The sequence below is a fragment of the Phocoena phocoena genome, chromosome 2, assembly GCF_963924675.1.
Source record: "Phocoena phocoena chromosome 2, mPhoPho1.1, whole genome shotgun sequence".
Classification (NCBI taxonomy): Eukaryota; Metazoa; Chordata; class Mammalia; order Artiodactyla; family Phocoenidae; genus Phocoena; species Phocoena phocoena.
The window spans coordinates 32,153,816-32,286,068 of record NC_089220.1 but is presented as its reverse complement, the minus strand read 5'-3'; the positions used below and the strand labels follow the sequence as shown (position 1 = coordinate 32,286,068).

The following is a 132,253-nucleotide window of genomic DNA, read 5'->3' as shown; positions in this document are numbered from 1 at the left end:
GCAGGGGACTTGATGTTCCAACAAGGCTTTGAAAAGCTTCAGCCTGGTGGGGAGGGCCAGGATGGGAGCCGGGAGGGAGCGTTACGAGGCAGAAGCGTGGTTCCAACTGGGGTCCTCTCTCATTTGCGTCCCCGGCCTGACATGCATCAGGGCTCACTGGGCCCACCCCCTGGAGCAGAGGGGCTGTGACGACTGTCCTAGGCCAGCGGCCTCTGTCTTTGGAGGCTACACAGGCACGACCTTGACACTCTCAGCAGGCCTGAGGGGGGATGACAAAGCCACACTTTGAGAAGGCCCCACAGATATTAATCAATGACACAGAGAAAGCCCCTGTGTCATTGTTGGGAGGCCCCTTCCCAGCCCAGGGTTCGCTCTGCCTGGTGGGGCAGAAAAAGCAGCGGCTGGGGAGCCACACTGAAAGCTGTGACTAGCTGGATAACCTACAGCAAGTCACCTCACCTTTCTGAACCTCAGTCCCCTCCCTGGTAAAACAGGGAAAACATACCTGCTTCTTAGCGATGTAGTAAGAGCTGAACAAGGTGACATTTGTGAATGGACAGGAATAAACAAAGAAAAGGGGCATGGTGCCTAGAGGGGTGCCCAAACTCTGTGAGGGGGGAAGTATTTGTCTCGTTTGCAGCTGCACCCCCAGAGCTTGACACAGAGGATGTGCTCAATAAATGTGGATGAATGAACGAATGAATGAGTGTAGCTCAGTGGGAAGCAAACGAGTCTCCTTGGGAAGGCCTTGACTCCAACTTTAGCCCCAGCCCTGGTCCAGGGTCCCCAGGACTCCAAAAGGGGGCATGTATTCAAGATAGGTACATGTCAGGCTTGTTAACTTTGCAGACAGAGGAGTCCTGGCAGGCCCGGATCTGAGAGATGGACAAATGGATGTAATTCATGGGCAAGAATGCTGGGAGCTTCCCTGAGATTCTCCACCTCCATCCCTAGTCACTGGGGGAGGGGTCTTCCTAAAGGTTCCCTGAGCGTCCATATTTCCCCCTTTTACCTTGAATCAGGGTTGTATTCTACATTCCCACTAGAATGCAAACTGCAGGAAGGTAAAGACATATCCACAGCACCTGGTAAACACCTAGCACATGGTAGGTGTTCAATAAATGTTTGTTGAATGACTGAATGAGTGCAAAAAAGCTTCTGTTCTCTCAGTTCTGAGAGTCTTTAGCCTTAGAAAGCAGGGTTTGGTGTGCATGTCAATTTTTTCTCAGCTTTCTCTTCTAAACTGGCTGTTGATTTGGGTTTTCAAGGAATCAGGTGAGGTTTGACCAGTGAAAATACTTTTTCATCAGGCAGGGAGACCCAGCATTTGCAAGTTAATGCCAAATCAGTGCCTGATTAAACAATGAATGTGAGAACAAGGATGATACAGCAGAGATATGCAGCAAATACAGATGGGGATGCACCTACCTTGTTAGAAAACTGCCTTACATAATAATGAATATATTAAAGGCTAAGGCAGTGAAAACAGCGGCTTTGGGATTATCTAAGGTTTTAGTTTAAACTGGCAGCAGAGAGAAACTGATGAAGCCTTCTCTGAGGTCCAAGCCGTGGTCTTCTTGAAGTTTCTGCCCAGGGCCATGTCCTGGCTCAGGGTGTTGGAGTCTTTAGTATTTGCATACAAATTGCAAACATCTACAAAGTCTTCGCTCAAGCAATTTTTAAGTAAAATATTATTGCTTCCCTGAAGGCTATAATTCCTTGGTTTTTCTCCTCAGTATTCTTCTCACTTAGCAGTCACTCACACTGACCCAGATTTTCCACCTGGGACTATACAGGAGAGTGGGAGGAGCCAAAGGGAGGGGAGCAAAGAAGGGAGTGGCTAGCTGGGCCACTGGGCCTGCTTTTCAGGACATGCAGAACCGGACCTAAGGGTTTTAAGTATTATTTCACTTAATTCTCAAGCCAGCTCTGTGGGGGTAGACATTATCATTATCTCCATCTGTAAGGGGGAAATCAAGGTTAGCAGGTGTTATGAGTCGCTCAAAGTCACGCAGCTAGGAAATGGCAGGACCAGGGCTCCAAGGATGTCTGGCTTCCAGAATTATATTCTTGAACCACACTATCTCTGTAAATCACTTACCCTTTCCAGAGCTTTAAATATGCAAGGCAGTCTGGTCAAAATTATTAACAGTGATGTGTAGAATCTACTGATTTGTCCCTAAACTGTTTTCAAATCTGAATGTGCTGAGATGTCTGGAGTTATCTTTGGGGTACGGCTGGCTACATAATTTGCAGGATTTGGTGCAAAATGAAAATATGGGTCACCTAATGCATACACTATTAAGAATTTCAAAGCAATCACAGCAGCATGGGGCCCTTCTAAGCCCAACACCCTGAACAAACTGCACACATTGCACACCTGAGAAGCCGACCCTGAGTCAGGGTTCTTGGTGGAAACATGTCTGTTTTGTCTTGGAACAAGGCATTAGGTCTGGCACATGACAGACATTTAAAAACTGTTGGCTAGGGCTTCCCTGGTGGCACAGTGACTGAGAATCTGTTTGCCAATGCAGGGGACACGGGTTCGAGCCCTGGTCTGGGAAGATCCCACATGCCGCGGAGCAACTAGGCCCACGAGCCACAACTACTGAGCCTGCGCGTCTGGAGCCTGTGCTCTGCAACAAGAGAGGCCGCGATAGTGAGAGGCCCGCGCACCGCGATGAAGAGTGGACCCCGCTTGCCACAACTAGAGAAAGCCCTCGCATAGAAACGAAGACTCAACACACCCAAAAATAAATAAATAAAATTTTAAAAAAACCAAAAAACTGTTGGCTAACTGAATAAATACTCACCTACTACTACACACCAAGCAGTGCTCTAGGCACAGGGGACATAGCAGTGAGCAATACCTACAAGGTCCTGATATGGAGCATATATTCTGGAGGGAGAGAAAAAAAAGTAACCCACAAGATGTACCAGATTATTCTGAGACACTAATAGGTGTTATGCAGAAAGTAAATGGTGCCTATGCGACTGAGTTACTAGGAAGGTAAGGGCTAACTTCAGATGGGGCAGGAATTGGAACTGATGCAAGGCCTGAGTGCTAGGAGAGGACTGTCTGGGGAAGAGCATTTGGGCAGAGGGAGTAGTGAGTGCAAGGCCTCGCGGGAGACGCCCTTGGCCAGAATGAAAGAACCGCACAGCTGGGCGGGTGCCTCCCTACTGGGGTTTCCTGTGTGGTGAGCTAGAGTCCTGAGCTCTGCTCCCCGCCTACCTGTCCATCCTCATTTTGTTCTGCTCCCCCTTGCCGTCACTGTGCCAGTCTTCTCTGAATTCCTCAAATGTACCAACCTCTTCCCCGCTTAGGGCCTTTGCACAGCAGATCCTCTGCCTGTAACATGCTTCTCCCCCACTCTGGCTGGCTGGCTCCTTCTCTTTTTTCAAATCTCAGCTTAATGTCAAGGCTTATTGGGGCCTCTGCCTCTGCAAGCTCCAATAACTCAAAATATTATTCTCTCTCAAAAAAACCTAATGGTTTCCTTCATAATAGTAACCACATTAGTTTTGTGTGTGTGTGTGTGTTTTTGCTTTTTTTTTTTTTGCCGTGCCAAGCGGCATGCAGGATGTTAGTTCCCTGACCAGGGATTAAGCCTGCGCCCTGAAAGGGAATGGTGGAATCTTAACCACTGGACCTCCAGGGAGATCGTCGTAACCACACTAGTTTTACTTTTGACTGTAAGCATCATGAAGGTGTCATGGATTGGGATTATGTCTATTTCATTCACTTATGAACCCTAGTTGAGGTAATAAAATGAAGTTGACCCCAGAGGCCTACACTCTTTTATAGTGGAACCAGATTAATAGGCAAGTGCAGGTAAGAGTAACTCCTTGATACCATAACTCAATTAACTAATGGATTAATTAATCAACATCTTGAGAACCTATTGATATTATTTAGAAGGAACTAGGGATTCCAATGTGAAAGATTTGGTTCCTCCTTCAAAGAGCAGAGAATATCGAGGGAGGTGGACAATCACACCAACAGTTCCACACAGTGGGATTAAGAACCATGACAGGGCTTCCCTGGTGGCGCAGTGGTGGAGAGTCCGCCTGCCGATGCAGGGGATACGGGTTCTTGCCCCGGTCGGGGAAGATCCCACATGCCGTGGAGCGGCTGGGCCCGTGAGCCATGGCCGCTGAGTCTGCGCGTCCGCAGCCTGTGCTCTGCAACAGGCGAGGCCACAACAGTGAGAGGCCTGCGTACTGCAAAAAAAAAAAAAAAAAAAAAAAGAACCATGACAGAGGATGCTACTAGAGCTCAGAAGATAGAGGACTGGAGGGATCAGGTGATCAGGGAAGGCTTCCTGGAGGTGGTGATACTGAGTCAAGCCTTAACCTGTGTTTAGGGGTTAAATGTGTGGGCCTTGTGGACATGATCATAAGAGGAAGGGCTTGTGCAAAGGCAAGCCAGAGGTGACGTGGTGTACTCAAGGGACCGTAAGAAGTGTGGTGGGAGCAGGAGGACAGTGGTGGGAGCTAAGTTTGACAGGTGGCAAGGTGCTCATCATAAAAAGCCTTGGGCATCAGGCTAAAAACTTGGACTTTAAGAGTCATAGACAGCTTTAAGAATCTTAAGCAGGAAAATGCCTTTCATTATAGAAAAATCTCTCTTCCACAGCAAGAAAGAGGATAGAGTAGGAGAGAGTAGTGGTAGAAGCTGTTCTTTTATCAGCAGAACGGCCCCCTCCTTTTCCTGGGAAATGCACCTTCTCTTGTGGCTTGAATAGAGGCTTCCATTTTGTTAGAGACTGCATTAGTTATCTATCACTGTGTACCAAATAACCTCACAATTTAGTGACTGAAAACAACTCGTATTTATTATCTCACAGTTTCTGTAGATCTGGGATCCAGGAACGGATTAGCTGACGATTCTGGCTCAGGGACATCATGGGGTTGCAGTCAGGGTGTCAGCCAGGGCCGCAAGCATCTCAAAGCTCAACCAGGCCTAGAGAATTCACTTCCAAGCTCACTCACATGGCTGCTGGCAGGCCTCTGATGATCTGCTTCCAAGCCTACTCATGAGGGCTTCTCCACAGGGCTGTCTCACAACATGGCAGCTGGCTGCCCCCCAAGTGAACAGCCCGAGAGAGAAAGAGAGTGCCTAAGATGGCAGCCACAGCCTTTCCATAACTTAATATAAGTGAGAGTCCATCACTTCAGCTGTATCCTTTTTATTAGGAGAGCATCATTAATAAGTCCAGCCCTCACTTAAGAGTAGGGGTTTACTCAAGGGCACGACTACCACGAGGTGGGGATCATGGGGGGCCATCTAAGGGGCTGTCTACCACACAGACCCCACCTCTTCCTTAGGCTACGTGACCCACACTGGGGCAACCTGAACATTTCCTTGTGATTTGTGCACTCAACCAGAAGAAGAAATCTTTCTAAAGTGGTGAAGCTTGAAGACTGTGGACAGCCATGGTCCCCACCAAGTAGAAGCTGGTCTGTGGGAAGAATGAAGCTGACACTGAAAGGGAAGCAGAGACTGGAAATAGCAGGCTTTCCTGATTGTCCGTGTTTCTGGTTGAATCTGACCCTGAGATTCACTTGCGCTCCGGCCATTCCCGTAGTTAGGTTATACAAGTCAATAAACGACACCTCCTCTAGTTTTGCCTAAGGTAATTCAGGTGGGTTTTTGTCATTTGTAACAAGAAAGAAGACAACTGGCTGACTGATGCAGAGTCACACTGAGGCAGGCAAGTTAGGAAACTTGGAGTGAGACAGCTGAGAGCTGACTTAGGGCAGACCTAGGGCACTGGGAATGGTGCTTAGGGCCCAAATAGGAGAACATATAAGAACTGAAAGCAGGGGTCACATAGGACTATCTTATTCATCGTTTTATCCCCAGACGTTAACACTGTGTCTGGCGCATCGTAGTGCAAGTGAATGAAGGCAGGGAGACAAAGGAAAAGCAAGACTTGCTGACTGATAGGATATAGAAAATGAGAAAGAGGGAGAAATAAATCGTACTCTGGTCTCAGGCTTGAATGGCTGGCTTGCAGTCCTATTCAAGACAGGAAATGCTGCTTTGGATGCGGTCAAGGGGAAGGGTGATGAGTTTGGTTTTGAATTACTGGCATGTGTTTTCAAGGAGTGGCTAGTCTTAGGGAACAGAGATGTTAACCTGTCTACATGAGTTCATCTCTGTCATTGGCCTCCTTAGCTCTGACCATGTAACTGAGGGACGCAGCTATACGTACTCAAAGTCTATTTACTCGGTTAGAGAAAGACCTAATTTGGCAAATAGGCAATGACCACAACTGCCTTGGGACCTGGTGGTCCTTGATTAGGAATGGTCTAAAATTAGCATGACAAAAATCAGCCGTCCAGTGTCAGCCTAATGAGTCCTTCTGACTCCCAGCAAGATTCTCCAGCGTCCCTGGTATGACAGCTTACACCCAGCCAGACTGGGGAAGATTATGGAGGCAGTCGAGAGAAGTTTGAAACTGGGTATTCAGAAAACACATTTGCTTTCCTCTAACAGGAACAATGTGTCAAATGCAAATACCCACACTCACGCTGGGTGTAGTTGGCAGCTTTTTAAAAACTGGTGTTGGAAAGCTGTCAGAGGTGGGAAATGCCCCCTTTCAGATTGACACTCTGTGTCCACCCAGAAGCAGTCTAGGGAGATGGTTAAGCAAAGGTTGTTAAATTCCACCAGAATTTAGTTTGAAGGGCTGACTCTGTTTACATCCCTGAGCAAAGCTCATTAACACGTGTCAGAAATGCAGCTTCAGTGGCTCCAAACATCCCAAGCTGCTCCTGGGCCTGCGGGAACGCCAGTCTGACACAGCATAGCTAGCTAGGCTTCCTTGTAAGCTCTTCCTGCCACGGTGGCCAAAATGTGCAGGGCAAAGCCTTCTTTTGTGACCCACATATGTCCTGCTTTAAGAATTCAGCATGCCCTCTTCTGAGCTCAGGTTTCGAGGAGGGAGCTGGGCAGGTGGAATGGAGTAGTGAACATGAGGTGCTGTAAATGGCCAAGCACTACACAGGGGTAAGGGACCAGTGCTCACTGCCAGCCTCACAAACGATCAGCATTACAGCTACCTATAGCCCACTAGCACAGTAGTGGCAAGACTGTAACTGTGCTATCAATTTTCTTTCAAGCTTTTCATTATGAGAAATTTCAGGCATATAAAAAGGCCAAGAGATTAATGCCCATCTCCCAGTTTCAACAATTATTAAATTATGACTAACCTTATTTCTTCTACATCATTCCACTGGATTATTTTGAAAAAAATCATAGATATTACATCATTTTATCTGTAAATATTTCAGTACATGCTCCAAAAGATAACAATTAAAAAAAAAAAGCACAATACCATCATCAAACCTAAGGAACTTCACAACAATTCCTTAACACTGATGGAATCGTACACTAGTGAGCAAAGGGGGCTCCCGCACTCCCATCTCCTTTACCCTTCATCCCTCAAGGAATAATGTGTCAAATGCAAAGGAACAAGAAAGGAAAAAGATCAAAGCAAAGCAAGATTGTGCCCACACTAGGATCATCACCAATATCTTAGCAACTCTGGTATGTTTAAAACATTTCTTGAAATAGGCTAAAAGAGAAGTTAAACAGCAGCCCTCACATTTTTATCAGACCTTTTGGCATTTCCCAGTGCTGCAAGGACAGCCCATTAGAGAACCAAGAAGTGTCGGGAGGTGAACCAGATTCTTTGGCTGATCGGCTGCCACAGGGTCCCAGGCCTCTACTAAGGTACAGGGATAACTTCACGGCAACGTGAATTTTTTAGACTTCTTTCTGGAAGTATTGTTTTAATAACAGTATTAAATATTTCTGGGGAATACATTTTGTTAAACTACACCATATAGAGAGAGAGAAAAGTGCACAGAACTCTAGGAGTTTGTTTTGTAGTAACAGTTATTACTTACTGAGCTTTACATTTATCTTGAGGATTAAGTTAAACAGTAAAAATGGCACTAAAAATGGGACGTAAACAGCATGACAGCCATTAGGGCAGCTGGTCATGTAAGTGTTTACCATGTGAAATCATCTTTGTGGAAGAGCAGACTGAGAGGGGCCTCTCCATGAGTGGCCTAGGTGGGAATCAGAACTAAGTGGGGAGATGTCTGTGCAGAGGGTAGCCAGGTGGTGGCTGTCAGAGCCCAGTGGGGCGAAGAATCTGTCCACGTGGGGAGCCTGAGTGACCGTCCTAGCCATGGGCTCTCAGGACAGCATGCTCCATGCTGATACCAACACCGGCTCAATGTTGGGTGGTCCCTTGAAGCACTGCTACAGAATCTTTTATACAAACTGCAGAATCCCCCTATCTAAGATGGTCAGTTGCTGGAATTACTGGGCAATATTACAGAGATGGTCGCTGTTCATGTACAGGTCACATAGGCCTCAAATGCTCTGCTGTTTTAAGTAGTGACCATCAGCCTTTTACATGAAGGAAAGATGTAATTTCTCAAACCAAGTACTTGAATAGACCCAGAGGGCTTGGCTCAGAGAAGCCCCCAAATACAAGGGTATCAAGGCTTTCCATCTTAAATCCCTTAGCGTTGTATCAGGACCTCATGCTAAAGAGCATTTGCCCTCAATAGTACCTGTACCTTCAAATCCTTTAGTAACACTCTGCTGAAGGGAGAATGAGGCTAACTCCCCTTCTGTCAGTACAACTGCCACTTCCCATTGGGATTTTTTAATTTTTTATTTATCTACCTATCTAAATTTAGGCTGCGTCAGGTCTTAGTTGTGGCACACGGGATCTTTTGTTGCGGCATGCAAATGCTTAGTTGCAGCATGCATGTGGGATCTAGTTTCCCAACCTGGGATTGAACCTGGACCCCCTGCATGGGGAGTGTAGAGTCTTACCCACTGGACCACCAGGGAAGTCCCTCCCACTGCGATTTGCTTAATCATTGGGAAGATCATTATGGTAATCCTTTCTGGAATTGCTTTGTAGGTGAAAGGAAGCGGGTGACCATGCTTCTAACAGGCTTCCGTGTTCACGGACAGTGTCAAGGACAAAGCAATCTCTGCAATCAATGGCCAGGACTTTGGAGAGAAGGGGTCCAGCATTGTCTGGTGCTCTTCCAACTGTTCATTCTGAAGCAGTACTAAAAGACTCAAACATATTCTTTCCCTCAAAGACTAGGGGGCAATACAGTTGACCAAGCCTGGGTGGGGCTTGGAACAGAGTAGATACTCCACCACAAATGCTAGTAAGTGAAGGTAGGAGTTAGCATCACCATGGCAACCCCTCCAACCTCAGGCTTCCGAGGAAGAAACCATGATCTACCCCGTATCTCTTAAATTACAATCCAGAGACCTTAAATTCAAACATCTGTTGACAAGGACACAGGGCCCATCTCAGTTACGTGATGTAATCAGTTCTCATTAGCCTTCTCCCTACTCTCCTGAAAAGCATAAAGTTACCTCTGGCACAGAAGAGGCTTTTAAAGCAAGCTCTTCACAATATGCCTTAAATTGAACATCCTGTTGAAGAGCTGAATTACAAAACAGAAAGGAGTGTGCTAGGTAAATTGACACAGGACCTCTAAATGTAGCTGAAGGGACTACTATTTTCTCCAAAGGTAAAATATCTTTCTTAGCTCAGGCTTACAAGTCAAACTATGTAGTGGAGGAGACAGTAAAGTGAATCACTAAGAAATTATCATCCTCTACGTTTTCTTTCACTGAAATTCCCCAGACCATCAACTAGCTTCTTCCAATCTCTCCATCTCCCAATTGTCCTCTTGATTTCAGTCTCTCAGCCCCTCCTTATCTCTTAGCCCATCTTTCACTTGCCTTTGTGTCTAGTCCAGAGCTCAGTTAGCCTTTTGATAGTATGCTTGTTACCTGTGATCCCTTGTCACCTTAACTCTCCCCTCCCCCACCCTAGAATTCCCTCCCATAACAATTTTATATTGTTTCTTGTACTAAATTTATGCTCTTGTCTACCCTCTACTAGATGGTGAGATTTATACTAAGATCATTCTTTGTTCACTTTTGTAGCTAATTATGTACTTCACAGTGTTTAGTCAGATTCACTATTTACTATACATCTAACACACACCAGGCACTTTCCTATGTTATCTCCTGGAAAGCAGTGTGGTGTAGGATATCTTGCCTCTCAACGTGTGGGCACCTGGAAGTTTGTTAAAAATGCAGAATGTCAAAGTCCACTGACCTAAATCTGCATTTTAGGTGCAGATTTAGGTGCAAGAGGTATGCAACATTCAGAATGAGAGATAGTGCTAGCACATCAGAACCTCCCGAAAAGTTTTTCACTTCATGTATTTTGAGTTCCATTATTGAGTGGCATATTTAAGATTATGTCTCTTGGTAAATTTACCTTTTTATGATTATACAACATCCCTCTTTATCCCTGGTAACATTCCTCATTATGAAGTCTGCTTTTGTCTGATACTGACTATATAGGTCAGTTTCTTAAGCTTAGTGTTTGCATGGCATATTTTTCCCCCATCTTTTTACTTTTTTTTTTTTTTTTTTTTTTGCGGTACGCGGGCCTCTCACTGTTGTGGCCTCTCCCACTGCGGAGCACAGGCTCCGGACGCGCAGGCTTAGCGGCCATGGCTCAAGGGCCCAGCCGCTCCGTGGCATGTAGGATCTTCCCGGACCGGGGCACGAACCCGCATCCCCTGCATCGGCAGGCGGACTCTCAACCACTTGCGCCACCAGGGAAGCCCCCCCCATCTTTTTACTTTTAACCTGTTTTTATACTTTTATATTTATATTTAAAGTGGGTTTAGCATATAGTTGTGTCTTGCTTTATTGATCTAGTCTGACATTCCCAATCTTTAAATTTAAGGGTTAAGACCATTTACATTTAATGTAATTACCAGTATGATGGGGTCTAAATCTACCATTTTGCTATTTGTTATCTACTTGACCACCTGTTGTTTCTTCTGGGGGTCCTGGAACAGAGTAGATACTCCACAACAAATGCATGTGGGTGAGAGGGAGTTAGCTTTACCATGGCAATCCCTCCAACCCCAGGCTTCCACATTATCCTGCCTTCTTTTGAATTGAGGGTTTTTTTTTTTAAGTGATTGCAGTCTTTCACTTTTCACAGTACATCTTCAAATACTATACCACTTCATGTTGGTGTTAAAAATCTCTCAAGCGTGTATTTCCATTTCGCCCTACTGTCCTTTACACAATTGTTATTTAATTCTAGATGTTACAAACACACAGTACATCTTTAAACAGTAAATTACTAGAAAATTTAAAAACGAGAAAAAAGTCTATTGTATTTGCCCACATATTTACCATTTCTGGTGCTTCTCATGTTGTTGTGTAGATCCAAGTTTGTTTTTATTTTCCTTCTGCCTGAGGAACTTCCTTTAACGTTTCTTGTAGTACAAGTTTGCTAGCAACCAATTATCTCAGATTCTGTTTGTCTGAAGAATCTTTTATTTTGCCCTTTTTTTGAATATGTCCAATGAATACAGAATTTTAGGTTGACAGTTTTTTCTCTTAGCATCAAAAAAATGTCATTCCATTCTTCTGGCTTGTATAGTTCTGGGTGAGAATTCTACTGTCATTCTTACCTTTGTTCCTCTGTACGCAATCTGCGTTTTTCCTCTGGCTGCTAAGATTTTTTTTTTTTTTTAACATCTTTATTGGAGTATAATTGCTTTACACTGTTGTTAGTTTGTTGTATAACAAAGTGAATCAGCTATATGTATACATACATCCCCATATCCCCTCCCTCTTGCGTCTCCCTCCCACCCTCCCTGTCTCACCCCTCTAGGTGGTCACAAAGCACCAAGCTGATCTCCCTGTGCTATGCAGCTGCTTTCCACTAGCTAGTTTACGTTTGGTAGTGTATATGTGTCAATGTTACTCTCTCACTTCGTCCCAGCTTACCCTTCCCCCTCCCCGTGTCCTCAAGTCCATTCTCTACATCTGCATCTTTACTCCTATCCTGCCCCTAGGTTCATCAGAACCATCTATTTTTTTTTTTTTAAGATTCCATATATATGTGTTAGCATATGGTATTTGTTTTTCTCTTTCGTCACCCTGTATGACAGACTCTAGGTCCATCCACCTCACTATAAATAACTCAATTTCATTTCTTTTTATGGCTGAGTAATATTCCATTGTATATACGTGCCACATCTTCTTTATCCATTCATCTATCGACGGACACTTAGGTTGCTTCCATGTCCTGGTTATTGTAAATAGTGCTGCAATGAACACTGTGGTACATGACTTCTTGAATTATGGTTTTCTCAGGGTATATGCCCAGTAGTGGGATCACTGGGTCATATGGTAGTTCTATTTTTACTTTTTAAGGAACCTCCATACTGTTCTCCATAGTGGCTGTATCAATTTACATTCCGACCAACAGTGCTAGAGGGTTCCCTTTTCTCCACACCCTCTCCAGCATTTATTGTTTAGATTTTCTTTCTTTATCACTAGTTTTTAGTTATTTAATGATGATATGTGTTTTATTTATCATACTTAGGGTTAGTTGAGCTTTGTGAATCTGAGTTTAGAGTTGTCATCAAATTTGAAAATTTCTGGCATTATTTCTTCAACATTTTGTTCTCTCCACATCCTCCTTTTTCCTGAGACTCTCAATTATACATTTTAGACAATTTGTTATTATCTTACAGGTCACTGAAGCTTTTTTCCCCCCAATTTCTTCCTATGCTTCAGTGTTTACGTTTCTATTGCTCTAACTTCAAGTTCATCGCACTTTTATTCTGCAGTGTCTAATCTGTTGGGCTTTAAAAACAATTCTTATTTATTTTTGGCTGTGTTGGGTCTTCGTTGCTGCGCGTGGGCTTTAACTAGTTGCAGCGAGCGGGGGCTACTCTTTGCTGAGGTGCACGGGCTTCTCATTGCGGTGGCTTCTCTTGTTGCAGAGCATGGGCTCTAGGTGCAAGGGCTTCAGAGTTGTGGCGCATGGGCTTAGCTGCTACGCAGCATGTGGGATCTTCCTGGACCAAGGCTCAAACCCATGTCCCCCACACTGGCAGGTGCATTCTTAACCACTGTGCCACCAGGGAAGCCCAATCTGACTTACTTTTGGATCTATATTTTTTCCTGAGAACATCTTAGCTTTAAAAATTAGCTGATTCACAGTGAAATATTAACTAAAGCTACACATATAATTTCATTCTGCATAAAACAAGACAAAACAGTTAAAGCTCTAATGTGGAAGTGAGGGCGGGGACAAGGGAAATATGAGGCCAGTCATGAAGCCTCCGAAAAAACTGCCGATCTTATAGTGTGTAAAGATATTATTTGCTATTGGTGAAGTGTGATAATAGTAGAATCAGGGAATGTTCTCATATATGACTGGAGGTACAATGTAGTGTATGTTCAAGTCACAATGTGACCACAGTCTTTACACTAAAACCAAGATTATCTTGTACTTCTCTGTGGTCTTTCCCTCACCCTCATAGCTTCTATACAGGGGTGGTAATCAGCATTCAACTGCTGAAGGCTACGAGAAGGCACAAGGACCTTCCAGAAGAAGTACATCACCAAAGCTACGGAATTAACCTGGCTGCTGCTGTAGATAAGCTATGTCCCCAGAAAGAGCTTCATAATGTTTACATCAACAGTAGGTACAAACCTTGGAGATACAACTGAGATTCACTTACAAGGATGGAAAATGAGGTAAAAGCTCTTTAGCTTCATATAAGCCACAGCAAAACAAATTCAGCACATATATAGGTTTTCTTCAAATTCACTGTGTAGCAGGCTACTGGTTTAGAAACTGATAATGCTTTGGCAAGAAAATCCAATTCAGTTGAGAGACAAAAAAAAAAAAAAAAAAAATCACTCGGGGGAAAATATAACTAAAGGACATTTATTTGTTTCTCACTAAGACTCTGTCTTGAGGACGTAACTAAACCGCGTCACCACCCCACCCTGATTTGAAGAAGGGTTAGTACAGTGAATGTTATAAAGCAGGTGCGGACAGTCTGAAGGACTGGAACCAACATTAACTGATAAAAACCAACCTCCACCTAAATCATCATAAAAATGTTTAAGTAAAAAAAAAAAAGGAGTGGAGAGAAGGGGGCAAAGGGGGTTTCAGATTGAACAAGATCCTATTTTATCTAATACATTCAATCCTGGCTAGAGTGTACCAAAATGGAAACAGGATTACTATAATACAAAACTTCTACTACAGCACACTGTACACACCTGTGTTCCAAGCCCACCCCCATCCCCCTAACGCTTCCAAACTCAACTATTTCCCGGCCTGTTGGGCCTGTCGACGAAGGAGCACGTAGATCTTCTCTTTAATCCAGTCTTTGTTATAAGGCTGGTATGTCTGGGTATCAGCTCGGTAACTGAGGAACAGAAAGGTAATAGGCAAAGTTACGATGGTCAATTACTGTCACGTTTTTAAAACCTGAAATCATAACTGCCCAATGATAGCACAGATGTGCACATGTTCATACATGAACTTAATGAAAATGTAAAAGAGCGATTACATAACTGTTGAATTTTAAGCGATATGAAGTTTAGATCACCTAGTACTATCTTACAGCAGAAAAAGAAACCAAGGCCTAGAGATCTTAAGTTAAATGTGTAATGTTACATATCTACTTCTTGACAAAGTATGACCAGAAACCATGTGTTCTTTCTCCTACATAGTTACTATTTTTATGGTTCTTTTAGTGATTAAAAAACAAAAATTGAACACTAATTCAAATTTGCTAAATTTACTTTGAATCAACTTAAAAAAAACCAAACCTTTAACATGTTACTGCCACAAAGACTTCTTCCCTGAAAAGTATTAACAGGAGGAAATACTTTTATATACATCCAGTATTTTAGGATTTGCTTTTTAATATAAACAATGCTAGAGGCTGGGAAGGGTCTGGAGTACAAGGAGTAGCATTAGCAATGAAGCTCCAATAGGATTCCAGGGTTTTGGGAGTACAAGGCATCAACTTAATAGCCAAATCACTCAAGGTATCTTTAGAGGACTCAAAAAACAGAAACATTCCAGCTGACCTACAACTGAAATCTAGCTGGTTAGGCAATAAATTCATTTTTTTGGAGTTAAAAAAACTAAAGCTATAGTATGAAAAAAGCAGACGATAAGCAAGCAGAGACCGCACAAACACAAGGCACATCACAGCGTTTCAAAGTCATGTGCACCATCTGGTGGAAATATTGCATGGCATTCAAGAGAGGCGAAGGATACAACTTGCCTTAAAAAAAAACAACAAAAAACCCTTAGGGATGCCCTAAAAAAATGAAATATCTAATTTATCAATTATTGTTTCATTTTACCCAGAAGCCTCATTTTTTAGCTTCTCAGCAAAAAATTATATACATAAATACAAATGATAGTAAATACCTATTAAGAAGTTGCCAACTGCTAGGTATTGCTTTAGGCACTCATCTGAATCAACTCACTTAATCCTGTTTACAACTGTTGTAAACAGGATTAAGTGAGTTGATTCAGATGAGTGCCTAAAGCAATACCTAGCAGTTGAGTAGATAAAATTATTATCCTTTTTTTATAAAGGAGGAAACCAAGGCTCAAAAAAGTTCAGTAACTTATTAGCTAAGTGACTTCAGGCAAGGAGTGAAAGCTTAAACACTCCTGACCAGAGTCCTTACCGTGAACCACTAAGCTAGAAACGTATGACCCAATTTTTGAAGAAAAACAAACTCCAAAGTAAGAATGCCTTACACCATTATCATATTCTTTCCCTGAATGGCAAGGTCAGAATCTGGTTTATTAAAAATGCATAAGCTTTCTAATTTTACAAAACATTTGGCTTTTTACTAATGTCTTTTTGTTACAATGAGAAATACTCTAAAAAGTAAACCAATGTTCTTTGACTATCCTCTGTTCATATGTCCTAATTAAATAAGTGCTAATCTAGTCTACTCCAAGGTAGGGCAGAACAGACTACAGTATTTATATTAACACTGGAACAGAAATAAAAAAGGAAAAGAATTTTTCAGAACTATAATATCTGGGTGGGACAGTCTTATTTAGATAGATCATTCACCCCACCAAGATCACTTCAGAATCCATCAACTTGCATGCTATTTTCCAACGTAAGAAATAGTTAATAATGCCTTCTTTATGGAAAGCTGTATGTTGATGGCTGTTAACTGACACTTGAAAATGAGACAATTAAATGTTAAGTACATTAATAAAATCCTTAGCTGTTGGTACAGATAAATCATTTAGCCTACTATTATGGTCAGTAAGTGCAGGTTTAGGGACTTCCCTGGCGGTCCAGTGGTTAAGACTCCATGCTCCCAATGCAGGGGGTGTGGGTTTGATCCCTGGTCAGGGAACTAAGATCCCACATGCCCTACAGCGTGGCCAAAAAAGAATAAAACTAAGTGCAGGTTTATGCAAGAACAGAAGCTGTGAATCTGAGCAGGGAAATCAGCTGGGGTCTTCACCGATATCAAGTTGTCTTCCTGATTAGGAAGGAGTACCTTCCTTATTACAATAACTAAGGATAAAAATGTCCCTCTGTCTCTAAGCAAACAAGAAAAGCCCTCATCTTCGAAAGGCCAACAGGCTGCTATCTTAATCTTAAAAAAAGCCTATTTAAAAAAGAAAAAAAAAACGAAACAACAACAAACAAAAAAAACCACCTTACAGATCACAGAACTGTGAAGAAATCTGTACTCTGATTTCAAATATATGAAATACAAATCCTTCATGAATAAATTTTACTATTAATGCATGGTCAGTTTGTTTTGGGTTTAATTATGTCAACAAAGTATCTTATTTATTCCATTCTTCCTCTACTGGTTTAAGAATAAATAATTAAAAATATCTTGCCATTTAAACTTAATACAAGCAATGAGTACACAGCAATTACAAACCAAAAATGAACTTAATTCTTGGTCTGAGGCCAATTCTTGGCCAAGTCACAATCCCTGATTAAGGAGAGGGGCAGGATGTGCTGTTATAGGAAATGCCATGGCAATAGGTGACCTCTTTGGAAGCAATTTTGGAAATCTTATTTCTCTGGAACATTCAAATAACAAAGTCATATGAGCAAAATGGTTCTAAATCCAAATTTGATTCTGAAAGTTTTCAAAGGCCAAAAGTTCAACATTAGAGATAGAAACATAAATAGCTACAGTTTACAGTTTTATAGACAATTAAAAACTATAGATTACCATTAATCTCTCTTTTATACTATCTGAACTACTACAGCTTAGAAAAAATTATCTATAATAATTAAATAATTATTGTAATATATATAATTGTATATAATATATATAATTAAAGATGTATTTCCTCTGTTTTGCTTTCATAATGCAAGTATTAGAAGTCATTTTAGCATGCTAGACGTAGTTTCTGGTTTACACTTAATGGCACGAAGTTAGAAACGTTATGTTCTATCACTAATGACATACCTGTAGTATGTCCCCATAAAAGCTACTATTTTACTCTGTGTAACTTTCACTGTCAAAAAACCAACATAACACCTCTTTATTCGTTAACAGTACAATTTAACTCACTTGTGAAATTTGAAACTATCATTCTACTTGGGGCAAATTTTAAAGAACCAACCTCCTCACTGTAATTAAAAATAAAACCCTGCCTGATGTCAACCTAGTTAAAAATGGAGTTCCTGCCATATACCTGATACTGCTGCGCTAAGTAAGCACTGCATCCTCACCAGTAGTCCTGTAAGGTAGAGGTATCTAAATTTTACAAATAAGCAATCTGAGGTTTAGCAGTATTAAGCTAACTTGCCCAAGGGAGCTAGCAAATGACAGAGCCAGGATTCAAACTCAGCTATGTCTAATCCTAAAACTCCAGTTAGATCTTAACCATAACCTCCCAAGGTTGTAAGTAATTCCCCATCTGTTGCGAATGAGTGCCATATCCCAAACCATCAGGATTAGATACCCAATGTCTCAATAAGTGATTTTTATAGAATCAGAAAGACAGCCATTAATTTTTAAAATAAAATCAACAATTCATTTAAAGAATGAAATGAGAATATGCATACTAGCTCTGTTAAAATTTTCAGTTCCAACTGAAACATCCAATGTTTAAGTTCAAGTGTGAATATTTCACCAAATACACCTAGAACATATATTAAAAAACAAAAAACAAACAAAACTCTCCATCACAGTGTAAAAATAATATAAAATACCCACAGCTTAATCAGATAAATAATATCAATGATTTCTGAGAATACAAGACACTGCAAAATTTAGCATGAAAGAAGTCATATTAGATTCTTTCACTTTTATTTAGACCATCCTATCATTTCCGACTGTAGCTCTGTAATGCAAATGAGAGAAAAGGAAGATTACCAATAATTTTAAAAAGCTATGCCTCAAATCATATTATATTGATGACATGTATTTTAACAACCAATATTTAGTCAATACCAACTATGTGCCAAATACTATTCTAGGCACTGGGGATACAGCAGTGAACAAAAACAAAGCTCCCTGTTCTCAAATTCTAGAAAGTAAATAAACACATTACTGGTGATTTCATATCCACTAGATGATCCTGCCAACATCTGGGCCTCTAAGTTCCTTGAACTCCTCTCCTCCAATGATCTCATGCCCTGCCCTTCCTTGGCCAGATCCCTACACCTTCTCATTACCAGCAACTTCAATCTCCCAATTTCAAGCACCTCGTTCTCTGATCACTACTTCCCAACACCCCACCTTCAACAATCCTTTGACCCCACTGTGACCTGTAATTAATTGATCCTACCTGTCCCCACGCCATCCCAACCCCTACATGGTCATTCAGTCCTTTGCATTAATACTCCCTTGCATACATCCTCAACTGTTAGCAAAATCTCTGCTGATTCTCTACCTGTAGAGACTCACCTGTAACCATTCAGGTTAAGAGTGACTAGGAAAAACCTATTTATCACATGATTAATTTAACTTTAACTTCATTATCACGTACCTCTTAAATCACACATTCCCTAATCCCTTCACCCTCCTAGATAATTTCTTACCTCTTTTCACAAGCCTCCGACACCTCCTCCCTCACCCTTAATTTCAAATGGTGTCCTTCTTCCTATTTTCCTGAGGTAACTAAAACAATTAGAAAACAACTTCCCCAAGCTTCCACCATATCTGCCCATCCTTCCTACTTCACTATTAACGTACTGTCCAAGATCCCACCTAAAGCCATCAATTTTCCCCTCTCTACTATATCATCCCAACAGCCTGCAAACTTACCATTATTTCTCTCAGCTTAAAAACAAAATTAAAGGAAAGGAAAAGAAAAAGTATTCCTTTCTCTAGCTATAACCCCATTTCTATGCTCTGCTTCTGAGCTAAATTCTTCAAAAAAGTTGTCTGTGTTGGCTGCCTACAATTTCTCTCCTCATTAACTTAAACTCACTGGACTATATAAAGATTTTACTCCTGTCACACTACCAAAACTGCTCTGGAAGTCACCAAAAACTTCCACATAGCTAAACCAAGAGTCAGTTCTCAGTCCTCATTAATTTGATCTACCAATAATATGAAGTACTTTTGAGTTGGCTTCTAGGATATCACCCTCTCTGCCCCACCAAATTCATCTCCCTCTACTCTCCCCCTCACTTATTCTTCTGCAGCTTCACAGGGTTCCTTTTAACCTGATTTATTCACTGTTCAATCCCCAGTGCCTAGAACACACATGGTACATAGTTGGCACTTCATAAATATTTGTTAAATGAATATTTGTCTCTTTCTGTGTGCGTCAGGCAATAAACAGATCAACTATAGCCATTACAAACTAACATAGCGTAATATATATAGCTCTATTGGCCTCAACAGTTTTCTGAGTTTTTATATTAAAATAATAAAATTATAAACACATTTCATTAAAGACCAGAACTGGATCACCTGAATGTTCTGAATGAGCAAAATGAAATGGCTATAAGTGAAACACAATGAAGAGATGCAGAAAACAAAACTCAAAAATTGCAAGGAAATGCTTATTTTCACCAGCAATCTTTGGTGAGACGGCAAGTCCAGGCTTGGCTCCAGTGGTGATCCAGGAAATGCCTCAGAGTAGGACCTATATGTTTTTCACCACTGAAAAATATTTTTTTCTTCTAGCAGGGTCTGGCATGTAATAAACATTAAGGCATCTGGTGACTGAAGATCTCATTATAAGGTAATTCCATTTTCCCTTTTAAAATTAGCTGTACTTATACTCAGGCTCTTGTCCAAAAATGTTGAGGAGACTGAGTAAGTATTACAGACTCACCTGCTCCTTAGTAATAGTGGTGATAAGTAATTATCGAAATAAATTATAACAAGCATAATATGTTAGAAAAAAATTTTAATTTGACAAACCTCTGAGAATAGAAAACATAAGGGTCTATAAAAAAAAATCTCATTCTAACATGCCAAAATATACCTGACTAACACTGGGTGGAATTAAAATTAAATTCCATTTCAGTCCTATATATATACATTCTAAAAATAATGTCATGAAAACAGAATAATCTTAGTTTTAATCAAAGCCAACTGCTTTCAGATAAAGACTATAATGGGGAAAAAAAACTAAGAAAAAGATTATTAAGTTTAAGGAACAAAGTTCTCAGTTCAAAGTTGATGCATACTAACTGCATCAATTAGCAAAGTTCTTAAGATTTTCCTGTGCCTTTAGCTTTATGTTGACAACTTAATTTATGAGCCACATGCAGAAGAAATATTAATTAATACATAGTAAGCAAAACACAACGATCAGTGTCAGGCAGAGTGAGTTCCCAACACCATAAATCGCCTCAAACAAACAAACAATAGAAAAATACAATTTAAGAGATATGGTGGCTAATACTTACACAAGGCAGCTGAGGTCTGCCAGGTCATCAATGAAGTCAAATAACTGACTGATATCATATGTGATAGAGGGGCTGTTGGGATTCATTCTCTTCAGATGTTCTTCATACATTTTACAAACACCTAAGAGGGAGGGGAAAACCAAGATCTTACAATTATATGAACTTTAGATATGAGTAGTGTTATATCCTAATATCGTAATATTTATTTTTATAAAGTTGGGCTGAGAAAAGAACAGTAAGTTGATCACTTTTGTTTTCACTGTTGCCACTGGCAAATTTTTAAAAATTTTATAAATTCACCAGAATGTTGGTATTTTGTGCCTTAACAATAAAACTTTTTTTTTTTGGCTGTACCGCGCACAGCTTGCGGCACTTAGTTCCCTGACCAGGGATCGAACCTGGGCCCCCTGCCGTGGAAGCGCAGTGCCCTAACCACTGGACCGCCGGGGAATTCCGACAGCGTGTGTCTTAGCAGGTTATTCAACAAATAAATATGTTCTATCCTGTACATACAGGTCTTCATGTACCTCTAAATTGACTTCATAAATTTCCTAAGAAAAAGTAATATTCAACCACAGAGTTGTCAAAAGCTATCTTAGTAAGTGTTTTTTTTTTTTAAGTTTTAGTTATTTTATTTATTTTTTTGGTTGAGCCAGGTCTTAGTTGTGGCTTGCCAGCTCCTTGGTTGTGGCATGCGAACTCTTAGTTGTGGCATGCATGTGGGATCTAGTTCCCTAACCAGGGATCAAACCCGGGCCCCCTGTGTTGGGAACACGGAGTCTTATCCACTGCACCAACAGGGAAGTCCCTTAGTAAGGGTTTTGATACACACACTGTGATCAGAAACATCACTCATAAGTTCCTGAATAGAAAGGGTGAAATGGAAAGGAAGTAAAAACCTTTCACAATGAAGGAAATTTCATTGTAGCACTGACCCACAGTTACCATCATACTTAGCGGTGAAAGACTGAATGCTTTCCCACTCAGATGAGAAGAACACCAGAATATCCGCTCTTGCCACTCTTATTCAACATTGTATCGGAGGTTCTAGTCAGGTTGATTTGGCAAGGAGTAGAAATAACAAGCATTCTGATTGGAAAGGAAGAAGTGTACCTATCTCTATTCACAAATGACACGATCTTATATACAGAACGTCTTAAGGAAACTACAAAACACAAACTATTAGAACCAATAAATGAGTGCAGCAAGACTGCATGATATAAGATCAATATACAAAAATCAATATTTCTATATCCCAACAATCTGAAAAGGAAATAAATAGCATCAAAAAAGAATTCTTATGAATAAATTTAATAAAAAAGATGCAAGACACACACTGAAAACTATAAAATGTCACTGAAAGTAAAGATTTAAATAAATGGAATGCTATCTCATGTTCATGGAACGGGTGACTCAGTATCAAGATGGTCATACTCCCCCAAATGATCTATAAATTTAATGCAATCCATATAAAAATCCGAGGTACTTTTGCAGAAACTGAGAAGCTGATCCTAAATTTGATACAGAAATACAGGGGTCCAGGATAGTCAACAATATTGAAAAAGAACAAAGTTGGAAGACTCACACTTCCTGATTCCAAAACTTATTACAAAACTACAGTAATCAAGACAGTGTGGTACTGCTTATGCATAAAGACAGGCACACAGATTAATGGAATAGAAGCAAGAGTCCACAAATAAACCCTCACATCTATGGTCAACTGCTTTTCGACAAGGAGACCAAGACAATCCAATGGACAAAGAGTAGTTTTATTAACAAACGGTGCTAGGACAACTGTACATTCACATGCAAAAGAAAGAACTTGGATCCATCTCACGCCATGTATGAGATGGATGAGTAGGTGGAGCGCAGGGGATTTTTAGGGTAGTAAATGGTCATTACACATGTCAAAATCCACAAAATGTTCAAAGCAAACATTAACGTAAACTATAGACTTTAGTTATTAATGTATCAGTATTGATTCTACAATTGTAACTAACGTATCAAACTAATACAGGATATAAATAATAGGGAAAACTGGGAGGGGGTGGGAAGGAAGCAGGGGTATGGTAGAACTGTACTTTCTAACCAATTTTCCTGTAAACCTGAAACTACTCTAAAAAAAATTAAATCTATTAATTTTAAAAAAGGGATGCAGGGAGGGAAAGCTCTGTATTCCAGAGGAATGTTAACTACTATAACGAAGAAAAATAAGAAAGAAAATTACCATTTGGCAACCACCATGTGAGAACTGATTCCAGTATTTCCATTTTAACTTTTAAAATGGAAAATAAACCACCATTTCTAATTTTAAAAGAGAAGAAAAAAAAAAGAGCTATCAAGCCACAAAAAGACATGGAAGAACCTTAAATACATACTGCTAAGTGAAAAAAGCTAGTCTGAAAGGGGTACATATGGCAATGATTCCAATTCTATGACAAGGCAAAAACAATGGAAGCAGCAAGGAGACCAGTGGTTGCCAGGCAGCAGGGATGGGGTGAAGAGGGATGAATACGTGGAGCACAGGGGATTTTTAGGACAGTGAGTCTATTTTATATGATACTCTAATGGTAGATACATGACATTATGCATTTGGCAAAACCCACGGAACTGCATAACACAAAGAATGAACTCTAATGTAAACTATGGACTTTAATAAAAACGTATCAATACTGGTTCATCAACTGTAACAAATGTAGCATACCAATGCAAGATTTATTAATAGGGGAAACTGGGGTTAGGGAGAAGTATATGGGAACTCTCTGTACTTCCTGTTCAATTTTTCTTTAAACCTAAAACTGCTCTAGAAATAAAGTGTATTCATTAAAAAGACAGTGTAGGTACAAAGTCTACCTTAATGGCAAGTAAGGATATCAGCAGAGGAAGGGACCTAAGAAAAGAACAAGAGCCTTGCTCTTCTAGAGCAGAATCTGATGGCAGGATCAGGAAAGCGTAGAAGCTGTCTCTAATTACTAGAAGTAGCTTTTTTCCCCCCACAGGTCTACCCATTGTTGGTTTTAAATGAAGAGATTTTAAGTCTAACCCTGTTAGCTTCAGATAATCAACAAATTCAGGGACATGCCAGCAGCAAAAACACCGACTATAACATCTTTATATGAAGTGAAGAACGTGCAATTTGCTGGACAGGGCGCAGGGTGGTTTACTTGATATAATGATTAAGTGTAAAGATGAATCCAATTTGTGATGATCCAATCTATGTGCTCTCATCTAATGGTTTACTGAGGGCTAATACTTCCCTTCAGGGTGGTGCCAGCTTATCAAATGTACACGAAGGTATACTGATTTGGTTCCATTTGCCTTTATTCACTGAGCTGATTTTTTACTTTTTAACGTTCTGATGGACCAGCTTTTAACATTTATTTGTTTAATAAGCAGACCATTAGGTTCCGTAGGCACTATTAGGTTCCTCGGGCCTGCCTTAACTACTCTATAGTGCTTGAGTTTAACCACAATATATAAGGAATACCTGTAAAATATTTACATAACACAGTAACAAAATAACATAACAAATAACAGAACATTTACACAACAATCAGAGGCTTGGGAAAGTCATTATATAATGAGCTTGATTAAAAAAAGTAAAGTAATATTTGCAACAGAAAAAGACAGTATATATAATTTATATTTCAAATATTCAACAAATACAGTCCTAAGTATCCACTTTCCTTGCTCAAATTAACAATGCAAGAAATCTGGAGGAAAACACAAACTCAAGACACCTGAGAGCTGCAGCACCCACCACCCTCACCCTGGCCAGCGTCAACAAGCTGGTGTGGACACTAGCGTAGGAATGGGGAGTCTCTACAGCCCAGCCCCCCCGACCCCCCAACACCTCCCCACCCCCGAAACAAACGCAAAGATTTCTACCCCTCGACTAGTGTTTAAACTTACCTTCCATGCATTCATTCACAGATTCGTAGTCAGCGTAAGTTCTGCCTTCTGGCCTCTTGGTAGGCTGTACCAGCAAAATGGTGTGAGACTGTGGAAAGAAAAGTGATTTCAATATAAGTTTCCAACTCATATTTGAGAAATTCATAGTATGAGATAGAATCTCCATTCATGACAAATGATCACTAGTTATTAAAACACTATTAATCAGGGTGCTCCTTCTACAATACTTATGCCTTTGCCCAAGCGTAGCACCAGAAGCTGGATTACCTTCTGTAGGGTCCCTCTTAGCCTCCCAGTCCTTAATGAGTGCTTTGTCAAACTTTTATTGCACTTAACTGGCTGCAAGTACTCAGCATAAGCTACCCTGTACTGTTTTTTCTCTTTTGCACCTATCTTCCTAGCCAGATTATAAACCTGCTTAGGTGTTCTATCTCCATTGGTCACTTTCTAGCTCTAATCCTATTAAGTCCCTAATAAAAACAGATATGGGCTGATGAAAGGAGAGAAAAAGGAAAACACTATAATGACTGCAAGCACTGCATCAATCTATGTTCTTTTTCTAACTTTAGCACAACGGTGAAGTCACATCTTATCCAGGGATTAGACTCAAACATTAAGGCGTAAGATAAATTGGCAATATAAAATTAGTATATATAGTTAACATTACCCTAGAAAATCCATTAAATTATTCACCTAGTAGATGACTCACCTTAAGGGGCTATGTATTTTTAAACTCTGGAATCACACAAAATAGCTAGAGGATCACATTGTAAGAGATGTGAATAGGCCTAAAGAACAGCAGATAGACTTTTATCTTCCATCTCACCCTCAATGGGGAGCATGTTTTTGTTAGTGGGTCTATTTTAGGGTTTCTCAACCTTGGCACTACTACATTTGGGGCTGGAAGATTCCTTGTTGCAGAGGCTGTCCTGTGCGTTGCAGGATGTTCAGCAGTATCCCTGGTCTATTCCCACTAAATACCAGTAGTACCTGCACTCCCACCCTCTCCTGGCCAAGCTGTGACCACCAAAAATGCCCCCAGACACTGTTGGTCTATTGAGGATACAACCCCTTCCAATTTTTTGCCAAGTGTGTAAGACTTATTAAATAAATTCAAGTATGATGTAACCTCACTGTAAACCCAATCCTAAATCAAACTATTCATATTTTTCTCTTCTCTTCTGCTGTACTATTATTTTTGGGTAAAAAACAAACAAACAAAATCTCCTAATTACAGGAACCAAACTGTTTTGAAATGATCAGAATTTTTAACCACCAACAATCTGCAACTGAAATAGCTGATGCCTAGACTTTCTGAATAATTACCCCCAAACAGTACTTTGAACACAATATGAAAAACAAAAGAATTTATCGTACTCCTCCCTCCCCATCAAAAATGGAGTCATTCTGATTAAAAGTTTGAGGATTTGAGATAAAACAAAACTTGATGACAAGAGATGAAAACTAATTCTCACCTATAATGACCTGAACACAATCAAGGCCTTTCTTAAATAGTGAGTAAAAGCTAAAGAAAGCAGCATATTAGATTACGTGTTATTTATAAGTTTTTATAAGTCACCAGTAGTTTCAATAGGTCATATGTTGAGAAGAAAATTAATTTATAAACTACATTAGCATTCCTGCAAAAGGGCCTGCCCCATACACTAGCCATACCAGTTGCTACTATATTTTGTTCTTATTCTAATGCAAAATAAAGGATTAAGTCACTTAAAAGAGTAAAGATATGGGAATGGCTATACAGTATGCTTTTTATATCTACCCTTAAAGTGAACCTGAGCGAAGTTTACTGTTTTCAGTACTTACTGCCCAAAGACAAGGCTTAAAAATTAAGAACAAGAAATGACTAAATGTACAGAACTGTAGTCAAAATGGTTAATTATTCTTAAGTGACAGTGCCTTTCTGTCACCAGTTTAAGATCATAATACCTCTCAAACCAATTTTGGTCACTTTCTTCTTATTGGAGCCATTTTTGGAACCCTTTCGTTTCACTAAAAATCCAAATATATTTGCCCTATCAATTTTTTCCTTCTTCTGGACAGATTTGGTCCTGGCCTTCCTTACGGTACTCTTTCTCAGGGGAATGACCAGTTCCATATATATATATATATATATATATATATATACATACACACATACACACACACACACACACATATACAAAACATAAGTACATATAGGCAAACATATATATATTTATATTTGCCACAATAGGGAGATAACACTGTGAAACCTAAATCAGAAAAATAAAATTTATGCAGGATTACCTTAATAAAATCCTTATTCTGATTACCAAGTGGCTTTGATTCACTCTAATGAATAGTTAATCTGGCTTTGTTAACTTTTTTAAAGTCTCACAAACATGAACCCTAATAGTCATTCTACTGTTGCAGAAATACTACAGTACATAACACTGGCTCTTTAGCTTCAAATGCTTCTCCCCAACTACCAAAAAGAAAAAAAAAAAAAAGAAATCGAAGCTGGTATCTTCAGTAAACCAAAAGTACTTAAGACTTTTGAACCAATAATTGTTCCCTTTAAATACAAATTCCAATTTTTAATTCTACTTGAAATAAGGAATTATCACTGATATTTGTTCAACGAGAATGGGTTGTTTATATTAACTGTTGTCATTTTCCCAGATTTTAATCTAAGCATTTTAATACAATACCAAATAGTGACATAAAAGGCAGAGAAAGAAGGAAACTCAGAGATGAAACGACTTGCCCAAGTTATAACAAAACAGGAACTGGAAACCCAGTCTTCTAATTCCTAGTCCTCTTTGGGAGATTATGTTGGGTCAAACATTGAAATTCATTAAAGGACAACCTGAAAAAGTTCTTTGTTAACATTAGCTGCATAATCTGTTAATAACTGCAGCAACCAGAAAACGAAAATTGAAGTGTGGAAGTAACCATGACTCCTCAGAATCCCTGTAAGCGTCTCCTTTTTGCGGATTACAAAATACACACACACAAGCAAAAAACAAAAAACCACAAACAACCCTTCCCAACCACTCCACTACCAACCCGGTCAGATTCTAAGGAACCTGGACCTTCAGCTGAACCTATCATTTCTGCCTCCAGCCCCAAGAGAATATAAATAACGATAAGCATAGGATTAAGGGCTGAAAAAACAAAAAAAAAACCCACACCAAACCAGGCCTCTGGAGGTCTTAGAGAAGAGGAAAAATATTACATATTTTTCCAATAAAGCAGAGCACAGAAATACAAAAGGGAATAGCTGAGAGAGCACGCTACAAAGCAAAGACGACCCCTCCTGGCCCACACGCTGGGTGCAGTAGACTCAATCTGTCAGCTTTGGGACAGGATTGTCAGACATCCCTCGGCCATTGTTCCCACAGGAAGCTAGAGAGTTTGGAGGGAAAGGGCACCCTCCCCATGCCTGCCTCTACCAAGCAGCAATCGGGAGAAAGCGCATCCTCCGCACCGCACGCCTTGCCCGAGCCAGCCGGCGGGCGCGCAACCGCAGGGCGGACCCTGGCTCCGGGGCCTACCGCCAGGCCCAGCGTCTCCGCGGCGGGAAGGGGAAGGGTCGACCCACACGCCGGAGGACCGAGCAGCTGCATACTCGCGCTGGACTGGGTGGGGAGAAGAGGTAGGGGCTGGGGTCATCCTGGCGGCTGGGGGCTCGGAGAACCGGTTAGGCCTTTCTCACCATCGCGCCAAACTCTCGCTGCCGCCGCTGCCGACTCTGCCGCCGACTCCGCTGCCGCACACGAGTTTAGCCGCAATGTATCCAACAGCCAATCCCCGCGAGAGGAGCCGCCGGAAGTCGTCAGAAGGACACCGCGAAAGAACCTTTCGGACCATAGAGACTAACATATTTCCGGCAGCTAGAGCAGATACTGACTCTGTTTCAGCCATCTTGGAAAAGGGCGACGAGACCCACGGGGAATGTATCGGAACTTGAAAAAGAATCATTTTTTTTTCAAGACGCTGTCTTCCGTACTCTCGTTATTATGCATGCGGCTAAATTGATCACTGGTATAGAAAGTGATACAAGTCATCTTTCAATGGCCCCACTCAAAAATGGCGGCAGTATAAGAATCCCGGGGCATAGGTCAGTTGTAACCCGGAAGTACCCTTCTAAAGGAGCGGGTGGTAAGGCAATCCGGAAGTGGAGTAATGAAGAGGTGCCACTTGGCGGCCATGGCAGCTGTAGTATCGGTGGCTCCGGGTCAAGCCCCAGCGGAGTGGAGTAACATGGGCAGCACTGGGTATAGGGCAGAGACAGCTTTGTATCAGCTTCGCTACTGAACCCCTAAGGCCCATCGTTAGAAATCTGCAGGACTCCTTTCCTCATTCGAGACTCGGAAGAGAGTTTGCCGGGATTGGAGGGCTGGTCCCAGACCAGCCTGAGGATCACAGGCGGGGCGGCCCCGGGGAGATAGGGCCGCTGGAAGAACGAACGAGTTCTCTTGGGTTTTCGTGCTTTTCTGCCGCCGTCTGGAACGCTGTTCGTGGAGGAAGTAGGCCCATTGTGCTACCCTTATTCCGACGACTGAAGAAATCGCTCACTCTTATATTTCCCATTGACTTTTCTCATCTGTTAACCCACGGGAATCCAGTGACTGGTATCGGAAAATTTACGGGCAGGGACCTAAAATTGCTGAAAGTTCTCTCTGGTGCTAGTATTAGCAAAAAGGGGCTGTTTCCAGGTACGTTCAAGAGAAAAGTGCCTCGTGAACACATCTGCCGGTGGGGAGGACCAAAGAAGTGAAAGTCCACTTGTTATCTTTGAACAACCACACGCGTTTAAGAACCTAAGCACCCTTCGAAGCCTCGAGAATTTGTAGGCTGGTGGTGGGTGAATAAAGGAGGGCAGAATGGATGATTTCATCTCCATTAGTTTGCTGTCTCTGGCTATGTTGGTGGGATGTTACGTGGCTGGAATCATTCCTTTGGCTGTTAATTTCTCGGAGGTAAGAAGTTCTCAATTTTCTGTTAGCTGTCAGGATGGCAGCTAGGAAGTAGTGACAGTTGTAAAGGGAAGCTGCTTCCCCAGTTAATATCAGAGTTAAAGGTCTTGTTAAGGAAGACTATCTTTTCGAAAGATGCATAACATGTAATAATAGAAACAAACCTCCTCTTCATCACTACAGTTCATAACGGGGGTGGGTGGATCCACTGAAGATTCTGGAATACTCTGAACTCGCTGAAATTGCATACCAAAATTTGGGACTCTGCATTTTACGGGAGAGAGGCACCATAATGTTCTTTTGATACCCAGAAGTTCCAAAGAATCAAGATTCTAGATTGCAATCAAAATATAAATGGAGAATGTTGTTTGTCCATATGAGTTGAAATCAGTATAACTTCTCTTTTTGAGAAAATCAAGCATAGCTTTTTGGGGAAAGGTATTTTTTTGGATACCTGTAATAAGAATGAAGTAAGAAAAACACTAAATTAGATTGTTCTTAAGTCAATTTCCTTTTAAAGAAGGAGACCATTGAATGGGTTTTTGAAGTTGTTTTCAAATGTTTGTTTAGAAATGAATTTTTTGTTAATATGGTTTGACATTTTGTTTAATTTATTTGATTCTTTATCATTACTTGAAGAAACATTAACAGGGAAAAATGATGAAAGCATTTTTCAACGAAAGTGCAGATAGGTTCTTCATGTTGTCATAAGGAGTTCACAACATGCATAGCGCTCAAAGATTGAGGGAGAAAAACTACTACATTCAGGATTTCTTGAGTATACCTTGGGGTTCAGCAGTAAGATAGTTTCACTGCCAGTCCTGAAAGTGCTTTCAAAGAAAAGGGGAGTGGAGAATGGCCTGAAGTATTGATATAAAGGAAAGGTATAGATGAGGTGTGAGGTAGGCCTTGAGGAAACCTGAGGAAAGAGGAGGCATTTATTGCTGGTAAAGAAAATAACCTGTGGGTGAGAAAGAAGGCGGAACTAGGCCTTATGAGTTTGAGAAATAAAGCCCACAGCCAGATAGAAGGGGGACTTGAATTGCTGCTGCTCCTTTTCCGTTTCCTTTTTTTATCCATTCCTTTCAGCATCTAATGATAACATTGAGCTACAATGTTTTGAACATATACACTACTTAATTTCATTTAAAAAACCCAGTGAGGTACAGATGAGGAGACTGACACTTAGATCATGTAACTTGGACGAGTTCATCATGTGTGTTAGAGTCACAGCTGTTTTTTCAGTCTCCATTTTTCTGACTCAGAGCAGTTCTTAGCCACTCTGTCCCTTTTGGCAGAGGTAGCAAACTGGTAGCCCATGTACCAAATCTAGCCTACAGACTTACTTTATTAGATTAGCAGAATGTTAATTTTATTGTTATTGGTTTTTGTCTTTATTCCTCAAGGTAACAGTTGGCTAGAGCTGAGTAGTGGTAGATTGTCACAGTCCTTGGCTGTGAAGCCTACTTCACTCATTTGGGCTACCTGCCTGCCCAGTCCTTTGTGAACCTGCTATCTCTCCTCTGGCATAAATCATATTTTCTTATAACTACAGTAGAATTGAGTTGATATTATTAGAGCTGACATTTGTGAAGTTTAAGTTGGTTTGTATATTTAAAAACTTATTGAGATAACATTTATCAAGAATTATAATTAATTCAAATGAAGAACTGATAGAACTTTTTATTTCTATAAAATTCTTAGACCTTTTCCGGTTTCAGTATTTTCTCAAACTGTCTTGAGTGATTTTTGCAATATACAGGTATACGCTATCTTTTCTCACTGAAGGAAATGTGTACGTGAGTGGTGTAATTAACTGGGCTATTAATAAGGATAATTAGTATGATATGTCACTTATGGCTTTCTAAATGGATGATCGAATGGTCTTTTTCCAGATGCAGGTCTTGAAATGCTGTAAGTCATCATTCATAATATCTGTTCATTATTACAGCAGTAACTGCATTTTGAGCTGTTAGGACAAAAATAAAAGTTATGTGTAACTTAGTTAAAGACATTTTAGAATTCAACTGGTGATTTTTATCTCCTAGGAATTAGCATTTTTTTCTAGACAAATTATACTATTATTATAGATCAATGTATTGCGAAACTAGTGAGATGATAAATGTGTAAAAAATAAACTTCAGGGCTTCCCTGGTGGCGCAGTGGTTGAGAGTCCACCTGGCGATGCAGGGGACGCGGGTTTGTGCCCCGGTCTGGGAAGATCCCACATGCCGCGGAGCGGCTGGGCCCGTGAGCCATGGCCACTGAGCCTGCGCGTCCGGAGCCTGTGCTCCACAACGGGAGAGGCCACAACAGTGAGAGGCCCGCGTACTGCAAAAATAAAATAAAATAAAATAAACTTCATTCATGGAGACTAGGAAGCACAGTTTATACGCTTAGAGAATAGCTCCCCTAACTCCTACATTGGCTAAACAACTTTTCTTTTTAAGGAAGTCTAGCTTTTCTTGGGGACTGGAGTTATTATAAATAAAAGGACCAATAAACCTAATTTATTTTGCAGTTCACTTTCATTTATTTGAAAAGATACGCTTTTTATTCATGTTCTTAATCTGTCTGCTGCTTTGTCATTCCAAACTTTTTTCTTCAGAATTTCTCAGAGCAGGAATAAAAGATCAATAAAGCCATTAATTATGGCAGGATTAGTATTTAGAAATGAGTTGAAATCAAGTAGTCTGAAATTGCCGTAGCAGTGGTGTCTAGCTGCCATATCTGACCGTCAAGAGGTTTGTGTGGCGTAGATTTTTTTGGTCACTTTCTCCACTGCCTTGCCCGCCAACCAACTTTCTTGATGCTTTCGTAACTTCCTTATGCCTAAATGACTTCTAAAACAAAGGAACAAAATCTCTGATTCTCAAACGCATTTATAAGTGACGGATAATCACGATGCTTTCTTCTTCAGCATATGGGCAGGAGAAAAATTAAACCTGTAAAGGCAGCCGAAACATGCTTTACACAAATGAGGTTTTGTCGGATGAAAGAGTTGGGCGCACTAGTGTAGTCCTACATTGTGTTTTAAGATTCAGTTGTCAATGAGCAGTTTTCTTTGACTCTAAATGAAAATGCTACATAAGTAGGTTGAGAGCCTGCAACTTAACATTACCTAGGATAAACCCAGCTTATCAGGTGCTCTGATTAAGGAATGAAGTTCGGATATAAATGATGGCCAGAGTGAGATTTTATATTGATGGTCTGGGGATTGTCATTTACCTGAGCATGTCTCCTTTTTGTCATAGAGCTGGGAAAGCAAAGTGTTTGCACCAGAGCTCTAGGGCAGCACTCCTCAAATTCTCTGGTGCATGCCAGTTTTTGTTTAACTTCCATTCCACTGCAGAGCAATATACTTGTGGAAATGAAATACTAAGAAAATGAAGTGGAAAAAAGGCATACAGGGCTTCCCTGGTGGCGCAGTGGTTAAGAATCTGCCTGCCAATGCAGGGGACACGGGTTCGAGCCCTGATCCGGGAAGATCTCACACTCCCAGAGCAGCTAAGCCTGTGCGCCACTACTGAGCCCGCGTGCCACAACTACTAAAGTCCGCACGCCTAGAGCCCGTGCTCTGTAGCAAGAGAAGCCACTGCAATGAGAAGCCCATGCACCACAGCAAAGAGTAGCCCCTGCTCGCTGCAACTAGAGAAAGCCCACGCGCAGCAACGAAGACCTAACACAGCCAAAAATAAAGCAAATAATTAAAAAAAAAAAAAGCATACAAAATACAAGCCCAAATGCAGTATTGTGAGATTTAACAGACATACAGTTACTCCTATAACTGTAAATATCATATTGCTATAAAACTTTTTGAAGGCTTTCTCTCATTTCGTACTTTTCTTGTTACAGGCCAGTTTGGATTATAATGCCACATTTTTCATGTGTTGAAGCAGTATAGATCCATAGATATGCAGATGAAAGTAGTGCTGTTCTTACTTCAATAAAGTTTTTAAGGTAATTAGTAATGCACTCATTTCAGAAGGAACTGTCTGAGACGGGTGGTGTCGGTCAAAATCAGTGTCACTGCTTGAGCAAAGCTGTGTAACATCCAGCTCTTCTCTTACATGACTTTATAGGATTGTTGTGAGGATGTAAGGAAATAACGAGCACAGGGCTTAGCACTGTATCTAGAACATAATAAGAACTTTAAAAAACACTGAGGATTATTCTCAGTACTAATTGTAAAAACTTTAAGATTTTCATTTTTATAACTTTGTTCTAAATTATAATTTTTAAACCTTTTATTTTGGAGCAGTCTTCTATTAAGGGGTAAACTCCCCCCACCCCCAAATCACGAAACTCCTCAGCAATTTGGAATCCAAAAAGTCTTGTTTAGCGGTTGGCATTCCTGTTCACCATGAATGTTTCATTTGGAGAGGCCAGGGCTTTTCCTTTGGTCTCCCTGCTTTATAGTATTTTTCTTAGTAGTTAACTTTCTCTTCTTCATTATACTTATTCTCAGTTTAAGCTTTGTTTTGTTTTTCATGTGTTAAAGTTTTTATTTTGTGTCTAATGATAATAACTGACTCATTCATAATAAATCTCTTTGGCTCTTTGAGTTACCACCAAATCAAAGGTTTGTGTCTAAAGAACGAATTTGTTCAGTATGTTTTTTCTCTGACAATTGATTATTTTTAAAATAGATTTGACAAAGTTTCATTTTTAAGGACTTTTTGCAGTTTCTGGTGTATTAACCTTTTATTCTTTTATGGTAATACAATAGATTTTACAGTTGTTTGGAATTTCATTTCTAAATTTTAGACTTTGAAACTTTGAATTCTCTGTAGTTTATCCATATCTGGAAAGCAATCAGTAACTTTGTCTTCCCTCAGATTATTGTCTTATAATGTTATTGTCTCATAAGTATCTTTGCTTGATAAAGCTAAGTTTGAATCAAAATCTAGGTGCAATCTGATTCAATATTATTTTCCTGAAAAAGTTATATGGATAAACATCATTGAAATTTATCTGCATAATAATATTAATAATAGTTAATGCATATTGAGCTCCTTCTATGTACCAGGCAATGATGTGCATTATCTTGTTTAATCCTCAGGATGAGACTATGAGATAGATACTCAGGCTTGAAGGCATCACATACCTGGTAGAGGTGGGATTTGAACTAAGTCAGTTTGATTACCAGTCCAAAGCACTTGACCATGAGATGATATTTTCTTTCCTAATGAACATTGTAAAGAAGGAATGAAAATATTATGGATCTAAATCAGCACCTTTAGCTCCCCCAACTAGGAATATCTTGCATCACTAACATTTTACCTTCCAGAGTATATCTCATGCCTTGTGCTTACTCAGTGTAGCAGAATTAAAACTACTGAGGTAAACAATCTCTGAATACCATTGAAACGTGTAAGAAAGACTGAATATGTCTTAGATGCCCTTTAAATTAGCACCTGCCAAATTGGAATCTGAAGCAGTTCTCATTTTAAACTATTCAAGATTAACTTCACACTCGATATCTCGATATCTTCATAGTTTAGTCATTCTAAATTGTGCTCTTCAAGAATTGACATCCTTTTTGAGGGAAGAGGACCTGAACTGGATTCAGAATGCTTCTGTATGACAGTCTTAACCTCTCCTCTCATTGAAGAATTTAGATGTGAGACTTTGTTGAATGACAGTGAAGTTTAAGAGCCTCTGTAGCTCAGTTTGGAATTCCAAGTAATAAGTAGTAATGCTAACCATGAGTATAGGTATTTCTTAAAACTTATGATGGAATTATAAAAATCTCAATTCTCCTTTAATACTAATATTCAATGTCTAACTTCATTGCAATAGAAGCAGGTATTTGTTGGTCTGCAAAGTCCTCTGCCCTGATTATATGGATTTTTAAGGGACAGGGTCTTGGGGTTAACTACTAGATAATTACATTAAACAATCGATTGTGAACCCTGTATTTATCTGGAGGTCAATTTTCTATTAACCAAAAAATTATACCCTAGCTTCTGCACCTTGTTGTATATGTTCCTTTCATTAATTCTTTATGCATTTGACAAAGGCAAGTTAGGGAGAGAAGACAGGAGCTAAAAGCAAAAGGTGAAACAATGAAATAGGTTTTATAGAGAAGCAGTTTAGCATGGTGCTTAAGAGTATAGATTCTGGAGCTAGACTGTGTAGGTTCAGATCATGGCTCTGCCATTTGCTGGCTTTGTGAGCCTGGACAAATTACTTGAACTTTCGCTGCCTCTGTTGTACAAAGTGGGGATAATAGAAGTATCTACCTTATAGGATTATTGTCAGGATTAAATGAGTTAATATATGTAAGGTGATTATAATTGAACGTGCCTGGCTTAGTAAGTACTTAGTGAATATTATTATTAATAGAGGTGAAGGAAAAGAATATTGATAGCACCTCTGTTATGCAGAACCTGTCCATCCAGAAGCCTCAGCAATCTAAAGGACCAGAAAAGTCTCTGATTAGCTAAATAGATAGCCTTAAGAGCAAGCACTTTACTTGCTGTCTACTGTTCTTGGCTCTCACTTGGCTCCTGTGTATCTTTTTATGTAATTTTAGTAAGCTGGTGTGCCAGTTATCAATTTATTGCCTCTCAGCTCCAAATTCACTCTTCATTAGCTACGCTGCAAAAATGGATGTGGGCCCTTTAAATATTTTTCCTTTGCCAGCTGGTGCAGTGTTAAGCTTTGTCAGTAGAGGATGCTGGAGAGAAGTTGTAAGGAGAAGGGGATTTCCCTCTTGGTTCTGGCATGCTTGCTCAGCAGGCCTCCTAGGTGACGGCCTCACCAATGTCCAGCTTCTGCACTGCAGGTGGCTTTCAAAGCCCCAGACTTCTGCTGAGCACACAGCTTCTCCAGCGCCCAGCAGTCAGGAGTTCCCACTGGCAACCCCGTCTTGGGTGGTTTTATAGGAGAGTCTCTCTGGTGAGACACTTTCCCATGAACAGTTTTCCCAACACCCTAGAGTACAGATTTCCAGTGAGTTAACACCAGTGTGGCACCACAGAAACTTCTCTGCTTGTGATATTGTGATTTATAATAAGAAGTATGTATTTGCTTTTCCTGGCACAGAGTTCCTAAAACCCTTGGAATTTCCTAAATGATAAGAGCCATAAAGGTGTCTTATTATGTGAATGAGGTGACTTTTGGAAAGCCACTAGGTAACCTAAGGATGGGGGCTTGTCACCTGGAGAACCAACCACATGATTTCAAGGGTTGGAACTTAACAGTCCCACCAGGGAGGGGAAAGGGGATGGAGGTTGAATGAATCGTCAGTGGCCAGTGATTTAATCAATCATGCCTATGTAATGAAGCCTCCATAAAACCCCAAAGGATAGGGTTTGGAGAGCTGGTTCGGTGAACACGTGGAAGGTGCTAGGAGAGTTGCATGCCCAGAGAGCATGGAAGCTCCGTGACCTTTCCCCATACCTTGCCTATGAATCTCTTATATCTGGCTGTTCTTGAGTTATATTCTTTTATAATAAACAGGTAATGTAGTAGGTAAAATGTTTTTCCAAGTTCTGTGAGCTACTCTAGCCAATTAATTGAACCCAAGGAACCTCTGACCTATAGCTAGTTGGTCAGAAGCACTGGTAACAACCTGGACTTGGAACTGGCATCTGAAATGGCAGGGGGCCAGTCTTGTAGGACCTGATGCTATTTCCGGGTAGTGTTACAATTGAACTGAATTGTGGGACACCCTACTGGTGTCCAAGCATTGCTTGGTCTAGGGAAACCCCACCACCACACATATACCTCGGAATTGGTCCCAGACCTTTTACTGCTGTTCATTGAGCCCCAGCCATGCCCTCTCCAGCAGAGTTTGGATCTCAACCCTTATGAGACCTCTTCTTTGAGCAAATCTTATTTTGGTCCTAGGTAGTCACTGCTCCTTTTAGCTGCATTTCTTATGTTCTTCAGAGTTCTTTCTTACTGGTTAATTTCTCATTATTCCAGCCCCCCCCCCCTTTTTTTTTTTTTTTTTGCGGTACGCGGGCCTCTCACTGCTGTGGCCTTTCCTGTTGCGGAGCACAGCCTCCGGGCGTGCAGGCTCAGCGGCCATGGCTCACGGGCCTAGACGCTCCGCGGCATGTGGGATCTTCCCAGACCGGGACACGAACCTGTGTCCCCTGCATCGATAGACGGACTCTCAACCACTGCACCACCAGGGAAGCCCTCCAGTCCCCTTTTATAATTACTCTTTGTATTAAATTTTTCTGGTTCAAATTACTTTATGATTTCCATTTCTTGATTGAACCCTGACTAATACAGCTAGGTAACGGGTCATAAAATCATGTAAGTATTGAGGCTGAGCAGTGAATCAGGCCTGGAGGAAGATAAAATGGTCCAAGTGTCATGATGTGTGGCAGCTAACCTCCAGTGTCAGTGCCTGGGAGTCTAAGGGAGTCGTGAGAACTGTGGTCAACTGTGGCACAGAAGAGCATGTGCCATTTGATGACAGCAGCCCTGCTGTTGTCAAATCTTCCTACTTTTCAGAAGTTGGAAATCTGGATTCTTATATGAATCTTCTAAATTTTATACTTTGGCTACTAATTTAAATATTATTGCGTCACTGTGTGGGTCAAAAAACCTGTGTTTTGGACTTCCCTGGTGGCGCAGTGGTTAAGAATCCGCCTGCCAATGCAGGGGACATGGGTTCGAGCCCTGGTCCCGGAAGATCCCACGTGCCACGGAGCAACTAAGCCTGTGCGCCACGACTACTGAGCCTGTGCTCTATGGAGCACGTGCCGCAACTACTGAGCCCATTGCTGCAACTACTGAAGCCCGTGTGCCTAGAGCCCGTGCTCTGCAACAAGAAAAGCCACCGCAATGAGAAGCCTGCGCACTGCAGTGAAGAGTAGCCCCCCGCTCGCTGCAACTAGAGAAAGCCCGCATGCAGTAACAAAAACCCAACACAGCCAAAAACGAAACAAAACAAAACCAAAAAAAACCCCTATGTTTTGAACTGCCAGTCTCAATCCTCTGGGCTGGACTGTCTGATTTCTAAGCTCTCTGTAAAGTAGAAAGAGCAAACTAGAAGGGGTGGGGCAACAAGTAGAGGAAATAAGTCACAGCACGACAACAATGGGGGAGACTGAAAAACATTTCAAATTACTACAAAACCTAAGTGTTTTGTAGTAATTTGAAGTGTTACTACGTGTTTAGAACCACTTGGTAAAGGGGAAAACATCTCTACGTGCATATTAAGGGCACTGTGCTCTCTAAGCCCACCACAGTATAATAATTAATAATAACAGTAGCTACAGTATCAACTCATGTGTCAAGTTCTGTACTGATTTTACAGTAACCTTGAAAGGGAAGAATTCTTATCCTGTTTATAGATGAGGAAACTGAGCCTCAGGGTTTACTAAGTTCAAAGTCACTGTTTATATAGCCTCTAATTAAATGAACAAAAAAAATTTTTTTAAGCCTGGCTGTATAATAGGGATTCTTTGTGGCAAATTTAAAAAATATGATAATGTGTAAAAAGAAAATAAAATCATCCATTATCCCACTGTCCAGTGAGAATCACCAGTAACATTTTTGTTTCTTTTCATTCTTTTTTTTTCTATTTGTTTGCATTTTTAATATGGTTGATTATGTGGTATATTTATAAATTTACATTTCCCCTTCTTTTACCTGGTAATTATAAACATTTTCCTTTATTATTAAAATCATGTTCTACGCACTTTTTTGGGGCGGGGGGCATGCTGCGCGGCTTGTGGGATCCAGGGATTGAACCTGGGCCCTTGGCAGTGAAAGTGCCAAGTCCTAACCACTGGACCACCACGGAATTCCCTATAGGCACTTTTTTTTTTTTTTGGCTGTATTGGGTCTTCGTTGCTGTGTGCAGGCTTTCTCTAGTTGCCACGAGTGGGGGCTACTCTTAGTTGCGGTGCGCAGGCTTCTCATTGCGGTGGCTTCTCTGTTGTGGAACGCAGGATCTAGGCGCGGTGGGCTTCAGTAGTTGTGACACGTGGGCTCAGTAGTTGTGGCTCGCGGGCTGTAGGGCACAGGCTCCATAGTTGTGGCACATGGGCTTCGTTGCTCCACGGCATGTGGGATCTTCCCGGACCAGGGCTCGAACCCGCGTCCCCTGCCTTGGCAGGCAGATTCTTAACCACTGCACCACCAGGGAAGTCCCCTATAGGCACTTTTTAATGTCTTCATTACGTTCAGTTATTTTACATACAGAAATTCTTATTATGCACTTAATTTGTTTTCAAGTTTTTGCTATGATAATAGTGTTGAATGAATATTTTTGTGTCTAAAGCTATGACCATATTTCAGATTATTTCTTCAGGGGTAGAATGACAGGATTAAAGAGCATAAACATCTTCAAGAAGGTTCTCAATCTATATTACCAGTTTTTTTTAATGCATTTTTTTTCAACAAATGCAAATGACACTGTGTTCTCACAAACACTGAGTACTATCATTTTTAATTTTTAAAACTTTGCTAATTCGATAGAGAAAATGTAGTTTATTATTTTAATTTTCTCAGTTCAGTCAAACTTCTTATGTATTAATAATATAATATTTCATTGCCAGTGTTTTCCCAGGTCTTTCCCATGCATCAATGGGTTTCTGTTTGTTTTTGTAGTCACATCGAACAATCTTATGGGATTTCCTTTTATTTTTAGAAAGGACTCATACAAAAAGACAAGTTAGTCTTGTTTTCCAAGATTGAAGGAAGTGGCATCAATAAAGTATTGCTTGTTCTTACCTCTATGTCAAATGAATTAGGAAAGGGGAAGCCTATATGCCACTGGCATAATGGCAACTGTGGTAGCATTGTTCACTTGAACTTCTCTCCAAGTATCTGGGTTTTGTTTTGTGATTCTTGTGGAGGAGGGGCTTAGAAGCATTTACTGCATGCTACTGATGAGGCTGAAGATAAGTAATAATACAACTACTCTGTGCTAAATGTGCTAACATCATACTCCTACATGATCGTGGTAGTAGTGGCAGCCCTGAAGGATATTGAACTTGCTCAGTATCACAGAGCCACTACTTAGAGGCAGGAAGCTTTTTGGCATCTTGCCTCAGTTGTAAGGACTTGAAGAATCGAGTTCATATTTGAGTTTTCTTCGTTATCTGTTACTGACACTTAGCAGCAGATAATGTAGTAGTTAAATTGACATTAGGAAGTATCTCCTTGAAGCAGGCTTATTTGTAAGAATATGGAGAAAGAAAGCCTTTGTTGCTTGAACAAGAGTTACTTTGTGCCCTGTGATATTTCATCTCTTCAGTGCCTGGAGCTTTGAAGGAATCAGTCTCATAACATGAGATGCATCTTTGATTTTTTAGGGGACTATAGTTGATGCTTTCAGAACTAACATGAACATGGTATAAGGGAGATTGAAATAAACAATCTTCGGTATTAAAAGCTTTTAAAATTATCAGCATGTGTTTAGTTGAACCAAACAATTTATTGACTGTTTCTATGAGCAAGGAAAGAAAAACCATTTAACTACCTTGGTGTCTGCCAAGAAAACTAAACTGACTTCAAAGCTTTGCACTGCACTGATAGCTAATGGCATTGAATACAAACTGTTGTTTTAATTAATACTTCTGGTCAATCGTTTGGCTTAGTCAGGCTACAGATGTGAAACTGTAAAATGAGATATCATAAAATGAATGACATCGCACAGTTCATGCCTCTCTTGAGCAAATATTTCATTTCTCCACCAGAAACTATTGCTTTGGGAACTCTTTTCATCTTGGACCAACACTTGGAATTTGTAGTTCTTCATTTAAATACACCCTTTTAGTGATTTACCATAAGCAAAGGAGGGAACCATAAGCAAAATGTCAGCATTTTAACTTTGACATGTACATAGTTTTGAGATTAAATAACAAGTTATGAAGTTGTGTGAAAGAATACAGCTGTACAAATAACATGGAGCCACATCTCAAGTGCTTGAAATAAATAAGATTGAGTCTAAAATGATTTAGGTAGTTAAAAAAATTTTTTTAAGAAAAATTGAAACTATAACCCTTGACAATTATGCCTATTTTTTGACTATTGATTTTTTTTCATCACAAGTGTTGCCTCTATAATTAGGTTGTTGTAAGAAAGTTAGTACACATTTATCGAGCTGATGAAAGTTATGTAGAATAAATAATCTTTATATCGCTTTGCTGAAGATTGAAACAGTGACTGAACAGTGATTGAAACTGCTGAAGATTGAAACAAGGTTTTGAGCTCCTTGGAAATAAAACAGTTGTCATTTAAGGTATTTGCATGAATGAGACAGATGACAGCATTGCCTCACATTTACTATGATGGAATCCTATTATGGTTCTTCATTATGTGTACTTTAATACCCCTTGAGCCAAAAGATAAATTCTGAATCAAATAACCACTGAAAATTCTAGATATGGTTATGCTTTTAAGGGACTTTTTCCCTTAAAAGGCCTATTTCCTAGCACAAGTATTCTAAAGAGGTTCCAGTGCATTCATATATTTGTTGATATTAAAGGCCGGTGGAGTGGCAGGTACCAAGTCCCCAGTGCCTTGCATGATGCTGGGCATTTAATTCATTCTCTTAGTATATGTTTAGGGGAGAATCTGTTATAAACTGAGTATTCAGCAGGAAATTAAAAACAAAAGTTTCTGCCTTCATAGAACTTAAAGTTTTGGGGTAAGGAGTTCCAGGAACAAACATAGGTTTGTTCAATTTAGTTAACTTAGTTAAACATAGGAAGTTTAACTTCATTTGGTAAATAAATGTGCTTTAATTTCAAAATAGACTGAAAACATAATACAGTAATTTTAGCTCACACTGCCTTTCCTCAGAGGAAATATTACAAAGCTAGATGATTTACTCAAGTTTACCTCAATGATCTCTTTTTTACAAATTCTCAAATTCTTTTTTTTCTGACTTTTTTTATGGTATTGTAATACAGATCTCATGCTTACACTGTTGTAGACCAGGGTTTTCCGGGCTTTTGGATTTCACAGGTCAGTAATATATTTGAAATTCAGGAGAATTGATAAAGGATTGCCTGCTTTAATTTTGCAAGTAAGGACACTAAAAAACAAAAACTATTGTCACCATCATTTCTTAAAAGAAAGGACATTTTAACATAAAAGAGTATGTAGGACATAATCTTAGAATAAAGAATAGTCCTCAAAAAAAAAAAAACAAAAACAATAGTCCTCTACATTGAAGAAATAAAATGTTATGAAAAGCTCATTACATTGTCCTTATTTCTCATTTTGCCACAGACTTTTAGAAAATGTCAACAGAGAACAATTATAACTAATTGTAATTTTGGTTTTCCTCTCGATGTTGCTAAGGGATTTTTCTGACACACTATTTAAAGAGGTTGTGTGATTGGATTTTATCTTTTTTTTTAGAGGTGAATTTTATGTAATGGATTTATGTCTCGTGCCATATGAGGGACATTGTCTTGGAATGCACAGGGCAGCAGAGTACGATGTCAAATCTGATCATGCCTCTACACTGACTAGCCTAGCTGTGTGATCTTGGGCAAATCATCCCTCATTTTTGGCTTTTGATTCTCCATCTTCATAGAGTGAGGATCATTTCTTAAATTTCTTCCAGTTCTTAAACTTGGATTCCATGTTGATAACTTTGGTAGCTAGTATCACACTTTCAAAAGTATGTGTCTAAAGACTAATAAAAATTTTTACTGTCTTTCTAAAAATTTGGGCCAGGCTCCCGTTCACATTCCTTCAGCTGAGAGCATTTAATTGTTCATACATTATTAACAAAGAAGTGTAATTTCATGACTATGTACTTTAAAGATTTACCATGATTTTTTTGTAATGATATTAGCTACACATGGAGATTTGACTGTTTTCTAGCTTGGGCCTTTGGGAAATTCTTATAAAATCTGTTGTGATAGATAATGTTCAGAAATCTGGTCCATGTAAATACGTGAATGGAATTATAAGTAATTTCATCTTAGAAACAATGTCTAAAAATATTAGATTATTTTAAATTACTTAAAATTTAAAAGACAGCATTTTAGGAGAATTATTTTTTACTTTCTTTATAGATTTGAAGCTTTTGTTTTTTATGTAGTGTCCATAGTTATTCTGGATGGTATGTATCCCTCAGTTCTCTTAAATGGTACTGTTTCAGCACCTTAATTTTGTGGTATGCAAGCCTCAAAAACTCTTCTGCTCCTGCTTGTAAAACTTGTCTCAGTCTAGTGCTTCATGTGACTCCAGTGTAGAATATAATGAAGCACCTGGTAAGTGCCTTGTGAATTTGTGGATTGATCCACAATTGTAAGCACCACTGGTTTCTGCATGCAGTTATTTACATAAAATTCTGGTGAATGATTTTTAAGGACTATCTGAATGACAAATTAGATTAAGAAAAAAAGAATTTTTTTTTCGGCCACAGCACTTAGCTTGCAGGATCTCAGTTCCCCAACCAGGGATTGAACCCAGGCCATGGCAGTGAAAGCCCAGAATCCTAACCACTAGGCCACCAGGGAATTCCCCAAGAAAACATTTTGAAAGTGGTTTTTGGTATTCTCCATAGACCTCTGACCTTGGTTTTGAAAAACTGCCATGAAGACGCCTTGTTAAAATTGAATAGTTCTGAAATGAATCCTTTCAGAGGTCCTGGCTGAGTAAATTACTCTCCAGATAATTTTATAGAGTAAAAGGTACAAATCTTAATACAGTTTGCTAAAATGTGACAAATGTCTATAAATGTAACTCACATCCCAGTCAAGATTTAGAACACTTCCATCATGCTAAAAAAATAACCTGGTGCCATTTTCCGGTTAGTCTTTTCTGCCACTGTGTGACAGAAGCAGCCTGCCAGAAGTAGCCGCTGTTCTGATTTCTATTGCCATAGATAGTTTGGCCTGCTTTTAAACTTCATGTAAATGGACTCAGTACATGCTCTCTTTGTGTAAGGCCTTTCAAACACTGGGGTGATGTTTTTGAGATTCACGTTGCTGTATGAAGCAGTCATTTTTTCCTTTTTGTTACTGATTAGTATTCCATTGTGTAAGTGTACCACAGTTTGTTTATCCATTCTGCTATTGCTGTACATCTGATTCAGATTCTGGCTATTATGGATAAAGCTTCTATGAGCATTCTTATACAAATTTCGGTGGGGACATATGCTTTCATTTCTCTTGGTAAATACCCCAAAGTGGAATTGCTGGTTTAACCTTATAGGAGATGACCAGTTTTCCAGAGTGGTTGTACCATTTTATGCTCTCACCAGCACTGTGTGAGAGTTCCAGTTGCTCTATATCCTTGCCATCATTTAGTGTTGTCAGTCTGTTTAATTTTAGCCGTTCTAGTGGGTGTGAAGAGGTATCTCACTGTAGTTTAAATTTGCACTTTCATGATGCTTAAATGATGTTGAGCACCTTTTCACGGGCTTTCTGGCCATTCATATATCTTTTGTGAAGTATCTGTTCAGTGTTTTACCCGTTTTTATTTTTTAATTTTAATTTTGTCTCTTATTGAGTTGTATTCATTCTTTATATTTCAAATACAAGCGCTTTGTCAGTGTCTTAGGTTGGGTTCCCCAGAAAACAGACTCTGAGAAGATTTGCATGCAGGAAGTTTATTGGGGAGTGCTCTTGGGAGTAACACCTGTGAAAGAATGAGCAGGATTAAGCAGATGGAGAAGTTGAACTGTCGTTCAGTTGCCCTAGAGGCCTCAGATCAACCCACAGAAGGCTCTGAAGCTGGATGGCCCTTCTGAGATATTCTGAATTGAGACAAGGAGGAGAGGCTTTGTACCTCCCTCCACATAGCCCCAAGTGGGCTAGTCACTGGATGTGGACTGCCTTGGGGGAGGGACTATAACTTGAGGCTAGCCAGTTCCCTTTGACCCAAGGGCAGTATCGCAGAGGGAGTCAGCTGCAAGCCATCAGCAGGGAACAGCCCCAGCAGCTGGGGGAATAAGTGTCTCCAACCTGAAGGGGGCTGATGTGGGCAGCGTTACCACAGATATATGTATTTCCATTACGGATGTAGGTACTGCGGGTATTCTATTCCAGTATGCAGCTTGCCTATTCATTTTCTTAATGGATCAGCAAACATTTAAAATTGTGATGTTGAATTTTTTCGCTTAGAATAGTTTATGTTTTCTGTGTCCCTGCTGAGAAATCTTTGCCAACCCTGTGATTGCCAAGATATTCTACATTTTCTTCTAACAGCTTTTGCGTTTTAGGTTTTATATTTAGGTGTATAACCCATCAAGAATTAACTTTTGTGTATGATGTGAGTGTCTTAGGTTGGGTTCCCCAGAAAACAGACTCTGAGAGGATTTGCATGCAGGACGTTTATTGGGGAGTGCTCTTGGGAGTAACACCTGTAACTGGGTTACAGGTGTAACTTGGATTACTGGTAACCCAAGTTATTCTTGAGGGCAATTAGCTCTTTCTCTTTTCGTTACATACATCTCTTTCCTCTCTTCTCATCTTCCCTTAATTTGCAAATCTGGGGTATCTTTCATTTCCATTTCCCAGAGTAGAGCATAGTCAAAATGCTGACAGGACAATCTTCTTTCCTAGTAATTTATTCATCAGTTTGAATTGTGGAGTTCTGAAACCAAGGCCTTCAAATGAAATGGTATGCTCAGTCCAGTTCAGTTTTACCCTCATTTTTGTCCTTCCTTAGCAGTAAAACTTGACATTCATGATTTTTTTTAAACAAAGGTGACTTTTATGAATTGTTTAGAGAGAATGATGAAAAGACTAATTACCGTGTCACCTTCTATACAGAATAGAGCTGTTTTTCCATCTTGTGTTCTCCATGCTCTGACAGTTTGTCTCAAATGAATGCTGTGATTAGCAGTACTTCGGTGAGTTTAGTAACTTGGAAAAGACAAAGACTCTTAGAATAGCTCAGTATTGAGCATTAAAATAGTAACACCAGTTGTCTGGTGTCATTTTTCCAAAATGCTTCGGCCACTTTCTCCTTTTGACTCCTCTATCTTCACAAGACATGTAGAAATATTATTTTACAGAAGAAAAGTTGAGGGACTTCCCCAGTGGCGCAGTGGTTAAGAATCCACCTGTCAATGCAGAGGACACGGGTTCAAGCCCTGGTTCAGGGAGATCCCACATGCCACGGAGTAACTAAGCCTGTGCGCCACAACTACTAAGCCTGCGCTCAAGAGCCAGCAAGCCACAACTACTGAGCCCACGTGCCACAACTACTGAAGCCTGCACACCTAGAGCCCGTGCTCCCCAACAGGAGAAGCCACCGCAATGAGAAGCCCGCGCACCGCAACAAAGAGTAGTCCCTGCTCACTGCAACTAGAGAAAGCCTGTGCACAGCAACGAAGACCCAACGCAGCTGAAAAATTAATTGATTAATTAATTAATTAAAAAATAAGAAGAGTTGAGGTGCTAACTTGTTAACTAATTTGAACATGGAGTCAGTTCTGCCTCCCAAGCCAGTGCCCCAACCACTGGATGCATTCAGAACACTCTCAGTTTATAAGTCGTTAATGGCTATCCTGAATGTATGAAGGGGTGACCTGGCCTAGGTGCTAAGGGGATTTCCCTCTTGCTATAGGGCAAGTATTAGCTGGTGCTGACACTGCAACTGTAGTTCCCCCATTTTCAATAGATACACAATAGGTATAGATCCCTTCTTTGTTCCCAAACAAGGAACGGCTAATGTTTCAACCAGCCTTTCAGCTAAAAACCCATTTTCCTGTAGAGGCAGTACTTGTACATATATATTCCCACAGCTTCACAGTTGCAAGTTCAGTAGTATATCAGAACTAATACAACCATTGTTATTTTTGCTAACCTCATGAAAGAAACTAAAACAGAAAAGTTAAGTACATGATATACTATTAAATTGTTAAAACTTTTTCCTAAGCAACATAAATGCCCTCTTGTAGGTTTTTTTTTTTTTTTTTTTTAAATTTCATTTTTGGCTGCATTGGGTCTTTGTTGCTGTGCACGGGCTTTCTCTAGTTGTGGCGAGCAGGGAGTATTCTTCATTGTGGTGTACGGACTTATTGCGGTGTCTTCTCTTGTTGCGGAGCACAGGCTCTAGGTGCGCGGGCCTCAGTAGCTGTGGCTCACGGGCTTAGTTGCTCCATGGCATGTGAGATCTTCCCGGACCAGGGCTAGAACCTGTGTCCCCTGCGTTGGCAGGCGGATTCCCAACCACTGCGCCACCAGGGAAGTCCACCCTCCTGTAGTTTTAAAGATCATTTTTCATACTGCTAAGACTTCAGGAAGCCATATAGGGTACATCACCGCTTCAAGAAATTTTGAAACTTAATCTTTTATATCTTGTATGTCAGGATACTGTCTCTTAAAGAAATCTGAGTGAAAAGAAAAAACTGGGATTAAGTGGATTAAAACCATAGATCATTTATGGCATTGATTGTGATGATGGTTTCACAGATATATACTTATTTCCAAACACATAAAGTTGTATGCATTAAATATCTATAACTCTAGTATGTCAGTCTTAGTTAAGCGTTTTTTAAAAAGCTATAGGGCATTTAAGCATCAAACTGAATACGGGGACTTCACTGGTGGTGCAGTGGTTAACAATCCGCCTGCCAATGCAGGGGACATTGGTTCGAGCCCTGGTCTGGGAAGATCCCACATGTCACGGAGCATCTAAGCCCGTGTGCCACAACTACTGAGCCTGCGCTCTAGAGCCCGCGAGCCACAGCTACTGAGCCCGCGTGCTGCAACTACTGAAGCCCACACGCCTAGAGCCCATGCTTTGCAACAAGAGAAGCCACCACAATGAGAAGCCCACACACTGCAACAAAGAGTAGCCCCCACTTGCTGCAACTAGAGAAAGCCTGCATGCAGCAACCAAGACCCAACACAGCAAAAAAATAATAATAATAAATAAATTTAAAAATAAAATGTAAAAAATGTGTTGTAAATTATATATTACACATTACGTTTATAATCTATAAAGTAAAAAATTAATGTGTAATTTATACTTGTTCTACTTGTATGTATACATTTTCAAAAGGTTTATGAGATTATCAATGCATATTGTTGGCCACCAGCTTTTTCCTCATAACAGTACATCATGACTTTCTATATCCATGAATAGACCTGTATCATAATTTTTAATTGCTGTCTTGTGCTACTGTGATGAAGTATTAAAGTTTATTAGCTAGTCTCCTTTTGTGGACATTTAGGTTACTTTCAAGTTTGCATTCTTAATATGTGCAGTGGTCATCTTTGCATAGTTCTTTCTTTCTTAGGATAAATTTCTAGAAGTGAAATCGCTGGATCAAAGAACTCACATTTTTGAGGCTTTAAATCTAAATTGCCAAATTGGGGTCCAGGTAGGTTGCAGCAATTCACATTTCTTCCAGTGTTAGACAAGTATGCTCATTTCTCCTTATTGTGGGTAGTAGACAAGTTTTCCCACATCACTGCCAATCTGGTAAACTTAGAAATGGCTTCTCCTTGTTTTAATTGGCATTATTATTCATGAAGCTGACGCTTTGTCATGTTCAGTGGCCATTGTAGATTTTGGCCTCACAGATAAGCAGCTCACAGTCTTCATTGCAGGTACTTCAGAAACTTTACCCCGTTCATTCGTCAGTCTTTTCAACAGCTTATGTTTTCTTTCCAGGAGCGACTAAAGCTGGTGACTGTTTTGGGTGCTGGCCTTCTCTGTGGAACTGCCCTTGCTGTCATCGTGCCTGAAGGAGTACATGCACTTTATGAAGATTTTCTTGAGGGTGAGAAAGAGAGACAGGCCTTTGAGATACGTTATTGATGTGGAGGGCTGAAAGGAGCAGCTTAGTGGTATTTTTTTCTGAACACAGTTCATGTTCGCCATAGAATATATGCCAAAACATATCTTTTGACGTCTTTGACAATAAACACATCAATAGCAGTTTGTGATTGAATGCCTCAATCCATGAATACCACTTAAGATTTATTTGCAATAATGCATGAATTCTGGGCTTTATAAGTATGACAGTCATTTTTTAATGTCCGTGCAAAAACTTCCAAGATCCTACATGATAATGATTGTATTTTTAGTGTTGTTGTTTTTTTTTTGCGGTACGCGGGCGTCTCACTGTTGTGGCCTCTCCCGTTGCGGAGCACAGGCTCTGGACGCGCAGGCTCAGCGGCCATGGCTCACGGGCCCAGCCACTCCACGGCACGTGGGATCCTCCCAGACCGGGGCACGAACCCGTGTCCCCTGCATCGGCAGGCGGACTCTCAACCACTGCGCCACCAGGGAAGCCCCAAATGATTCTTAATAGACAAGTTTGGGAAACACTGGGGTAGAGGAAAGAACTGCTTCAGGTTTAGTTTTTGTTTGTTTGTTTGTTTTTTAATAACAGTTTATGAGATAATTTACATACCATATTTCAGGTATAGTTTTAAAGTTAAATGTAGCTACTATGTGTTGGGTTGCTTTCCTTTATTTTAATAGTTTTCCTGGTTTTGTCCTAAAATAATTTTGTGGATTCATTTGAAAATGTATGTGCTGTATAAACCTGTTTTTTCAAAAATAAGCATTCTGGTCTCTTTAACCTTTTCACCATAGATTATTCTTCTGCCCTAAGCCATCATTAAAAAATCTTTTAAGGGACTTCCCTGGCGGTCCAGTGGTTAAGACTCCGTGCTTTCACTGCAGGGCGTGTGGGTTCTATCCCTGGTTGGGGAACTAAGATCCCACAAGCCACCGAGCCTTGCCAAAAAAAAGAAAAAAAAACTTTAAAAATTATTTTCCCTGGTGGCGCAGTGGTTGAGAGTCCGCCTGCTGATGCAGGGGACACGGGTTCGTGCCCCGGTCAGGAAGATCCCCCATGCCGCGGAGCGGCTGGGCCCATGAGCCATGGCCGCTGAGCCTGCGCGTCCGGAGCCTGTGCTCCACAACGGGAAGGGCCACAACAGTGAGAGGCCTGCGTACCGCAAAAAAAAAAAAAAAAAAAAAATTATTTTCATTTATATATTTTACATTCACTCTTTTTGGCATGAATGACTGCATTTTGCCAAATGCATAAAGTCAAAATGCAGAACAGTCCCATCACCTTCATCCCCTTTTGTAGTCAAACCTTTCCCCCAACCTTGGGCAACCTCTGATCTCTTCTCTCTCTCTATAGTTTTGCCTTTTCTGAATGTCATATACATGTAATCCTGTAGCCTTTGGGTCTGACTTCTTTCAGTTAGCATAATGAGGTTGAGAGTCATCATGTTGTTCTGTGTGTCAGTGGTTTGTACCTTTTTATTTCTGAGTAGTATGCCATTGTTTGGATGAACCATTGTTTGGATGAACCATAGTTTGTTTATTCCTTCACCAGTTGAAAGACATGGGTTTTTTCCAGTGTTGGTGATTATCAGTAAAGTCACTATAAGCATTTGTGTACAGGTCTTTGTACGAACATGAATTTTTATTTCTTTTGACAGGTGGAATTGCTGGGTTATATGGTCAGTGTGTGTTTACCTTCATAAGAAATTGCCAAACTTGTTTCCAAAGTGCCTGTACCATTTTGTGTTCCCCTCAGTAATGTGTGAGAGTTCCAGTTGATTCCCTTCCCAACACTTGATGTTGTCTATTTTGTTTTAGTTTTTTATTTTAGTCACTCTGATAGGTGGGTAGTGGTATCTCAGTGTGGTTTTGATTTGCAGTTTCCTAATGGCAAATGACGTTGAACATCTTTCATGTGCTTGATTGCCATTGCTGTATCTTCTTTGATGGTATCCAATCATTTGTCCATATTCTAAATTGAGTTTTCTTATTATTGAGTTTGGAGAGTTCTTCATGTATTCTGGATACAAGTCCTTTACTGAGATATGTGATTTGCAAATATTTTCTCTTAGTCTGTGGCTTCATTCTCTTAACAGTATCTTTCACAGAGTAGTTTTTAATTTTGATGAAGTGAATTTATCAGTTCTTTCTTTCATGAATTGTGCTTTTGGTGTCATATTTTAAAACCTTTTGCTAAACCCAAGTTCACAAAGATTTTCTCTTTTGTTTTCCTCTAGAAGTTTTATAATTTTAGGTTTTATACTTAGGTCTATGATCCATTTTGAGTTAATTTTGAACACAATGTAAAGGTTCATTTTTTTAAAAAATAAATTTATTTATATTTTTTATTTTTGGCTGCATTGGGTCTTTGTTGCTGCACGCGGGCTTTCTCTAGTTGCGTGAGCGGGGGCTACTCTGTTGCGGTGCACGGGCTTCTCATTGCGGTGGCTTCTCTTATTGAGGAGCATGGGCTCTAGGTGCACGGGCTTCAGCAGTTGTGGCTCATGAGCTCTAGAGCGCACAGGCTCAGTAGTTGTGGCGCACAGGCTTAGTTGCTCTGCAGCATGTGGGATCTTCCTGGGCCAGGGCTCGAACCCGTGTCCCCTGCATTGGCAGGCAGATTCTTAACTACTGCACCACCAGGGAAGTCCTTCATTTTTTGCATATGGATGGATGTCCAATAGTTCCAACACCGTTTGTTGAAAAGACTATCTCTATTGAATTGTCTTTGCACCTTTGTCAAAAATCAATTGACCATGTTTGTGTTGGTCTATTTCTGGATTCTCTGTTCTGTTCCATTGATCTATTTGTCTATCCTTTGCCAATACTACATTTGTCTTCTTGATGACTGTATCTTTATAGCAGATTTTGAAATTAGATTGTGAAGTCCTTCTAACTTTGTTCTTATTTTTCAAAATTGTTTTGGTTAAACTAGTTCCTTTGCCTTTCTTTAAAAATTTAGAGTCAGCTTGTCAGTATCTACAAAAATAATCGTGCTGGGATCCTGACTGATATCAAATTGAATCTATAGATTAATTTGGGGAGAGTTGACATTTTGAGAATATTGTGCCTTCCAATCCATGAACACAATATATCTCTCTATTTATTTAGGTCTTCTTTGATTTCTTTCATCAGTATTGTAGTTTTTAGCATACAGATCTGCAAATATTTTGCAAATATTTTGCAAATATTTGTTAGATTTATTTTTTGCAAATATTTTGCAAATATTTTGTTAGATTTATACCTAAATATTTCATATTTTTGTAAATTGTAATTGTAAATGTTAATGCAATTGTAAATGTAATTGCAATTGTAAATGTTACTTTAAAAATGTCAATTTCCGATATTCTAGTATTTAGAAATTTGATAAGCTCCATGTAGCTTGAGCTGCTGTCAGGGCAAAGTGGCAGGAGAAAAGAGAGAACAGAATAACCTGTTTTCCCCCCATACTCTTCAGACCACTGGGGCCCTTTTCCTAGATACTGTGGCCAGAAAGATGGCGTATTTCTTGGGGTTTTAACTGCTGTTGTTACTGCCATGAAGTTCTGCAGCTGGGGCTGCCTTCAAGGCAGGGCTGGGAAAGAAAAGAGAGGGAGAGTAAAAGGAAAAAGAAGGGGAGGGCTTCCCTCCACACCAACACCTCTCAGCAGTCCCTCTTCCTGGTCCTCTGCTAGAAGGACAGGGTTTCTTTTGAAGTTTTTGCTGCCCTCTCTCTTCTTGCTATTGTTTACTCTTAATAGTCTTCAAGTAGTTGTATTTTGTATGTTTTGTCCAGAGTTTTTGTTGTAATCAGTGTGTGATTGAGACTATAGTGGGTTTACTCCACCTTGGCCAGCACCAGAAGTCCCCATCATTCTTTTTATTTTTTAAAATATTTATTTATTTATTTTTGTCTGCGTTGGGTCTTCTTTGCCGCGCGGGGGCTACTCTTGGTTACGGTGCACAGGCCTCCCATTGCGGTGGCCTCTCTCCTTGTGGAGCACGGGCTCTAGGCGCGCAGGCTTCAGTAGTTGTGGCACACGGGCTCAGTCGCTTCACGGCATGTGGGATCTTCCCGGAGCAGGGTTCAAACCCGTGTCCCCTGCGTTGGCAGGCGGACTCCTAACCACTGCGCCACCAGGGAAGCCCTAGAAACAGAAGTTTTGAGAACATAGTTTATTGAGTACTGCAGTCCTTGTTACTATGGAGCTAATGTTTGAAACCACCATAATTCTTTGGAACATGAGAATTGATATGTTTAGGAAGGCAGACTGTTGGTCAAAGACCTAAATATAAATGTGTTGTGCTCATAACTAGATGATCATTGAAACTGTTGTGATCAGAAATAGTTCAGTATAGATTATCCTACTTATTTCTCCAAGAATGCCATGTGTAAGATTCTTTAGAGAGATACAGTTATCAATTTTATGACTTTCTCTGTCATTTTGCTCTACATTTAAAGTAGAGGGTTAAATCTGCTATTATATTTAATTAACTTTTATCCTATCATTCATTAATAAAAATGGAGCTTTTTAAGGCTCTTGTTATACTTTACTTTCAGGATTCTGAAACATGGATGATCCTGGACTAGTACAACCTATCTCATCTACCTCTTATTCTGTCTGCTAAAATGTCTAGTCTCTGCTTTTTCCCTGCCCCTTCCTCTCCCTTCACCCCCAGCATTGTTTTATTGTTCAGTATTGTATCTGACCAGATAATCAGGCCAACTATTTCATATAAGATGTTTAAAAATAAATCTCCCAAATTAATTCCATTTAATGTGCAACTGTGTCCCTAAACATTCAGTGAGCACTTAACCACATACCAGGTATTGTGTGGATATATTGCCTGATCACGACAGCAACCCTCTGAGGTGGATACTATTTTGTAGATGAGGCTTTTGAGCCACAAAGAGGTTAAATAATTTGCGCAAGGAACTCAGCCAGTAAGCGTCAGGACCAGGATTTGAAACACAGTCTGTCTTACTCAGAAGACTACACTTTTTTTTCTTAACATCTTTATTGGAGTATAACTGCTTTACAATGGTGAGTTAGTTTCTGTGAAGCCTACACTTTTAATGACACTGTGCTACATGGTGGACTTTGTAAGGAATTTCACATTACCAAAACACTTTATCTGCTAAAGAAATCTGTTTCCTACCTTGTAATGAGATTCTTGTCTTTCAGAAACACGGTAGTATTTTGATAAAAGATTCGCTAACATCCCTTTAAAATGTCAGCTTTATACATTTGACTATGGTCAGTTTTCTGTTTTACATCAGAAACAGAATGTATCATTATTAAGAGCTACACCACCCTATTACTGAAAACACATCAAGTGTAAAGAACTGTCTGTCTTTGCCAGAAAAAGAAAAGTATATAGTAAAAATCTGTGTAGGTTATAAGGTGTGAGTAGAAGTTAAGAAATTTAAAACAACCAGTGAAGGCCAAAAATATAAAAATCAAAACTGGGGATCACCTCAAAAAAAACAAACAAAAAAAAACCCTAATTACCTGAAGGTTTGATTCTTAGAATGCTTTGTTCTTTGTACATGTTAATCTGAAGAAGAAGTTCCAACAAATCTGTTCAAAGGGTAAATTGATTCTGTTATATTAAATTTCACGTATGTGTCTGTGTCATAGAAAGGCTACATACTATACTGATGGAACTTACTGGAAGGATTCCTATATGAATATCTAGGGAAAGAATTAAGCCCATAATGATTTGCTGAACACTCTGTTAGTGGCACGAGAAATATATGTCTGATGAGCAATATCCAATGATAATACTGGGTTTATATACTCTGCAGTGGGGAATGTGATGTGGAACATGTCTCAGCTAATGAATTACCAACCAGTGCCCTGAGTAAAACAGACTCAACGATAACAACCTGAAAGTTCTTTTGAGAATGAGTAACACATGTCCACAACGTAATGTATTTTAATTAAATAGCTTGGTTTTTAAAAAATTTTTATTTTATTGAAGTATAGTTGATTTACAGTGTGATGTTAATTTCTGCTGTGTGGCAGAGTGATTCAGTTATACATATATATACATTCTTTTTCATATTCTTTTCCATTATAGTTTATTATAGGATATTGAATATAGTTCCCTGTGCTATACAGGAGGACCTTGTTGTTTATCCGTTCTATATATAGTAGTTTGCATCTGCTAATCCCAAACTCCCAATCCATCCCCTGCCCACCCCCCTCCTCCTTGGCAACCACAAGTCTGTTCTCTATGTCTGTGAGTCTGTTTCTTTTTCGTAGATAAGTTCATTTGTGTCATATTTTAGATTCCACATGTAAGTGATATCATATGGTATTTGTCTTTCTCTTTCTGACTCACTTCACTTAGTATGATACTCTCTAGGTCATCCATGTTGCTACAAATGGCATTATTTCATTCTTTTTTATGGCTGAGTAGTATTCCATTGTATATATACACTACATCTTCTTTATCCATTCATCTCTTGATGGACATGTAGGTTGTTTCCATGTCTTGGCTACTGTAAATAGTAAATAGCTGGGTTTTGAGATCTCAGTTTTTGCTAGGTTGAGTTTCATGTCCTAGAGTAGAAGGAAGGACGGATGTGTTAATACTGAATATCTGGATCCCATTTACTAATCTGTTTATGTACTAATAAGATCATGGGATTATCACTCACTTTGAAAAGTTTTTTTTGTTTTGTTTTGGCTAATGCTTGCAAATAAAACCAATAATGCCTACCATTCATTGTATATAATCCAGTAAATATTTCATGTTTTTATATAAAGTTAGATTCCACTTAAGTATAAGTAGTCAGGTCTTTTATGGAAAGCTTCAATCAACAGCACACTTATTTCAAGCCATATATATATATGCATGTGAACATGTATATATATATATACATATAAAATAATGTTGCTGACATTTTACTTATTTGCCACAATTTTACATAAAATTAGGTGTTAACGCCTTCAAAATGGGAACGTCAGGAAATTATGTACTTGTATCAATGAATGCTCAAAAAATGTTGGAACTCTTTCTTTAATTTACCTCCAGAGTATGCAGCACACTTAGATGAGAATCATCAGTGGCAGCAGAATTTTCCTTGAAAGTAGTTTAGGTTTAGAGAAATATACAACTTATTCAGTGCCAATCTGTTTGATAAGATAGGTGACCTGTTTATTCAATATTATTTTAGATCAAAAGCTGGTGATACTAGAAAGTATGACAGTTTTATTGTGATTCATAAACTTGACTCTGAATGCTGTACCAAGAGTTACAAAATTATTTAGATAAAGAAAGCATTGTTAGGATAAGATATAGAAGGATCTTATACTCATTTAAATTTAAAAATTCTGATATAGTTATACCTTATGAAGGGAAATAATTTTGGCCACCCTTTGAAAGTTGTAATTAGGCTTGACATTTAGTTTCAGAACTATGGACACCACAAAATTAATTATCTTTAAAAATTATTATGCAACTGTTCACAAATAATAGTATGACTAACACCCTTTAATAAGGTGTTAACCCACCTTTGTACCTCAGCTCGCTTTAGCATAACCTTTCACCTAATTTAGCATGTACGTCTGTTACCTATTGAGTCTGGATTTATAAAGAAGCATGTGCATAATTATCTTAAAACATACAGCTAAAAGATTGTATTTATTTCCATTTAAAAAAACCTTTTTGCTTAGGAAGTAATTAATTGAGATGAAATGCCACATTAAAAAATTACAGAGGTGAAGGCCATTTTTTTGCCTTCAACATCAATTTGTTGAGTATCTACTCAACTTATGGCCTTATATTGATTGTTATCCGTTCATAGATATATAATATAGCCCCTGCCTTCAAGAATTCACAGCTGATGGAAAATGGATAAATTAACAGTCAGTGACAGCAGGGGTTGGCAAACTTTTTCTGTAAAGGGCCAGATAGTAAATATTTTAGGCTTTGTGGGCCATATGGTTTCTGTTGCAGTTACTCAACTCTGCTGTCATAGCGTGAAAGCAACCACAGACAGTCCATGAACAAATGAGCATGGCTGTGTTCCAGTGCAAATTTTATTTACAGAGCTAGGCATGAGCCTTTGTCCTGCAGTTTGCTGCTGTCTGAATTATGGTATAGTCATATAAAATCTATGGTAGACACGTACTACTATGCTGTGTGTACATGACTAGAGGAGGACACAGAAAATCTCAAGGAGGAAGGGACTTATGAGCTGAGTCTTGAAAGACAAGGTGTTATCCAGGAGAAGCAGCATGGAAGGCCCATGGATTCATTAACTCCTGCAGAGTCTAAGCAAAGGCAGAGACAGGAGCCCATTTTGTTAAATATTTAGTGGGTACCTTATGAAAAGATAATCATTCAAATCCTTTCCAATAGCATCTTTCTAAATAGTGTTGAAAATTGTAGTTACCAGAATTCTATGACTGACTTCACGTGTGTAGTTTCTTTACATCTATAAATATGAAGAATTGGTTTGTATGTTAAAACAGAAGCATACCAAAAATTGCCTTGTCTTTAGAGAAAGTCAGTTGTTTTACTTCGTTTATTTATTTTACATTCTTGAGGGCATTGCTAAGCTATTCTCCCAGCACACAAAGACCTACTTGAAAAGTAATGAGTTCTGCCATCTCAGTATTGGTCATCAGGGTACTGCATTTTGAGTTTATTAACTTTTCATTGAAATATTGTATACAAAAAAGTATACGTCATACACACAAGAAAGTACACATATTGGCAGTATATAGCTCAATGATTTTTCACAAACTGAACACCCTCCTTTTACCAAGAGGCTACATTTTAATTGTCCAACACTACCGATCAAAATTCTTAGACTGCTTCTCTCATAAACTTAATTATTTTTCATCTCTGAGCTTTCAGTAAGTTCTCTGGCTTAAAATCCTTACTGCTAACAATAATTTTGCTTGCATGAAGGGCAGGGTGGGCTCATTCTGTCTGCCCGCCTTTTCCTCCTAGGCCTGTCTAGCGTTCCGTTCTCTTTAATGGATCACTGCAGCGTAGGCTTCTGATTTCCAGGAAATACCTTTTATTCCAAGATCATCCATTTCTTCCCCGGAAAGTCTCTCTTTACCTCCAGCAGTGCTTCCAAACTGAAGGTAGCAACTCTGGATCCTGAAATAAATTTAGTAAGTTGGACTTGTGACTGGCATTTAAGAAGAGCACAAAGGAGGGACAAGACAGATGACGAAATAGAATAGTGCGTTGTAACCATTGTAAGGATAAGTATTATTTTTTGCAAATTTTTATTTAGTTTTTCATCTATGTGTATGTTTACTAGATCATGATGTAAAATTTATTTTTTACTAGGGATCATGTCCTTAAAAGTTTAAAAAACATTGTCGTAAGTCTCATGTCAGCAATTTCAAAAACTGCTTCACATTAGCACCATTAACGTTAACTGCTGATACTCGTAGCACTTGTTTAAATTAATAAAATGGAAACTGGGGGGCTGGAGGGAGTTTTTTTCTGCCTGTCTCTTGGAGGAGCACTCCGTCTCGTTTTAAGATGCCATTGTAACTCAAACAGAGATGTTACAAGAAAAAATATTGCAGACAGATATCCCTCATGAATGTAGATGGCACAGTGCTTTACCAAATATTAGCAAATTGAATACAGCAGTATATAGACAGGATAATACCTTTTGACCAATTGGAGTCTATTCTAGGAATGCAAATCAGGGGTTGGATTAATATCCAAAAACCATTTTAATTTATTATCTTAATCGAATAAAGTAGAAAAACCATTTGATCATCCTTAACAGGTACAGAAAAGCATAAACATTTGACAGAATTAAACTCCTAATTCTCAGCAAACTAGGAAGGAACTTCCTTACTGAGAAAGGGTATATTTGAAAAACCTACAGGTAAGATGCCTAACACTGGGAACAAAACATGGCTGTCTCCTCTCAACCACTTGTACTTAACATTGTACTTGGGGTCTTGGCCAGACGCTAGTCTGAAGTAAGGCCAGAAAAAGAAAGAGAAGGCGTAAAGATTGGCAAGAAGTAAAACTATCTGTTTGCAGATGACATGATCACCTATGTAAAAATGGTTAAAAATTTAAAGCCTCACAATATCAAATGTTGACAATGGAATGGAGCAACTAGTACTCTCAGACATTGCTGTTGGGTTTGCAAAATGGTACAGCCACTTCGGAAAACAGTTTGACAGGTTTTTTTTATAATGTTAAACATACATACACCTGTCAGTTCTGATCCTAGGTATTTACCCAAGGGAAAAGAAAATGTGTATCCACAGAAAGACTTGTACCTGAATGCTCATAGCAGCTTTATTTATAATGGACCGAAATTGGAAATTACCTAAATGTCTATCAACAGCTGAATGGATAAACAAGTTGTGATATGTCCATACAATGGAACACTACTCAACAAAAAAGAGGACCAAACTACATGCAAAGCTTAGATAAATCTCAAAATGTTATGCTGAACAAAAGAATCCTTATGCGAAAGAGGATATATTGCATAATTCCATTTATATGAAGTCCTAGATCAGGGAAAACTCTGGGGACAAAAAGCTCTTCAGTGCCTGCTTGGGACCAAGAGTGACATATTGACTCCAGGGATGCACAAGAGAACTTTTCTGGTATTTTAAAGTACTGTTCCATATCTTGACCTTGGTGGTAGTTACTAGAGTTTTTACATTTGTGAGTTATACCTCAATAAAGTTGATTTTAAAAAAAAAGAGAGAGAGATTTAGACATTTTAAAACAAGTAAATGAAATCACTATTAGGGAAAAAAATCTTAAGATTAAAAAATTACTTTGGGAAGATGAAAAGTTTTAGAGATGGATGATGGTTGTAGAATGATGTGAGTGTACTTAAAGCCACAGAATTGTATGCTTAAAAATGGTTAAAATGGTAAGTAAATTTTATGTAATGTGTATTTTACCACAGTTTTTAAAAGTTAAAAAAAGGTGTGTAAACAAACAAAAAATCTTTCAAGAATTAGAAAAATACATGTTTTTACTATCTTAAGATGGTATGTGCTTTGTGCTTCTCAAAAATGACTTTTAAAGAATTAAGGCAGGCTCTAAAATATTGCAACAGACTTACGTAATTTCTTTGGTCAAAGATTAAAATGCTTAATCTAATTATAAGCAAGAAATGTGTTTAGTATGTTCGCCTGTATTTATGAAACACAGCAAAGGTCAGGATCCTGGCCTTGAAGTGTTTATGTTTTGAGTGTCAAATATGTGAGTATAATAAACTAGCAGTATTACTTAGCCAGGTGTCATTTACTGTAATTCAGAGTATCCCGACAATCATCTTTCTAGAACAATCATCTTTCTAGAACAATCATCTTTCTAGAAGGAAATGTCTCTTTTAAATTGCTCTGCCCTTTTGGTTTCTAATTAGTGATTGTCCCCTGAGATTTTTTAAAGCTAAAAGTGTTTTATACTCAGTTTGCCCTTTATTTGCAATTTTTATATCAACCTAAGTGTAAAACTAGTTAAATTTGATTGTAATTATTTTCACTGTTACTGTTCTTCATTTGCCTATTTTCATCAAAATAAACCTTACTGTAGTTTCTGGTGAGATTGGTGTGAATTTCTCTAGCCCGAAAGGAAGATCTGGGGAATGCTATCTATCCCTTGGGAATATGACTGCTTTCTTGGTGATTTGCTTCCACTTCCTAGGTTTTGGGAATAATAGGCAGTTAAAAGCTCTGCATGCCAAAAGCAGAGGACCCTTGGGAATTTTTTCATCATGAACTTTAAGTTAAGGGAGTTTATGATTGGCTAGATTATAATACAGGAAGTGAATGTCTTTGCAGTAAAATATGTAGAGCTTGAAATACAAAAGAATGGAAGCTTCTACATGAACATGTTTTGAGGGGGAAAACACATTTTCTCTTTACGGTTCATTCTGCTCTAGGGAAACACCACCAAGCGAGTCAAACACAGAATGTGATTGCGTCAGACAAAGCAGAAATACCGGTTGCCCATGACCATGAGCACAGCCATGACCACACACAGCTCCATGCCTACATCGGTGTTTCTCTCGTACTGGGCTTTGTTTTCATGTTGCTGGTGGACCAGATTGGCAGCTCCCATGTGCATTCTACTGATGGTAAGTAGCTCCAAGGTTTTCTGGGCAGTGCAAGACATTTGCATTTTAGGTGATCACAAATGATTGACTAATTCAGTATGTATCAGTGGCCTTATTTAGTGCTAAAACTTTCTCAGGTTCTGGTGAACATTTCATTCATTTGAGAAAGCTAGTGGGTTGTGACATGTGGCACAAGGGAGTGTTTATTATATTATTACCCTGGTTATTTTAAAGCTCATTTGATGGAGGTCTAGGGCAGAAGTTCTTAACCCTTTTTGTGCCATGGAGCCTTTCAGCAGTCTAAAGCCTGTGGCCTTTAGATCAAATCAAAATTCCACTGAGATGCCATTTCTCACCTGTCAGATAGGCAGAAATTCAAAACCCTGGCAGTATACTCTGTTGGCAAAGCTGTGAGAAACAGGCACTCTCATCTATTGCTGTGGGTGTGCGTAGTGGTACAGCCCCTGTAGTGGAGAATTTACCCTTCAACCCCAAAATCGCACTTCTAGGAATCTGTTCTGATGAATCGGCTCCAGTATGAAGATACATATGCACAAGACTAATCGGCGCAGCATTGTTTGTCATTGTGAAAACACTTCAACGTCCAGCCACACAGACTGGTTGAGTGCAGTGTGGCGTGTCCATGTAATGGAGTTCTATGTAGCCATGAAATAGAATAAGGAATCGATCTCTGTGAACCAATATGGAGAGATTTCCAGGAAATACTGTTAAGTGGGGGGGAAAAAAGCAAAAATAAATTATTATACATCATATATTATGTTTTGTGTAAAAAAGAAGGGGAAACAAGTATACGTGTATATATTTGCTTATCTTTACAAAAAGGAAACATGAAGGATCAGCTAGAGAACAAAGTTGATTACTTGTAGGAGTGAGGGCATGGGTGGGATAAGGTAGAAGGGTTTTGGGAGGGCATGACACTTCCCCGGGCATGCCTTTTTGATATAGTTTTGACTTTGGGAAATATGTTAATATTTTCCATATTCAAAATATAAAATGAAATCAACAAAGGATGGGGGAGCTAACTGAAACAGATGAACTATACTTCAAATGAATAACACAGTTACACTGAAGGGGTTGTAGAAAAAACTAATTCAAGTAACTTATGAATGTAGTATTTGACTATATACCTTTAGTGGTGAGTAGAGTTGGGGAAGAAGCGTAAACAGTACTGAACTCTTTTTAATAGGCTTTGCTTTTTGTAATGGTGTGGGGAAAACAGTTCTGAAACTAGTTTAGATATGTTACAAGATTGAGCAGATGAGTAAATGTGTTGCTGTTGGTGGAACCAGAGTCCTCACTGAGGAAGAAGGGACATGCAAATAGGGAATGAGGGAAAGCAAGAAAGAACCCCTAAAAAAAAAAAAAAAAAAAAAAGAAAGAAAGAACCCCTACAGGGATGGGTTGGAATCGGAGCTATTGGAATCATGATTTCTAAAACTTGTATGTGTATGTGTACATATACATGTGTGTCTATGTATACATGTATGTATGTCTTAGTTCTGTGTGCAGAGAGGGCCTAGAAGTAAAGACATCCCACTAGCAATGAGCATATCAGGGCTCTTCAGAGAAATGGCTGATTCTAGGACAGAACAGGGTAAGGATAAAATGAGCTTGGAACATCTAGTGCTCAAAGAAGATGGAAACATGTCACAGGATATAGAAACCAGCTTGAAGGGGCTTCTCTTGGCCAGATCTCAGACAGTTTGTGCACCAAGATAATTAAGAACAGCAATAAAGCGTAAATCATTGAAAAAATGGGAATCAATGGGCATATCCACATGGGAGAAAGATAAAAGGAGAAGGGAGGGCATTTGGTTCCAGCAGAAGCTAAATGCCATTTGGTAAATGTGCAAGCAGTTGGAGTTGGACAATCATCTTTGCAACCTTCATAGTAAAAATTGGCTCAGGCCAGAATCATCAATGAATGTTAAATCTAGGGGGTATATTTTGATTTGCTTATTAGTTACAAGGGAAAAAAAAGTAACTAAATGAAGAAATCGGACAATACCTTGATCACATGATCAGAATTAATGTCACTGGTATTCTGCTTTCAGTGTGGGCAGAATGTTCCTACCAGACCAGCCTCTGTACAGATAACTGTAAACTTTGGACAGAATTTTGAAAACCACTATCTGAAGACATTGGAGTGTGAGTGACCTAAAGGAGGCAAATTCTGGAAGGGAGTCTACACTTGGAACCTATTTTTACTACTTTTAGTTCCTATTTTTACTGCTTTTAGCAGTCAGTGCCTATGGGGTAACTAACTGATAGAAGACAGTCTTTCTGGCCTAAGGAACTGGAGGACAGAGTTCAGGGTACCCAGCCTCTGGAAAGTGAGGGGAGAATCTTAGAAAGGAGAGAGACAGAGAAACTCAGCCCCAAATTCTATGTGTAAACTGCCCAAGTCTCTGGCTAAGCCCTGAACCATGCTTTCTTGGGCAGACTGTAGACGGCTCAGCTAAATGTAAAAGAACCAAACTGAGATTTAGGCAGCTGCCCAGAAGACAGAGTTTGCAGTTTGAGCCAAATCAAGTTATGTAAAGCAAAGCAAAAAATCACCACTCTTCAGAGGAATATAATAGGATCCATAGTATCCACAAGATAACATTTACAATATCCAATATATAATCCAGAATTCACACCACCAGTGAGCAGCAGACGTACATCCTGTGCCTCTAGATGTGATAGCCTGGGGAGCATCACCTATGTAGTATTCCAACCAAGAATGCGTCATCTAAGGACACATCAGACGAATCCAAAAGGAAGGACCACTCTGTTATAAAACAAGAAAGGCGCAGGGAAGGAAATGTATTCTTCAGAGATATCAATGTCACACAAGTCAAAGGCAGAGAAAATGTCTCAGATTAAAGGAGACTAAAGAGATAAAACTAGGTGCAACATATGATCTTAGGCTGGATCCTTCCTGGAAAAGGAAAAATGCCCTGAAAGACATTCTTGGGCAATTGACAAATTAGAATATGCAAGAGAGAGTAGAAAAAAATATCAATGTTCAATTTACTGAAGTTGATAACTTTACTGTGATTATATAAGAAAATATCCTTTATCATCGGAAATACACACTGAAGTATCTAAGTATAAAGAGTTACAATGTATGCAGTTTACTCTTAAATGGTACAGAAAAAAAGATATACACAAATATGTGTATCTGTGTAGTGTAGATAGAGAACAAGAGAGCATAAGCCCAAATGATAAAGCAAATGGGGCAAAGTGTTGGCCAATTAGTCATTCTGAGAAAAGGGTATATGATTGCTTTTTGAACTATTCTTGCAACTTTTTTTTTTTAACTAACCAAGTCTTATATTAGGAAATGGATTTTGGAGTAAAAGGTTTTACTTATGTGCTTTATTCCAAACAGCAAATGAGAAGCACCCTCTGTTGGATGGAATCCGACTCCAGCTACATTACATAGTTGTCCATAGTGGCCTTTATGACATTTTTCTTGCAATTCTTGTCAGTTTAAATTTAAAATGCATTTATAGGTGCATTAGTGTCCTGTAGCCCCATACAAAGAATTAACTGTAGTATGTGTTTATTTTTCCTCCTGTTTTGTCTCAGAGGTCACTGTTTTTGCTGGTTTTCATGTATCTGATGACCTCGCTTTACCTATTACCTGCAGGGTTTTATGTATTATTATCAGTAAAAGTTAATTCGTTTATTAAATTTATTCTGAATCAGTCTTTTCCTATAGATTTATAGAAATTGTGTTTTAATTTTAAAACCTCTAATTTTTTAAAAAATTAATTAATTTATTTTTGGATGTGTTGGGTCTTTGTTTCCGTGCGAGGGCTTTCTCTAGTTGTGGCGAGCGGGGGCCACTCTTCATCGCGGTGCGCGGGCCTCTCACTGTCGCGGCCTCTCTTGTTGCGGAGCACAGGCTCCAGACGCGCAGGCTCAGTAGTTGTGGCTCACGGGCCCAGTTGCTCCGCAGCATGTGGGATCTTCCCAGACCAGGGCTCGAACCCGTGTCCCCTGCATTGGCAGGCAGATTCTCAACCACTGCGCCACCAAGGAAGCCCCCCTCTAATTTTTTTTAAGATGCTACTTATAATTAGACCACAAGACTGTGTAAAGAAAAGCCAAAACAAGCTTGTCACACAGTGTAACATGATCGTTCTTTCCAGTTTGGGGTGGTATTGAAATATCTGTTGTCTCAGAGTGATTAGGGGCTTTAGCTTCCCTTCTTGCAGTGTTTTAATTAGAAGATAATTTTTTTTTTTGCGGTACGTGGGCCTCTCACTGTTGTGGCCTCTCCCGTTGCGGAGCACAGGCTCCGGACCCGCAGGCTCATTGGCCATGGCTCATGGGCATAGCCGCTCCGTGGCATGTGGGATCCTCCCGGACCGGGGCACGAACCTGTGTCCCCTGCATCGGCAGGCGGACTCTCAACCACTGCGCCACCAGGGAAGCCCTAGAAGATAAATTTTGTTAGTAAAAAGATAGATACTTTACTTGTGCATGCTTTTTCCATTGTAAACCATTCCTTCAGTGGGCTAGACCCCTCAAAAGATTAAATTCCTTTCAATTTACTTGACTAATGTCCGTCTGTCATTTCACCTGGCATTTTGATGTCCATGTCTTTGAACTTTACATTGTTTGGACATGATTTACTTGTTTATATATTTCTTTCTTTTTTTTTTTTTGTGGTACACGGGCTTCTCACTGTCTTGGCCTCTCCCATTGTGGAGCACAGGCTCCGGACGCCCAGGCTCAGCGGCCATGGCTCATGGGCCCAAGCCGCTCCGCGGCATGTGGGATCTTCCTGGACCGGGGCACAAACCCGTGTCCCCTGCCTCGGCAGGCGGACTCTCAAGCACTGCGCCACCAGGGAAGCCCTATATATTTCTTATAATACCTGTAATACAGATAAATACTTTTTAAAATCTCCAACAAGGATTTATTAAGCAACTGTTGGGTGACCAGTGCTATGCTACATTCTATAAGACAAATAAAAAATGGAAAGAAGTATAAAATTTAATTCTGTATAGTTCACAGTCAATTGGGAGGGACATATTTAAGTGAAAACAGTTTTGTATATCTAAGGTGGAATACAGAAGAAACCTTGAAGTAGCATGTAGAGACTGCATAGAGCTGTACATTTCTAGGCAAGGGGAGAGTTGTTCTAAGCTGGAATTAATCTTTGATTCTTTCGCAGAGTAAGCGGTCCTAGAATTAAGACTTTGAACAACGTCTTGGTTTTGGATTGATGAGCTGGGCAGTTTAGTACATGCCAAGAATTAGGGGTGAGGAGATTTGGGGAAAGGAGAATGAGACAATTTTTGTTAGAGGGTGTTACAGAAACTGGTTTAACTGGACTGGACAGTAAGAAATAAGATGATACCAGCTGAGGACTTCCCTGGTGGCACAGTGGTTAAGAATCTGCCTGCCAGTGCAGGAGACACGGGTTCGAGCCCTGGTCTGGGAAGATCCCACATGCCATGGAGCAACGAAGCCCATGCGCCACAGCTACTGAGCCTGTGCTCTAGAACCTGCGAGCCACAACTACTGAGCCTGCGAGCCACAACTACTGAAACCCGCATGCCTAAAGCCTGTGCTCTGCAACAAAGAGAAGCCACCACAGTGAGAAGCCTGCGCAATGCAATGAAGAGTAGTCCCCACTCTCGCAACTAGAGAAAGCCCGTGAGCAGCAACAGACCCAATGCAGCCAAAAATAAATAAATTTAATTTAAAAAAAAAAAAAGATGATACCAGTTGATAGAGGGCTCAAGACCTCCTTAATAGAGCAGTTTGGACTGAATTTGAAAAGCAACAGATTCTTAACTGACCCATCACAAGGGTGGTGATTCAGAAAGATGAATCCGACAAGGATGTGTAAGATGAATTAGGTTAGGGAGAAATGAGAGTAAGGGGAGACAACCAGATGGGAGCCTACTGCTAATTTAGGTTTGAGGTGATGAAAATTTAGGTTAGGATGGTGGCAGCAAAATGGAGAAAGGCAAATGTGAACGACATTTTGATGTTAGAATACAGATAAAGTTGCAGGAGGCTGGGGAGGGGGAGGGGGTAGGCAATGACAATGAGATTGGTCTAGACAGGTGGTCAGACGCCACAGAGCACTTTCCTTGGAGAGGTGAAGCGTTAAGAGGTGTGAGGCTGTTTGGGGTGACATCTTGTCTGTTCAGGGAAGCCTGGGTCAAATGAAGAGTTTCCACCTGCCCACCTCTTCAGGACAGGGGAAACTTCCAAGTGTTTGAAGCAGAAGAAAAAAGACAACAGTGAGGAAAATAATAATCTTCTACTTTAAGAGCTTTCAAAGACTTCTTCCACCCGCAGGTGAATGTTCTATTAGTTTCTGTTTCACGTTGCTTCATGGCTGACTTGCTTATTTTTACTTCAGATCCAGAAACAGCAAGGCCTAGCAATTCCAAAATCACCACCACGCTGGGTCTGGTCGTCCATGCTGCAGGTAGGGTCAGATTGCAGTGGAACCCCTTTCTTTTCTGTCACACAGGGACCATCCACATGAAATACTCTAGGGCTGGCCTTTTGGGGAAAGGGTTGCTTAATGAAGGCCTCCAACAGAAGCATGAGCCCTGGAGTACTCAGTGTTAGGTTTGCAATAAGAATGGTTCTGTATTTCTTAATGGATGAAAATAATTTGTGGCACATGAAAAATACATGAAATTCAAATTTCAGTGTCCATAGTAAAGTTGTATTGGAACACAGCCATGGCCACTTGTTTACGTATTATCTGTGGCTGCTTTCACACAATGGTAGAATTGAGTAGTTGCAAGAGACCAAATGACTCATGAAGGAAGGCTAAAATTCTTCCTATCTATCCCTTTAACAAAAAGTTTGCTGACCTCTACTGTAGGATCTCATCTGCATAAGAGCCTGCTCACTTTTGTACTCAGTAGCCCTGGTGCTGGGTATCTACCCAAGTGCCAGGTGAGGCAGAGATAGGCTGTAGAGTGTCGAAGTCTCAGCATTGCTGACAGGGCATGCCTTAGAATCATAACCAAAACTAGTCCCAGTAGTAGGGCTCTGTAAATGACAAAAGCATGTGAAAGGTGACACACTCTTATCTGGACTTTGTAGTAAAACATGCTTTTCTAACAAAAAAATTCATCCATTTCAACCACTATTTACTCATTACGTATAAATCATCTATGCCAAGTCGCGGTGTCTTTATTTTGGTTTTTCATCTGCAAGATGCAGAGATGCTTCCTTTGAAATTCTTTGATATTTCTGTTATTACAGTTTGATTGATTAATCAGTAGATTTTTGAGCATCATACTTTTCCAACAACAGCAACAATAACTGACAAATTGAATATTGAATAGCACCTATGCTAAGCTCTTCACATATGTTACCTCATGAAAACCCTAGGAATACATACTTTATTGAACCCATTGTAGAAATGAGAAGGCTAAGGTTCAGAAAGGTTAAGTAACCGTCCCAGAGTCCAGTCCAGCTCTATCTGACTCTAAAGCCCACACAGTCACTCACCAACTATTATAGTTGTTATTTATAGTTACAGTGTTTTATGTTTCACTTTTTCCAAATTCAGCTGACGGTGTTGCTTTGGGAGCAGCAGCTTCTACTTCACAAACTAGTGTCCAGTTAATTGTGTTTGTGGCAATAATGCTACATAAGGTAAGCAAAATTTTGGTGTAAGATTTGGTATTGACTACATTTATAATTAAAATTTCTCTTTGGTCATTATGTTTTTCTGGAATGGAAATTTTTTTAGTTATTTTCGTAATTGCTGTTCGTTTTAGAGAATTGAATAAATCTGTTCATAGCTGGGTCTTTTGCTACCATTTTCTTAACCTTATACTTGAAGGGTTTTTTTTTTTTATGGTCATATACACAAACTGTTAAGTCCTCTACAGATTTCTACATTTCATAGTAATTTTTGTTCATAAATATTCTTCCTTTCTTTATACTCTTTTCTTAACTATTACACAGACACACATACACGCACACACACACACAAATGGGATATTTTCTAGCTTAGAACATTAATTCCTAAAAGGCAAAGCCCAGACTTACTAGTATGCCTGGTTTTCTTGTATGAGAATTCAGTCAAATGATATGTACTTCATAATGTAGAAGCAATGCAAACTTCCAGAGTAACAAGGGATAGTTTTTCTTTTCCAGGCACCAGCTGCTTTTGGGCTGGTTTCCTTCTTAATGCATGCAGGCCTCGAGCGGAATCGAATCAGAAAGCACTTACTGGTCTTTGCACTGGCAGCACCAGTTATGTCCATGGTGACATACTTAGGACTAAGTAAGGTAAGTCTGACTCATTCCTAGCTTATCTAGACAAGTATCTAATTCTTTGTGATCTACTAGAAGGTGTAGTCTCTTATATTGAATTTTTCAGTTAAATTACCCCCTCAAACTAAAGATAAAATTCGAATTAAAAACCTGTACGAAGTGTACATCTTAATTCCAAGTCAATCCTCTTCATAAATTTGGAGCATTTTCTTATTCATTTAATTCGAAAACTTCTTCCCCATCAGTTCCAAAAATACTTGCACAAATATATGATCTTTAAAATAATACAACTTAAACCTTATCAGACATGCTAACTTTATTTGACAGATACATAATAAGTCACAACAGAATGTATTTAATGTTTCAGGAGGCATAGGAAGAGGGAGGGACAAGGTTGCAGCAGCTTTGAGAGCAGTAAGGGATGAGCAGAGATCTCTGTATTCAGCTAAGACTCAGATTCTTCTACTCCCAGCTCTCATATCACTGCATGTTAAGTACCCAGGGCTTCATCATTGCACTCAATGTAGCTCCCCACCTGAAGTGGCATGTGTCGCTTGTCACCTCCGAGCCCGGGCATTCTGCTCTGTTGCTCCAGTTGGACCTTTCCACGCTTTATAATTTTGTCCGCTAGGGCCGCAGTTCTTAGCAGCAGCCTTACCCATTTTACTTAAATATCAATTGGCAGGCAACAGGAGGAAAACCTTAGAACCAAGCCAAGTCAGGGCTAGTTCCTGGAAACCACTTTCCCCCACTGTCTCTGAAGGTCACTGATTCTTCTGAGCATCATTCAGTTCGTATTTGATATAGTAAAATTTGTATTGAACATATGAGAAATGAGATGGTTAAAGAATGGTTAATTCCTGTTAATCAAGGGTTAGTTGATCTGGATTGCTAACACCTGATTGTGAGCTTTATCTCTTTTAGTCACTGAGCAATACATAGTTCCCTTTTAAATATTACCCTATTGGGACTTCCCTGGTGGTCCAGTGAGTAAGACTCCACGCTGGCAAGGCAGGGGGCCCGGGGTCAATCCCTGGTCAGGGGACTAGATCCTGCATGCATGCTGTGACTAAAAGATCTCACATGCTGCAACTAAGACCCAGTGCAGCCTAAATAAATAAATATTACCCTGTTTATTACTGCATTGATCAATATAAGTTTTTAGAACTTTTGAGAGGAAGGTATGATAATTTTGGAGGCATGAAGTTAACATATTACATTTATGGCATGTTCTTAAATTTTCAATTAATTGTCTTAGGAGGTCCACTTTTTTCATTAAAAAAATTGAAATGAGGGCTTCCCTGGTGGCGCAGTGGTTGAGAGTCCGCCTGCCGATGCAGGGGACGTGGGTTCGTGCCCCGGTCCGGGATGATCCCACGTGCCGCGGAGCGGCTGGGCCCGTGAGCCATGGCCGCTGAGCCTGCGCGTCTGGAGCCTGTGCTCCGCAACGGGAGAGGCCACAACAGTGAGAGGCCTGCGTACAGCAAAAAAAAAAAAAAAAAAATTGAAATGAATTGTATAAAGATTAGCTTACGAGATATTTCTAGGCTCTGTGAGGGCAAGTACTGTGTCTCGATTCCCACTGTATCTCAGGCACTGGCCTAGAGCCTGGTGCATATGGCATATTTGCTAATATTAGTAGAATAAATGAATGAATGTATGAACTTTGATATCTGCATTAATGCTGTTGATTCCATCTTAATAATATAGGCCAAACCTGTTCAACCAGCCTTGAAGTTTGTTTGAAAAAGTAATCGTGTACATCACCAATAGTCTTAAACCCTTGTTTGGAAGCTTCCCATAAATAACAAGATCGTTCCGATCTCAGGATGTCCCCGGTGCCCCAGATAACACAAGTTATGAATATTGGGTATTTTTTTATTGGGACTTCTTCCTGCCTCTGGATTTTACTTGACTTAATTTTTCTTCTCTACCTTACTTCACAGAGCAGTAAAGAAGCCCTTTCAGAGGTCAATGCCACTGGAGTGGCCATGCTTTTCTCTGCTGGGACATTTCTTTATGTTGCCACGGTGCATGTCCTCCCTGAGGTAGGCGGAATGGGGCACAGCCACAAACCCGACCCCGCTGGAGGGAGAGGCCTCAGCCGCCTGGAGGTAGCAGCCCTGGTTCTGGGCTGCCTCATCCCGCTTGCTCTGTCAGTAGGACACCAGCACTGACTGTTGAGGGTCCAGCCTCAGGCCATGGCCATTTTCCATCCAGTGAGAACAGCCAGCACGTGACAGCTGCTCACTTCCTCAGTCTCTTGTCTCGCCTTGCCCATCTCCACCCGTAACCCTAAAGATTCTGGAGGGAGGTGAGATGAAAACCTGGAGCAATGGAAAGCTTTTCGAGTAGAAACAACACACTGCGAAGGATACAGACATTCCATGTGTTGTCTTTTCAAGGGCCCTTGGCATTTTGAGTTTTGTTGTTTCCCTTAACCCTATTCTCAGGGAAGATGGAATTTAGTTTTAAGGAAAAGTGGAGACCTTCATACTCATAATGAAATAATTATGAAAGTACAGTGTTCTGTAATTAAGCTAAATCTCTTTCTTAGTTTCGAGGCTCTGCCACTTTAATCCATTGATTTTTAACATGGTTCTCGCCGTGTAAGTCTGGTGCTTTAGCATCTATGCCACATCTATGCCTTGAATGAAGGTCATAATGCCCACTGTCTTAGATGCTAAAGATAAGTAGTTCATTTGGGGCTAGAGTCAGGAAAAGGACGGCAAGACACATTGAAAGCTGACTTTATACTTGAGAGAGATCCACTGAAGAGGGTATGTCTGGAGCGTCTTTTAAACACCTCCTTCTGCACTGGTCTCTTTAAAGAGAGCCTGCCATTCCATCCAATGGAGCAACAGAGGTGGACTGGCTTTTAAAGAGGTAACTAGTGTTTTATAAAGCATTTCTTTTCAAGTTCTCCTTTGTGTAGAGTAGCTGCCTGTACAGCACATTCTTTATAGAGGAGCCAGGTTCTAGTAGGTGGGCTTTCCTTAGGCATAGGCTTTCCTTCAGGAACAGTCAGGTCCCACAGTGTCTTTGGAAATTAAAGGGGATTCAATTATAAGTGAATTCGGATAGTTACTGACATCTTTGTAGTAACCTTTTAAAAAGTAAGATTACCAAAACCTATGTTGTCCTTTTTGTCTCTTTAAGTACTTATCTTAGCAGACCAGCAGTCCCTCTGGCAAAATACTTGGTGCCCCTTGGGGACTGCTAGGTCAGTGTCACATAAGCACCTGTAGCAGTGAGGACAGTCAAGATGTATCATAAATGGGAATTGTTGGCCTGTTGATTTAAAGCTTATTAAAATCATGTCTTTTGTCTCTTCATCTTCTCCATGCTTTTCTCCTGACTTTTCCCTCCAGCCCTTCCTCGCTACAATTTGCTGCTTACTGCTGGTGGTGATGTTAATATTTGTGAGTTGAGTTCTCTCATCAGGACAACCACTTCTTGAACTGTGATGATGAAGATAGTCTCGTGTCTGTTCTTTATTCCTTTCAGTGAAGTTACCTTTGTGTCAAATGCAGCTTTATTAAGCCCTTACAATATCACTTCCTCATATGTGAGATGACACAATCACTAATATTCTGGTAACTTAAACAATCGAGATAGTAAAAGTGTTACGCAAACTAGGATAATTTTTCCATATTTGCCAAAGTCCCTGTAAGCCTTATGTTATCAAATAAGTATATGATATATTGTTAATTTATTTTGATTTTCTGTACCATTTCAAACCACGTTACAGAAAGGGGGAACCAAGACTGTTTTCGTCAGGGCATTGGATTTAGGAGTTTGTAAAACATTTTATATGACACATAAGCCAGCATGCCCAGGATATCTTTATTTCCTTCCTAGATTTGTTACTGGGTCAGCAGCTGGGGAAAAAGAACTTGAGAGCCCTCTGCTGGCTGTAGACCAAAGTAGCATAAACAGGATCTGGTTCTGGATAGTGGCTGGCGGCCATTGTGTACGACATTAAAACCAACAGAAGGTACAGTATGAAAGTCTAAGTGACTTTCCCGATAACAACTCTGACTTAGGAGAGTCATAGGGTTTCATCTGGTCCTTCAAAGTAACACGGTTGCCTTGATTCTCCCCGGAAATGTACTTAGTTAAGTAAATAGCTCATTTCAGTGTCTGGTTCGGTTTGGATAGTGGCACTTTCTATCATATTATTGTGTGCAATGATCAGAAATTTGTTCTGCTGGCCAAAGCCTCTTTCAGCAGTGCCTTGCCATCACACTTAAAAGTTTGGCTACAATATCTTGCTGGGTAGGGCCTTGAACTCTGGCAAGGATCAGACCATCTAACTTCCAAATTTGCCTTCCCCTCTGGACCTCACGTTAACAAGCAAACCTTTCACGGCCTGTCAGCTCTCAAGAGCTATGGGCTTTCCCAGATTTTAAAGCTGCTGCCTCGGAAGCACTTATTTCCCTCCTGGTCAGCAGGCAGAAATAGCCATACTAATCTTACAGGGCTCAAATGCATCTCCAGGCAGCAAGGAACCGAGCAGCGTGGCAGAGGCCTCCTTCACGGGGGGAAGGACTTGTTCATGGTGGGCAGTGTCCCAGGAGAGGTCACACTGATGGTCACTTATTGGCACATTTCAGTTCCATTTTCCTCTTGTTTAAAACTGCCTCCTTCGATGTGGATGCCTTAATGCTCTCACACATTTGAAAACCTTGGCAATACTTAAGTTGCTGCCGTGATTACAGATGGAATTATTGGCTACCAGAGAGATGCAACTGATGATGAAAAGCATGGCCCTTCCTTCCTCATAACCAAAGTTAATCTGAATTGCAATTTGACTCCCTTTCCTCGGTAGGGATAGACTTTCTTCAGATCGCAAGTGCTCTCTTAAATGGCAAATTAAGTTGAAAACACTACTGATGCATTCCCATCACTTGTTCGCCATTGAATTGCTTGTCAGTTCCCATATCCCCAAAGTAGCGATGTCCCAGGTCTGATGGCTTTCCTGTGCATGCTATTGCCAGATTTCAGTTTTTAGGCAAAGGTTCTGCACTGGAGTGTAGAGAGTTGGAAACAGTACCACCTACAGAGGCTATGTTGTTCTCTCTTCCCCTCATCACCTTTTAATTTCCCTATTCAAGACAGCCAAGTCTGTTCCTGTATTTTGAATCATTAGAAAAATGAGAGAGGTGGCTGTTTTGAGTGGTCAGTTCTTTGTAGAAAGGAGAAAATGTAATTGTGTTTTTTTACCAGCCTATTTCTAAGTGTCATTGCCTGGTTTTTCTCTTTTTCAAGGATTAGAACTCGGAGGACGTGCCAGCCTCTCAGACACATGGTAGCTAGGTACTGAACGTGGGAAGTGTATGTATGTCAACAGCACAAGCCCCCAAAGAACGTTCCTGTCTATGGGGCCCCCTTGGGAGACTGAGAATAATGACCGGATTCATCCAAAACTGCTGTAGGGCAAGGCCAGAACTCTCTATAGGCGTTCCACAGGGGTACCTTCCTTACATTACAAAACTTCTGCTCAATACACAATGGTCCACATAACCCCAAGAGCACTGTTGGAGATGCTATGAAATTAAAACCAGTGATGTAGCTCCTTTGTACCTGAGACATCTAGATTCACCTGAGGAGACCTGAGGGAAATGTATGACTTGCATAAGAGGGCTAGACAACCATTAGGAATTTTCTAGATATGCCCAGCCTAACACAGGGAAGTTGGCTTTGATCTGTTTTCTCATAGCATCTTCTACCAAGTTGGAAGTCTCGTGGGACAACACTGCAGTTCCCCTGGTTCAGTAGCCTGAACAGTGATTTTAAATGTCCCCTTTTCTGGATCCTTTGTAAACATGAAATCATTCCATGGATGGCTGCCTTATAATTTTGTCTCTTTCCACTTTAATTGTGAATGGTTTAAAGAAATGTTTTTGCTGTTTTCTGGTTTATTTTATGATATTAAATTTTTATTAGTGCATACCTTATGTGAGTGGTTCATTACTTATCCTCTCGGCAGTTTTCTTTTTCTGTTTGATGACCAGACTGGACCCACATTCGAACATCAGAAAAGGTAATGAAAAGTTTTGAGGGACAGTGGAAAGATGTGTCTATATGTACATCCTTTAGGGAAGGAGGGAAGGAAAGGAGGAGGGGAGATTAAGCACTCAATACACCATCTGCCCCAAAAGATAGCAATTTATTTTCCATGGCCATTGTTGTTAGCAAATATTATTTGTGAAGGTAGCCATTTAATCCCAGAAAAGAGAAGCAGGCCAATAGATCCCAGTCACAGTGGGTGCATTTCAAAGGGCACAGTTACTAATACGAGTGTGTAGACGCTATGAACAACTGACTCTGGAAATAGAGATTTCAATAGAAGTGCAATTTGTGAATTTTATAAGTGTTTTCTCCCTCTGTAGACTTTAGTACTAGATCTCATTTTTTAACTGATATACCGATAAACGCTCTGTATAGCAATGGATCAGTTAAATGTATAGCTTATGTTTATTCATTAGATTTCATTATTGCTGGTCTACTTTGTGCTGACTTTCTATATGTGTCACGTGTGCTACAGCTAGTTACAAAGATTGTGCCCAGAGTGTTACATGTTGCCTGAAAACCTTTCCTCATAAATAAGAAAATAGGCCAAAAGGACATGGTATTTATGATTCCTGCCATCTCTTATGGAAGCTTTCAGGTGAAGTGCCTCATCCCTCTTTTGCCTTAAGCAGTGGTTGTGAAATCTTCAGAAGCCAGCATTATTAAGTAACAGCCCTTTCATCCTACTGCCCTGAGATCAAAATGTATATAGATATATGTGTATACATATACATATTTATACATGTGTGTCTATATACAGTTTTAGCCAAAATAGCCAACAATCCTTATTCTGTTTAATTTCTAATTCTTACAAGCTAGAGCTGCATCCTGCAGTGTAGTTTTTATGATGTATGATGAGCCTGCTTTGTGTCCCACTCTGGTCGCCCCGTGTCAAGAACGCCCCTCCTCTAGCTCCCTCACGCCCTCCAGGTCTTGGTCCAGAGTCTCCTTCAGTTAGGCCTCCTGTGACCACCGTATTTAAAAGTGTAATCTGCTCACCCCCGCCTCAGTGTTCTTTGCGGAGCACAGGCTCCGGATGCGCAGGCTCAGAGTCCATGGCTCACGGGACCAGCCGCTCCGCAGCAGGTGGGATCCTCCCCACGAACCCGCGTCCCCTGCATCGGCAGGCGGACTCTCAACCACTGCGCCACCAGGGTAGCGCATACCCTATTTCTTTTTCTGTAGCACTGATCACCTTTTAATCTGCTTTATAATATATGTCTTTGCTTTGTCCCTCTTCCCTGCTGAAATATAAGCTCTGGGGAGCTAGGTTCTTAAAAAATATGTTGTTAAATGAATTGGTCTGCCCTGAGGGGGCAATTTTTTCCTGATATGTGCTCTCCCCTCCTTTTCCCCCACCAGCTTCTGCCCTGATTCGTGGCAGAATCAGCTGCTGGCCTTATGTGTAGCTCCGCCTTTGTCTCACACTGAAGCCAGGGCTGCTTGGGAGTTAGCAAAGGGGCGGGGAGTCAGGGCAGGAGACTGAGCATATACGTGGGCAATTAACTGGGTTCAGGTTACTAATCCAGTACTAACTAATGTTAGTAAGGTACTATGTGACTGATTTAGGGATCAGAAAACCTGGTTCTCCTTTCTGGCTTAGCTACTGATTTCTGTTGCAATGATAGCCATTGCCCATTTCTGTAAATTTTGGATAAGGATGTGAGTGAAAGCATGTGTCCCAATCTGGTTGCCTCATTCATAAAGGGATCCTGACAAATTCTAGAGCCGTCAGAGGAGGGAGCCCAGCGGAGAGGGGATGGGAAGCCAGGGCCTTGGAGGCGGTGTAGAAGGGACTGGATTGTTTACTTACGTCTGGAATGCTCTTGGGGACAGAATTTGATAACCATCACCAGATACTTCAAGGGCTGTCAGGTGCAGGAGGGTATAGATACCATATTCTCCAGTGGGTGGAACAGGAAGTAGACTGAGCCCCCCACCTCTCCTCCACTAACCCACCTCTTCATTCAGCAGGGTTAACAGCCCTTCCTATGGACCAGGCACTCCTCAGAGCGAGTGCACAGAAGGCAATAAGGGTCAGTTCCGGTCCTTAAAGAGCTCATGCTTCAGTGAGGCATTCGAACAAGGAAACAGTTGGCAATGCTGAGAGCCAAGGCAATGCTGGGCGCTCAGAGAACACCTGGGGGCAAGGAACCCAGGGTGGGCTTCAGGGAGGACATCAGAGGGAGATAGCACCTGCGCTGAACTCAAAGGCTGAGCAGATGAGCTAGTGAAGGTGGGAGAGAGAGGACCCACGAGGGCAGAGGCCTGGTGGCACAAGAAGACGGACTCCGCCTAGGAGGTGCCATGGCTGGAGGACAGGTGAGGTGAGAGCTGGTGTGCAAGACATGCTGGCTCCCTAGGTGACTTCGAAGCTTCCAGATTTGAAATCCTACAGGTAATTGGGCCCAGCCAGGGTCTTTGTAATTCCTGCATCAACTGCCACTCCCAGGTGCAGTCCGGCTGGCCTCAGCTCCTGTCACAACACGATGATTTGTGGGGTAGAAGTCTGCACTCTGGTGGCTCTGCTGGCACCTCAGGGTGGGGCTTGGTGACTCTCCCTACCTCATCCCTGCTTGCCTTCCTCACTTCCTGGCTGGGGCCCAAGGACTCCCTCCTTCCACTTCTGAACATTGGTGTTAGTTATATTCAGAGGACCTGACCCGGCCTGGGAAGGGTGCCCCATCTTCCTTCTCTCTTCGCTTCTCCCTCCCCAACTCTCTGGTTTACTTAAGGGGACTTGCCCTGGATCAGGAAGTGTCCTGCCTACTATCTTCCTTTGTTACCACTGTCTCACCAGAGCCTCCACCCTCCACCTCTTGTTTCCTCCCCCGCTCCAGCCCCTGTGTGAAATGGGTCTTCCCCTGCGCTGACAGTGGGGTGGGACTGGGAATGTGAGGAGAACCTGTGTTACCTTCTCCTCTTCTGTCTCTGCCCTTCCCCGGCTCAGTACTTTGAGAAATCAGAAAAGAACGTGCTATTGGACCTAGAAGAAAGAGTCCAAGGATGACGTGATGCTGAGAGTTGGAAGGGCCCCTTTTGATATATGAAGGGGCCCTTCATATATCAAATATCACATATGATATATATGAAGTCACAAACGTTTCAAAGTAACTTGCCCAAGGTCTTTTCACTAAGTCAAGATGGAGCTACCACTGGTACCCAAGCCCCTGGCACCTGGTCCCATGAACTGCCGGCTCTGTTCTAGAGGAACCGGCATCCTGGCTCTCCCTCAGACGTTCTGGGAGTGTGTGAGATTGTGACAACAAATGGCTATGGGCTTTCTGGTCAGATTGAACACCGCCCCCCCGTCCCCTAATAAAATATTATATTCAGTACTTGTTCTTAGAAGCCAAATTAATGTTTACATTTGAGTCCACACATCACCCACGAGGGGGAGCCCTTTGTACCTTCAGTGTTTCTGAGCAGCGTGCTGTCCTCAGCAATGCCGTTGGGTACCAAGAGCCCGCGTCAGTGCAGTGAAAAGGCTGGCAGGGCAGGAGATCCTTGGCCACCCCCAGAGATACATCACATTGGCAACCTTGAGTGTGAGCAGGTGTTTGGCAGAGAGGGTAGAAGCCTAGCAAGAGGCTGACCCTGCTGACGAGAACAGAGCTGTCTAGTTCGGTGCAATGGCCTCTCGGTCTCAAGACGTTTAGAATGGGGATTTGCCCGGGGCCCACACGTGCACTCCTTTGATCCCCCATCCCCTTCGTCCTTCGGCTGCTGGCTTTGACCTTACCCGTGGTGCCATTTACCCCCCTCCCTTCCCCCTCGGGTTCCCCTGCGGGCAGCCAAGCCCTGCCCCTTAGTATAGGCGTCTGAGACCTACCCTTGGTCATAGGAAATGCAGTCAAAGTGGAATACAATTCGATAAAAAGAGGTAAGTGTTTCAATCCTCAGAAGGGGTGGCATCAGAAAGGGCTTCACAAAAGAAGAGTCATTTGAGCTGAATCTTGAAGTAGGATTTGGGGAAGTTAAGAAAGACATTCTAGACTGAGAGAACAAGTGAAAAGAAGATGTGAAAGAGCGTGGTAGCTCCTCAGAATATTAGAACCCATGTGGCTGGAGAAGAGAATGTGGGATAAGGTGACAAGGGGTGACCGTGACAGTAAGTTGGGACCAGATTGTGGAGGGTATTAGTCAAAGGTCAGGAGCTGGCAGCTGAAGTTGAAGGAATGGAGACCCATTCAAGGGTTTTAAACAGGAGGCTCATATGATCACCTTTGAGTCTTGACAAGATCATGTGAGTGAGGGTGACAAGCTGAGATTCCTTCGGGGATCCTGCTGTAGGTGGAGTCAAATGCTGTAGGAGTCATTTGAAAAGGCTTTTCAGTGGAAGAGGACTGACTACATGAAGCAAGCTGGGAAGCCCAGAGAAGGCCAATGATGGTTCTCAGTTCACACAGCTAATGGCAGAACCTGGAATTAAACCCACCTTAACGCTAAAAGCAGGCGACAAGCCTGCCATCTAAAGATTGTTTCATGGCCATTCTCAGCCACCCCACAGATTCTGTTTTGTAGATGAGGGTCAGCTGAGGGCCTGAGAAGTCAGTCTCCACTCAGGTGGCAAATTGAAACAAGAAACGGTGGCGTCTGAACAGGGGCCAGGAGAAGACAAATCAGTTCAGTAAGCATTTGCTGAGCACCTACTACACGCCCTGGACCCTGTCTTCAAGGAGCTCACAGTCTGGAAGGGACATACACAGAGAGAAAAACTCCAAACAAGGCAGACAGACACGTGCTAGGATGGAAGGATGGGCAAAGGTCCACAGGAACCAAGAGGAGAGTGTAGTTTCAGTTGAATTGGTTCCATACCCTGTGGAATCCAGGACAGGAGCCTGAATGATGGAATTAGGGTTGGAGGAGGAAAAGAGCTTCTATGGAAGAGATTTGATACTATAGCAAGGCCTGGCCTGGAGCCCAGATCTTTTCTGTTTCTTCTGCTTCTTGGCCCTATAGGCATACTTGTGCTGGGCCCAGCCATCAGACTGACACGGGCACCGGGACAGCTCAGGGAACCTGGAGTAGAAGTGTTCCTGGGTCCTTCACTTGGCATCAGCCTGGCCTGCTTGCCTGAGGGTGGGGTCAGGGTCAGAGAGGGCTGAGGGCTGAGGAGATGGCACTATGGGAAGAGCTACTTCTGTCCAAGTTGCTGGGAGCTTTTGAGGCCCAATCAGGATGTGACTCCAGGAAGACCCTTGTCACTGTTCCCTTTCTGAGAATGTCTTCCTGCCCATCCCTGGCCGGAGCGGGTTAAGTAAGACTCTGTGTCTGGCTCGCTCTGGCTGAAGTGTAAGATCAGAGAGCTGGATACCTGTCAGTACTCACACATTTAACTACCACGGGCTGGTCATATACAACAGCCATGCTAATACCTGTTTCATGGAACAATGGTGACCATCACATGAGCCTGCAGATGACGGATAAAAGCAACATTATGAAACTGTATGTTCTTTTTCACAGTAAAGGAAACAATCAACAAAATGGAAAAAAAACAAAAAAAAACTATGGAATGGGAGAAATGATTTGCAAACCATTTATCTGATAAAGGGTTAACATCCAAAATATGTAAGGAACTCATACAACTCAATAGCAAAAAAGCAACCTGATTAAAAAGTGGGCAAGGGGCTTCCCTGGTGGTGCAGTGGTTGAGAGTCCGCCTGCCGATGCAGGGGACACGGGTTCGTGCCCGGTCTGGGAAGATCCCACATGCCGTGGAGCGGCTGGACCCGTGAGCCATGGCCGCTGAGCCTGCGTGTCCGGAGCCTGTGCTCCACAACGGGAGAGGCCACAACAGTGAGAGGCCCGCATACCACAAAAAAAAAAAAAAAAAAAAAAAAAGGGGCAAGGGACCTGAATAGACATATTTCTAAAGAAGAAATACAAATGGCCAACAGATACATGAAAAGGTGTTCAGCATCACTAATCATCAGGGAAATGCAAATCAAAACCACAATGAGAGAGTACTTCACACCTGTTAGGATGGCTAGTCTCATTAAGACAAGAGATGAGTATTTGTGAGGATGTAGAGAAAAGGGAACCCTTGTACACTGTTGGTGGGAATGTAAATTGGTACAGTCACTGTGGAACACAGTATGGAGGTTCCTCAAAAAATTAAAAATAGAACTACCATATGATCCAGCAATTCCACTTCTGGAATATATATCCAAAGGAAATGAAATCAGTGTATTAATAAAGAGCTATCTGCATTCCCATGTTCATTGCAGCGTTATTTACAATAGCCAAGATATGGAAACAACTGAAAGTGTCCGTTGATGGCTGAATGGAGAAAGAACATTTCATACACACACACACACACACACACACACACACACACACAGAGGAATATTATTTTACCATAAAAAAGAAGGAAATTCTGCCATTTGCAGCAACGTGGATGAACCTGGAGGACATTATGCTAAGTGAAATAAGTCAGACACAGAAAGACAAATACTGTATGATTTCACTTATCTGTGGAATCTAAAAAAGTCAAATTCATAGAACCAGACAGTAGAACAGTGGTTGCCAGGGGCTGGAAGGTGGGAGAAATGGGGAGATGTTGGTCAAGGGGTAAAACTTTCAGTTATAAGATGAATAAGTCCTGGAGATATAATGTACACTTAATAATACTGTATTGTATACTTGAAATTTGCCAACAGAGTAGATTGTTTTTAAAAATTTATTTTATTGATGTATAGTTGATTTACAATGTTGTGTTAATTTCTGCTGTACAGCAAAGTGATTCAGTTATACATATATGTACATTCTTTTGCATATTCTTTTCCATTATGGTTTATCACAGGATATTGAATATAGTTCCCTGTGCTCTACAGTAGGACCTTGTTGTTTACACATCCTACATATAATAGTTTGAATCTGCTAATCCCAAACTCCCATTCCATCCGTCTCTCATCCCCCTGCCCCCTTGGCAATGATAAGTCTGTTCTCTATGTCTGTGAGTCTGTTTCCAATAGAGTAGATCTTAAATGTTCTCACCACACACACACAAAAACAGTAACTCTGTGAGGTGATGGATGTATTAACTAACTTGATTGTGGTAAGCACTTCCCAATGCATATGTATATTAAACTATCATATTGTACATCTTTAAAAAATCATATTATATACTAAATATATACAATTTGTATTTGTCAATCATATCTCAGGAAAGCTGGCGAGAAAATAAAAACTATCAGAAAATGTGTGTTCATTATTAGGAGTCTATCCCTGAACACAGCTGAGAGGCTGGAATTTTACAGTGTAAGAGGAGTTTTCTCTTCAATTCTGCGGGAACTTGGTGAGTTGGCAATTGAGAGAAATTACTAGAAAAAAGTGGAGAGACTGAAAGAAAGGTCCAGCACTTTCCCAGACTGCACCTCACTCGGCAGTGTGCTGTGGTGTGACAGGTATGGGCTTAGGATTCAGACCAAATTAAGTATCTCCATCCTGCCTTTCCCTCATTCAACACGGTATCTGAGGGTCTATCATGTTCCAGGAAATGACTAGCTGGGCGACCTTAGGTAGACAACTTTTTAATTAATTTATTTATTTAATTAATTTATTTTTTTGTGGTATGCGGGCCTCTCACTGCTGTGACCTCTCCCGTTGCGGAGCACAGGCTCCGGACGCGCAGGCTCAGCAGCCATGGCTCACGGGCCCAGCCGCTCCACGGCATGTGGGATCTTCCCGGACCGGGGCACGAACCCGTGTCCCCTGCGTCAGCAGGCGGACTCTCAACCATTGCTCCACCAGGGAAGCCCTAGACAACTTTTTTGAACTTCATTTTTTTCATCAGGAAAACTAAAAGTAACACACACCTCATCGGGGCTGTTTCAAAAATGAAACGAAATAGATAAGATGTAAATCATATATTCAGAACATCATCTCTGTATTTGAGCCTGTAGAGCACAAGGTCCCTGAGTTTCCACCCCGACTTGCTTCCCGATAAGATTGGGCAGCCCTGGCCCACACTTGGGCTGGGGCAGTGGATTGGCACCCAGCTTGTTTTGTCTTATGCAGAAGTACCTGTCAGGCATTCAGCACTGCCACCAGCTGGAGCAGAGAACGGAAGCAGAAACGGCGTCTCCCAAGGCTGACTTAGCATGATCTGGACTGGTTAGCTGAGGGAAGCATGATCTGGACTGGTTAGCTGAGGGAAGCAGAAGCCACTCAAGTACCCAGTGGACCATCAAACTCATGCTGTTTGTCTCAGGGCAGTCTTTCCACCTCTTCTTAACTACCAGTTGCTAAGGTCTCTTCAGAGGTCCTGTCTGCAGAGGGAATGGGCAAAGATTGCTTTCTCTTTGCTGCTGAAGGAACTTGTGATCTATTTCTTCCACAGAAGAAACAGAATGAAGATGGTTCTTTCCCAGGAGCCATCTGGGCTCACCCAGCCCTTCTCCTTGGGAAGGACTCCCTTAAAAATGATTCCAGGCATCCTGCCTTTCTCCCACCTATGGCTCATCCCCAGTCCTTCATCACAAGCAGCTAAAACTGGTACTGACCTGATTAAGCAGAAGAGGAATTAATTTATTAAAAGGACATTGGCAGGACTAAAGAACCAGGGGCTGACCTGGGGTGAAGCTTCCAGGAATGCTATCCAGAACCATGCGGCAGAAGCAGCCTGATGGGGAGGCTGTTGATGCTGCCATGTGTGTGCTGCCAGGAGCCCACCTGCCTGTGACTGTCCGTGTGGCCAGTCAAATGCTGCTGGCTGCGTTGGGCACGCAACCTTACCGCCACAGCTGACCCCCAAAGCAAGTCAGATGCCTCCGGTACTTACCCTTGAGGAAATGGTGGCGATGCATCCTCTTTCCTCATGTTTGTCCCCTGCAACTTAGTCCTGTCCTGGTGCCCCAACCAGTGAACTCCACACCACAAGCTTGTGACCCAAGTTTTCTAGCTTCCATCTGGAAAAAAACAAAACTCCTAAAGTGGCAAGTTTTCCAAGCATGAAAACGTGTCAAAAATAACCTCCCAAAGTGTGAAATGTCCACTTTGTATGCTCTCCATGGGCTCTCATCATCTTCCTAGTCCTGTCTCTTCCCACCTGGTGGACCCAGGCCCTGGACCCTGTGTTAAAGCTGTACCTGAGATCTTCTGCAGGGAAACGTGAGCCCCGAGGGGCACAAGGGGATTCAGATGGGCCCCTTTGGACAGTGAGAAACAAGAGGATGTTGCCTGGGCTTGGGAACCCAAGACTTGGTTAGGGGAAGGGTGCCAGCGTGTGGAAGCCCTTTATTAAGCCCCTTCTTAACTAGACTCATAACGTGTTAGGCCTGGGAAGGCCTTGGAGGAGCATCTAGTGAGGATCACAAATCCAAATGCCTGAAATGAGAAGCCAGGCAGGTAATAATGAGTGAAGCAGGCTTAGCAAAGGACTCCAGGGGATGGTTGCTCTGTAGAGAATGCCATTTTAGACATTAAAATTTTAAACTTTTAAAAAGGCGTGCCAATGTTGATAAGAGTCTGAAAGTGGTTTGCCTGGGTCGGAGTGAGGATGGGAAGTTGGCCAGCAGGAGCGTAAGGGAACTTCCTGGGGCGATGGAAATGTTCTGCATCTTGCTTTGGGTGCTGGTGGCTTGGTGTATACATTCATCAAATTAACTTCATCAAATAAATACCTGCGATCTGTGCGTTTTGTCATATTTTAATTATACCTCAAGTTTTTACTTTTGCTTGGGCAAATTAATAACGTCTATCTATAAAGTGATTTGGCACTCAGGCTACCTATTTGCAAACTTCTGCTCCAATCTGACGTCTTTATCTTACAGCTGAGGCATCAGAGCCCCTGAGGGGGTAAGTGGTTTTCCCAAGTGCGAGGAAGAATCCTGACTGTCCAGAGATGGCCTGCAACTCCGCGGCCAAGAGTAGGATGACTGCCGCGTGGTCCAGCCGGCTGCCTCTCCGAGCAGACTCACTTCCCTGCCTTTGGAGCGGTGCCTGCACGCAGCGATGCTAACAGAGCCTCTCCGCGGGTGGTCCCCAGGGGCAGGACAGACGTCTGCACCCGCCGGAAAGTGAGACGGTCATCTAGAGGCGCCGAGAGGAGCGGAAGTGGATGGAGCGCCAGGCCCCAGGGAGCACGGGCCAGGCGTGCAGATAAATCACGGACAGTAGCTGCACTGACCGTTCGGGATTGGCACTGAGTGCCAAATGCCGACGCAGGCAGCCAAGTTCTGGGAAAAGAAATCCGATCCGGGCGCGGCAGCGGTGGTACAAAGTGAGACCCAGCAAAGCAGGCGGGGAGGGGCTGACAGCCCCGATGGAGCCTCCTCTCGGGGCGGGCGCTCGGGCACTGGCTGAAGTCTTACCTGGTCCCCGCCCTGCCTGAGAAGGTACAGGCGTCTCCGCTCTACAGGAGAGAAAACTGAGGCTCACGGAGTCAGGTAAGGACTGAAGTGGGATTGCAAGCCCGATCATCTGCTCTCCCCCACCCAGAGCGAGTAGGGATCTGCAGCAGTGACTCCAAGCCCGTCACAAAGCAGACGTGTTCCCGGTTTCGATGTGGGCGCTGCAACCGAGAGGAAACCCGGGGGAGAAATGGGTACGCGGGGTGGGGGTGGGGAAGTGCTGGGGCCTAGTCTCTGGGCCGCGCGACCCGCCGGGACCTTCCGGGCGCACGGAGCCCGGCCCTACCGCCGGCGCCCGCACTGATTGGCGCTCGCGGCCGGCCTCCAGCCAGCTCACCTGCCCCGCCCAGCCAATCGGGGCCACCAGAATTGGGGCTGTCTCAGGGAGGGGGGTGGGCGATGCTTCTGGCTGGAGGCTGAGCCTCCCTCCCCGCCGAGTTCCCGCCTGGCCCGGCTCACCCCCGAGCCCTAGCCGCAGACTGCGTGCCCCTCGCCAGTTGCCGCGGCGCTCCGGGCTCCGCGCGCTTTAACGCAGCAGCTCTCGGTCGGAGCCGCCTCGCGTCTCCGCCGGCTGCGACGCGCCCCGACGGCGCCCGGAGGCGCCTGCCGACGCCGACGCCCCGAAGCCTCCCGCCGCGCCCGCCCTCGCCCGGAGCCCCGCATCCGTGCCGGCCCCGGGGAGCGGGTGGGCCCGGCTGGGGCAGCCCCGCTGAAGCAGGATGTTCGCGTCCAAATCCAACTCGGTGTCGCCCTCGCCGTCTCTGGAGCAGGCTGACTCGGACGCGCTGGACATCAGCACCAAAGTGCAGCTCTATGGTGTGCTGTGGAAGCGGCCCTTCGGGAGGCCGTCGGCCAAGTGGTCCCGACGGTGAGTGCCCCAGCCGCGCCCGGTGAGGACCGCCGGGGGAGGGAGCCAGGGCCGAAGGACCCCCTACCAAACCCTTCATTACCGTCCTACCTCTGCCTTCCTTTGTGACCTTGGCCTCGCCCCATTCCACTCTACACTGGCTCCTCCTGGAAGATGTGGATCCTAGCCTGGGCTGGGTCATCTCTGCCCGAGGCTGGTCGAGCTGGGGTGGGACCGCGGAGTTCTCTGCGGAATGGATTTAAGTCGGGTTGGGGAGAGTGGGTGTGGGCTGAAGAGATCGTGGCCGTGGTAGGAGCCCAGCTGGGTCAGATTGGGCCATACTCTGGTGCGGAGGAAGAAGCCCTGTCTCCAGCCAAAGATAGCCTCCTGGGGGCCCCACTGCGGCTCCATCATCTTCACAGCTCCCCTGCTCCAGGCTTCTAGAAGTGCACTTAAGGTGGGACATGGGTGTCCTACATCCCACCCCCCACTACCGCCTACCCCCAACTGGTACATACACTGAGAGAGCTTCTGAAAGGCACCGGCCAGGAGAAGGGCCTAGAAGGCTCTGTGCCCACCCCTGGAGGAGTGATGCTAGGAGCCCCTCCAACTGTCCCTTGAAATGCATATATTTCAAGGGAGATGGGGCAGAGACTGAGGAAAGTGGGAGAAAGGATGGACTGGTCCTGTCAGAAGGATGGATCCCTTGGAAGGAGTGGTTAGGAAGGTCAGAGCAGCCTGGGTCTTTCAGCATCAGCTTCCTGGTCCCAACTCAGAGGCCACACTCCCCAGACATCAGTAGCTACTTTCCACTCATAAATGAGCCTGGAAGGTATTGGAGGAAGGGGGAGTTCACAGCCCTGAATTTGCAGGAAGCTCCCAATGCTGGTTTCAGGAGCAATGGGACACCTTCTGGACAAGCCCATCTCAGTTCTGAGGTTTTCTATGGAATGGCCTAGTGAACTCAGACCCTGATTGGCCCCTCCCTGCAGGCATGATCCTGCCCAGGAAACTAGGATTGTGTCTAGATGCCCCTTCCCAACCCACACTATGAGCCTGCCCCTGAGCAGGGGGGGCTTCATATGTTCCCAGGAACACAGTTCACGGAGACATGGTAGGGGTTGGTTCTGATGTTCTGTTTTGATGAATAATTTAATATGTCTGCAAGACCACAGAACAAACGGAGCTGTAGATGGTGTTTCACATTTTACATACCTGGTTTCGCATACTTTCGTTAGTTCTGCTGGATTTTCACTCTAGGGTTTAATGGGATGTAGGCTCCTTGAGTTCCTCCAAAGTTCAGCTTATCTCTGATCCCCTGAATGGAGGCCTGGGGCAGTGTGGAGAGCATCTTGTGAGGGGTCTCCAGGGCTGTGCTGTCTGAGTTGCAGTTCCCGAGCGCCAGGAGCAAGCTTGTCTCTACCAGGGCGCCCGAGTGGTGGTGGGAAGGCTGCTTATAACTTTAAGAACCCTTAGCAGAGTGCCCCATCACCACTTCTACCTCAGCTGCTCCAGGCAGCCCACACTCCTCCACTGGGTCTGGCTGCTGTCCTTGGTATTACCTCCGGACATCCAAGATGTCTCTTTCCAGGTATTTTCACCTGATTGCATCCCTAGTAAATGCTAGGGATCTGCAACCCTCAGGTGTGGGGACCTGGCCCCCGCAGCTACAGTTGATTCCAGGGCTGGGAGGTGTTGGGGACAAAAGCTCCAGCTAAAAGCACAGTGATGGAGCCAAGGGGGCCTTGGAGAGCTGTAGTGTCCCCACCCCAAGGATCTCCACCAGTAACCCCTACAGCCACTCAGAAACCGTCCAATCCAAGTCAGAGCAGCGTACATGCCCTGCAAAGTCAAGCCCTCCAGCCCCCTTCCAAGGAGACTGTCACTTCTGTTCCCCACCTTTGTGGGAATTCTGGAGTTGCCACTGTGAAAAGACTCCCCCGGCCCACTCTAGGCCTCTGTCCATGTTCACAGTTCTGGGAACACACCAGACACACACACACACGCACACACGATTTAGCCTTGGGTCAGCAACAGCCAGCCAGAGAGGGTCTGGGATGGGGGAGTCACGATGCTAAGCTTAGCTCCCTTTCAATGCCCAGCAGGGGCCCCTGGGTCCCAGTTCCCCATTTGTGAAGTGAGGTCTGTGGACTCCAGCTAATTAGCAGCCGCAGGAAGGCCTGGGAAGGGGCAGCTCAGGCCCGCCACTGCAGAGCCTTGCCATTAGGGCGATCGATGCCCTGGGAGGGGGACAGCTAAGAGGAGGGGCCCTGGAAAGGCTCCCAAGCCACATAAATAATGAACGGGCAGGATGGCGGCGTCTGTGGCCAGCTGGGTTCTGTACAACCTCTTCCGCTCAGGGTGTGTTTCAGGACTGTGCCTCCAGCTCCTGGTGCCCCAGCAGTCCTGCCCTTCCGCGGGAGGGAAGGTGCCTTTGAGCTGAAGGGTCAGCTTTTTTTCCATGAACAACAAAAAGAGAAAGGAATCAAAAACATTCCTTAGCGAGGTAAGAGGATCTGGAAGAGGTGTCTAGAGGGCAAGGTGGATGACTCTGTCCTCCCCCTAACCTGTGAGCAGTGGAGATGCCGGTGCTCAGAGACAAGGAGGAAGGGAGTAGAGCATCTCTGCCTTGGCTGGTGTGAGCCCCGTGGTAGGAGGGCTGGTCCAGCAGACAGGCCAGCTCTCTCTCAGGGCTTCATACTTTCCCCAGCATTCCAGTCCCTCTCCCAAATCCCCCCCAACACCTCCCAAGGCTGAAGCCCCTGATGAGGCGGGCCCAGCCCATTCCTTCCTGCGGCAGGAGCGTCCACACTCCCGTCCCTCCTCCCCCAGCCCCCCAGGTGTAAGGTGACTAGTGGGCCCTGAGCCTAGCCCAGCAGCAGCTCACTCTTGGGGAACATCGGTGGGTCCTGCCTCAGGGAGCTGAGACTCACGGTGTCCACGAAGTGCCAGGGAAACCATGAAGACAGTGGCCTGATTTCCCAAATCTCAGGCCACAACCTGCGCAGGTGTGGAAAGGTGATCTGCGCAGTTAGTGGTCATCATACCAGAAAGACTTGGGGAGACTTTCTTCACACAGAGATTTGGGTCCGGGAGTTTCATCTTTGGCTCTGAGCACCGCTTCCTAAAGGTGACGCTGCGGTACTGAGCTGTCCCAAAGGGCTGAGGGGAAGAGCTAGCATATCACCTCCATGCACTAGGCTCTGCCTCACGCTAGTGACACTGGGATTTGGTCTCACTTTCTGGCTCAGGTAGCGTTTCTCACAGCTGACTGGGAGGTCACCCCCCAGCACAGCTGCAGCATTTCTGCTTGTTCTGTCCCAGCTGGAGGGTGCCCGCAGGCCCCTCTTTTTCTAATCAGCTTGTGTTCTCCAAACTTCTTTTAGAAGGACAGCATTTGGTGGTAGGCAGTGGCTAGGTGGCAGCGGAGGGATGTCCCCAGATCCCTCTGTCCATCGCACCCTGCCCCTTCTGAGGTGGTGGCATCGAGGTTACACGGAGTCCTTAGCTTAAGGAGATGGGTACGCTCTCCGGATCGCAGCACAGCTGTAAGATGAAATTAACTCCCATTATTTCCGGCTTCACTGCGGTCCTGTGCTGATTCGCCTGCCCCGAGGTTAAAGGAGTTGATTGTGCCAACAAGACACACTTCTTCCTCTCCCCGCCCTCCCAGGGAGCTGGCAGTGGAGGCTGTTTGAAAATGGGGGCCAGAACCCTTTCAGGCAATTCAACTTCCTTATGTCCAAGACTTGGAAATATAAAGCCGTTTCTTTTGAGAGCAGCTGTGGCCGTTGGTGGCAGGTGAACCCATGCTTAGAGGCAGGACCTCTGAGTTCCAGTCCCAGCTCTGCCGGTGACCAGCCGCATGGCTCAGGCCGAGGCATGGCTGTGTCACATCTCACTGGCTGGCAGTGTCTCATCCACAGAATGGAAATGGATCAAATTGTGGCTTTTAAACTCTGTTCCATGGTGATTCTACAAGTGCCTCGACTCCACCACAGGGGGGTGGGGAGAGAAGGCGGGGCTCCAAGGCCCCTCCCATTTCACCCAGTGCCTCTGCACGGTTATCTGCTTGACCTAGTAAGCTCGTCTTGACTGTGTTCTTTGAAGAATCCTCACATTTTTTGGAGCCCCTTGGACTTGATGATCTCTTCATAAACCCTAACTTGTCATCACCCATGTATCAATACGTCACAGGCAGGATTCCTCCTGTCCTGTCATCTCAGACCTAGAGCCAGGCAAGTGGCAGAGGCCAGGATGAGCATCCCCTGAGCATACAAGGCCACCCGGAAAGAATGAAAAGGGACACGCATTGAAGGCTGTGTCATTTCTACCTTCCTTCTGTCACTTCTGAAAGGGACACTTCTGATAAGCTGTCCTTCCCTCGCTCTAGGGTTTACCTGGCTTCAAACCCCACACCCCCGTTCTCAGTGCCTGAGGGGCTCAGGGATGGGGGAGCCTGTGTGCTGGTTCTGTGCTGGACGTTTGTGCCCAGGGAAGGAGGGGCAGCCAGGCTGCGTATCCCGCCTTCCCGTGAAACGTAACCCATGGGCAGCTCGCACGTCCGCTGGGCTCCGGCTGCCCTCTTGAGAGTGAGACGTCTGGCCCAAGGTCTCATCCCACAGGAAGACTTGAGGAAGTGTAAAGCCTGCGCAGGGTTTCTGCTAATCCCCGAGGGGCTCTAAACTCTTGTTTCCTTGTTTTTGGATGAATTGGCTGCCCAGTGTAGATGCTTCTTGTTGCACTAGCAGATATGGACCCCGGCTCGTTCCTCCGTCTTTGCGCCCACCCCACCCCCGCCACACAGATTCACCAGCCTCCACACAAGGTCTTTGGGGGTCTAGTAGACTGTGCTGAGGGGAAGGTTTGGCAAAGAGCAGGGTGGAGGAGGCATTTAAATCCCAGAGGTGCAAGCACCTAGTTGAGGGTCAGCTCCCTAGTTTCTCGAGCTTTCCAGGCACCGCATCTCACTAGCATCAGAGCTGGGATTGTTCACTGCTATCTCTTGACCCTGTAGGACTGGGGCTCGTGCAACTTCCCTGCATCCTCTCTCCTCTGCATTCTCCCATCACCCCTCCTCCCCACCGCCCTCCAGGATTTCCCCCAACTCCAAGTTTCTCTCACTCTGTGATGCAAAGCCCTTTCCAGCCCGTACGCCCACACTTGGCTTTTGCATCTCCAAACATTAAGGAGCTCGGGCAGAGTAGATGGGCCTTTCTTTGCCAGGACCCACCCAGCCTAGAAGGTACCTGTGGGTCTAAGTACCATTTTTTCCCTCACTTCCAGCTGGATCGACTGTGAGGCCTATGTTAGCTCTCAAGCTCTGCCTGAGCCCTTGTCAACCTTCAGAGCACTGAGGAGGGGAGTAAAGGTGGAGGCATAGCTTAGGAAGGTTCCCTAGTTCAGCTTGGATTGCACCTGTGTCCACCTTGTCACCTAAGCTAGTTCCTGGCCCTCATGTCATCCCAGACTCTGCTCTCCCCACTCTTGTCCATTCAACAAGCCCTGCTGATTCTTATCAGCAATAACCAATAACTAACTCTAATCTGCGCCTTTGCCGGGGTGTGGAGCCCTCAAAGCCACCGTCACCATGTCTACGACTGCAATCTGACCTCCCAAGTGCCCTGTTTGAAACCCACTGGCAGCTCTCTTCATCTGCAAGAAGCAGCCCCACCTTCTCACAAGGACCACACGCCCCACCCTGGTCTGGTCCTCACTTGTCTCTTTGACCTTGACTCACCCCCTACTCTCCCTCCCCCCACACCACTGCCCACCCCTTTGGCACCTACCTGCCAGTAATGCCAGAATGTTCCGATAACCTCGAACACACTATTCGTTGCATCTGCTGTTCCTTCTGTCTGGAATGCATCTCCCCTTTCCTCTTCCTCTCAGTTTCCTAGATACTCCTATTCATTCTTCCAAACCCCGCTCAGTTGTCACCTCCTCTCACTTGCCGCTCCCTTGGCTGGACACCCAAACCATTTGTTGCTCACTGGTCTGTACTCTTCCGGTGTCTCATACAAACTTACAATGTCACAGGGTACCCTGGTGCTTTGTAATGATCCCAGCTCCCCACTTACCAGCTGTGTAAGCTGGGGCATGTTACTTAACCTCTCTGTTCTCCACTTACCTCATCTAGCTCACGTGAGGAATGAGTAGTTAACAAACATTCTGATGTTACTAAAACAGTGCCTGGCACAAACGAGGAGCTTGATAAGCATTGAGTAGTTCTCAAATTATTGATTTATACAACTCTCGCTCTTGCATTTGCTCCCTGAGGGCAGGAAATCATCAAGCCCCAGGGCCCAGGCTGTACCAGGTGATTCATTCACGCTGTCTGACCTGAGCCGGCCAGGAGCTTACAGTCACTTTGCAGAGAGAAGCTCTAAGAAGGCAAACAACAATGCCAGGTCTGAAGCCATGAGGAGAGACAAGTGCAGCGATGAGGGGCAGGCATCAGAGAGCACAGCACTTGAGAACCTGAGCTCTGTCAGCATGTTACGCAACCAGGTTTGTTTGCCCGACGCACAGCAAGCCAAGCACTGAGCCACCCAGGTTTACAGCAGAGGAAAGGTTTATTCACAAGGCAGCCAAGTGAGGACACCGGAGAATAAATCTCAAATTCGTCTCCCGGAAGGCGAGGAGCTTGGGGTATTTATGGTGTAAACAAACAGGGTGGTCTGAGGCGTGGGGAGAGGTGATTGGAGGGAAGGAGGTGAGGAAAGAGGTGTTCTGCGCAGGCGTATCTGAGTTACAGACTTCTTCATGGGACCCATGTGCAAATTCCAGGTGAGTTTGGTATGAACCGTGGGGGAATTTGGGGCTGTGACGTCAAAAGGTCACCCATGGGGCAAGCAAGTCTATTCTGTGCAGACTGGGATCCGCAGGGTTGGGTCCCTCCGGTTTCAGCAGGTCTCGTTGTGTTACAAGCAGAGGGATTTTAAAGAAGCTGTTCCCTTATCTGCAGTTCTGTAAGACAAGCTCAAGAGTTTCTGTGAGTCACCTGTTTCTGTTATGGGTTTTTAACCCTGTGGGGCACAGTTTCAGTCCTCCCCTATCTTTTGATCCAATTCCTCAGTCTTGAGGGAAGAGGCCTACTTTCTGCTGTTAAGGGGCGAAGGCCTACAGAGGATTTGAGGAATGGAATTGTTTTGCCTTTGATTGCAAATATGGGACCAAGGCTTTGGGTCTGGGTCTTTTCTTTTGGCGGGGGATGGTGGGGTGGGGGTGGGGTGGTGGTCTGGGTCTTTATGTTGATTGGTCATCGTATGGATTAGAACTTGGGGCTTAAGCGTGCGTGGCAAAGAGCAAGTACAGAGTTTTAGCAAGAAGGAGTATAGGTCGTAGCAAGCACACCAAAAATGACGGTTTAAGTAATCCCTCAATTATCGACCTTATTCCTGATGGGATCCATAAGAAGATATTTCCCAAGAGATCGATCCAGGCTCTCGTGATGACCCTTGTTGGAGCCAAGTTGTCTAATGTTCTCTCAGTAGGTTTTAACTTCCGATGTGGTATTAATATACACATAACAGGAGCTACCAGCCACTCCACATATGCCCTTGTCTCTGCTGCAAACCTCGGCCTCTCAGCATTTGGCTTGCTGCGTGTCAGGCAAACGAACCTGGTTCAGTAACAGGCAGACACAGCTGAGTTCCCAGTTTGCCCTTTGCTAGTTGCTGAATCTTTCTGTGCCTCAGTTTCCTCACCAGTGAAATGGAAAAACAAACACCCCCATCTCTTAGAATTGCTATGAGAGATTTAAATGAGATAATGTCAATAAAACACTTAGAAAAATGAGTATCTTGGTACCTCATAAATGCTCCTTAATCTAGAGGTGAAAACACTTAAATTCTTTAAAACCAGAGAGAAGAGGCAGCCAGGGTAGACACTGACCCCCCAGACACAGACTCACGCACGCTCTCTGGGCTTCACCACAGCACAGTGGGCTGGACAGGGAGGCCCTGAGGGCTAGGGCTGGAGGCAAAGCTTCGCCCAGGACTGAAGTTGGCCTGGATAGAAGGGTGGGCCTTGGACAGGAGGGAGGGGCAAATGCAGGAAAGTGCTGTGTGTTTGGAGGATAGCGAGCTGGCCAGCTGGGCTGGAGCCAAGAGCTCCTGCCAGGAGGAGCTTTTGTGAGCACAAATGGGAAAGGAGGTCAGGGGAGGCTGCGGCAGACGTTGAACCTAATAATAATAAATAAAATAGTAGTAATAAAAGTAAACACTTAAGGAATATTTACCATGTGTCTCACAATGTTCGAAGTCTTTATGTGAACAAACTCATTTCATTATCCTGACAACCCTAAGAGATGTATGTACTATTATTATCCTCAAGTTACTCTGGGGGACCTGAGACCTAGAGAGATCAGGGGACTTGCCCTGGTCACACTGCTGGTAAGTGGCAGAGCTCTGACCCTTGGCTACCCCAGCCTTAACACCTACTGCCTTTGGCCCATCTGTTTCCTGCCCAGGTGCTGGCACGAAGACCAGAGTAGCTCCCAAGACAGTGTGGTGTGGGTGTAGAAGCAGGGGCTGTTGTCTTTGGGTTCCAGTCCCAGCTCCACCTCTGCCCTGGCTGTGTGACCTTGCATGTGTTACTTCACCTCTAAGCCTCAGTTTCCTCATCTATAAAATGGGAACAAAAAGCCCTACCTTCCAGGATTGTTACATGGATCAAATACTGATACGTACGTTCTGCATGGAAGCCAGTACATGAGAACAGCTAAGTAATCAGTGACTATCTCCGGCCCTTACTCAGCCAGCCCAACTCTGCAGGGCCCAGAAGGAGGCGGCCCCTGGCTTGCAGTCAGAATGAGAGGCCTGGGAGTAAGGGGACTTCGGAGAAAGGGGCAGGAAGAGGAAGTGGCCAGTGCAGGGGCACTCAGGCCCCGGGCCCCCACCTGCTGAGGTGAAGCCTGAGTCATCAGCTGGAGCAGTGGGCAGGCACTGAGGCGGAGTTGTAAGCAAAGCCAGCCCTTTGGGTCCTCGAAGTTTGCTTGCCAAATATGCCCTTTCTTGGGCCATCCTCTTCCTTGCCAGCCAGGGAGTCGCCCTCCTCCTCCAGGTCCGTGCCGGCTCCCCTCCCTGTGACCCTCACCCCTACCCAAACCAAACCGACAGCAGCTGCAACAGGGGCCAGTCTTGGCATGCATGGCGCATGGGCCCTTCACAGCCCCTGCAGCCATGGGGGCCCTGAGGCCTGCTGAAGTCTGGCTGGCGTGGAACAAAGGCTACCCTGGACATCCGTCTGCCCCTGCCTCTCTGTGCCCTCCTTGAGAGGGCAAGGGGAGGAGGGCCGTGACATCTGGGGACACATCCTGCGTGGCAGACAAGTGCGGAGGACTTTATGGGCCTTTATCCACCGGATCCTTTCTTGCCCCTTTTGTGGCCACTAATGGATCCCTGTGCCTCCCCCGCTCCCTGACACTCCCCGCCAACAATCTATTCTCAGCCCAGCAGCCAGGCTGAACATTTTGCAGTGTGAGTCAGATCCTGTCACCCCTCTCAGAACCCTCAGTGGCCGTCCCTCTTAGAGGAAAAACCAGCCTCTAACAACTAGCAGTCTGACTTTCAGCGGGTTGTGTCACCTTTCTGCTTCATTTCTGCCCATAGACGCGCAGACACCTGCCTCATAGGGTAATAGCGAGTATTAAATGAATTAAACGCCACAGCTGAGAAGCGGCAGGTCTGTGTCCTTAACTACTCTGTGAAGTTCCCTTGCAACTCTCTGGGGACATCTCCTCATCCCACAGGACTGAGGGACCATGGCCCGCCCTCTAGGAGCCCAGTGTCCCCTCCAGACAAGATGAGCACATGGGGTGTGGCTGTGGAGCTAAGTGCCAGGCTCATGGCCGGTCAGCAAGTGCGGGAGGAACTCCGACGGCAGTGTGGGCTGGGCTGGGCTGGTCACCAAGGGTGAGGCAGGTCCAACCAGTGGGCACTCCTGGGAGAGCTGCACAGTCTCCGCAGGATCATGCAAAACAGAGTAAGGCAGTAGGCGGTGAGCTCGGTGTTCGCCTCGAGCAGAGAGGCGGAAGGGCAGAAGTGGTGGCAAGGCCAAGAAGGTGGGCAGGGGTCAGGTGCTGGGGGGCCCAGGAGGTGCCTGCAGTTCCGCAGAGGGTGGTATTCGTGTGTTCTTCCTCCACTGGGCGAGGAGTTGGCATTAGCAGTATGTCACCTCTGAGGTCCACAGCTCCCCTCAGTATCTGGCTGGGCAGAGAGGGTTGGTGCAAATAAAGAACGTGGTTGGGGTGAGGCACACAGCAGAGGACAGAGCTGAGCTCCTTTCCTAGAGGAGGTGAGACGGTAGCTGTCAGCCATGCCAGCGACCCTCCAGCTGCAGCCGCGGCCTCAGGAAGGGTCCCAGGGCTGGTGGCACCTTCAGAGATTCGCCAGCAACTTTTCAAGCCCCTCCCAGGAGGGTGTGTCCAACCAGTGATGTGCTGATAAGTATTTAATAACTGGCTCTCTTGGGAGGGGGGTGGGGTGCAGCACTGCTTTGTAACATTTGATGATTTTCATGGTGTAAATACTCACAGTATGACTGATATCAGCTACCAATACGGTGTCACTGAACACAGAGCCGGGGAGAGTCATGCTGTTGGCTGTCATGAGCCCATCTGAGCGCTGTTTCTGGCTCCCCCAAGTCCCATGGCTCCAGCAGTGACATTAGCAGGGGCCCTGGGAGGAAGGAGCCAGCCACTCTGAGTGTCCCAGAGCCTCGGGGCTCTCAGTTCCAATTGGATCTTCCCCTGGAGGGCACCTGGTGTCTTATCCTAGTCAGCTCCAAGCACGAGGTCTGTGAGAGTCCCTAGGCCATGCTCCAGCTGTGGGCATCAGTCAGAAAGCACCAAGGGCCCAGAGATCCTAAGTGAGACCCACATCCCAGAAGGAGGCTGTGGAGCAGCTGAGCCCAGAGGCAATGCGGGTGTCACGTGTAGGCGGCAGGCCTGGCCTCACCAGCCTGGTACCCACACCCCATTTGACCGCCAGTCTTCAGGACCACGTGTCAAAAGACCCACCTCGGGATCCTGTGTCTTCTTGCCCTCCTTCTGCCTCTCCTGGGGTAGACCCTAAGGGACCAAGATGATGGCTCACGAGGCTGAAGGTACCTGAGGGGAAGGACCACAGATACCCGCTGTGTGGCGGCTCAGGGGGCTGGAGGAGCTGGTTGTGGAAGCCACTGAAGGCCTCTCGTGTTCACTTCCACTGGTGCAAGGGTTGGGCTGCCTGCTGGTGGGTGACTGGCCAGCTGAGGCCTTTGCCCGGATGTGGCACATGAGTGGGTGAGGATGAGTCTGAGCTGGTGTCCCCAGGGGCTCCCCATGTCAGCGTGCGCCCCTCAAGGCCTTGTCGTCCCGAGAAACCTCACCCCTTCTCTCTCCTGGTTGCCCCTCCTTCCCCACCGCCTGCTATAGGTTTTTCATCATCAAAGAGAGCTTTCTTCTTTACTACTCTGAGAGTGAAAAAAAGAGCTTTGAAACCAACAAATACTTCAATATACATCCTAAGGTGAGGGGGCCTCTCCCCAGGGCCACAGTGGGGGAGGTCCCCGTGGGGACAATGGGGGCTGGTATCCTCTGAGGGTAGGGTACCATCTGTTGTCCTGCTCTGGTCAGGGAGTCTGGAAAACAAGTCCTTCTGGGGACACAAGCCACCCTGGCCCCCTCCTGACCTGGGTCCCCGCCCTCCAGTGCCCCCTCTGGGAAAGTTCTGGTCTGGCTTCCTCTCGGGCCCTGGGCAACACCTGGCTATGGCTGAGGGCTCCCAGAGGACTTGAGTGACCTGGGCTGGGCGGGGGTGGGGGGGTGGGCGCCTCTTCTGATTCTTTCTCAGGGTGTCATCCCTCTGGGGGGCTGCCTGGTGGAGGCTAAGGAAGAGCCCAGCATGCCCTACGCCATGAAAATCTCCCACCAGGATTTCCACGTGAGTAAGGCTCTCCCCTTGGCCTGGGCTCAGCAGGGGCACAGCAGCTTCTCTGGGACCCCAGGCTCCCCAGGGGCAACCCCTCCAGTGGGCTGGCCTGGGAAGAGTGTCAGTGACTTGTGGATGTTGGGAGGGAGAGCAGAACAGGGCCTACAGAGGGCTGGCTGTGGCCTCCATGGTCCTCAAGCTGGCCTCCTCTCAGGCACAACCATGGCTCCTCTTCCTGGCAGGGGAACATCTTGCTGGCTGCCGAGTCGGAGTTCGAGCAGACCCAGTGGCTGGAGATGCTGCAGGAGTCTGGGAAGGTGTAAGTGCGCACGGGCAGGAGGGGTCAGCCTGAGGGTCCAGAAGGGAAAAGGGTGTGGACTGTGCCGACCCGGATCTCCCTGCCTCTCTGCCGGGATCCCGGTGCGCACTGAGCATCCTAGGGGAGGGCAGGGTGGGGAGGACAGGGCTGTGGGAGCTGGTTATTGTGGGAAGAGGAGACAGACCAGGTTTCGAGCATCTTTGGGGGGTCTCCTAAGTGAGCTTTGAGCCAAGTGAGTTTGCTTGTCTAGCGTCACAGGTGGCAGACGTGGGCACCATTTGTCTCCAACTCTCAGGACCAAACCCAGCATCGCTAGGAGGATTTGGCTGCCTCCTGACACCCGTCTCATCTCCCCAGGCCCATAATTAACCCTAGCTCAGACCAGAGCTGGTGCTTTGTACATCAGAGTCCAGATCACAGAAACCTCCAGCCCAGCGCTATCCATTTGCACACAAACCCCTGTCCCAGCCCCTGCCTATTCATGCTGGGTCGTGCTTTTAGTTCCACAAATAATGCTGAGTGCCTGCCCCGTGCCAGGCCTTGTGCCAGGTGGTGGGCATTCAATGGTGTAGAAAGCAGTCCAGGAAGCAATCTCTTCCCTGCTCCCAAAGTTCTGTTGGCCCAGCCCACGGTGGCCCACTTTGCAGCCTGGGCCAGCCTCCGGGGACTGTAACTGATCGATGCTGGTGGCGTGCCCAGAGCCGCGGGTGCCGAGGGGAATGCGAGCTGGGATTCTGGAGGAGAAAGAATGGCGAGTACACGCCATGCATATTCTTTCTCCTCCACCCTTCTGTTTTAACGATTTTGTGTTTCTTCCTCTTCTCTCCTGTCCCATCTGCCCTCCCTCCCCAGGACTTGGAAGAATGCCCAGCTGGGAGAAGCCATGATCAAAAGCCTAGAGGCCCAGGGGCTACAGCTGGCCAAGGAGAAGCAGGAGTATTTAGGTTGGCTGAGGGATGGGCTGGAAACTGAGGCTGCCTGACAGTAGCATTTCAGGGCCGGGGGCTGCAGCCCAGGGCTTGATGCAGCACTGAGAGAGCGTGTCTTGGGTGGGGTTTAGCAGGCTATGAGGAGCCAGAGACTGGCTCGGAGCCTGGAGGGCTGTATGGCGTGATACATGTCCTCTGGGCCAGCGTGACAGGAGGCAGGATAGCCTGATGGTTAGGAGCCTGGCCTCTGGACCCGGCTTTGTCATTTATTCATCAGCTGTGTGTATCTTTAGGCAGCTCAGCCTAAGTTTCAGTTTCCTCGTCCTTAAAATGGAGACATTTTTGTTCCTAGCTTTTAGAGGTGGTATGAGGATCAGGTTAAATAAGAAAACGCCTGGAAGCTCTTGTGTCAGGCATGCGGTAAGGGTCCCACTAATGGAATTGACGTTATCCTGCCCAGGGCCCCAAAGGTCTGGACTTGGTCCCAGTTATGACCCCCAGCCCACTTTAAGGTTCTAGGCCCCTGTGTTCCTGACTGGCTGGTAGGCATGCTCTGTGTGAGAAAGAAGCAGGTGAGCCTGGGAGGTCGGTCCTTTGCCTGGGACCCTCTCCCCGGCTTAGACAAGTAGGGCCCCAGCACCGGTTCCCCTCTGCCTGCTCCAGACACCCTCTGCCCCCAGGACCTGCCCTGCCTCACTAGCCAGACACCAGCACAGAGGTTAACCCGGGGGTGCAGAGAGCCACCTGAGCTTCCAAAGATGAGCTGTCATTGTCTTATGAATGCACGAAGCAGGGACAGTGCCGGGACGGGAGTGTAGCAGCTCAGGCCAGCATGGAGCGTCCGTCCCCGGGAGCTGCCCCACCTCCTCTGGCCTGGGCACGGTAGTGCCGACCTCTTCCTTGGGAGGAGCTGGGGGTGACGGAGGTGATCGCAGGCACTGACCCCTCAGGACTGGACCTGGAGTGAGCTTTTCGTGACAGCGTGTGTACTTGCTTTGGCAGACAAACTGATGGAAGAGACTGAAGAACTCTGCCTTCAGAGGGAACAGAGAGAGGTAGGGGCGCATCGAGGCTGCTCCCCGCCGTCTCCCGCTCTGTGGGCCCTTTCACAGCCACAGTGTACTGACTTGTGTTCCTGGCATTAGGGAGTGGTGTAGGGGAGATGGGCACCCAGACAACTCGCTGGGAAATCAGACGGGCAGAGCAGGGAGGCCAATGAGATGACAGTGCTTGGGACTTGCTGTTGCTTCTTGGCAAGAAGTGTATTTCTCCTTGCCAGTCGCGGGGGAGGAAAATAAAAAGGGTGGGTGATCACTTTCTAGAGAAAGAGCCATTCAAAAATTTTATAAGCTGTGTCAGGAGGTAATGAGCTGCTTGTCACTGGTGGTATTCACAGGAGGCTGCGGTGGCCTTTCTCATCCATAGCGGGGCTTCTGGCACCATAAAGGTGATTGGGTTGGATGATATCAGAGGTTCCTTCATCCTCTAAATGTCAACATACAAGTTCTAAGGAGGCCAAGCATTGGCTGGGGGCAGGCTGTGGTGTGAAGGAGACCCTTGCCTCATTTGAAGACGGGGGCTGCTGAAGTCCACGCCGTTTGGGATCTCCATGCAGCACTGGGCCTTGCCTGTTGTGAGAAATCATGACCACCCCTGAAGGGCAGGGTAGGGTAGTGGTTAGCGGTGCTGACTTGGAGTCAGGCTGCCTGTGTCTGGATTGGACCTTCACTGCTTCTGGCTGTGTGACCTTGGGCAAGTTACCTAACCTCTCTGAACATTAATAGTCTCATGTGAAAAATGGGGATAATAATAGAACCCATCTTATCAGGGATGTTTTGAGGATTCAGTGAGGTGTTACATAGAAAGTGCTTAGCACATAGTAGGTGCTTAATGAACATCTGCATTTGTTAGTGTTACGGTCATTAATTAGCCCATCCTGCACTTGAACTGCCTGGGCGCCAAGCCCCAGAGCGGCATACCCTGAGGTGCCTGCAGAGGGAGGGCCTGATTTGGTCCACTTCTCTTTGCCTGGTGCCTGTTCCTTGTCTCTCCCAGGCAAGTCCAGGGCTGGGCCCATCAGCCTGGGCTCAGTGCCTGCCTCTCTGACTTGACTTTTGCAAACTCCTCACCCTTTCCAACCACCCGTCACTGGGCTCGGAAACGGGCCCGACAGTCAAGAAGCATCATGGCCCTGTAGCACCCCAAACACTCCCGGGGCCTGGCAGAGCACCTGGCCCAGGATGGGTGCGTGATAAATGTCGTGGAATGACTCGATGATTCTTATAATTTTACATTACATCTTGATTTTAATCCAGTAGGACAATCCACCCTCATTTTTCTTCTTCTAAAAATGTATCAGATATTCTTGCCCAATTTTTCTTCCAGCTGGACTTCAGAATCATTTTGTCAATTATAAAACAAACAAACGAACAAAAAACCCAAACCCAAACAAACAGGAAAGAAAATCTATTGAGGATTTGTATTAGGACTGCATGGATCTGAGGATTGGCATCATGGTGGCATTGAGCCTCCTCCCCCCCAGCAGTGTGTGGGCCTCTGGGTCCGGGCTGTCATCTGGGCTCTTCCCACGTTAGCATTTTGGCATTTTCTTTATACAGTTCTGTACATTTTGAAAAGTGAGACTTCTGGTGGATTGTCAGCAACTTAAAAGCAGGTAATTTAGGAAGCCAGGGGATGGGATGGAGTGACAGACACAGCCGCTGGCAGAGAGAGACAGACTTATCCATCAGAGAGACTAAATCTGGGACAGCAGTCAGCCCGAGGAAAATTTAGACACTCTATCTAGGTCTTTAGCCAGGAAATGAGGCCAGCAGAGACCCACTGCTCACAGACATTGCTTAAAGCCATAGCACGCTGAAGGAAGGAGACCTGCCAGCTGTGAACGTCCTGGGTTTTGGGTACAAAATGTGAACAAGACTCACTTGGGTCCAGCTTGGGTCCACCTTGGTGAAGGCTGCTCTGGGCTGGCAGGAGGGAGAGGATGCGCTCAGGTTCTCATTCCAGTGTCAGCTGTGTGCTCTAGATTGGGAATAGAACTCACGGAGTCATTCTGTCAAGGGTTTTCCTTCCTTAACTTGTTCATCTATATTATGGATCCACCTGCCTCCTTCACCTTTCCCATTTCCACTCCAGGTCACAGAGATGGTCTGGGAGTACCTTGCTTGGGCCACTTAGAAAGGCATTTGGTACAATGGCCCAGTGAGAAGCTGAAGATTCTCTGGTCTCCAAGAGGCAGTCTGGTTTAAAAGGAGACGCAGGGTCTGGTACCAGTCTATCACTGACTGTGTGACCTTGGACAAATTCGGCTCTGTGATGCTCCAGTAAGGGTGATGGCTGTGCCTGGCTGGCTCCCAGGTTGCTGAGGGGCTCAGTGAAATAGAAGCCAGGGAGTGCTTTGTGGACCGGTAAGGCCTGTGCAGATACGCGCTGTGTGACGGTGCAGCTCTGACATCCTCCACTTGGCAGAAAGGGCGGGGAACTCTTGGGGTACGAGCTGAGAGTTCAAAGGGAGCCATCCTGGGCTCTTCTGCCCTGGGGTCAGAAGACAATGCCGTTCCTTGGGTGCAGGTCCCTCAGTTGTCCCTGGCTCCCTTATCATCACTCTTATTCCCTGGAGGAGGGCAGCCTGCCTACCTTCCCTTTTCTGGTTGAACTTTGAGAGCTCAGCTTTGCATGTGGGCCGGCACATGGGAAATCAGAAATGCCCAGGGCCAAGTCAGGCAGGGTTCCTGCCATGCGGGGTGCTCCCAGTCAGAACTCAGACTCTCGGAGCTGGAAAGGATGGCCCCTTTCAAGGTGAGGCTCTCTGCCGACCTCCCTGATGGATACTGATCCTGATTCTGGCATGGGCAGCTCACTACCTCCAGAGGTATCCTTTGCATTATTGCTCCACTATCTGGAAGCTCTTCCTTCCGTGGAGCTGGAATTTGCCGTCTAGTGCCTTCTTTCCAACCTCATACTTTGGCAACTTAAGTCAGGTGCAAGAGTCAGAAGCAAAAAAAAAAAAAAAAGCAAAAAAAAAAAGTCAGAAGCACAAGCATGATGTGGTGGAGAAAGTCTTCAGCTGCAGGGGGTCTTAGCTCACCCCAGTCACGGCAGCGGTGCCGCAGACACTCATGCCGCCTTGGGCCGCATGAACAGAAAGTTCTGGCTGCTTCGGCTTTATAGGTTGTGTGTTCCACTCCCATCAGCATTCTTAGGCTCTACCTGGACATCAGCTTCATTTAAGAATCACCCAGATGAAATGGAAGGTGGAAAGGAAGGGAGCAACCAGGAAGGAGATTTTCTTTCTTTTTCCTCTTTAATATAGAACTTTAACCCCTAATGGTAGAAATCGTGCTCTTTGTAGAAAATTTGGAAAACATGAAGAAAACATATTTTATCCTTAACCCCACAACTGATCAGTAATTACTGTTAACTTTTTTTTTTAATTTATTTTATTTATTTAGTTTTGGCTGTGTTGGGTCTTTGTTGCTGCGCGCGGGCTTTCTCTAGTTGCGTTGAGCGGGGGCTGCTCTTCATTGCGGTGCGCGGGCTTCTCACTGTGGTGGCTTATCTTGTTGCGGAGCACGGGCTCTAGGCCCACGGGCTTCAGTAGTTGTGGCTCGTGGGCTCCAGAGCGCAGGCTCAGTAGTTGTGGCGCACGGGCTTAGTTGCTCCACAGCATGTGGGATCTTCCTGGACCAGGGCTCGAACCCGTGTCCCCTGCATTGACAGATGGATTCCTAACCACTGCACCACCAGGGAAGCCCCTACTGTCATGTCAACTTTTTGGTGTTTTTCCTTGGTCTTTTTTCCTATATAATATTCTTATATATATCTTAAACATAATAGGATCACATCAGATATTCAGTTTTACGGCCTTTTTCATGATACCTTTCATTTTACCTTCATTAACACTGTACCTTCAGCAGTCTTCCATGTCATTGAACGTTCTTTGAAAACATTAGTTTTAGTGACTCTAGGGTCACTAATCGGACTCTTCCCTTTCCTTTGGGTTTTATTCCTTCTCTGATTCTCCTCAAAGCCAAGGGCAACTTCTCCCTACAGGCAGCCCCACTCCCTGGTGGGGTTTCCATTCCTTGAGAACAAAGCCCCTGGGTGAAGAATGAGGGCGTAATTTGGAGCTAGAAGATGAGAGAGAAAGTGGATCTAGAAATAATATCCTCCCACAGCGTAAAATGTGGAAGAACAAAACAGTTGTCACAAAATGCTTCTAACCACCCTTCGCTTGAAGTGCACCCCTCAATACCACCTGCCACTGAACCCCAGGAAAACAGAACCCCTGGGGGGCACCTGCTTGCTGGGAAAACACATGAGCTCGCCGGCAATCCTGAAGGGACTGGTCTGGTTCCCCGGGCCAGCTTGTCCTGGGCTTTCTGGCTATACTGTTCCCTTGGGGGTGAGTCCAGGGGAGGCTGCAGCCACCCGTGCTCATTGTTTCCCAGATGCCTTGAGGAAAAGGGCTTTACTCTCTGACTCTGGGATTGGGAATAGCTTTCCTTTGCCGCTTCTAACAGATGCCACTCCAGGGATCTTTAATGGAAATCTACACACACACACACACACACACACGTTTCCCTCCAGGGCTTGGGGGCCAGCCAACACGCCTTAGGGTGTGAGTGACTGGAGTTGCCCAGTGGAGCAGACATCTAGAATTATCATCACATCCTGTCGCAGGAGATAATGTTGGGATCCTTTCTAAACCCTAGCTCAGCACGCTAAGTGTGTTCTTGTTTTGCTTTATTTTTTGTTTATTTATTTTTGAAATTTTTATTGTAGTATGGTTGATTTACAATGTTGTGTTAGTTTCAGGTGTACAGCAAAGTGATTCATTTCTATACACACACACACATCCATATGTATATATGTTCTAAGTGTGTTTTAAGTGAGCCCAGTTCATCACAGATCTCGGTTTCATTGAGACTGTGTGTCACTGAATGGGACCAGGGCCCCTCGGGCTTAATTCCAGGTCTGGTGCAGACGGCGCTGAACCGCAGAGGGTCCCCTGGGCTAGAGCGGGGCTCTCTGGCCTCAGGAGCCCTTTGCTGCCTGTGACGCTTTTCTTCCTCTCTGATTCTCTTTAGGAGCTTGAGCGCCTGAACCAGGTGCTGGAGGCCGAGAAGCAGCAGTTTGAGGAGGTGGTACAGGAGCTGAAGATGGAACAGGAGCAGATCAAGAGGTGGTGGTGGGGCTTCCCTGGTGGCGCAGTGGTTGAGAGTCCGCCTGCTGATGCAGGGGACGCGCGTTCGTGCCCCGGTCCGGGAAGATCCCACATGCCGTGGAGCGGCTGGGCCCGTGAGCCATGGCCGCTGAGCCTGCGCGTCCGGAGCCTGTGCTCCGCAACGGGAGAGGCCACAGCAGTGAGAGGCCCGCGTATCGCAAAAAAAAAAAAAAAAAAAAAAGAGGTGGTGGTGGTGCCTGGGGGAAGGGGGCGGGGGCAAGGTGCACCCAGGCTGGGACACATAGGACCCATGTTTCCCGTTAGGCTGGAGAGGCCTCCCCCCAGGAGATCCTCACTGCTTGATGACTTGGTTTAGATCTGTCCTCCCAATGCTCCGGGCCTTGGAGTGTGCCCAGAAAAAGCTGCAGACCCCACACCGATGGGCGACTTCTGCACCCTGGAGCATGAGGCATGGGCAGGTGCAATCAGAAATCCCCATGAACAACGACCCCCTCCTGCCTCGGGCAAACCTCCCTTACCCGGGGCAGACAGGTCAGGCTGGTCTGGAGGTGCCCTTGGCCAAAATCCCCAACACTCCCTGTCTTTCCCGCAGTCTCTTCACATTCCGGCTGATGATGTCTGTCCCTTGGGATCTTTAGTCTGTATGGTTTGCAAACCCAGTTGCATATTATAATCATCTAAGAGGATTAGAATCTGCTGAAGTTAGGACCCAGAAATCTATCCAGTAAGTCCCCTACACACGAACGAGTTCCTTTAGCTTGTTCCTAAGTCCAATTTGTAAGTCCAACAGATTTAGCCTGGGTACCCAACTGACCCAACCGGCTGTATAGTACTGTACTGTAATAGGACAGATTTAGCCTGGGTACCCAACTGACCCAACCGGCTGTATAGTACTGTACTGTAATAGGACAGATTTAGCCTGGGTACCCAACTGACCCAACCGGCTGTATAGTACTGTACTGTAATAGGTTTCTAATACTTTTCACACAAATAATACGTAAAAAACAAACACAGAAGAGAAAGAAAACTTTTTCGATCTCACAGCACAGTACCTTGAAAAGTACTGTAGTACAGTACAACTGGCATCCCGGGGCTGGCATCGAGTGAACAGGCAGGAAGAGTTACTGACTGGAGGAGGGAGAGGAGGTGGGAGATGGTAGAGCTGAAGGATCGTCAGCAACAGGAGATGGAGGACAAGCTGCAGTTTCACTCACACCTGACGTTGATGGCACAGGTTCTGGTTCCTTGCTGGATTCAATTCTATCTACCCTCTTGAAAAAACGATCCAGCGATGTGTGGGTAGTAGCTCTTTCCTGGGCTTGAGATAAAGATACTGTACTCTGTACTCTATACAGTACTGTACAGTAAAGGGCACAAAAGCACGACCATTTGTAGAGGATGCACGCACGTGACAATGTACGCCAGACACGTAAACTAACTTAGGTGATGGGACATGCGAATGCCTGTTCACATCTTTGAAAGTTTGCAACTTGAGGGTTCGTATGTAGGGGACTTACTGTACTTTAAAAAGTTCTCCAGGTCGTTACTTTTTCTTTTCCTTTTTTATTTTTTTCTGCGTTGGTTATTCATTGCTGCTCGCGGGCTTTCTCTAGTTGTGGCGAGCGGAGGCTACTCTTCATTGCGGTGCATGGGCTTCTCATTGCGGTGGCTTCTCTCATTGAGGAGCACGGGCTTAGGTGCTCCACGGCATGTGGGGTCTTCCCGGACCGGGGATCAAACCCGTGTCCCCTGCATTGACAGGCGCATTCTTAACCACTGCGCCACGAGGGAAGTCCCTGCAGGTCATTCTGTGTAGCCTATCCATGAATTTGGAGACAACTGCTCCGGTTACTGTTAATGGTGCTGGTTGTTGTCACCATCACCATCATTATCATCACCGGCACCATCATCACTACTGATTATCAGTGATAGCCCAGAAAGAGTGTTCTTGAAACAACTTTATAAAAGAAAGTCATTAGACATGTGTTTTGGGGAGGGAGAAGCTCAGAGACTCTCATCAACTAATAGCCAAGCACCTGCTCACTTCCAGAATTGTGCCAGACCCTGGAATGGAAGATAAGCCCTCTCTCCCTTCAGGATCTGGTTGGGAAAACCAGACTCACACCCAGGAAACATCAACAATGTTTACAATAATGTACAAACAGGTGCTCAAGGGCACAGCACAGACCCCCTGTTTTATAGGAATTAAGATATATGTGGGTTTCAACAGAGGTTAGATTGTGCTGGGCCTTGAAGGGTGGTAGGAGTTGGAAAATGGGTGGGAGAAGGAAAAGGCATCACAAGCAGGAGGAAGGGAAACCAGGTGTAAAGGCCCAAGGGGACCCAGGCTTGTTAAGACAGCAGCAAGGAGTTTGTCACCCCAGAGAAGGGCCTCAGCCATGTCCCATGTCAGAGTGAGCAGACTGTAGCAAGGGCTGTCCAGGGAAGACAGGGTGAGGCCATTGTTTCTCCAGTACTCCTCTTTGCCCTTGGGGTGGCCCTGGATTTATTTTGACAGATTCATGTACACCTGGAGCAAGTGACTTCAGCCCCACTTGGCCGGGATCTGCTCCGTTCAGCCCTGGGCTCCTACAGCTGCTGGCAGCACCCAGCCATGTGAGGGGCTGGCCTTCCAAAGAGCCCTCTGAGCTGTATAGGGAAGCCGTATAAGCTTCTGTGAAGCGGAAGCCACAAAGGGGCCTGGGAGGGGTGGGCACTGCCATACCCAGCCCTCTGTCCCTGCAGGGAGCTAGAACTGACTGCAAGATGCCTCAAGGGTGTGGAGCAAGAGAAAAAGGAGCTGAGGCGCCTCACAGAGTCCTTACAGCAGATGCTGGAGGTGAGGGGTCACTGGCGGGCTGGCTGCCTGGAGGGAGCCATCGTTGGTTGGGCCATGTGATACAGTTTTTTCCAACAGTGTTGCCCCAGAGAGTTATCTGCAAGGGAAACAGGGCACGAAGGGGAGCTGATCTAAAGGGTTTCTTCTCTGTGGACCACTGGGAACTCCAGCTGACACTTGAGGCTCAAAGCAGATCCCAGAAGGGCAAATTCAAGTTTGCCCTGGCTATGACCGTGGCCTTAGGAAATCCACCTTCTTCAGTGCTTTTATATATATATATATATATATATATGTATATTTTTTTTTTTTTTTTTTTTTTTGCGGTACGCGGGCCTCTCACTGCTGTGGCCTCTCCCGTTGCGGAGCACAGGCTCCGGACGCGCAGGCTCAGTAGCCATGGCTCACGGGCCCAGCCGCTCTGCGGCACGTGGGATCTTCCCGGACCGGGGCACGAACCCGTGTCCCCTGCATCGGCAGGTGGACCCTCAACCACTGCGCCACCAGGGAAGCCCCAGTGCTTATATTTTTATACTCGATGGAGGATCGATTAGGGTGGGCTGCATGACCACCCACCACTTCCTTCTTGTGGCTCATTCACTTAGCTGTTCCCGGTGAAATTGAGCATGAGGGAAAATCCACTGCCAGATCACCTCCACTTGATACGGAAACAGCGAGGGGGGAGGAGGAGGCATGTGTCAAGGACAAGGTGCCAACTCTTTAGCAGGGCGTCCAGGTGCACATTCTGGCCCCAGCCTCTGCTACCCTCCCGTCCCCTCTCCCTCTGCTGCCCCTCCACACCCGGCACAATGACATCCCCACATCTGGTTCAAACCACTGAACACAAGTGCCCCAAGGAAGCCGTGACCTCCATCCTCCACACCTTGGCCCACACTGCTCCTTCTCCCCAGAACGTGCTCTCACCTCTTCTCTGCCTAGAGAACACTTTCATCCTTCTAAAGCTCAGCTCAAATATCACTGTAGTCCAGGTTCCCTGACTCTTCGAAGGAGGGATTTGCTCCGAGCTCTGGGTCCCCACGGCACTTTGTACATCTGTTAATGCACTTGACACATGAGGTTGTGTTTTCCAAACGGTGAGCTTCACTAGATTGCATCTTAAGTTCTCTCCAAGCCCAGCACCTCGAGTGAGCCTGGCATGTCGTGGGAGATCCGTGATGGTTACCAGATTCATGAACTGCCTTGCGGATTGCAAGGTTTCTATTCCCCCTTGACTGACTGCGGCTTTGTGGTGCCTTTATTTGTTTATCTTTCCCTGTCTCACCACAGGAAGTCGTTCTCATGGGTAGTTTCAACTCCAGAATTTCTTAGTAGTGCAAGATCCCAGTCTGATAAGTGGGGAGAATGTCTAAGTCTGCTCTTGGGCTGGTTCCTGTTGGGTGTTCTTCACACAAGCCCAGCACACTCCCTCACTTGTTCCTGGAGGAACAAGGACCCCAGAAGCTCACGATGCCCTTGAGCCTTTGGTCCCCATTGTAGTAGGTGCCCCGTCCGCGTCCACTGCCACGAGCTGGGCTCCTCCCTGACTTCCTCGATGGAGGAGTAGCCTTGCCTCAGTGGGAGGAAGGAGATCCTCGCTGGCCTTTTACCTCAGGGAAGAATGAAGACATTTCAGGTGTCCCTCAGAGGACTGAGCGAGGAGAGCCTCACTTCCCGGAATTGAAATCCAGGTGAGGGCAGCCATGGCGGAGATCCTGACTTAGGCTCTTTCTCTTCTTCGCCTCCCTCCATGCCAGGAACTCTCCATAGAGAAGAAGAAAACCCTGGAAATGCTGGAGGAGAATGAGAACCAGCTGCAGACACTGGCCAATCAGAGCGAGCAGCAACCCCCCAGTGGGGGTCTCCATAGCAACCTGAGGCAGATAGAGGAGAAGATGCAGCAGCTCTTAGAGGAGAAGCTCCTGGCGGAGAAGCGGTGAGGGAGCCCTAAACCCCTAAGTCCATAGAGGAAACTCTCCGTGAACTGGACACCTGGGCTCTTGGGTTCTAGTTGTCCTCGATCAAATGGGTCACTCACTTCCTTTTGGCTAGGACTCAGTTTCCCCACCAGGCAAATGGGAAGCAATCCTTCGCTATCCTAAGCAGACTTGGTAATTGTCTCTTGCAATGGTGTGACCCATACAGACAGTCACTAGGCCTGTCTAACAGAGCTTTGTGACGGGCTGGGCAGGTCCTCTCAGCCCCATTTTACAGATGAGGAAACTGAGCCTTGGAGGGGTTGGAGGACCTCCCCGAGCTCACAGAACTAGCGAGACGTGGACCCAGGACTCCCCTCACTGACCACGTTACCCCCATCACCACCTGGGAGACAGGACCCAGCCAGTTCTGGGGCTCACGAAGCAGGGTCTCAGGTTTCTCCAGCCAGGTCCCTGCGAGGGGCCGCCCTCCCACTGGAAGCCCCGTTGGTGAGTGGGCCCTGAGCGAACACCTCTCCCCGGGGCAGGATGAAGGAGAACGAGGAACGCTCACGGGCCCTGGAGGAGGAGCGGGAGTTCTATTCCAGCCAGTCCCAGGCGCTGCAGAACTCCCTGCAGGAGCTGACGGCGGAGAAGCTGCAGGCAGAGCGCGAGCTCAAGGTGCTGGGCCACTGGGAGCACGTGGTGCCCGGGGCCCTCCCCTCACCAGGAGGCTTACTTCCCTCACATCCCTCCCCTCACCGGGCAACTTCCTGAATGAGCCCCTGACCAGCCAGGTGCAAGCAGTGCAGCCACCACGAGGGGAAGCCCTGAGCCTCACCTGCGGTGGGGCATCATTGGAGACACCTGTCCCGTGCAGGGGCTGAGTCCCGGCCATCGGGTGGAGGGCGTAAGACAAGAAGCAGGATGCGGTAACTTCCATCCCAGTCTGGAGGCGAGAAAGCCCGCTGAGCCACGGGTGATCGGGGAAGGCCTCCAAGGGATGGTAGCTGCCCCGCCAGGACCCATTTCCCTCTCCTCGCCTCTCCCCTCAGGCTGAGGTGAAGGTCCGCGTGGACCTGGAGAGGCGTCTGCGGGAGGCAGAGGGGGCCTTGCGGAGCCTGGAACAAGGGCTCAACTCCAGGGTGCGGAACAAGCAGAAGGAGGAGAGGATGCGGGCTGACGTGAGCCACCTGAAGAGTAAGCCCTGCCCCCAACGCCGGCCCAGCCCTCGAGCTCTGCCCAGCCGTCCAGGCCCTGCGGAGCCCGGCCTGGGGCCGGAGCGCCACTCGGGGCCTGGTGTGCACTAGGTGACCCATAGGTGTTGATGGGCATCTCCTGGGCGTGGCTGCCTTTGGCTCTTGGATCCGGGGTGGGGGGAAAGCCTGAAGTTCTGCCCCCTTTGGCAGGTGACTTAGGTCTCCAAAGGGATGGGGGTCAGCGTATTTCCCTCTCCACCCAACCAGGATCCTGGGGAGGGGAGGGGCGGGCAGGAGGGGAGGGTGCAGTGGAACTGCGGCCGCAGGGTTCTTTGAAGAGTGCATCCGGAATGCGGAGCTGGAGGCCAAGATGCCGGTCATCATGAAGAACTCCGTGTACATCCACAAGGCGGCCACTCGCCGCATCAAGAGCTGCCGCTTCCACCGGCGCCGGTCCAGCACCTCCTGGAATGACGGTGGGTGTGGCTGCCCCCCCCCCCCCCCCCGCCCGGGCCCTGGCGGGTGGGACGGTCCGGGCTGTCGGTGACTAGGCAGGAAGAGGGCAGGGCAGGGAGGGAGAGGGGCTGGCCCAGCCCCGAGTGTGGCCCGAGCCCGGCTCCCCCAGCCTTGGGCTTCTCCCAGGGTCATGGGAGCCCATGGGCCTGGAGGGGCTGGAGGATGGGGTGTGAGGGAGGGTGGCTGGGGTTGGGGACAGGGCTGTGCCCCAGTGGAGGGAGGGCTGTTCACGGCCGGCCCGTGGGGCCACCGTATCCCCAGTGAAGCCGTCCCAGTCCTTCATGACATCCCAGCTGGAAGCTAACAACATGGAGGAGCTGAAGGAGGTGGCCAAGCGGCTCAGCCGGGACCAGCGCTTCCGCGAATCCATCTACCACATCATGGCGACCCAGCCTGGAGCCCCCTCTGCGCTTCCCCCGGTGGGAAAGTGATGGGCGCCCCTCCCCGCCGCCCAGGTCCTTCCTCACTGGGGGCAGGAGGGAGGGGGAGGGGGAGGCCTGACTCTCCGCGGCTCCTCTCTGCCCCCGCTCCACGTGGGGGCCGGCCTCACCCGCAAAGGACAGGGGCGCCACCTCCCTTACCCTCACCCCAGACCCTACCCTTGGGTCAGCTCAGGCCAAGCTGGGTGGCGCCTGGTTGTCATGGTGAAGCAAGGATGGGGCCTGGCGGCACGGAGACTTTTCTGGCCGGGGAGGGGGATGGGCAGGGCAGGGCCCACCACCTTCTGCCATGCCCGCTGTACTTCTCTGTGACTCTGCCGCCCTCCCCACCTTGACCCTTGCTTCCCAACCCTCTTTGCTTCTGAGATCCACAGGCGTCCCTCGGTCAAGGCCCCTCTTTGACCACACCGCGGGTCAGGGAAGAAAGGGAGCTGGCACAGCCGCTTCTGGGCCGGTGGCCTACCACCCTCGCCAGACACACCGTTCCCGGGGCCGGGCCCTGGCTGTGGGGCCACCCGCTCCCTTCCCTACTCAGGGTGACTCGCCCACCTGCAGCCTCCATGCCCCCCGGGGAAGATGTGGCCCTGACATTCCTCCCATGCATGTCCCGAGGGCCCTGGGCGGGAGGGAGCTGTGGCCAGCAGCGAAACTGAGGTCTCTCCCAGAGGACAGGCAGCAAGTCAGCGAGTGGAAGAAGGCGGCGGGCTCCTGCCTATCCACTCCTGGCCCGGCAGGGAGGCTGCTCCCTCTGGCTGCCATGGCCCTGCTGGGCTGCGGGACCCCGGAGGTCTCCCTCCCAGCTGCCTTTCCTTCGGTCACCTTGCTGCCTCCTCTCCTGTAGAGGCTTTACCCAGTGAAACAATGTGACCACGAGCCCTGGAAGATGGGGGGCCACTGGTTGGCCCAGGGTCATCAGAGGCGAAGCTGAAACATCTGTTCGCAGCTTTTGTGGGAGACACTGCCCTACAGGGTGCTAAGGACTGTGTGTCCCTCTCCCATGGACAGACTGTCTGTCTGGCTCCTCTCCCTCCAGGCCTTCCCTCCGAAACTGCCTGAGTCTGTTGGTCTCTCCAGAAAAGGGGTCTCCCTGGGGTCAGGGTGCTCAGGGGCACGGGTAGTATTAAAGGTGCTGATCGTCGGCTGCTTGGACAATGGAGCCCAGTCTGAGAGGTGGACAGATGGCTGCAGGGCAGGGGCCTGCAGCCTGTTCTGTGGGAAAAGGAATGTTACTGACTCAAAACATGGGCGTGTCTACGGCTGGGCCAGCCAAGGCCAGGCAGGCTGCCCTGCTCTGCGGTCAGGACTGCCTGGTGAAATGAACCTCATCAGTCCCTTCCCAGCGGTGGGTGGACTTGGATGGCCTCAGCCAGTCTCTTACGAGCCTAGGTGGGAATAGGGGTGGAGATGCTTCAGAATCAACGCATCTGAAAGGCATGAGTCTCAATGTAAAAGCTTTAAACGTGTAGAAACCTGCATAAACCTGAACTCATTGATTTAACGTGTACGTAGGATGGACTTTAAAACGAGGAAGCTTTAGAAACCAAGATTGCTATTTTATTTTCTGTTTTTAAAGAATTAAATTAATAATGGTTTGTTCTTGGAGAGAGATCTTTCCGAAATTTTCAAACGCACTTCCCGGCCTGGGCAAGCTATTAACCAGAGAGGAAAGTGCTTTCTCACGCACATTCACCAATCTCTAATTTCTTCCCTCCTATCTCACCCTGTACTTTCCACGCCTCAGGCAAGTCTGTGTTGTCGTCAACCAACTGATCAATCCATAAGTATTTATTTGTTAAAAACTTACTCTGTACCTAGCCCTGTAAATAGAAAAAGAGTAACATCCCTATGTGAAAATATGTAGGGGTGAAAATTACTTACTGGAAATATATGGATCTGATTTTTTACAGAAACAAAACCCTATTCCTTGGCCGATTAAAAGGGTTTGCTGCCGCGTCGCTTGCTCTGTGGTCATTGCTAGAGAGATGCTGCCCCCTGCAGGCTGAATGTGGAATTGGCTGCCTGTGCTCATTTGCACACACGTTTCCCTCCCTACGAGGAAGTACTCCCCATTGCTGCACCTCCAGGAAGTGGCTTCTTAATAACTGAAAAATCTGTGTTCCCGCCCTGAGATCCTGGCTGTCCCCTTGTAACAAGGACTACCAGCCAGATTTTCTTCTGATCTGAGCACGGACCAAAAGGGACAGAGCTGACTGCGCCCGTGGGAATAGCCTCAGGCAGGCAAAGGGTACCTAGTTTGATGGCTTGCTAGTTTTGGTGTCCCTATTGGAAACTGACAGTTCTACCTGCTCTGATGAGGAGAGGCTTATGCTTTTGTTTTGATCGTGTAAGGGAGGGAGAGAAATGGTGATGACTGGGTTCTCCTCCTATTTGATCTGTTCCTTCACTGGGGAATGGATGATCTATATCATAGCCCTTTATATGTTGTTTCCCAGCATAATTATTAATGACTCCCCCTTTTGCTATCACAAGGGTCCCAGTTTGGATGGTATTTCCATGGTCATCTTAGCTTTAGTGCTTTTCTCCAGTGAAATGTTAATGGGTGAGGCAAGAGATCTGTAAAGTGTAAAACACTTGTGTTCTGATCTACTCTCCAGCTCCCAGCCCCTGGGAAGGATCCACTGCCTGTATTTGTCTCTGGAGGGATGTGATTCTTGCCCCCATCCATCCTATCTCACCCAGCCCAGCATGATCTGGGCAGCCTGTGGGTGCTTGGGTACCATCCACGTGAGATTTGGAGCCTACAATGAATGATGAAGGTGAAACTGAAACTTGCTCGAGCCCAGGGTGGGTCAGATTTGGTCTAATTGGAAGGTAGTTATTAAACCCATCAAACAAAGGAGCCCTCGGATAAAGGCCAGCAGTCCCTGGGGACCCTTTTGCTTCTGCGTTAAGCCAGGATGAAGCCACTCAGACCCCCAGGATGCAGCAAGGGCTCTCCAAGATCAGAAACCCTATGGCTTTGACTCTTGGGGGGGAAAGATGCTGACTTCTCTTATCTCATCCCACACCTGGGAGCAGAGGTGAAGGGGTGTCCTTTGCAAGGCTTTGGGAGAGGGTACAGTGGTATCCTTTTGTTCTTGCCACTTAGAAATAGAGGTCCAGAGTGGTCCCAGACATCCAAAGCAACTGGGAGAAACTGGTTGTTCAAACATCCACGTGGCTGTGGACGGGTGTGGTGTAGCACCCCAGGTTTGGTCCTCCTGACTCTTTGCACATCCCATCTCCCCTTCTCTTCCCTAGACTTGGGCTTCCACTCGTTGCTACCAACTCCTCTGGCCCAAAAATGAGCTTCCCTCTCCATCCCGCTGGGTTAAAGTTGTTCAGGGGAAGTTCAGGAAGCACTCCAAGCCCAGAAATCCTGGGGGCGGGAGGGTCTTAATAAACTCCATCCCCTTGTGATGAATTCTACCTGCAACTGCCACCAATGTTTCAATGCAGTCCATCATTCCGTGTGTCCTTTGGCTTTCCCTCTGTGCGACCCTTGACAATCAGGCAGCGAAGTTGTTGTGAGTCAGGGCTGCTCAAAGGCCGGTGCTCAGCCACAGGGGCTCCAGGAGCTGTCCGGACAGTTGCAGAGCCAGCCAGCGAGTTTGGGGCTCAGGTTCTCTGCCTTGCTTGCCCTGGAGGATCTGACACCTACCTCTGGGCCAAGAGTCCTGCTATGAACAGACTCAACCTGCCCTGTTATCCTGGCAAAAACTAGGACCAATGGGCCTTGGAGTGACACTGACCACAGGAGAGCCTTTCCTCTTGCAGGGCAGTGACCCCATCACAAGGCACTGAGGGGAGGAACTTGTCCCACACTCTGCCTGCTGCTCCCCAGGGGGTGGGGCTGGTTAGCACTGTTTCACTGCTTCCTGTTCTGGAGCTTTTGATAAGCCACTGTTTTAAATGTTTTTTGTACTTATATATTTTTATTAGATAGGACATAAATCTCTTAAATCTCACGAGGCTGCTCAGAGCCCTTGCAGGTTTGAAGTTCTATGATCTGAGAACTTGCAGCCATGGAATCAACAAAGACATGGCCGCCACCGACAGCACTGACCAGGAAGATACAGTTCTCAGGGATGACGTTCCAGCTTAGGTTGAACTTGGAGCCATGCTGTTGTCAGAAGGGATGAGAAGAGGAAAGTTTAGGGTTGAGATGAGAACAGGAAGGGTAACTGATTTATCACCCCAAGGAAAAGGTCACTTGGAAGGCTGTCCTGGGAAAGGGAAGATGTCCGTTCTCATGTTCACCCTGGCGTCTGAGATCACCTGTCAGCATCACTTCTTCCCATCTTCTGTCGACAAATATTTATTATAATTCTACTGCATGAAGTCAAGCACCTACTATGTGCTTATTATCCCTATCACTTACTTTTTTTTTTTATTATTGTGGTAAAGTATACATAACATAAAAGTTTCCATTTTGGGGACTTCCTTAGTGGCGCAGTGGTTAAGAATCCACCTCCCAGTGCAGGGAACATGGGTTCGATCCCTGGTCTGGGAAGATCCCACACGCCATGGAGCAACTAAGCCCCTGCGCCACAACTACTGAAGCCTGTGCGCCTACAGCCCGTGTTCCGCAACGAGAGAAGCCACTGCGATGAGAAGCCCGCACGCAGCAACGAAGACACGTGCAGCCAAAAATAAATAAATTTAAAAACATGTATATATATGAAAGTTACCATTTTAAGTGTATAGCTCAATGGTGTTCAGTATATTCACGTTGTTGTACAATGAATCTCCAGAACTTTTCATCTTGCAAAACTGAAACTCTACACCACTTTTTTTTTTGCCTGTGTCATGGAGTATGTGGGATCTTAGTTCCCTGACCAGGGATCGAACCGTGGTCCCCACAGTGGAAGCCTGGAGTCTTAATCACTGGGCCGCTAGGGAAGTCCTCTACACCCATTAACAACTCTCCATTTCCCCTCCCCCGCAGCCTCTGGCAACCACCATTCTACTTCCTGTTTCTATGAATGTGAGGACTTTAGTTACCTCGTGTAAGTTGAATCGTACAATATTTGTCTTTTTTGTGATGGCTTATTTCACTTAGCATAATGTCCTCAAGATTCATCCATGTTGTAGCATGCGTAGGAATTTTCTTCCCTTTTAAGCCTGAATAATATCCTATCACTTACTTTTAAAAAGAAAAATGGGTAGACATCTTATTTTTCTCATAAATTGCTGTCCAGGGGTGAGGGCCCTGCCCTTCTTAAAGGGTAAGAGAGTCACAGCTGAGCGGAAGTTGGGTCCCTATGCTTCCCTTTTTCCAGGTTGCTCCTTGTGATGGCTTCATGTCAAGGGATGCTTTGGTGTGCACCTCCTCCTTGTGACCAGCAGATGGCAGCATGCTCTGAGCTGGGCCAGCAAATTCCAGTGGGAAAGTGAACTGAGGCTCTCGAAGAAAAGCGAGGGCTTTGTGACAAGGCCGAGGTTCTGCATTATTGGTGTGAGTCTCCCAGCTGTTCTCCCCTTTAAGACACGAAACAAAAGTCTCTGCTACAGCCAACATGTATTCAGTCTATTGTGAACCATGCACTTTCACACTGATTTCTCTCTTTTGTCCTCACAACATCCCTCTCCTTGATTTACAGAAAAATGAACCCCAAGGTCACACAGCTTCTAAATGGAGTTTCAGGTATTTGAGTTCATGGCCAGTGTTCTTTCTAGCATATGTAATATTAATGTGGAATATTAGTATGTAAAATATTATGTGTAAAGATGTAAATTGTTACATGTAAATTATTTTCAGTGAGCTTCCTCCTTCCCTTCCTTCCTTCCACAAATATACTGAGCTCCTCTATGTTCTAGGCCCAGAGTCTCCACACAGATATTTTCTTTTTTTTTTTTTTTTTGCGGTACGCGGGCCTCTCACTGTTGTGGCCTCTCCCATTGCGAAGCACAGGCTCCGGACGCGCAGGCTCAGCGGCCATGGCTCACGGGCCCAGCCGCATCCGCGGCGTGTGGGATCTTCCTGGACCAGGGCACGAACCCGTGTCCCCTGCATTGGCAGGCGGACTCCCAACCACTGCGCCACCAGGGAAGCCCTCCACACAGATATTTTCTAACAAGCGTTCTTAAGGGATTGATTCAGGGGCTTGGTAACTGACAGTCTCCCTAGAACTCTTCCTTTCTGAAAGTGTGGCTAGTCCAGTATAGGAGGTCCTGAGGGTCAGAGCTTCTCATCCTAATGGCTTTGCAAAGCAGTGAGGCCTTTTCTCGCTGTCTCCAACCACTTCCAGGCTGGCAGTGTCCTGACCTTCACCTTCCTTTGCCCTTCCCTCTCCTCAGCCCAGTGTCCTCCGGAACAGAGGAATCCTCTCAGGGTGGGAGTAAGCAGCCCATGGGAAGGCCCTGGGCTGGGAATCTAGAGGTCCGTGTGTTCCTGTAAAGCCAGTGATTAATCCTGAGAGAGGGGCAAGCCATCTGACCTCCCCTTGATTAAATGAGGATGTGAAATTAGACGCTCTCAAAATCCTCCTTGTGGGAGAGGGATAGATTTAGAGTTTGGGATTGACATGTACACATTGCTATATTCAAAATAGATATCCGAGACTTCCCTGGTGGTGCAGTGGTTAAGAATCCGCCTGCCAATGCAGGGGACACGTGTTCAAGCACTGGTCCGGGAAGATCCCATATGCCGTGGAGCAGCTAAGCCTGCGAGCTACAGCTACTGAAGCCCACGTGCCTAAAGTCCGTGCTCCACAACAAGAGAAGCCACCGCAATGAGAAGCCCGCGCACCGCAACGAAGAGTAGCCCCCGCTCACCGCAGCTAGAGAAAGTAGGCGCGCAGCAACGAAGACCCAACACAGCCAAAAATAAATAAATAAATTTATTTTTTTTAAAAAAAGATAGCCAACAAGGACCTACTGCATAGCACAGGGAACTCTGCTCAATATTCTGTAATAACCTAACTGGGAAAATAATTTGAAAAAGGAATAGATACTTGTATATGTATAACTGAATCACTTTGCTGTTCACCTGAAACTAACACGACATTGTTAATCAGCTATACTCCTTCATAAAATAAAAAAATTTTTAAAACACCCTTCTTGAATTCTGGTGACCCCACTTCTCTGCTGGAGACTGCTTTAGGTGTGGGCCAGGCTGGCTAATGAGATGAGAAGTCTGCTGGGGGACAGATTTTCTCACTTTCAGAGAGAGTCATGGTGAAGATACAGTCCCTTTTCCTCCACTGGACATTTCATGTCTGGATATGACACCTAGAACTAAGGCAGCCAACTTGTGACCATGGGGGTAGCCGACCTGAGGCCCAAGCCAGCGTGCCTAGGGTAACTGAGCAGAACGATGGCAAGGAGCCTTGGTCCCTGCTGAGTTGTCACTGAGTTAACTGATACTAGATCTGCCTATTCAGGACTCCTTGTTACGTGAGCTGATGTATCTTTCCTCATAGTTTAGGCCATTTTGCTTGGGTTTTGTTATTTGCGACAAAGGAGCATAATCACCTTAGCTTTATCAGACTTGTTGTGTGATCCCAAAGTCTGAAGACCTTTTTTTTTTTCTGCGGTACGCGGGCCTCTCACTGCTGTGGCCTCTCCCGTTGCGGAGCACAGGCTCCGGACGCGCAGGCTCAGCGGCCATGGCTCACGGGCCCAGCCGCTCCGCGGCATGTGGGATCTTCCGGACCGGGGCACAAACCCGTGTCCCCTGCATCGGCAGGCGGACTCTCAACCACTGCGCCACCAGGGAAGCCCCTGAAAGACCTTTTCCTAAGAAAGTCAAGGCGTTTTTTCAGTCAGACTGGGAATTAGAATTCATCTACTCATTCATTCAACAAATATTTATTGAGAGTCTACAATCATATTCTTTAAAATTCTATGACACACGCACCCCAACTCAAAATCTCTGAAATTGGGATGTATCTTAAATCGATGGCAGCTTCTGATTGCCGCTGGCCGTACAGCAGTCTTGATCAGGTTGTCCTTGCCTTTGCGGGCATCAGAAGTCCCAGCATCAAAATGTGCTGAACGGGCATCAACAGTTTGGTGAAAAAAAAAAAAACCCAAAATACTCACAGAGGTGCACGTAACAGATAAGAATCAGATGGCTGCCGGGGAGCTGGTGAATCAGACTTGTTTGGCAGTGCTTGAGATAGAGCTGATCCACACAACTGTAAACTGGCTTAAGAGCCCAGCACCTATGACACTTAGTTCTGTTACGGATTCTTTTGAGAAATGCTGCATCACTGACACTCTTGATGCTTCAGAAGATGGCATTGTGTGGAAAAAATGTGGTCACCGTCACTCTTAGTCAAAGAGACAGGAGTCAGATTTGGGATGAGAAGTTCTAGAAATGCCTTAGCTCACTTATTTCACTTCTATTTCCCATTTTATTATGCACAAGAGTGATATCTGATGAAAACCTATGACTAACCAAATCTAAAAACACTCTTTCAATAAGTGTAAAATAAAAACTCTGGGGGGACTTCCCTGGTGGCGCAGTGGTTAAGACTCCACGCTCCTCACGCAGGGGGCCCGGGTTCGATCCCTGGTCAGGGAACTAGATCCCACACGCGTGCCGCCACTAAGAGTTTGCATGTCACAACTAAGACCCGGTGCAACCAAATAAATAAATTTAGTTTCAAAAATTCCGAGTGCAAGTATAGTGTCATAGTTTGATGACACCCTTTATTTCTTTTATTTATTTATTTATTTTTGGCTGCGTCGGGTCTTCGTTGCTGCGTGCGGGCCTTCTCTAGTTGCAGCAGTGAGCAGGGGCTACTCTGTTGCAGTGTGCGGGCTTCTCATTGCGGTGGCTTCTCTCGTTGTGGAGCACGGGCTCTAGGCGCGCGGGCTCAGTAGTTGTGGCGCGCGGGCTCAGTAGTTGTGGCGCGCGGGCTCAGTAGTTAGTTGCTCGGCAGCACGTGGGATCTTCCCGGACCAGGGATCAAATTCGTGTTCCCTGCATTAGCAGGTGGATTCTTACCCACTGCAACACCAGGGAAGTCCCCACCCTTTATTTCTTAGTGGTACATAGAATAATGGTGTGCCCTACATCTAATGATGTCTTATGTTGGATGATATGTACTATGTGCCGAGCCCTGCTCTGGTGCTGGGGAGATGACAGGAAACAAGAGACAAAGCCTGGTTGTTTGTGCAGGTTGACTGTGGAGAGTCCTATATATGTCATTCAGGAAACTGCATAGCAGCCAATTTTTCGCTATCAACCCAAGGCTTCCAAAGTTGCCCTGGTGTCATAGTCTCCAGCCATCCCTAACGCCTTTCCATTGGGCCTGGAAATGGCTCAGAGCTCCTCTGTCCTCATTTAATTGGCTGAAACTATCACATGGCTACATTCCCCTGCAGGGGAGTCTGGGAAACGTAGCCTGGCTGAGCACCAGGAAAAAGGCGAACGTGGACGCTGACAAGCAGCCAGCGGTCGGTACCCCTCACTGTAAGTGACACTGTGGAGGTCGGGGAGAGTCCCAGCAGCTCGGAGCCTCCCAAAAGGAGACAAAACAAAACACCAACCTGCTTATCCTACCACATTGTGTCTGGGGATGCTGGTCCTGAATATCAGACCCATTATCAAATAGGAAGGTGTCCATGACTCAGAATATTAGCCCCATGGGTAACCAGCTATAAGCTGATGGGGTTAATGGAGGCTGTGGCGCTTATCCTAAACCATGGATCTCTACTTGAGCTATTTTGGGGCAGACGTTTTTCTGGAGTGTCTGTGAAGCCCCGTCACTTAGCACTGCCCCTACCACCACTCTGCCTGCCCAGAGGGCTAAGAGGGGAAAGTTTCGCTTTTGCTCCGTGACGTACATGCTAGTGTCTCGGGACACAGGGCTCCAGTCTCCAGGAGGGAGAACAGAGCAATGGAGTCCCATGGCGGAGTTGAGGTTTCACGAATTATAAGTTGTGTGACTTGGGCAAATTACTTAACGTTTCTAGGCACTGGATTCCTCAGTTGTCAGTGTACATTCCTCACTAGTAACTGTAGCTGTAATGTCTGCCCTTACTGCCTCAGAGGTTGTTCAGAGGATCCAGAGAGCTGAAGTAAGGGAGACCTTTGGGAACCGTAAACCTTTGCAAACAGGTGTTGTGCTGAGGTGAGAGGGCCACCTCTGCACTTAGGAGGGACCACGTGAACGCTGCTTGGGTGAATCCTGATGGTCTTCCTCATGCTCTCCGCCTCGGATTCAGCATTTCTACGCTGCTTGTTTGAAAGTCTCTCCCTGTCCTTCACACACACAGAGGAACTTGTTCCCTTTGGTACTCAGGGTAAAGCCTCTGGGTCAGGGCTGAGGAACTGAAGCCTAATGTTAGCGGGACATCCTTGGGAAGGTGAGGAAAGCTGGGGGCCGTGCTGTCCTCTCACCCTGTGTGGCAACCGGATGCCTTCTTCGCTGGCAGCAGCCTGGCAGTGGCTGGGATGCCAGGAGCAGCCCACACGCCCAGTGCCCAGTGCCGGGCCCACAGTTTTGTCACCCTGCTCAGGCCAGCTTGGCAGGGTTGGGCCCTTTCTGTCCCTTCACGTCTCTTCAGCATGAACCATTTCTGTCATTTCCTGAATCCTGTGACATATTCCTGAGTTTCCGAGCCTTCCAAGCCTTTTCTGTCTCCTCTTGTTCCATTAACAGTTCTTAGAATGAAGGGAGGTTGGGAACAAGATGAATTGTCTCCATTGTAGAGCTATGCAAATTAAGACACAGAGAGGGAGGGGATTTCTTCAGAAGGGGGATAGAGGTGGATGGGCGGTGCCCGAGGAGAATTCACTTGGAAAGAGGGAGGGCCCATCTGGGACGATTCTGGTTCCCGTGACAGAACATATTGGCTTTGGAGGCTGGGAAGGACTCAATCAAAGCATGAGTGACAGGAGCCAGGGCTTAGGGCCTAGAACTGGAGACTCGGCCACCGGGATGTTGGTTCTCTTTTCTGCTTATCTTTGCTTTTATTTGTGTGTTGACTTCGCTTTCCCACCGCAAACATCTGGGAGAGGGCCTGGCCGCTGCCAGCCCCAGCTTGGCACCCTAGAGGCAGGGGAGCTCCTTTTTTGAGGTTCCCTATACTCATCCCAAGGAATGAACTGGTCCTGCAATTCAGGTCATGTGCCCACCTCTTGGCTGAATCATTGTTGTAGGTGGGGAGAATTGGATCTGTGATTGGTCAGGAAATCCACCAGTGCAGAGGTGAGTGGGAAGAACATGTGCACAGGACAGATGCAGGGGAGTGGGAGGGTTGTGGGTGTGTGTGTGAACTGTAGCCAGCGGGCCTGTTGCATCACTGGGCGAGGACTGCTGAGGAGCTGACGAGCAGCAGCCGCAGCAGGACCACATCCTCTGGGGACTCCAATAGCTTCCTGGAGGCTGGGTCAGCAATGGTTGTCATGGCAACAGCCTGATGGGAGTGTTTTAAGGAAAAGACTGAGGCTGGAGTGTTTTGAATGGTATTTGCCTATAGATGAGTCCCTCTCTTGCTAAGAGCCAAAGAAAGACAGAGCCCAGCCATTTGGGTTGTCTCACTCTGAGTAGAGGGGGTTGGAGTGGGGTTCAGGTTTCCCTCCCTGTGGCTGCAAGGGAGGCTTGGCGGTAGCCCTGCCTGTTATCGGTTAACAAAGACTCGTGTTCTGCACTCAGGGAGTGATCTTTCTAGCAAGTAAATCCCATCAGGCTGCTTCTCTGCCTTAAGTCCTATAGTGGTCCCTGATTGCCGACAGAATAAAGCTCAAGTGCCTGAACCTGACATTCCTTGTCCTCAAGACCTCGTCTTGTCTGGACTCTCTGCTTTGCTTTCACTCTCCTCCGCTCACACTCCTTGCAAATCTGTATTCCCAGATGGCTTCGTGCCTTGGTGCCTTTGCACATGCTGTGCGCTTGGACCGTCTTCCTGCTTCCATTGGAGAATGTTGGCTCCTTCTTTAAACAAAGTGGGTGACAGCTCCTCCCATCTACATGACTCTCAGTCTAGGAGAGCACCAGCCAAGTGGCCGTGCTTGAGCCTTTTGAGGCTCATTTGTCCCTCTGGGTGCTGGAGGCCACGGCCACACCTGCCCAGCACATCTGCGCACGCGCCCCCCGCCCCCCTGCCCCCCCCCCCGCCCCGCACCCCCCCACCCCGGGCCAGGTTGGGCTGCTTTCCCTTTAGAGACAAGCAAACCCAAGATAAATAAAAAACCCTCTCCTTGGTTCCTTGGTTTCTTTTGCACCTTCAAAAAAGGTGACTCATCCCTTCATTTGACAAGACTTGGTGAATATCCCTTATGCACTAGGGAAACAGGAGGGAAGGGGGCAGGGCACAACCTTTAAAAGAATGACTTAGCCTGAGGACATGACATAAACTGGTTAGAACCAACTAGGCCCAAGATGGTGCATGATCGACTTCCACTAGACCTTGAGCAAGCTAAATGACACACCCACAGGTGCCATGACAGTTCCAAGGCTGACTACTAAAGGTCAAAAAGTGGGCGATGGGCCTTCCCTGGTGGCACAGTGGTTGAGTCTGCCTGCCGATGCAGGGGACGCGGGTTCGTGCCCTGGTCCGGGAAGATCCCACATGCCGTGGAGCGGCTGGGCCTGTGAGCCATGGCCGCTGAGTCTGCGCCTCCGGAGCCTGTGCTCCGCAACGGGAGAGGCCACAACAGTGAGAGGCCCACGTACCGCAAAAAAAAAAAAAAAAAAAAAGTGGGCGATGGCCCAATTCTTGGAAATCCCCACCCCTTCCCCGAAATAGCTGGGATATTCCTCCCACTCATTAGCCTATGAAATTACCTACCCTATAAAAACTGACAACCCCACACCCAGGCGCTGCTCTCGCCTTCTGAGATGGCCCACACTCTGTCCGTGGAGTGTGTTTCTCTCTAAACAAATCCACTTCCTACCTATCACTTTGTCTCTCACTGAATTCTTTCTGTGATGAGACATCAAGAACCTGAGCTTCATTAAGTCCTGAGACCAGGTGTGTGATCTCAGTTAAGAGACCATGGGTTGAAAAAAAAAACAAGACCATGGGTTGGGCTTCCCTGGTGGCACAGTGGTTAAGAATCTGCCTGCCAGTGCAGGGGACACGGGTTTGAGCCCTGGTCTGGGAAGATCCCACATGCCATGGAGCAACTAAGCCCATGTGCCACACCTACTGAGCCTGTGCTCTAGAGCCCACGAACCACAACTGCTGAAGCCTGCACACCTAGAGCTGTGCTCCGCAACAAGAGAAGCCACCACAACGAGAAGCCCGCGCACCACAACAAGAGTAGCCCCTGCTCACCACAACTAGAGAAAGCCCGCGCACAGCCATGAAGACCTAACACAACCAAAAATCAATAAATTTATATATATATATAAAAAATTTCTTAGAAGACCATGGGTTCAAGTCCCAATCTGAGTTTTGACTGGGTCCGAGTCCCTGCCATGGGTTCAAGTCCCAACCGGAGTGGCACTGTTTTGGTTTCACTAGGCACTGTTCCAAACACTTGGATACACTGGTAAGCGAAACAGACAAAAATCCCTGCCCTCATGGAGCTTATGCTCTAGCAGGGGAGACAGACAGTAAACAGTAAATATAAGAAAAAAATAAATTATATAATTTATTAAAAGGCACTAAGGGCTATGGTAAATCGGACAAGTAGAACAAGGTAAGGGAGTTTGGGAGCCCCAGGAAGGAAGGGTGGGCAGATTGCAATAGTAATAGAGAAACAGGATCAGTCTGCTAGGGCTGCCATAACAAAATGCCACAGATCAGGTGGCTTAAACCACAGAAATTTATTTCTCACAGCTCCGGACCCTGGGAAGTCCATGATGAAGGTGCAGGCAAGTTAGGTTTCATTCTGAGGCCTCTTCTTTCTCCTGGTAGGTGGCCGCCATCTCTTTGTGTGCTTACATGACCTCTTTGTGTGTGCAAGGAAAGAGAGCTCTGGTGTCTCTTCCTCTTTTTATTTTTATTTTTTTTATTTTTTATTTTTTTTCTCTCTTTTTTTTTTTTCTTCCTCTTTTTAAAAGGACACCAGCCCCTATTGGATGAAGGCCCCACCCTCATCATGTCACTTAATCTTTATTGCCTCTTTTTTAGGCCTTATCTCTAAATACCATCACATTGGGGGTTAAGGCTTCAACATATGAACTCAGGGGCAGCGTGGGGGACACAATTCAGTCCAAAATAAGCCTTATTGAGAAGGCGAAATTTGAAGATGGGATTGAAGGTGGTGAGGGAATTGGAATATCCTGGGGGAAGCAGTCCAGGCAACAGAATGGCTATTGCAAAGAGCCTGGGGTGGGAATGTGTCCAGGTGTTAGAGAGATCGCAAGGAGGCCAGTGTGGCCGGAGTGGGGTGAGCAAGGGGACAGTAGCAATAGGAGGTGAAGTTAGAGGAGTGACAGGACCAGATCATGCAGGGCCTTGTGGGCCATGTGACAACTTTGGCTTTTCCTGGGAGAGAGATGGGAGCCATCTCAGGAGGTTGAGCTGAGGGATGGCATGATCAGACTTACGTTTTAAATGACAACCTGGCACTGTATTGAGACTAGACCATGTAGAAACAGGAAGACGTGTTAGGACACGCTTACAGAAATCCAGATAAGGAATAACAGTGGCTTGGACCAGGATGATGAGAATGGAGGCAGTGAGAAGCGGTCAGATTCTGTATCTATTTGGAAGGGAAAATCCACAGGATTTCCTAACAAATTGGATATGGAGTGGGAGAGGAAAAGGAGTCAAGATTACGCCAAGATTTTGGCTTGGACAGTGGGAAGAATGGAGTCACCATTAGTTAAGATGTGGAAGGCTGCAGGTAGAGGAGGTTTAGGGGAAAGGGCCAGGTGTTCCCATGTTAGATATATTGAATGTGAGATGTCTGCTAGATATCCAAGTGGATGTATCAGGAAGGTAATTGGATATTTAAGCCTGGTGTTGGGAGAGAGGCTGGGATGGAGACATAAATTTGGGAGTCATCCCATCCTGATGGTATTTAAAACCGTGAAACTAGGCGAGACCATCAAGGGAGTGAGTGAAGGTCAGGACAAAGGTTTGACCCTGGGGCACCCCAACAAGAGGAGGAACCTGCCAGAAAGACTGAGAACAAGGCTGATATGCTCAGAACCAGCGTTCCAGGAGAGGACAAAGGGGAGACAGAGAACTAGAGACCACTTCCTGTAGGTTCCCAGGGACAGGTTTCTTAACCTCCTCACAAGGTTGCATCCCAGCCTGTCCTCTGAGATTATTATGCCATGGCCTAGAGGTTTTCAACGCTTGCAAACCTCCAACCTTAAAAAAAAAAAAGCATAAAAATCTGAGATGAGAGTTGAAAGTTTTTACTTTGATCATCCGCTGATTTCTAGCCTCCAGGAGAAGAAGGAACCCCTGTGAGGGTCCCCTACCACCGTGCCGCATTTTGATCCACTCCATGAGGGGCGTTGCTGCCGCTGCCCCTCCCTGTGAGCCCCCTTGGTAGCCTCACCCAACCCCACTCCCTGGCTTCTCTCCTCCCTGTGGCTACTGCTGCGGCACCTGAGGACCTTATCTTCTCACCTACTCGGGCCAGATGAGCGGCAGTCAGCCTTCCCAGCTCCCCACAGCGCACACTGGTACAGGAGTGTGGCTTCACCCAGAAAAACAACCCATGGGAAAATAGCCTCACTCTTGCCCATGACTCACACAGCGTTGGGGATGCTCACGACTCATTTTTCTCACTCGCAGCAGAGACAAAGCCTTGGAGGCTTCATGGGATAATTAATAATGAGAAAACTCCCAGAGAGGCTCCACCTGCCCTCCCAGCGCCGCAGGAAAGAGACCATTAGGTCCTCCACAGGAAACTGGGAAAAAGCCACTCTTTGTGTAGACTGTAGAGGCGGAGCCCAGGAGTGGCCAGGTCAGGTTGAGTCACCTTTTCAAAGGTGTGAAAGGAACCAAAGAGAGGGGTTTTTATTTGTCTTGGGTCACCCCACCCAACCCTTACCTCTCCGTTTGCGGCACCACCAGGTCCAGCCAGGTGCACCAGACAGCCTTCTCCAGTATTCCCTCGGCTCCCTGCAGAGGGTCCTTATCCTGCCTTCTACAGCTGAAAAGATCTTCCTACGTTCCGTGAGATGCCACACCTCACCCCCAGATCCACTCTCAGAACTCCAACACAGAAAAAAAAGAAACCAACACTCTTTCACTATTGAATTTTGTGCTATTCCATCTGAAACGCTGCCTCTCCCCACCCCCCGTCCACCCACAAACAGGCTGGCGATACCAGCGTAGAGCCTGGCACTCCCAACGCTTGTAGAATCGATTCCGGCAGCACAAGTGAGAAGGTCCATTTGAGAGGTGACCCCCAAACAGTAATTTACAACAATGTGGGTGGTAGAGGGGAACCTCCTTCTGGGAGGGGGCAGGGTGTCAGCACATGGACTGGGGGCAGCTACACCCAATATTCTAATAGAATTTAAACAGCGTCATCGTCATTGTCATCATCCAGCATTTTGTCCTTCAAACCACAGATAGTAGTAAAGCTTGCTTGAATCTTTGTGGACTATGAATTTTAAAATGTCGAGAATCAGGGCCTAAGAGATTGTTCGCTACTAAGTTCCTTGGCTAGGGGGTGAAGTCTCTCCTGAAAAATAGAGTTGGTCCTTCGGACAGTGACTACAGTATGGCCAGTCACAGAGGAAACTGCTGCTCCCTGGGGCTCGCAGCCCGGGAGGCTGAGGCAGTGCTTGGGGGTTTGGCTCACCGTGAGTCTTACTGAGGAGGTCCATGTCCAATGTGCGAACAGCACCAGATAAACTGTGATTTAACTTATTTTCTTGGCAGAACGGTTCATGGAGGACAGAAAAAAAAGAGGCAATGGACTGTCAGGAGAGTGAGGCTTCCCAAGATACTCAGCGAGAAAGAGACTGTGGATGAGAAGGGCGTAGGATGCAGCCACCATGCGACTGTGATGGGGTAATAGATGATGCCTTGTGAGGCTGCCCAGTACCCTCTGGTTTCACTCTTTATGAGGAAAATTTCTGGTCTCTCACTGGGTCCCTTACATGGATTTATGCCTTCTCGGAAGAATGTGGGCTCTGTGCAAATGAGGGGCTGCTTTTCCATTGTAAACAATGCACTGACATCTGGACCAGGCTGACGTGAACCTCTTTCCCAGGGTGGATTAGTGTCTGAAAGGGTTTTGGAGCTACTGAGTAAAGGACCAGGCTGGGAGTCCTGGTGACTCCACCAAAGTGTGGAGGATGCCAGGAGCCCGATTGGAGGGAGGCCAGGGGACTCAGGTGCTAGAACAAGCACGCTAACTCATACAACCAACAGTCTGCAGCAAAGAACCTGCACCAGGTTGTCTACCATTGCACGGTGGTTCCTCAGGGTATTGCAGGAGTATGTTCTGTTCCCGACAAGCATTTAGGCAACTTGCAGGCAGGGACTATATTTCATACACAGGGTGCGTCCCTGCAAGGAACCTGCTGCAGCCAGAGGATGCTTGTTGTCTATCTCCAGTCCAGCGAGGGCTTCCTGAAATAGGGACTGGCAGCCCCACAATGAGAGCCAGTATTGTGAGCCTCCTCGCTGTCGATACCTTCACCTCCATTGCCTCAGCCCATGAAGAAACAGGGCTGGTGCTTTTACAATTTCCATTTTAAAGATGGAGAAACAGAGATCAGAGACCGCTGGCTTCAAGAGAAGCTTGAAATCTCCCTCTTCCTAGCCCTGCCCACCCTCTCCTCCCATCCCCAAGGAACAGCATGATATCAGGGGTGATCCAGGGCCTGGGGAAGGAGGCATCACTCTAGGCCCACAAGATGGGGAAGGGTGCCTCCTTGGGCTCTTCTCCATGCCTGGGGACTTCCCTCCCTGAGTGAGCCTGAGGTATGTGGATTGGACCTGCTCTGTCTGGATCCTGGACAGAAATTCTTGCTCACGTTTCCTTGGCATGCTTTTCCTGGGACTCCCCTTTCCTTTCTATGGGAGTGTTAAGTAGTTTGGGGATACAGGAGAAAAAAATAGGCTTCTTAAGTGGGCCTTCAGCCTGCATTAGGGAGTCCCTTACATGGGGCAACCTGGTCCACCAGGGCAAATGAGCTTCAGTAGTAAAGAGTTTGCATTTGTTTGACCTGTGATAGGATAGGATTTAAAAAAAAAAAAAAAATTCTATCCACTTCACCTCCTTGGAGTGGGAGGTGTATAGTAAAAAATGCATTTATTTAAAAAGCAAAAGAATTCCAAGATAGTAAGCTGAGACCCCACCTGTGATGGAAGTGGGAGGGTCTCTGGCCAGATACGGTCATCCTTAGCCGGACAAAGTTACCCTGATGACACCACACATTAGTGACCCGCCTGAGGTCCCACTGCCATGAAAAGTAGAACCGGGGCTGAAACTCAGCCAAGTCCCCATATCTTTCCTTCTATCTCTTCTTGTCTGGAGACAAAGCCAAGACAGAACAGGAGGATGGGGGATGGTCCCACAGGCTTGGGCATTCCAGGGAGGAGCTCTGCATGCTGGTGCCGGGTTCCTACCTGGGTTCGAGTTTGGTTCCACGGTGGACAAGCTCCACACTCAAGGGTTACTCTCCTGTAGCTGCTCTCGAGGCAGGTTGGCCTGGCACCACAGCCTGACCACAATTCTTCCCCCAGTGCCTGTTCCCCAACATGAGCTGAAGTCCTTGGGAGCTTCTAAGACTGCTTGAAGAAGGAAATTTGTCTTATATCTGACTTCCCTTCCCTTTTCACTCCCTCCCACCCTCCTTTCTTTTATCCTTCCTTCCCTGCATCCTTCCTCCCATCCATTCACTCAAAGGGGTGCAGATGCATCCCTGCGGCATCCTATCCACTGTCTCCTGTAGGTTAAGAAGCTTCAGGAACTGAATACTTCCCCTGAGTCGAGAGCCATGCTGAATTATTCATAGGCCAAATCTGTTGCAAATTTCAAAGTGATTTTTCTTCAAGGTTGTGATTGTGAGGCTACGGGTAAAAGGACTAATGAACATGCCTGACATTCATGGAGGTCAGAAAAGCCATCAGACATCAGATAGTCTAGGGTCT

At 45.2% G+C, this 132,253-nt stretch overlaps 3 protein-coding genes across 5 annotated transcripts; 2 read left to right on the top strand and 1 right to left on the bottom strand.

The window, feature by feature from the left end:
* Positions 1-13,830: 13,830 nt before the first annotated feature.
* ERH (ERH mRNA splicing and mitosis factor) lies at positions 13,831-28,444 on the bottom strand. The gene is made up of 4 exons (XM_065872400.1): positions 28,412-28,444; positions 24,715-24,802; positions 20,803-20,923; positions 13,831-14,334 (listed from the first exon to the last, which is right to left on the bottom strand). The coding sequence occupies exons 1-4, from the start codon at positions 28,412-28,414 to the stop codon at positions 14,232-14,234; spliced, it is 315 nt and encodes a 104-aa protein (XP_065728472.1). The 5' UTR covers positions 28,415-28,444; the 3' UTR covers positions 13,831-14,231.
* Positions 28,445-29,582: 1,138 nt separating this feature from the next.
* SLC39A9 (solute carrier family 39 member 9) lies at positions 29,583-71,900 on the top strand. Of its 3 annotated transcripts, XM_065872198.1 has the most exons (7): positions 29,583-29,678; positions 49,245-49,353; positions 61,267-61,461; positions 67,838-67,906; positions 69,011-69,096; positions 69,604-69,738; positions 71,670-71,900. In XM_065872198.1, exons 1-7 carry the CDS (start codon positions 29,583-29,585, stop codon positions 71,898-71,900), a joined length of 921 nt encoding a protein of 306 aa, XP_065728270.1. The 3 variants fall into 3 exon arrangements, with proteins under 3 accessions (XP_065728270.1, XP_065728272.1, XP_065728271.1); XM_065872200.1 differs by lacking the exon at positions 61,267-61,461; XM_065872199.1 differs by lacking the exon at positions 67,838-67,906.
* Positions 71,901-86,872: 14,972 nt separating this feature from the next.
* PLEKHD1 (pleckstrin homology and coiled-coil domain containing D1) lies at positions 86,873-113,614 on the top strand. The gene is made up of 13 exons (XM_065872225.1): positions 86,873-87,021; positions 98,420-98,513; positions 98,838-98,927; positions 99,158-99,234; positions 100,087-100,178; positions 101,166-101,218; positions 106,271-106,365; positions 109,114-109,207; positions 110,959-111,137; positions 111,666-111,798; positions 112,173-112,317; positions 112,643-112,792; positions 113,094-113,614. Exons 1-13 carry the CDS (start codon positions 86,873-86,875, stop codon positions 113,261-113,263), a joined length of 1,521 nt encoding a protein of 506 aa, XP_065728297.1. The 3' UTR covers positions 113,264-113,614.
* Positions 113,615-132,253: the final 18,639 nt, after the last annotated feature.

Excerpts from the sequence above, each read along its gene's own strand:
- ERH (XM_065872400.1), bottom strand. Across the intron at positions 20,924-24,714 it reads TGTGAATGAATGCATGGAAG|GTGTTTGTAAAATGTATGAA; the intron begins GTAAGTTTAAAC and ends CCTCCCTCTTAG. Across the intron at positions 14,335-20,802 it reads GCAGACCTCAGCTGCCTTGT|TTACCGAGCTGATACCCAGA; the intron begins GTAAGTATTAGC and ends TCTGTTCCTCAG.
- SLC39A9 (XM_065872198.1), top strand. The coding sequence starts at position 29,583 with ATGGATGATTTCATCTCCATTAGTTTGCTGTCTCTGGCTATGTTGGTG. Across the intron at positions 29,679-49,244 it reads TGGCTGTTAATTTCTCGGAG|GAGCGACTAAAGCTGGTGAC; the intron begins GTAAGAAGTTCT and ends TTTTCTTTCCAG. Across the intron at positions 61,462-67,837 it reads CCATGTGCATTCTACTGATG|ATCCAGAAACAGCAAGGCCT; the intron begins GTAAGTAGCTCC and ends TTTTTACTTCAG.
- PLEKHD1 (XM_065872225.1), top strand. The coding sequence starts at position 86,873 with ATGTTCGCGTCCAAATCCAACTCGGTGTCGCCCTCGCCGTCTCTGGAG. Across the intron at positions 100,179-101,165 it reads GGAGAAGCAGGAGTATTTAG|ACAAACTGATGGAAGAGACT; the intron begins GTTGGCTGAGGG and ends TTGCTTTGGCAG. Across the intron at positions 112,318-112,642 it reads TGACGTGAGCCACCTGAAGA|GGTTCTTTGAAGAGTGCATC; the intron begins GTAAGCCCTGCC and ends CTGCGGCCGCAG.